The sequence below is a fragment of the Populus nigra genome, chromosome 8 (assembly GCF_951802175.1).
Source record: "Populus nigra chromosome 8, ddPopNigr1.1, whole genome shotgun sequence".
In the NCBI taxonomy this organism is placed as follows: domain Eukaryota; kingdom Viridiplantae; phylum Streptophyta; class Magnoliopsida; order Malpighiales; family Salicaceae; genus Populus; species Populus nigra.
The window spans coordinates 14,173,828-14,297,791 of NC_084859.1; the positions used below are offsets into that span (position 1 = coordinate 14,173,828).

At 33.1% G+C, this 123,964-nt stretch overlaps 14 protein-coding genes and 3 long non-coding RNA genes across 20 annotated transcripts; 9 read left to right on the plus strand and 8 right to left on the minus strand.

Moving 5' to 3' along the window:
• The first annotated feature begins 2,083 nt into the window (after positions 1-2,083).
• Positions 2,084-3,874, plus strand: LOC133701099 (AT-hook motif nuclear-localized protein 24-like). The gene has a single exon (XM_062124899.1). It carries the CDS (start codon positions 2,739-2,741, stop codon positions 3,648-3,650), a length of 912 nt encoding a protein of 303 aa, XP_061980883.1. The 5' UTR covers positions 2,084-2,738; the 3' UTR covers positions 3,651-3,874.
• Positions 3,875-9,911: 6,037 nt separating this feature from the next.
• LOC133702056 (kinesin-like protein KIN-UA) lies at positions 9,912-18,335 on the minus strand. 2 transcript variants are annotated; one of them, XM_062126232.1, is made up of 19 exons: positions 17,943-18,335; positions 17,651-17,751; positions 17,437-17,559; positions 16,826-17,011; positions 16,456-16,677; positions 16,195-16,351; positions 15,713-15,862; positions 15,547-15,635; positions 15,087-15,290; positions 14,510-14,656; positions 14,205-14,339; positions 13,971-14,102; positions 13,405-13,543; positions 13,199-13,291; positions 12,079-12,204; positions 11,822-11,947; positions 10,832-10,975; positions 10,524-10,652; positions 9,912-10,436 (listed from the first exon to the last, which is right to left on the minus strand). In XM_062126232.1, exons 1-19 carry the CDS (start codon positions 18,136-18,138, stop codon positions 10,276-10,278), a joined length of 2,760 nt encoding a protein of 919 aa, XP_061982216.1. In that variant the 5' UTR covers positions 18,139-18,335; the 3' UTR covers positions 9,912-10,275. The 2 variants fall into 2 exon arrangements, with proteins under 2 accessions (XP_061982216.1, XP_061982215.1); XM_062126231.1 differs by having other exon boundaries at positions 14,507-14,656.
• A 9,049-nt stretch (positions 18,336-27,384) lies between these two features.
• Positions 27,385-29,351, minus strand: LOC133701920 (zinc finger A20 and AN1 domain-containing stress-associated protein 1-like). The gene is made up of 2 exons (XM_062126118.1): positions 29,067-29,351; positions 27,385-28,292 (listed from the first exon to the last, which is right to left on the minus strand). Exon 2 carries the CDS (start codon positions 28,274-28,276, stop codon positions 27,752-27,754), a length of 525 nt encoding a protein of 174 aa, XP_061982102.1. The 5' UTR covers positions 28,277-28,292; positions 29,067-29,351; the 3' UTR covers positions 27,385-27,751.
• A 15,864-nt stretch (positions 29,352-45,215) lies between these two features.
• Positions 45,216-48,634, minus strand: LOC133700493 (probable sodium/metabolite cotransporter BASS6, chloroplastic). The gene is made up of 9 exons (XM_062124034.1): positions 48,387-48,634; positions 48,249-48,296; positions 48,060-48,160; positions 47,428-47,558; positions 46,981-47,174; positions 46,657-46,909; positions 46,322-46,575; positions 46,164-46,246; positions 45,216-45,578 (listed from the first exon to the last, which is right to left on the minus strand). The coding sequence occupies exons 1-9, from the start codon at positions 48,529-48,531 to the stop codon at positions 45,516-45,518; spliced, it is 1,272 nt and encodes a 423-aa protein (XP_061980018.1). The 5' UTR covers positions 48,532-48,634; the 3' UTR covers positions 45,216-45,515.
• Positions 48,635-50,813: 2,179 nt separating this feature from the next.
• Positions 50,814-54,813, plus strand: LOC133702114 (uncharacterized). The gene is made up of 4 exons (XM_062126334.1): positions 50,814-51,314; positions 52,304-52,540; positions 52,635-52,852; positions 54,278-54,813. The coding sequence occupies exons 1-4, from the start codon at positions 51,045-51,047 to the stop codon at positions 54,450-54,452; spliced, it is 900 nt and encodes a 299-aa protein (XP_061982318.1). The 5' UTR covers positions 50,814-51,044; the 3' UTR covers positions 54,453-54,813.
• LOC133702115 (uncharacterized) lies at positions 52,859-53,838 on the plus strand. Its single transcript, XR_009843657.1, has 2 exons — positions 52,859-53,311; positions 53,355-53,838. It is a non-coding gene; the product is annotated as an uncharacterized LOC133702115 (long non-coding RNA).
• Positions 54,814-58,991: 4,178 nt separating the features above from the next.
• Positions 58,992-62,848, plus strand: LOC133701301 (probable LRR receptor-like serine/threonine-protein kinase At1g12460). Its single transcript, XM_062125169.1, has 3 exons — positions 58,992-59,310; positions 59,387-61,107; positions 61,212-62,848. The coding sequence occupies exons 2-3, from the start codon at positions 59,915-59,917 to the stop codon at positions 62,689-62,691; spliced, it is 2,673 nt and encodes an 890-aa protein (XP_061981153.1). The 5' UTR covers positions 58,992-59,310; positions 59,387-59,914; the 3' UTR covers positions 62,692-62,848.
• A 733-nt stretch (positions 62,849-63,581) lies between these two features.
• LOC133701302 (probable aminotransferase ACS10) lies at positions 63,582-67,010 on the minus strand. Its single transcript, XM_062125170.1, has 4 exons — positions 65,887-67,010; positions 65,617-65,757; positions 64,705-64,865; positions 63,582-64,619 (listed from the first exon to the last, which is right to left on the minus strand). Exons 1-4 carry the CDS (start codon positions 66,382-66,384, stop codon positions 63,764-63,766), a joined length of 1,656 nt encoding a protein of 551 aa, XP_061981154.1. The 5' UTR covers positions 66,385-67,010; the 3' UTR covers positions 63,582-63,763.
• Positions 67,011-75,157: 8,147 nt separating this feature from the next.
• Positions 75,158-80,855, plus strand: LOC133701113 (protein TPX2-like). The gene is made up of 18 exons (XM_062124921.1): positions 75,158-75,527; positions 75,853-75,999; positions 76,312-76,401; positions 76,622-76,775; positions 77,471-77,576; positions 77,938-77,988; positions 78,449-78,546; positions 78,631-78,706; positions 78,799-78,861; positions 79,021-79,107; positions 79,296-79,354; positions 79,478-79,556; positions 79,642-79,707; positions 79,794-79,856; positions 80,030-80,107; positions 80,209-80,253; positions 80,344-80,444; positions 80,522-80,855. Exons 1-18 carry the CDS (start codon positions 75,353-75,355, stop codon positions 80,538-80,540), a joined length of 1,557 nt encoding a protein of 518 aa, XP_061980905.1. The 5' UTR covers positions 75,158-75,352; the 3' UTR covers positions 80,541-80,855.
• A 2,918-nt stretch (positions 80,856-83,773) lies between these two features.
• On the plus strand, positions 83,774-84,398 carry LOC133701955 (blue copper protein 1a-like). The gene is made up of 2 exons (XM_062126151.1): positions 83,774-83,936; positions 84,064-84,398. The coding sequence occupies exons 1-2, from the start codon at positions 83,774-83,776 to the stop codon at positions 84,396-84,398; spliced, it is 498 nt and encodes a 165-aa protein (XP_061982135.1).
• A 5,509-nt stretch (positions 84,399-89,907) lies between these two features.
• Positions 89,908-92,658, minus strand: LOC133702375 (probable sugar phosphate/phosphate translocator At1g12500). The gene is made up of 2 exons (XM_062126711.1): positions 91,294-92,658; positions 89,908-90,238 (listed from the first exon to the last, which is right to left on the minus strand). Exon 1 carries the CDS (start codon positions 92,417-92,419, stop codon positions 91,334-91,336), a length of 1,086 nt encoding a protein of 361 aa, XP_061982695.1. The 5' UTR covers positions 92,420-92,658; the 3' UTR covers positions 89,908-90,238; positions 91,294-91,333.
• A 4,057-nt stretch (positions 92,659-96,715) lies between these two features.
• LOC133700356 (growth-regulating factor 10-like) lies at positions 96,716-98,009 on the minus strand. The gene is made up of 3 exons (XM_062123856.1): positions 97,749-98,009; positions 97,332-97,637; positions 96,716-97,138 (listed from the first exon to the last, which is right to left on the minus strand). The coding sequence occupies exons 1-3, from the start codon at positions 97,795-97,797 to the stop codon at positions 96,888-96,890; spliced, it is 606 nt and encodes a 201-aa protein (XP_061979840.1). The 5' UTR covers positions 97,798-98,009; the 3' UTR covers positions 96,716-96,887.
• Positions 98,010-101,199: 3,190 nt separating this feature from the next.
• On the minus strand, positions 101,200-101,761 carry LOC133701461 (uncharacterized). The gene is made up of 2 exons (XR_009843573.1): positions 101,621-101,761; positions 101,200-101,526 (listed from the first exon to the last, which is right to left on the minus strand). It is a non-coding gene; the product is annotated as an uncharacterized LOC133701461 (long non-coding RNA).
• On the plus strand, positions 101,756-108,598 carry LOC133701462 (uncharacterized). The gene is made up of 4 exons (XR_009843574.1): positions 101,756-101,893; positions 105,728-105,787; positions 107,846-108,050; positions 108,129-108,598. It is a non-coding gene; the product is annotated as an uncharacterized LOC133701462 (long non-coding RNA).
• A 1,136-nt stretch (positions 108,599-109,734) lies between these two features.
• Positions 109,735-111,648, plus strand: LOC133701256 (geraniol 8-hydroxylase-like). The gene is made up of 2 exons (XM_062125115.1): positions 109,735-110,711; positions 110,862-111,648. Exons 1-2 carry the CDS (start codon positions 109,815-109,817, stop codon positions 111,480-111,482), a joined length of 1,518 nt encoding a protein of 505 aa, XP_061981099.1. The 5' UTR covers positions 109,735-109,814; the 3' UTR covers positions 111,483-111,648.
• A 2,302-nt stretch (positions 111,649-113,950) lies between these two features.
• Positions 113,951-116,943, plus strand: LOC133702166 (nudix hydrolase 14, chloroplastic). Of its 2 annotated transcripts, XM_062126417.1 has the most exons (7): positions 113,952-114,223; positions 114,324-114,429; positions 114,837-114,914; positions 115,184-115,276; positions 115,434-115,526; positions 115,761-115,859; positions 116,625-116,943. In XM_062126417.1, the coding sequence occupies exons 1-7, from the start codon at positions 114,012-114,014 to the stop codon at positions 116,856-116,858; spliced, it is 915 nt and encodes a 304-aa protein (XP_061982401.1). In that variant the 5' UTR covers positions 113,952-114,011; the 3' UTR covers positions 116,859-116,943. The 2 variants fall into 2 exon arrangements, with proteins under 2 accessions (XP_061982402.1, XP_061982401.1); XM_062126418.1 differs by lacking the exon at positions 115,434-115,526 and having other exon boundaries at positions 113,951-114,223.
• Positions 116,944-117,354: 411 nt separating this feature from the next.
• Positions 117,355-119,840, minus strand: LOC133702165 (copper chaperone for superoxide dismutase, chloroplastic/cytosolic-like). Of its 2 annotated transcripts, none has more exons than XM_062126414.1 (6): positions 119,500-119,840; positions 119,378-119,404; positions 119,142-119,214; positions 118,885-119,019; positions 118,096-118,319; positions 117,355-117,842 (listed from the first exon to the last, which is right to left on the minus strand). In XM_062126414.1, the coding sequence occupies exons 1-6, from the start codon at positions 119,746-119,748 to the stop codon at positions 117,579-117,581; spliced, it is 972 nt and encodes a 323-aa protein (XP_061982398.1). In that variant the 5' UTR covers positions 119,749-119,840; the 3' UTR covers positions 117,355-117,578. The 2 variants fall into 2 exon arrangements, with proteins under 2 accessions (XP_061982398.1, XP_061982400.1); XM_062126416.1 differs by having other exon boundaries at positions 119,142-119,210; positions 119,500-119,608.
• Between the last annotated feature and the right edge of the window lie 4,124 nt (positions 119,841-123,964).

Consider the following 123,964-nt stretch of genomic DNA (forward strand, 5'->3'; position numbering starts at 1 on the left):
ACGTTTGTTCATAAAAAGACAAATTAAGAGACATAAAAGTTAATTGAAATCTGTAACAAGTGAAGAAAACATATCAAACATACATACCTCGAAATAACTCGATAGATGGATCCAAAGATTGGAAAACTCTGTGACTCGAATGATAAAATGGCTCGGGAAAGAGCCAAGATGGCGGATCTTAATTTGACTATGTTGTTGTAAGGTTTTGAACCAGTTTTTCATTGATATCTTACGTACGTCCCTAAGACTCTTGTTATTTATGTCTTGCAGTTAAGGTCCTTGTTTCACTTTACATTTGACCTTCTTGCAGGATTTATGTTTTTCTATCCAGTCCATAAACTGTATTGGACTACATATTAATTTTAGGTCAATATATCCTTTATATGTAAACGGAATGGTTTTGTCTAACCTATATATGCCCTAAATATAGCTACCCTACGTACACTACGGTTCTTAATTTTAAAAATAATATAAAATTATTCTTAAAATTTTATCCTTGGATTAATACCGTTATTAGGTACAATTGACTAGTTCAAACAATTGAGAAGATAAATGAAACTAACGTCATCAACCAATAAATTGGTATCGGTGTTTAAGGAGATAGGTTTTCCAGCAACCACATAATCAAAGTTGGAAATAAATTTCATAATTAGACAGAGAAAGAATAACGATGAATTTGAAACCAAAATAATTAAAGAAGAGGATTGTGAAGAAAGAAATTGAAGTTTTAGAGGTGGGCATTAATTCCATGCCTGCAATGAAATATTAACCCTAAAATACAATAGCTAAAGAAATTAATCCCAAAGCCTACGATCGACTAATTAAGGAGTTCATCTCACAGAGATTCTTTGTTTTCTTGAAGATAAATTAAAAATTTGTTTTTCAAATAATTAACGAAATTGATACATGTATGTATAGACAATTTGTTTCTCTTACAAGATTTCAACAGGAATGTATGTGTGTGTGTGTGTATATAGCTCTTAATTTGATATTCTTTTACAATTTATTTGGTAAAGCACTCTCTCTCTATATATTTATATACAGTAGAATATTGTGTGCGAAAATCCTGCTAAATGCTTTGCACATTAAGTATTTTTTTTGCTTTGATACTAATTAGAAGCTGTACACAAAATTAATCATATTAGTAATTAATGGTTGAAGATAAACCTCGTAAAATTATATATATGTCCATAAGAAGAGAAGTGTTAAAGTTGGAGGTGAAGATTCCGATGGAATAGACCCGCAGGGAAGGGGGAGGGGACACGTGTCATGCTTGTAGAGCGTAATGAGCATAGGGATGGGTGGGATCATTTGCAGGACATAGCCATGGTGCATGTCATCTCCCTGTCTCCGTCTCTCAAGTTATGGTTTATAAACATGATCATACTCCAATTTAATTGCGCCACCTATCATTTCGCTCAAATAATTAATTACCATGAAGCTCACTCCCGTTGATTTCCATCCTCAGCTATACCTAACAATACCATTAAGCCACCAACAAAAATTATGTTGTGAAAGCTTTAGAGGTGGTTTAATTGGTTAAATATTAAATTTAATTTTTAGTAGTCAAGTAACTACTAGTCATGAGTTTCAATCTTTTCAGAATTATTAAAGATTTATATAATTATTAATTTTTAGAGTCTATAAAATTAATCAAGTTACTTGTAAATTAGTCCAAACATCTATATTAATAATAATAAAAAAAAAAGTTTTGTGCTAACATTAAAAAGGAATATTTATCTTATGATGTTCTTAGGACCGGAGTAGTCGCTATAATTAGGTCAAGCAACTCAAACCATTTATGTCTTTGAAAAATGGAGTCCATGGTAATCAAGCTAGCTAGCCAGGCTAGACAGAGAGAACAAGAAGAGAGGTAGAAAGGTGGCTAGATGGAGTTAAAATGTTGAAGATTGGAGAGGAGAGGAGAGGAGATAAGGACCAAGGCCACCGTTGAGCTAAGAATAGTTATATTATAATATTAACAAGTTGGTGTTGTAAACATAAACCCACGAAGAGAGAGAGAGAGAGGGCGAGAGAGAACGTGGAGTGCTGGAGGGGACAAGTGAGAGAAAGGTGGGGACCCATCCACCGCCCATACGCACGCATTCTTAACAAAACCACACCCATCAATCTGTGATCTAATTCCTCAATCTAACCCTAACCCAAATCCAAAAGTACAAACAAGAGACCTTCTCTCTCTAGCGACAGCAAATACTACTCTCATCTCTCCTGAACCTCTTACCAACACAACCTTAGCTATAACACCTCTGCACAACACACTACATGTCTTAGTTGAAAGATCAAAAGATGGTGAATTCAGCTCAGATCAATTTGGTGGGTTACACCAAAGATCCACTCATCTTTCTCCTTTCTGCTCTCCTTTCTGCTCCAGCTGCTAGCTGGTGAGTGCTAGCTAAGTAATAGCATCTAGTTCTTCTTAGTTACTCCATTAAACTATCAAAAAGAAGCAAGAAAAGCAAGCGAAAAAGAAACCCCCGGCCCCCGAAATAGTCTTCGATCTTCTTATTTTATATCCTTTCTTCTTCCACTAGCGGCCCTCTTTCTTTTTGAAACTTTAGTATAATTACCATTAATTAGCTATAGCTAGTGTTTCCATTTTCTTGGTTTAGTTTTTTTGTCAGACGGCCACTTAGGTTTTGTGCAAGTGAACAACGTCTTTTGGGATATACAGTTGTAGTAAAAGAAAGTCACAAAGTTGAAAAGAAAAGAGTACCCATATGGATCCAGTAACGGCTCATGGCCATTCTCTTCCACCTCCTTTCCACACAAGAGATTTCCAATTACACCACCACCAACAGCAGCAGCAACACCAATTTCACCACCAACAGCAGCAGAATTCAGAAGATGAGCAAAGTGGGAGTAGCAGTGGGCTAAACAAGTCCTTGAAACGAGAGCGAGACGAAAACAACAATAGCATGGGCAACAGCGAAGGCAAAGAGCTCATAACTTCGGGATCAGGAGAAGGAGAGATAACAAGAAGACCACGAGGCAGACCTTCCGGATCCAAGAACAAGCCTAAGCCCCCAATTATCATCACACGGGATAGCGCAAACGCGCTACGCACCCACTTGATGGAGGTCGCTGATGGATGTGATATCGTTGAGAGTGTTGCTACGTTTGCTAGGAGGAGACAAAGAGGGGTTTGCATCATGAGTGGAACTGGGACAGTAACAAATGTAACCCTTAGGCAACCAGCTTCACCAGGTGCAATTGTGACTTTACATGGTAGATTTGAGATATTATCGCTAGCTGGATCTTTTTTGCCTCCACCGGCTCCACCTGCAGCTACCGGCTTGACTATCTATTTAGCTGGTGGACAAGGGCAAGTTGTTGGTGGCAGTGTTGTTGGGACACTTACTGCTTCAGGTCCCGTTGTGATCATGGCAGCTTCATTTAGCAATGCTGCTTATGAGAGGCTCCCTCTAGAAGAGGAGGATCCACAGATGCCAATGCAAGGGGGTGAAATGGGGTCGCCAGGAGCGGTGGGGCAGCAGCAACAGCAGCCACAGCAGCAGCAGGTTATGGCGGAGCAAAACGCCCAACTTTTTCATGGATTGCCTCCTAATCTTCTCAATTCTATTCAGTTACCAGCTGAGGCATATTGGGCTACCGGTCGCCCACCTTACTGAAAAAAATGATCGATCCAACGCCATATCGATTAGTTCAGTTTCCCATGTTCACTTGCAGCTTACCAAAGAAGTGACAGACTTTGTAGCTAGGGAATTTGGGTTTGTAACTTGAGCATTTTCAGGTTTTGTTATTTCTCCTTTTGAATTTTTTTTTTAGTTGTTGTTAATTTGCATTTGATGGTTAGCTTAATTATATGCCTGATTGATGATTGGAGGACTGTAAATTTCTAAGGGTCTTTATTGCTTGAGTATGATTTTATGTTAACAAGTGATGCAAACTATCATCCCATTTCGAAGATGATGATGATGATGAACAAGGAAAAAACAACAGCCACAACAATGGGAGTGGCCACACTTTCCCATCAAATTTGTTTGCAATGTTTTAAAACTCCTATGATAATATTCCTAGAGGTTTGATCATTGCCTTCATTTGGGAGAAAAATCAAGTCCCTTGGTTCTTTCTTGTTTAGAAAAAAGCTTAGCAGCACAAGCTATGCTCTCTCAAACCAAGAAACACTTATGGTAATATTCCCACGAGGTTTGATCATTGCCTTCATTTGGGAGAAAAAGTCCCTTATATAGTTCATTCTTGTTTAGAAAAAGCTTAGCAACACAAGCTATCCTCTCTCAAACCAAGAAACCCTTATGATTAATATTCCTACAAGGTTTGACCATTGCCTTCATTTGGGAGAAAAAATCCCTTAGTTCCTTCTTGTTTAGAAAAAACTCAGCAACACAAGCTATCCTTTCTCAAACCATGCAAGAAAACAGACAGTTTTTCTATGTATATTTTCTTTCCCGTTTTTAAACCATACCATGTAGTACATTTTCTTCCCATCATTTCCCTCCCGAAACTACAATATATAATCTTGTTTTTTTTTGCCTATATATGAAACTCCATTTATATACTTCTTCCTCTCCATTGAGCTCCTAACCAGTAAAAGGGGCTTAAACGTGTCATGAGCACTAAAAGTAATGCGAGTACTATATATATAGATAGTATATATTTCTTGTTGCCAAGTTGATAAGGTCAGAGGAGGTTCAATTAAAAGCTGGCTAGTGACGGTTTCAAGGAGGAGGCAAGAAGATGTTAAACTATTTACGAGAAGAGCAGAGAGGTATGGGCTTAGAGTTTCCATGTCTTTTCTTTGGGGAGTTACTAGGGTTTTAGATATAGAGAGACATGAAAATATATAGGGGTGCTGGTATACACGTGCACTGCTCTGAACAAGCTACTTTTCGAGGCAAGGCATTGCATTCTCTCTCTTGTGGATTCAGAGAATCTGGGATTGGGCAGCTGTATGAGAAAGAAAACATGCTCAGATTCTCTGCACTGAAATATTAAACTTCCATGTTATATCCATTGCTTTGCTTCGTTGTAAAAGCAATATTTGAAACTAATTTGCTTATCCGCTTTCATCTTTGGAGACACTCCCTAGCAACATTCAACTTTAATTTGCATGCCTCGCTGTTTCTTTCTCTCCTTTATCTTCCCTTCTGTTGGTCAACCTAATTTGCAAAATAAAGATTGGGTTCTTGAACCTGAAGCTACCCAACTGTTTTCTTCTTTAAGTAAATTAAGTTTATGTAAATCAAGTCCACTTTTATTTTGGTAGCTTTGCATCCAACTTTTCTTTGTTGAGATCTTAAATTTGCTATTTCCGGTGGTGATGGTGTGGGCGTGTGTAGTTGATAGAATTATTGTAGATCTCTCTTCTTCCGCTTACTCTTTTTCTTTTTTCGATCGAATCAGAGATAAGTAATCCACATTTCTCCTAATGAAATTGACCTACATATATTATTTCATCAAGTTTATGGAATATTGTTAAAAAAATCTTAGGGAGGAAATTTGTTTTCCATCCAAACCTTTCTTTGCGTCCCATCGATCAACATTTCGAGAAATTGAAATTTTACACAATTAATGTTTGACTCTGCCACTTCATGCCAACAAATATATAAGTATTTGATAGGCATGAATCTGTTGGTCTGTTAAACAACACAAAAAAATAAAAAGAAATATAAAAATAAAAAAAAGAAGAAGTTAGGGTTTCATTGATACTGTATGATGTGGTCACAATAATATATATAAAAAAAGTATTTAATCTAAATATAAAAAGATTATATATAGGCTAAACTGAAAAGAAAATGAAAATATTATTTTACTCTTAATAAATAAAACAAAATAACCCTATATTTCTTAACATCTCCCCTCAAATTCTTTAAGTCCTTCAAAATCACTATAAAGTGCCGTTAAAAATTGTATCAATTGTTGTTTCTCTCTACGAGCAATATAGACATCATATACCTTTAATTAATTTATTGATTCTGTAAGAACTAATCGATCTCAAAGATCTATTATAGTAGAATAAAACTCTTGAATACTCATATTTTTCTAGTAAAGAGCTCGTATGTCATTCTCTAATTAATACTGCTTCGCAAAATTTGATTGCGTGAATAACTTTTACAAATGATCTCAAACCTTCTTTGTTGTCTCATATTTCACCAATTGTACACCTATGGAATGCTCAATAGAATTGTTAATCCAGTAATAATCTTTACATTGTTTACTTCCCAAACATTTATCAAAGCAATATAACTCTCATCGGTATTTTTAAGTATTACAGAAGTTTCACTAACATATCCTTACATCTTTTTGCCTTAAAGAAAATTTCTCATCGCATAACTTCAATATGAATAATTCTTTCCATCCAACCTCACACTCACATACTGAAGCAAATTATCTCTTTCAGTAACCATAATCAATAAACAAAAAAAACCAAAACGTAAAAGAAAGCAAATTATCTATTTCGGTAACCATAATCAATAAACTATATTGCAAAAACTAAATAAACATCTTCTCAAAGTTATACGATTACTCCAAAAAGAAAAGAGAAATATAGGTTAAATACTAATACCATGTTAAAAAATCCAAGAAAATAAAGAGAAATATAAAAATAAGAGAGGAGGAGGCTAGGGTTTCATTGATACTGCATGATGTGATCACAATAATCTAAAGGAATTAATGGGTTTAACCTAAATACAAGGAGATTATATATAGGCTAAACTAAAAGAAAAATAAAAATATTATTATGCCCTTAATAAATAAAACAAAATAACTCTATATTTCTTAACATATGCCTCTATGACATATGAAGAGAGGCAAAGATAGATTAGGTGTTATTGTTGGGTTACTTAGAAATACATTAATATAGTAGAAACGATAAATTTAAAATTTATTAAGAGTTCATTGGATGCTATTAGACAATATATTGTTGTTTAGGATATGTGTGAATATTGCATGTAGATTTCTTCTAGGATTTGATCAACTCTTCAAAGTTAAGTTGTCACAACCACAAGTTGTTTAGTTGTCCAGCCTCTAACAACAATTAACATGAATCACCAGATTACACATCTCTTAAACCATTTTAAGAGAGGGATTGTTATACCTTGATCGATCAATGTTATCTTGATATGTCTTGAGTGCTAACTCTTTTCTTTTCTCTATCTTTCTATATCTATAAGTGTGTTCAAGTATTTTTGTTGTGTACTAATGTAGAGAAAATATGAGATATTTCATTCTATTTATAAGAAAAAATATTATATAATTAATAACAAACTATCAATTTATCCTTTGAAAAATATCATATATTTTATTTCAATATAGTTATTAGAAGTTTATACAATTAAGTCCCTACTTGATTTTTCTTTATGTCTAGATTGTAATCATTTATATTAATTACACTTTAGCTCTTAATTTCAAAGACTTATTTACAATCAATTCATACTTAATTAATCATCCTAATTTAAGTTCTTGCCAATAATTATTTATATGTGTAACCTATTAAGTTCTTGATATGTTGGTCTAAATAAAAATTATAATTCCAATAAAAAAAGATTAAATAAATTAAATAATTTAACTTATTATTAATTTAACAAATTGATTGATTTATATTTAAAAATCAAGTACAACGTCTAATAATGTGTCATGATTCTTCAAATACTAGAAAAGTCATATGTGGTCTTACTTAACCTTTCAATTACTAGTTTGTTAATTTAACTATTATCCTTTCATGAATAATATTTCAATTTACACATTTACACATGAAGTTTTTTTATCTGTTAAATCATATTTGTTCTCTACATCATGGTCATTTATTTGAATTTCTTTTCAAATCACATTCCACCTTGTGCAAATATTTCATAATCAATATTATTTGAGAATATATAGAGTATTTTTTAAATTCATATAAGGTGATAAATCATCTCTTGATTATTCAAATATCTTTATATAATGCATGTTGTACCTAATATTTATCTATTTGTAACATTTGATTAAGACAACATATAATTGAGATCATAACATAATATTTTATATATAAAATAACTTTATGATTTTAAGTCTAAGAATCACTTGTATAATTATCACTTGAGTTTTAAAATAGACACAAGTCAATTCAGCATACTTGTTGTTTAACAAGTAACTACATACTAGTTTTAGCCTTTTAGGTATCCATCACACCTCAAAATATAAGAATATTTTTTTTTTCATTTAAAAAAACCATAATATATATCAATTTCAATAACTCTAATTAATATTCAATATAGTAGAGCATTGACATGAACATTTCCAATGTTTTATTGCAATAAAAATTCTTATAATATTTTTATTTCAATTACTTTACTTTTACTCTAAATCTATTATTAAAATTTAAATAAATATTAAATATAAAAGATATATTTATAAGAAAAATATATGTTTTACACAAGAACATCAATGTTATATATAGCCACTTGATTAGCTACAAAACATACATATACATATATACATATATATACATATACATATACATATATATACATATATATATATATAAAGCTGTAAGCCATGGATAAATCGACATTTTAAAGGGATTTTTTTTTTATCTCGTATTCTTGAAAAGAAAACGGTATCGAGACAGAGATGTAAGATAGTACGTACTCTACCAGTTAACAAGAAATCCTACCAACAATTATATATTTATGTATGTATAGATTGAGGTCATTCTTCCTAATAATACTCTAACCCAATTATAATATTTATAGTACGTACTCTACCAGTTAACAAGAAATCCTACCAACAATTATAATATTTATGTATGTATAAATCAACACTAATTAGTACAGAAATAGCTTTAATTGGTGTCCGTGTGTGGCTTTAGATACGTGCTGAAATGGGGGGGAAATTGATATAAAAAAATTGATCTTGATAAATGTAAAACTTGGGTAATAAGAATTGAGTCAACCCAGAATATTTCACTAAATTCGCAGTTCAAATCATGAGATTCGAATAACTTAATTAAAAAATAAATAAGAATTATAAAGCCCTTTAAAAATAATAAGTTAATTTTTCAAATACTTGAAGCATCTAATATGAAAAAACTATAAAATTCAATTATCAATCAATCAAATATTAAATGATGAAATTGAAAAGAAAAGAAAAGCAATTATACAAAAGGATTAAAAACAATCAATTAAAAAAATGAGGATTAAAATTTAAAAACAAAATTATTTTTTTATTTCATTAAAGGGTGAAATTGAAAAGAAAATCAATTTAGTAAAAGAACAAATAAATCAAAAGAATGAGGATCAAAATTGACATAAAAAATAAAAATAGTGTTTTGATTGAAAGGTAAAATTAAAAAGAATAATAAATTTTACAAAAGGATAAAAAAAATTAAAAATCAAAACAATAAGGATCAAATTGAAAAATATAATACTATCAATTTGAATTGAAGAATGATTTTAAAAACCAATAAAACTTTTATAAAAAGATCTTTTTGGTCTAATGAGTAAATTGAGATTAAATGATGAAAAAGCCAAAATTAAAAATTAAAAATTAAAAATTAAAAATTAAAAAAATAAAGATTAAAATTAAAATATCAACAATATAAATATAAAAAATCAAATTATTATTTTTTAAAAATAAAAAATAAAAACTCACCACCAACAAAAACAGATACCCACCGGTTATTACAAACCCCACCGTACAGAGTCTGGTAATATCTCCGTTTGCAGGTGATTTCAGCTAAAAGTCCTTCCCTGATCAAGTATTACAAACAATTTTTCAGGGAGGAAATTGGATGCACAAACCTCTTCTCATATTTATTTACGTGAGGTTAATGAATAGCTTGTATAAAGGAACTCTACAATATGAGAGAGGAGTGCTAAAATCTTGGATCGAGAGGAAATTTTCGTTTTTATTACGGGATAAAAACAAGGCACTGCTCAAATATCAATCTCGGTTTTATTTTATTTTTTTATTTACAAGAAATACTTTGATGTTAGTGTTCCCCTGTTCATCTTATATACAAACAAATTTATACACTACCTGCCAGCTATGTGGGGATGGTTTTAACAAGACGATAACTTAATAATCAACAACAAAGCTTACTCAACTTACGAGGACCAAGTCTAAAGCACAAACCCAAGCATACCCATGCATAACAAAACTTCGACAGGAACAAAGCTGCTGAAAGCCTTCCTGCTTGTTTTTGTCAAGAGAGATCCATTCTCATTTCACACGGAATCAGTTTTTAAGTTGATCTGCTCTAGTATATCTTCAACACAATATGACACTTCGAATTCATTAATAATCTATTCCCAGTCGCCTCATTTCAGCTTGGAAAGTTGGACTGGAAGTTAGCGTTCGATGGGCAAGTGTCCTTATATCTTCCCTTGAACAGTCTCGTGAAATACGAACCAGTTCCCAGAGCGCACCTCCGCTTATCATGTCCTTTGCGTTCACTTCTGTAATGTAACAAGTGCTCGCATCTCAGATGGCATTCAATGGACGATCAGCTTTTCCAAATTTTAAAAGGATGGGCAAAAACTAACCATGTTGTGCCAAGTGACAGAGCGCAAGCTCTATATGGCGCCTGATTGGTGATGCTTCATTGTTAGCATTCTGTACTATCCATGGAAGCACTCCATCCTCAATCAAAAAAGACCTTCCATTCTTAGTTCCTGCACAATTAAGTGTCAACGTTATGCTTCATGTAAGTATCATGGACAAGGAGAGGCTTTGGAATTTTCAACATGGCACAAACAATTCTGGGGTACATGGTCCACTACATAATTGTATGACAAGCAGAGCAAACCAAATAGAGACAAACTTAACTAAGGCCTCTTTCTAAGATACGTACCTTGAGTTGATGCTCTGGACTCACACTTGGCAAAATTTGCTATTCCACGGGCAACTTGTGCAAGTACATCAGGATGCCTGCATCTAACCATCCCTAGCAAAGCCTTGATGCCACCTTCACCTCTTAGCTTCATCTGCAACTTATCTGAATAATTCATCATTGCACTATGTTAAAGTTTACAATGGCATGCCAGCTGATAGACTAACTCGAATAAACTGGAAATTTTGCGGTAGCACTTAAATTGTAACAAAGCTCTCGTTCACACCTCACACATGCTGCCTCATCATTTTCCTCAGCTTACTTATCTATGTACAAAGCTTGTGTGAAACTGAACTCTTTCAGGTACTCAAGCTCTTTTATATTTGTTAGATTTTGGAAAAAAAACCACTTAGCTTAGATATGTTAGCATTACTCAGTGAATCGTCAGTCCCATACAGAGTCTCATAAAATAAAAATTATAAAAATATATTTACTTACCTAAATCAAGCTAATTTCTATAATACCAGGTTTAATCATGCCAGCCTCAGGTAGCAGCATGAACAACTAGCTTAGCTGCTAAACTTGCACAATTTTAAGTTTTTCAGGGAAATATGGATGCTAAGGCAACTACTTCAAGGGAAAACACTGCTTTACTCATCTAATGATGCAAATGTTTGCATACATAATCATATCTAGCCGATGCAAACCATAAGAATGGAATTCCTATATATTTACAAATGCTAATTTAAAACAGCTAAAGTTACTGATAAAAAGCCCCTCATCCCCAAGCAACACTTCATATACAGTCGATTTTGTCTGTCTGTTTACAGGTGATTCCTTGCAGTGGTAGTTGAGATCAGGGCTTGTTTATTTAATGTTTATTCCCCAGTAATATGAAAAAATCTAATCAGATATCCATTTTTGGAATTGGGTAAATCTTCAAACAAGCTTAAAATGCAAACAACTAGTAAACTCAGCAGAATAAACATCAAATGGGGTCAAGAAGTTTACCATTTCCACAAAGATTTGCAATGGCTCCAGCAACCATTCGAAGTGTTTGAGGATCCTCAGCACTGCCTGCTGTCATTGATAGCAAACGAATGCCTCCTTGAGACATTATTAGCTCTTGGTTGGTTTCTGATTGAATACATGAAGAACATGAATAAGGTCAAAACCAAATTTAAAAGACCCATGATAAATGTATCCAGAGTATCACCAAGATCTCCGTGATAAATTAGATTGTCTCTGATAATGGATGCAAAACTCACCATTCATAGCAAGATTGGCAATTGCACCTGCTGCAACTCTATGTATGGTCTCATCCTCGGAGCTTCTAAGCAGCATCAACAAAGACTTAAGACCGCCAGCTTCTACAATCTTCTCTTGATTTGTTTCTGCGTATTAGATGGGGATTGCGATCATTTTGGAACAATGAAATAGGAATGAAAGGCCTTTTTCCCTGGAAGTGATCATGCTGTTTGCAGATATTTAATTTTGTTGTGGTGTAGACTATCAAATGCAAATTCATAAAAGAAAAGGTCAACAACAAAGTAAAACAGATTATGAGAAACAAATGTAACACAACAAAACACTCATCTGATTTTGCACCAAAAAATTGAAGAGTGCATGAGATGTTACATTAGCATGCAATGCTGCAGTTCTTGGTAAAACAATAAAAGATGAGTGAAGGCTTTGGAGCTTGAATTGTGCGAATCAAAATGTGATTCAGCTCTTGGTTTTGCATTGTTTATTAATGCCATTTTCAATAGAAATTTTGAATTGATTAATCCATACTTCTTCCAATATTATTTTTACCAATACATCCTCTTGTGGTTATATTCAACTTCTGCTTTGGGAACACGTGCATGTATAACAAATATCAACTTTTCAAGTCTAAAACTGTTCAACTTAGAAACAGGCCACTTCTTTCTTGACATTATCTAATGACACGACAAAATACCAGCCCTTCACATCCAATCTACTGTCTGTAAATCTGTCAAGGAGAAAGGTGTTTTCCATTCCAAAGTTGTGTCCCTTGCAACTCTGTAAGTTCATGCATCAAAACTATCATCTACTTCCATTCAACTAGTTCCCTGAAAACTAACCTTTTTTATTCATCAATATCAAGTAGGCAGGGATGCTTAGCAATGATCAAATCTCAGAATCTCCCCTTTCAAAAGAAATAAGTCTTTCGAGAGTTAGATGCTACCATGTCCACTAATACCAACTAGGAAATGCTTTAAGTATAAATTAAACATGAAGTTCAGAAATCACTATGTCTGTAAGACCCTACTGGAGAGTAGATCAGCACTAGCACAATTCTGAATAAGTTGGCGCTGCCCATAAAAAGAAGTTGAAGCAAGTGTTGGTAGAGAACTAGAAAGAAACCTTCAGCTGCCAGATTTGCTACCACCTTCACAGCATGAATTCGCACATCAACATCTTCTGCTTCAAGCAAAGACAAGATCCTTTGCAATCCCACTGAAGAAAAATTGGATTTTGTTAGGAAAGAACAATATGAAAGCAGTTCCATTAGCTAACCATGTGGACCAAATTGAAAAAATAAAGATAGAACAAGTAAACACCAGAACTACCTTGTTCAAAGAGTTTAGCTATTGAGGACTTTTCTCCATTTCCCAAATCATTGGTCTGTGGCTGCCTAACTTGCGACAAGAGAGAATCTAGACTACCAGGAACTTTTTCAGACCCTCCTTTATCAATCCTTCTTGCTGTCTAAAACATAAACATATCAGTCAGCATTTGAATTTTAGATACCTTGTGGGGGCATTAGCATAGATTCCATGAGCAAACATTTATGCATTGGAAAACATAGAACATATGCCTTGGTTGCCTGCTAAATTGTTATGAATTACAATGGCTAATATCACAATCCATGCCGCCATCCATCATCTCTCACTATTTTCTCAGTTTAGGTTTCGAAAAGAAATAATCATGCCTGTAAGAATTGCAATGCTTGTATTTGAGGTTTATAGGTAATTACTAAGTTTTCCTATCAATTTAGACACTTGTTTCCTAAATTTCTTATGAGAGAAACAATTTTTTTCTCTCTCAAAAAATTCCCAACCAAATTGTTCCTTGAAGAAATCTGAATTAGGTAGGTTTCACTAAGCTATAGTTATAAATTCCTAGAAGAGAATACCTCATCGGCCTCAAAACTTATTTGCAACAGCTGACTATGTAGTATTGCTATTTCTCCTTCAAGTTTTTCTTTCTGGCATGCCTCATCCTCCAGCATCTTTTGAAGCTTTGACATATCAGATTTTGCTAATGCCTTGTACATCAAAAATATAGTTATATGTGAACCCAACCTGAGCAAAAGATACAGATAACAGAAAAGTAAGAAGCACTGAGAGGTAGAATCAGTCAAACATACCTCTGACTTCGTCAATTCAGCTAGTTGACTTTTAAGTTTATTAACTTCCTCTTCAGCAGCCTTCCTCAAGAGAGTTTCCTTCTGAAGCTTTTTTTTCATCTCAGAAAGTTCCTCCATATTAGCTACCCTGGAATCCTATGCATATGAGGGGGGAAAAAGGCTAAAATTGTTTAGTCAGACAGTTGGGTCAGTGGATGTACATCCACAAATTTTGGAGGAATCTAGTAGTGCTGTAGGGAGGACACGAAGAATCATGACACAATAAAAAAGGAGGCATCACAAGGAAGGATCAATTTCAGAACTACCTCTCCATTAGATATCCAATTTGAACTTTCATCTTTTAGTCCAGCGGCATTTTCTCCACCAGCATGCTTCTGCTGATTCATCATCCATTTCTCTTCTAGCTTCTTTATTGACTCCATATACTCTTTCTGATAATTCAACTTTTCCTTCTATAAAAAGTGAACATAAGGAGTTAACATGCCCAATGCCAAGAGAGAGAAAATGCTAAAGAAAAATGAGGGGGCAAAAAAGACATAGGCAGTACAAGTCAATTGTTTCCCACATCTATATCCACCCCGAGAGAGAAATGTGTGCATCCAAATAACCACAAAAACACAAAATGATTTCAGTATGAGTTGGTAAAAAATTATTCTCGGCATAAAGTTTGGAAAGGTCAATGTTTAAATTTTGCATTTCAAAAATACAAGGCGTGATATATTTTATAGAACAAAAACCAAGAGTACAAGGCATGATAGTATTCTACAACAAAAACCAAGGGACAAACTTTAACTGAAAATGATACACAAACATCCCCCTCCCTCCCTCTCGCTCTCTCTCTGCCCACACAAAACAGTACTTCATTATTAAAGAAACACTCACCTCCAATTCGACTGCATAGTTTCTTTCAGACTCCAAAATTTGATGTTTTGCTTCAGTAGTTACTCTTTCAATTTCATTCTCAAATGCTTTCTGCTGCTTTTCATGTTCTGCAATAAGTTTCTCCAATTGTATGTCTAGTCTTCTAGACAAACTTTTGTAATCAAATTCCTCCTTTAATTTCAACATATTCTCCACCTTCATTGCCTATGAGAGGAAAAAACTTTTAAAAAATAAACAAACACCTTTCGTTAATAAGGGATCAGTTAATACACTATTGATTTTGTGCCTGAGTCAAGTTCAATGTATGTATATTTAATAGAGCCAAATATAAATATATTAAGATTATGGCAAGAATGAAGCATGTCCAGACACAAGTGCAAGGAGCACTATGTTGATGATGATAGGAAAAAATAAATGAAACTACACAACCCAGGCATTGACTTCGGTTATTGGTACCCACCCTTTGTCCAAACATTATAGTACTTGTTGTCTCTCCTCGATGGCGTGGTGATGGACCGATAGTAATAACCAGTGAAGTCCTCGCCGTGCCTGTCAAGATTTCACAGAGTCGGGGAAAACATATCCTATAAGAAGATTAAATAACTCCATTAGTGCTAATGTATTACCTCCAAATGAATCTCGAAGCAATCTAGTAAGCTTTGAATCACGAATTGGGACATGTGTGCTATTTTCCGCGAGAGCATTAATGCACTTCCCTAGTGCACTCAACGAGAGATTGATGGATTTGGCTTCCTCCAATGCGTGTCCCTCACTCCCTGCCAAATAATGGATGAGTAAACAGACTTTAACAAGTAAAAGAGAGCTTGACACTCAGAAAAATATACCTAAAGAATGGCCCATGTAGAATCAAAACTAATATAACCATTTGTCAATATCTTCCCCTTTTGCATTCCACAAGCCAACATCCACAAAGAATAATTTACCAAAATAATAATTGACTGGCTAATTTAGAAATGTATTGATAAGAACAAATTTTTAACAATAATGATTTGGCTGGAATATATAAGAAGAGGATATTACTAGATCATGTGAACATGAAAGGCAGGAGAGGGGAACTTTTAATTTCCATTTCTTGATTTCAACAAACCTGACTTGTCAATGCGCTCTGAACCTGCAAGATCTACTACGACTAGCTTTCCCTTACGAACAACAGGAGGCTTCAAACTTTTAGCCATGTGGGAGTTGTTGCCATTTTCGTTTGAAAGAATAGAATCTCTTCCCTTGACAGACCTCTTTACATGTACCTAAAGCATTTGCAATGTCTATTTCTTGTCAAAATCTCAAAAGATTTCAAATAGGTTTGCTGCAGTTTCAAAAGCACTAGAAAGTGAAGGGCAAATTTATTCACCATCAGAATAGCATGACTACGAGATGATTCAGTATTCAATTTTGTATTTGCGGCAAAACGATGAGCTTCTCCTAGTTGCAATAGTTCAACAAAACTCTGCTGATTCCTAATTTCAACTAGGCTGGCCCCAGGAAGTGAAACATCTCCACTTTTTGGGTCTTCTACAATAGAAATATTGTCATTAGCAGTATCAAGGAGGTCTTGTATGGTCTCCATGTACAGCTGCACAATTTTTAAGAACAGGAATATTAGATCATAACTTGGATCTAATAAAATTCAAAATATCCAAAATAAACAAATAGCATAGATACTAAACAAAGAAAATTACAACATCATACGTATAAAAATAATTCATAGTAAATCCAACAACCTGCAGATAGGACACTGAGACAGAATCAGTCTCTAGAGAAACATCTGCTAATATGTCCTCCATAGCACGAACCATAATTCCACGAGCAGCAGTGTCTTCCTCTCCAAGTCGTCCGAGAGTGTATGTTTTACCAGTACCAGTCTGCCCATATGCCATGACTGTCCCATTGTATCCATCCATAACACTCTGCAGCAGCAAATAACAAATCAGCATGTCATCGGAATCCCATAAAGTTAAAAAAAAAAAGTCATAGCAAAACATAAATCAGTGTAATAATTGATAATCAGTATGTATATGATTCGATGCTATGAACAGGAGAAGTGAAACAATCAATGAAGTTCATAAGACAACATAAATAGTGAGCATCTGATGCTATGAACAGGAGAAGTGAAACAATCAATGAAGTTCATAAGACAACATAAATAGTGAGCATCTGTTTCAACATTATAATCTAAGTTCCATCACAAATAATGAATCAAGGAATCTAATAGGAATTATGCATACGCACAGGAGATCCATCTAATTTAACTTTTAACTTTATTTATGAAAGTGCCTAATTAAGAAGTTATGATAATAGTGATAATAATAGATTTAAATTCACTTGTTGGTACCTCTACAACAGGCTTTGCCACAACTTCATAAACACGTTTTTGCGATGCAAACTCAGTCAGCACTTCATCAAACTCATATGTATCAGAATCCCAGTTATTTTTCCGAAGTTTCAACCTCTTAACCTAAAACCAAACCAAGAAAAAAAACAGTTAGCTACAAAAAAAAATCACATAAAGATCAGACGCGCATTTAAACAATTTTGTTCTAATAAACCTCAGGCTGTAATTCTACACAATCAGCAAAATCAGCATCAGCTACCATCTCCTCTTCATTTCGTGGTCGCAATCTCACTGCTACCCTAACTCTTCCAGGAGCTATAAACAAATTCCATTAACTAATTAATTAATTAATCACTCACTTAATAAGAAAATCATTAAAAACAAGAGGATTCAAATTAAAGACGCAACCAAAAAAAAAGAGTAACCTTGGATATTAAAAAATTCAAAAAGAGATGACAAATAAAGCGAGACGTCGACGGTGAAAAGAGAAGGCCGGAATATCTAACCTCCAGTATCATCTTTAGCGGCGCCAAGAGAAGGAGGAGCGCTCTTACGGAGCCCCGAGCCCGGCAATGACTTGGACTTAAGTGAATTTTTAGGGTTTGAATTGACAGACAGAGGCTTCTCCACTTTGTTATTGTTAGTACTTAGCGAATTCCTACTGTAATTACCATTTCTATAAACACCTGCCGTAGTGGCCATCTTAGCTCAATGAGAGCGAGGCGGTGAGTGAGTAAGCGAGCGAGCGAGCGACAGAGTCAGTCTGCAATTTTGATTTCTGTGAGTCTTTTGTTTGATTTTCTGTTTGGTTCGGGAGAAAATTAAATGGCGCTGCGGTTCGGGGGAGAGAGAGAGAGAGAGAGAGAGAGAGAGAGTGAAAAAACGAGGATGGAGTGTGAGAGTTGAGAAAGAAAGAAAGAGAGAGAGGTTTTCTGAGTTTTTAGAGGGAGAAATGGGTTGTGGGTCCCGGATTTTACTCTCCATGTTTTTAATTCTTCGTGATTTGGAACGGAGTTACGGAGATGCCCTTGCTTAATTTAAGAGAAAGTGTGCAACGTATGCATTAGCATGACAGTGCATTTCAGGTGTCGTGTTAGAAGGACGAGGTGGTGGATTAAATGACTAGATTGACCCTTTCCCGCTTTCTACCTAACGATTTGATTAACCGTCAAGAAGAGTTTGATGAACTTTCTAACGGTTAATTTGTTCTTTGAAGTTGATCAATTATTGTTTTCTATTTATATATACTAATGTATTTATTGCTCATGAATTAATAATATATTCTAAAATTTCCACGAGTGCAAGCATGTGTTTTTTCTATGATCAAATAATATTTGTTTTCCTTCTCTATGTTAGCAGGTTTTTTTCTCAAGACCATACTTAATGATTCATGATTACCACACTTGTACACCGATATAGTTAAACTACACAATGGTGAGATAATTATTTTAATAAGAAATTAATTGAATATATAGTTAATAATCAATTATGAAGTGATTGTAATTAGTAATTACACAACTATAAAAATAAGCTTTTAAAGCTAAATTAATAAATAAATAAATGGATATGTAATAGTCAGTAAATTAATTATAATATCTTTCAAAGTGTTTGTATATAAAATGTAATATTTTTATATACTTCATATTTTATAATCCCATAAATATTTATTAGCATTTTTTCTTACAAATAAATTAATCAATTCATGAAAGTCCATAACGTCATTTGAACGCATGGTTTGGACCCAAATCATGGTCATGAACCTTGTTATTGGGCTCATTCCCAACACCTTTGTGGGCTCAGAAGTAATGTCTTTTTTTTAAGGGTTTAGACAATATACCCGAGTTCAAGTGTTGGGTCCCCTCCAAGCATCATTTTGGGCTAGGGTGTTGAGCTCATGCTTGGTACCCCTATTAGCTCAAGCGATATCGTCTAAACCCAAGCTTTGAGTACATGCCCATTACATTTTAGGTTTATTATTGTTTATATCAAATATATTTATCTTTTATTAATAAATATATAATAGATATTTGTTTCTTATTAATGTTTATGTCAAAGATATTTATTTCATATTAATACACGTGCAAAAAAATATTTATTTCTCATTAATACTATCAGGATAAAATGATTCTTAAGTCCCTCAACTCAAGCAACAAGATGAGGTACATGAGCTACAAATATAAATACCTCTTGAACTATACATGTAAAAAGTTAACAATTTTTCACTATCAACATGTATATATCATTTTCTTACATGATATTTATTATTATATAAAAACAAAAACAAATAATTTTATTTTTAGAATTTAATACTTTTTTATATATTTATTAATCTTTCCCTTTGCAAATATATTGATTTAAGTATATGAGGGTCCTCAAATTCATTAACATGAGATTTTTATGAGGTATTAAAGCATTATAAGAATATTTGATCAACCAATAATCCAACAATTAAATAACTCTATTCTTAAACAACTCGAATTTTGTAACATTATCGCCATGTGTGATGAAATTATCAAAATTTAAAAGAGGGGGGGGGGGGGGTGGGGGGGGGGTGATTTGAAGAACATGGATTTTAGCACATTGTGTTAGCTAAGTAGACTGTAGACTATTTTTACAGTTTGCGGGAATGCTTTTTATGATATAGAAAAGTAGAGACTGGTTGATTTAAAATTATAGTTTTGAAACCGACTTGGTTTGGTGGGTAGATCTGAAATCCGGCCGGCTCGAGGTTGGAACCAGGACATGTTAAAGAAAAATAGAGGAAGAAAAAACTCGGTATGACCTAGCGATCTGGTTAACCCGATCAAAAACGCGGTTGCAACTTGTTGATTTTTGTTTTTTTTACTAAAACGATGTTGTTTTGATTTTAAAAAAAATTAATCCAAACAACCTGATCAAAATTCAAAACCTGATTTTAAAACCAGTCTGGTCATCGAGCCAAATCTGAAAACTATGCTTAAAATACTTTCACCAACAAGCTTAGTAAATGGGGTGTCATCTTTGCTGTGTCAGCTAGAGAAAACTAAAGTCCTTTTTAAATGGAGAATGCGTGAATTTACAATTCCTGTGATCGCATTGTTGTTATAAAACTATCTTAAGAGGCAGTGGTGACATTTGACAGTTGATTCGATATCAATTCATTCAAAGAAGGGCATTCTTGAAAGATAGCACCACAAATTTAAAAGGTTTAAAGGGGTGTTTTGAGATGTAGTAGTAATTTTTTTTAAAAATATTTTATTTTTAGAAATATATTAAAATAATATTTTTAATTTTTAAAATTAACATATTAAAATGATATGAAAATACTAAAAAAATTTATTTAAAATAAATAAAAAATTTATTTTTTTAAAAAATATTTTTAAAATACAAAAACAAAAACAAAGTGTCCCGCCCTACCCATAAAGAATAGTGAAAAGGCACCCAAAAGAAAAAGAAAAAGAAAAAGAAAAGAGGGAAAAGAGGGAAAAGCTGGGTTGCAAACTAATATAAAAGATAGCTTTTGTATGGAAAAGGGAAACTAAGAACGCATGAGAAATTTTGAAAAAGGCCGCTACTATTTGTATCCAAAACATTCAAATTCAAAGGTGCAAAAAAGTTTAATAGCCTTTACTAGGGTTTGAAACATTATATATAGAGGCAAGCTTGGATTGGATTAAAGGGAATCGACATCCTTTTACAAGGATCTTAATAGAGGCCTTAATTCAATCAATTGTCTTTTCAAATCACACACGCACTCCTATTGATTTCTCATTTGTCATTCAAGTACAATGATAGAAAGCTTCGCGGACAATGAAAAGAAAATGATCCCACCCATTTGACACCCTTCCTCGATAAAGGAGGGAACTTTTGCTTGAGAATTGATACACATATTTTGGGCTATGAAACTAGTTAAATGACTTGCGAGTTTTTTTTTTTTTTGCATAAAAAAACAAAAATCTAAAAGATTAAGTTTTTCAATAAAATTATATTCAAGAGTTTTGATTTTGCCTACAACGCTTAATTCAAAAGTAATATTTATAATATCAATAATAACATTAAACTTACATTATCTAAGTTAAGTGAGTTTGACCGCAACACCAGACCGGATAGTCTTAGATGTGGGTCTGGCTGCAAGGTCGTGTCATAAAAATATGATAATTAAATAGATTAATAAAAAAAATCAATAGGAAGAAAAAAAACTAATGAAGAAAAAAAAAATCTGAATTAACCGGGTTAACCCGTCAAACATTGGATTCGTGTCTTGAAAGTTTGATAACTAAATAAAAAAAAAATTGACGAGTTAACTGAGTTAAACCGTCAAATCAGGTTAACCCGTCAAGCCCAGGATACGTGTCATGAAAATATAATAATTAAATAGAAATAAATTTAATATTAACAAACTAAACTAAACAAAAAAATTAATTAAAAAGCAAAAAAGAAAATTTCAGGTTAACGTGTCAAACTTTGGATCCGTGTCATAAAAATATGATAACTAAATAAAAAAAATTAACATTAACAAACTAAATTAAAAAAAATATTAAAAGAAAAAACACAAAAAAAGCAAAAAAAAAACTCATAAAGACGTAAAAAAAATAAAAATAAAAAACAAAAAAAAAGACAACTCAGAGTATTTTAGTATATTTTATTATTATTATATCATTATAATTATAATATATAAGTACATGCGTGGGAAAGCTATAGTATTTTTCCATACCTTTTAGAATATTGTTAATAGTTTCTAAAATGTTTATTTCTTCTTCTTGATCGGCAATTGTTAGTCAGCTTTTAGTTGATGAAATCATTTGAGACTGCATCAAATGATTTAAATTTGAATTTTCCTAAAAAAAGATTAAAAAACAAGATTATAACATGATTGAAAAGCTTGATAAACACGTCAATTAAGATAAAATGCTATGAACTTGCAATCATGTGAAAGAGTGCTTGTCAATTCAATTTGCACCGTTCATGCAAATATAATTCAAAAATCTGTTTATTTTTATATTTTAAACGTTATTTTTATATCGTTTTCATGTGTTGATGTTAAAAATAAATTTAAAAAATTAAAAAATTATTTTAATGCATTTATATATAAAAATACTTTAAAAAGCAATTGCTACCGCAATATTAAATCCGCTAACATTCATTTAAGCAGGTTAAAGTTATATTTTCAGGGTGCTATCCTTATGTTACACATGGTGGGTCATGATGCCTTATCATGTGGCACTCAATTGCTTGCATTTTAAGTTGTAGCTGATGAGGATGGGGAGCTCAAATCAGCCTAGAGAAGATGGAGACGAGCAGTTTCATGGTCGGAGGTTCCATCAGATTTCCACCTACCAAAAGCTATTAACAGTGAAGAATAAGTAATGACTTTAACACTAGAGCTGTTCTACCATTGGTTGGCATGTCTATTTCCTCGGACGCTATTCGTCGATGCGTTTCCTTAACCTCAGGGAAATTCAACAATTACTTGTTTCAAGGAGATAGGAACTTTATCAAATCTTGTTCCTTGGTCCCTGCTGTTACTGAAAAACTTCAACCTTGTCGTCATCCAGCAAACTTCAATAAAATTGTTCCATGGAACAGAAAAGAAAGCTACTATTCATTCATCGGAAAAGAAAAAAAGAACGGGGCAGCCTATAGCATGGTTGATTATTTACCTCGTGTTAAAAACTTCTTACACGGAGGGGAAAAAATCATATTGGGCACACATGGGACATGTCAAAGAATGTAGAATTGTACTAGAAGTTAGTAATTTAGCTTTTTAAATAGTGTAAATATGATTATTTTTTCATGTGCATTTTAATTTTGAAAATTATTTGAAAAGGTTAATTGTATTTTAATATATTTGATACATAACTATTTTAACAATTTGATAGGATTTGGATAACTTGATGGGTCTAAAAATAACTCAAACGATTCTTGATCAACACAATATTAAAAGATATAATTAAAAAAATAAATAAAAAACAACCCGAGTCAACTTAGATGAATTGGTCAAACCTATAATTCGAGTTATGAGACAAGGATAATCTCATATAATGTAAACTGAAAAAACATAAATTTAAAAAAAAATCAAAAGAAAAAAAATAAGTGAAAAAATATCATTGTAATAAATAATGTTATGTAAGGTTTTGGTATTTTTACAAGATATCTACGAATAATTATTCTTATAAGAGAAATTATATTTTAAGATTTTATTTAATATTTCTCCTATAGCTAGCATGTAGATAAGTATTGAAAAACCAAATTAATATTTTTTATTTTTAACTTTCCATTTAGCACATCCATTTGTAGATGCCTTTAGGGACCACTGCACCATCAAAGGGACCAAAAGAAGATGGATAGAGGCATATGGCAATGGCCCAAGGACACGGACCGAGCAGTGTAATTTCTTTCGTAACGAGCTCCAATGTACATTGCCTAAAGCCATCAAATGCATAGCTTTTACATTCAAAAGCTGGTAAAGGTCGGGTAGTTAGGTTGATTGATAGAGATTTCCATTCACTGTTGGATGCATGACATCAAAGTCACTCCTCAAAGTTCTTTACTGTAGACATGGAAAGATTAGGGTCGGCTCCACCATGGCAGGCCTTACAGGGAAGCTTTTAGTTTTCCCCGTTTCACTTTACGTCGATCAAAGACCACTCGGTTTCTTGCGGTCCTCGAAGTGCCCTGAAAAGAGTACTTCTCGCAATTCATAGAATCCAGTTCGTGCCATGTAGATTCTCTCTGATGTGGCCACGGGAACGAAAATAATTGTTCATAAATGAAACACCAGCTGGGCACAACGAATGGAACTGCAGGAAGGTAGAAGGAAGGTAGGCTGCTACCAAATTCATGCTCTCTAGTATTGGTGGCCCCATTACAATATTTTAGTGTTCATTCACAGACAAGAAGATCGAAAAACTGATATGATAACGTTAACAACTTTACCCATTAAAAGCAAGGGCTGCCGCCCCATTGGACCATCACTGATCAACCCTCAAGAGAAGAACAAAAGATAACGAGCCAACGAGTTTGGTTAGACCCTTCTCAAGTTGCAAAGAGAAGCACGTGATGAAAGACAGGGCCATGGATATCAGCAAAAGAAGACTAAGACAATCATAAGGTTCCGCTCATCCGCCATGGAAATCATCCATTGCAGTTATACCATCGTAAAAGGTAATTCTAAAAGTGATATATAGCTCACAACTTTAAGCTCTTAGAGAAGATAACAAAGAAAAACCTTCACACTCCATACTCAATTCTACAACCTATACAAAGTCTTTACAGTCCCTGCCTATATATACACCGAGATTCAAATATTATTCCTTGATATATATGGGATGTGATTCCGCTGTGGGCCTGTGGCTTTGTTCTAAACTGATGCGATTTCCTTGCTACAACACTTCCTCGCAATTTCAGTACGGGAAACTCCAGAAGCTATCAAGCTGGAAGCGATCCGGTCCGACACACGAGACCCTCGTTTCAACGTGGACATGTACAATTCAAACAAAATTGATAAAGGCTCAATGAGCTCAGGAAAAATACAAGACTTGGACTGGTCAAGGCAGATAATTCGTTCACGGGTCCTAAAATATACAGTAGGCCACCAGCCTTAAAAGAGTTTTTTTGGGTTTCTATCAGTGAAAAAAAAATGGTATAAAAAATATTTAAGAATGTAATACAGTTTAACAAATCATAATTTTTATAGGTCACACGGGAGTTATAGATATTATTTACATCTTTTCTTTCACAATTTTCATATGTGATTTTATTTAAAATTAATAATTAGAGCCTCTTTGTACTCTTATTCTTCAATGTCTTCCCATAGCCACTCTCCTCTCTCTGTCATTAATGACCTCTCTCTCTTTCTCTCTCCCCCGCCACTGCAAAACACTTCCAAAACACCATAAGATCACTCATCTCACTTTGTAGCCCGAGATCGTCCCCTCCCTTCTCTCTCCACTACGGGTCAACTGATTTCTGGCTAAAAGAGCCACAACCAGTCACCCATCACCATCCACATTCTATACTTAAAGGTATATTGAACACTTTACCTTTATTAATTTGATGTAATTTATACTAATATGTGTTAATTTAATTTTATACAATGTTAGTGTTTTGAATTAGGGTTTTTTTTATAATTAGATTAATTAGATATAATTTAAGTTAATAATTATGTTATTTTGTGAAATAATCAATGATTTTGGATTGTTAATTATGAATTAACAAGATTATTTTGTTAGATTAGTGTTAATTTAAGTTAAATTATGCACTTTAATTAACCCATCAAGGGAGGCATGGTTCAAACGAGAGGAGGTTTTATTGCTTCTAGGATTGTCGACAGACAAGACCACTCAGTTGTTGAGGCAAAACCTGATTATAGATCGATTCTATTTGGAGTGGAGAGGTCAAATCTTTAGATTAGTAGAATTTTTAAATAACTATTTTAATTAAATATTGTAAACTATGAAATCTTAACTACTTTAATCTTTTAAATGACTAATTTGCTTGATTTTTAGGGCAGTGATCCTGCAACACCTCAACAACATACATTAATGGAGTTGTCTAAGTATATTTGCTCATTTGTTATCAATGCTAGTTTTTTTTAATATCAGTTAGTTGCGTGACATACATCTTTATCACATATTGATTGTAGTTTTGGTTGAGCGATGAAAGCACAAGACATGCATCTTCCAATTACATGTTGATGAGATGACACTTATACTATAGGATGCCATTATATTGACTAGTCTTTTGATAGACGGGGTCCTATGATAGGACGTGAAAGGTCAATCGACATAGATGCTTTATGTGATTGTCTATTAAAAAGAATATCTACATCTAATGTTTACAGGGTTAATTGCATGAAATTGACATGATTGGATATAAATTTTAAAATCTCCATCAAATATGACAAAGTATCAATTGATTTTGTATGCTCAAGTATACATATTACATATATTTCGAGGTCTTAATTTTGTAAGTATTGCTGACAATACAATATTATAGTTCTTCTGGACACTGCTGGGGAATTTCTAGATCATTCATAATTATAATTGGAGTTTATGCTTGCATATCAATAATCAGCAACTATATAAAGCATGTTAAAAAAAAAACGAATTGCATTTTGAACTCTGGCATTTGCAACTTAGGCAGATGTTATTTTCAACTTGATCAAGTATATTAAATCCCTAAATATATTTTTTGCGTGTGCTATTTCGCTTTTCTTTTTTCTTTTTTTACTGTGATAGGTTCCCAAAAATACTCCAGCCCCAAAAGGTTCTCATCTTCATTGTTTCTGTTGCAGTGGGGTCTAGCTGCAAAGAACATTGACAGAAGGCAAGTGAGTACGAAGACCGATAATTCGCTTAATTGAGCGTGACAGCTCCATACAGATTCCAGCTTAAAAGCTTTTATCCTCACTTTTTCAATCGTCCCACCGGGGTCTAGCACAGAGGCCGTAACAGCCAGTGCTTCGTCCCACTAGGGTCCGGCTAGCTGCTTCTGGAATAGGATCTTTTGCTTTAACCTGTAACCTTTTCCTCATTCAGCCCATTTCTCTCTTAAGAACACATGCTGCTAATTATAAAAACTTCCATGGATGCAAATTTCACCGTAGAGCAACATCACCTTCATAACACAAGAATGAGTGAAGCAGCAAGAGCTAGTCCAGGCAATATTGCCAAATCACAAATCAACACAATCCCAAGAAGATGGTAAGAACCACTCCAACCATCGCTCTCAGAATTTCCCTTATTGGACATTATGAACCTTTGTTTTATACATGTACAGGGGAACGACAACAAAGGGTAGCATAAAGCTTGATGCTGATTTGAATACTCAGGGGATTCCATGCTTCCATTAATTATAATAGTGAAAACATTCAAAAGGAGAAGAACAGGCGTTCAGGGAGAATCCAGCCACAGAGAGTCCACAATATTATAGTACAAACATAACAAAGAAACTGACAATCTGGAACAATAAATAAAATAGAAGGCATGCAAATATTAAATAGCCAGATGAGTAGAGATACACCTTGATGTGGTAAAGACTTTTATGAGTACCAAAAGAGGAGAGCCACTCAGAGTAAATTACTAAATTGCAACATTGATCCACTTTATTAGGGAATCAACCATCCACAGCCCTCGAATACATTCACTTGGTGCTCTCCTCCGAGTCCCAACCACCCCCCATAAAACACTCAACCAAACCAGTATAAGAAGCAACCATTATAAACCAGCTAACACTAAATTCCTAATTAAAACCCAAACCCTGAAAAAACACTGGACCCAAATAAAGAGCAATACCAAATTCAACAACCCATTAAGGATCAGGATCAGGATCCGGATCAGAACCTCTCCACCTTATTAGCCTTAATCACAGGATTTGCCTTCGCGATTGCATCACGGCCAGCACCTTTGAAATCAAAGAGGCATTCGTGATTCTCTGCGTACCTATGAGTCCCGCAGTAAGTGCCACCGCACTTGCACTGGAATCCTGTCAAACCAACCTTCTTATTGCAGCTAAAGCACCTATTTGCCGGCTTTGATGGCACCTGATCACCACCAGCAACAACAGTTTCTGCTGACGAAGAAGCTTCAGCAGACACAACTGACTGCTCGGAATTAGCCACCACAACTTGAGGGGCATCGACAACAACCTTAGAATCAATATTTTGTTTTGGATTGATATTCAGTGTCTTTTCCATGGCAGCCTTGGCAGAGGCAGCTTGCTCTTCTTCGGCACGAAGGTCACGGTAACACTTGGAGCAAAGGTTCATGTTTGCAGCCGTACCAAAAAATCCACACCCATTAACACAAAGCTTTGGCTCTGCTGGTGGGAAGCTTGTGCCATCGTTTTGCTCAGAACCCATGTTTTATTTCTTGTTTCTACAATCAAACAAACACAACAGTTAGGGTTAGGACTTTCAAACAAGTTCTTGTAATCTCAATGTTCTCACGAATCTCAGGAGAACGAAGTGAGATCGTGTCTTCTGCGTGTTCTTATCAATATTATAATTACCGTATCGTTTATTATAGAGGAGGGGTAGTTGTTGTTTGTGTATTTTACGGTTCATAATATTAACTACTTGACTGATATACCCTCTTACTGCCTCCTAAAGAAACGGAGACGTGAGTGTGATATTGGGGTATTTAAGGTGATAAAGAGTAATCTGGGGGGTATAACCCATGGAAAATTTGGAATTACAAGAAAAGATCGAACTCATTAATAAAACTGCAACCACGGAATGACATAAATGACCCCGCGTCCACTCTCTTTATGGCGCACTCAATCAAGAGGACAGTATTGACTTTTCAAGTAAAGACGACACGAAAAATAAAAAAATAAATTCCAGGACGCTGTTGGCTCCAGCTCATAGAATGAACTCTTTATGTAATTTGTCTCCAGTTACTATCAATCCAAACCGTCGCCTCCTTAAATGCTATTTACTAGTAAGATCTGGACCGTTCAAATTCGCCATGATTAAGGATCACACGGCTAGCGCTAGCACGCCAAAAAAAAAGGCAAAAAAAGGAACAACGGCGAAGACATCCTTCGATATCTCCAGAAATATGTTTTCATTGAGGAACAACATAAGAAAATCGAAAGGAAAGACACGATCTGTTGATGCAGAACAATAAGAGCTTCATTAGATTCCATACCTGAAAAAAAGATCGAAACTTTCGAACGCTCTCTAACTCCTGTTTGCGTTTAACTAGTGACTGCTCTAAATCAACGATTGCAGAGAAATTAGAGATTCAATTAACACCAGAAAGAAATTATTTTTCTGGAAGTTGAAAGAGTGAGGCTATGAAAGAGGAGGAGAGAATTGAAAGGCGACCCGAAACCCTGTTCTTTGAGTCCATTAAGGTTAATAAAGGAAGAACAAGGAACCAAGCTCTTGCTGTTTTTTTTTTATTATTATTATTATTTATGATAGTTTCCAAGGCACACCACCACCCACGGTTTTAGTTTTTTGATTTATTTTCTATTGTCGGCAAAAGAACGCATATAGGACATCATATTATCGTAGAACAGCAAATCTTAGCTGTCTGATTAAATCTTAATCTAAGTCTTACGTCATTGTTTACAATCTCACGGTTCATTGGTGTGGGTCCAGTGTGTATTTCTGTTCTCATGTTTTCTTAAGAATATCAAAAGCTTTTTTCCAAAAAGAGAGGGAGGGACCTGCCTTGTAAGAACCAAACTCTTCGTTTACACGCTTCTTCCCGAGGCAAGTTCTAACTGAACAGGTGGGGCTCAGTTATCATTATATTATTATAGAACATTTCTTTATGGATTCACTGTGCTTCTTTTTTTCATCAATTTTTTATTTTGGACTTTTTTTTTTTGCTAAATTAACAAAAACTAAGCCTCGTAAAAATAAAATTGTAACCGTATTTCATCTTTTCAAAAAAAAAAAAAAACAATATGAATTGCAATGGTTAGATTTTTAGAATTTTTCAATTTTAGCATAATTTAGTCACACTTAATTACATATATTTTTTTTAGAACGAAGGACACAAGGCAGGTCGACGACACATTGTATGTTATCATCGAATATATCACATGGTTTAAGTTCATAAATCAACCTTTTGAGGCGTTTAGCATGCTCAAAATATACTGAAATTAGGTCAAATGTGTTGCCAGAGTAGTGGTGGCATGTGTACTATGCACCATTGCTAGTGTGTGGATTTACGCGCTGCTGCTACTGGTGGAGCATGGGTTGTTGGATATGAAGCCCCATGATATCCTCTTCACTCCTATACTAGTGGTGACACTCATTGCCGCTTGAGTAAGAAGATCTGGCCACCTTGAGGATAGAAAAGAAAAATAGAAATTCAAATAATAAGGATTAAAATTCAAATACAAAATAAATCTTATTTTTTATTGAATTGTGAAATTAAAAAGAAAAATCAATGTCATAAAAGGATCAAAAAATAATAAAAAGAACGAGGATTAAAATCAAAATAAAAATTCAAATTAATATTTGATCGAAGGGTGAAATTGCAAAGAAAAATCAATTCAAAAAAAGACAAAAAAAATAATCAAAAGAATAAAGACCAAATTAGAAAAAAAAATGAAAATTGGGATTGAACGATGAAATTAAAGACGAATAAAATTTCTATAAAATGACCAAAAAAAATTAGAAATTAAATGAATAAAGATTGGAGTTGAAACAATAACAACAAAGATGATCAAATTATAATTTTCAGGGGAGGAGAGATAAAAAAAAAAGAAAAAAATGGCCTACGATGACAAACCAAGCCGCCATCAACGACATGCATGGCACCGCCAAAAAAAAGACGCGGCGATGCTTCTAATGATATAGTGGAATAACATTTTTGAATTCTGAGAGGCGCAACCTACACGTTGGAAAATGCACCACACAAGTGTGTGTGTGTGTGTGTATAGTCAGATACTAAATTGCTCCTCAGCTAACTCGATAATAACAAAAAAAAACATTGTGAAAAATATAAAAAATCCTTTTAGGGCAATTTTAATTTTTTAGCTTCCAAGAGCATTTTAGTTGTTTCTTTGTATTTTATTTTTTTATATTTAATCAAATACTAAATTGTTACTTATCTCACTTAATAATAACAAAAAAATCATTATATATATACAAAAATATCCTTCCATTTTAGTTTATTTTTTCTATAGGAGAATTTTGATCGTTTTATTATACAATTAAAATGAAAAAAAAAATTTATCTTTGAGTAATTTAATAATGACTAATGTGTATTATAAAAAAAACTTTAATTTAGCTAATAGCTGTTGTTAATTTTTTTTGTGGGAGGATCAAAATAGTAAAAATATTATTACAGTGTACAGTACATTAAAACATGCTACATTAAAAATGCCTCTGCAATTAGCTTTTGCTAATAACACTTTTGAAAGCAATCCTATAATATCAAAGCAATTCTATAATATCAGTGATACTTGCAGGTGGAAGAAAAAGATACTTAATAATAAAGAATTCAATCAATGCAAAATACGTGTATACAAAAGGTAAATGTTCTGCTCGTTGTTATTTTGATTTTTTGAAAGTTGATATTTGTTCTTTTAGGTTTCTAAAAAATAAAGTTTTTTAATAATAATTATATTAGGATATTTAAAAATATGTTAATGATTGTTTTTTAAAATATTTTATTTTAAAAAATATATTAAAATAATATTTTATTTATTTTTTTAAAATTAATATATCAAGTATATCAAAATGATAAAAAATATATAAAAAATTATTATTTTTTTAAATCGTTCCCAAACGGTGACGTAATGCAGCCCTGGCTCAGAGTGTCGAGAAAGTGAAGAAAGTAAACCAATCCACATGAATAGTTGAACATCGTTGTTTTTTATTTATTTTTTAGCACCATGTGTTCAAATTTGAACAGTTAAAAGGCAATGCTCTTTTACAGTACCACTAGTGCAGTGTCGGCCCGTTGGCGTGGAGTACTTTTAAAGTATATTCTTATTTAACTGTACAACAATTAAAATAAATATTTGTAAAAAATGCATTCAGTAGAAAAAAATATATATTTTAAAAAATTATCTTTTATCATTCATGATTTGTTTTTGGTTTTGACAAATAACATACCATTTTTTTTATTAATAGTATGTTTTATTGAATAAAAGTTAATGACAATTAAAAAAATATTTGTAAAAATCCTAATAACTTAAATTGAAGAAGAAAAAATATCTTTTTAATTAGAAACTTCCTTTTCTTATTAATGTATTTTTTTAAATAGTTTTTTTATTAGAGGTATTGTTTTATAATTTATAATTTATTATAATAATGAAAACAATTTTTTTAAAAAAGTCATGAATTGAACATTTCCACGCACCTATATCAATATATTTGAGGATAATAAATATGAAAAAACTCTATTTTTATTGAATATTAATCAGAATTTTTTTAAAAATTATTCATATTAGATTAATAAATAAATAATAAAAATAATAATTGGTAAAATTACCATAAAAAACTCTAATCTTCTTAAAAACCATGTAATAATTGGATAATTATTTAAATATCATCTTAATAAAAAAATTTATTCTAATACTTTTTTTAAAATAGATTAAGGGTTATTTAAAAAAAAAAACTAAGTGTACCAGAGTCTATAAAGACAAATCAGGGTATTTGGTCTGAAAAAAAATTCTAAGTACATGTTTAGTCTTCTTTGTTTTTTTTAATTGTTTAGAACGTATTTGTTTTTATGATTGAGGTTAATCTACACACAAGGATGAGAAAAGGGCAAATTATTACATATTTAAGATGTTACAACTTGCAATATGCATTTGTGAATTCACATAATTCCAAAAAAAATAATCCTGAGTCAATGGAAAAGGGAAAGAAAAAAAGAACGGATATCATCTTAGATAAACTTTCTCCATCTGACCTTCTGTCTAATGGGCTGGATGAACTAAAGCAGGGACACCTAATTTAAGCTGGGCCTGATGGGCTTCAAAGAAGGGTGGAGCGGATAGGGAGAGGGCCGAGTTGCAGACTGCTTTGGAACATATTGCTTAGGAAAGAAAGAAAAAAGAAAACCGAGTCGTTCCTCTTCTAGGATCTCAAAGTGATTGAGTCGGAATAGTTTAAGTTTATTTTATGAACTTTGAAGATCTTATGTTGCTAACTTTACGTAGTGTTTTCCCCTGAATTAGAGGATGCTTGTTTTATATAAACATGCAAAATATTTACACATGAATTTTCTTACAACATATGTAAATAATACGCCGGTTATGCTTCGTAGAAATGATGATGATGGACGCAAATGTCATGGTTACGGTGGTGATAATACAAGTAGCGGTGATAATACGGTGATAATACGATGATTAGAATAAGATAAATTATATTAAGAGTGTGTTTTTGTTTGTAAAATGTTTTGTGAGATTTTATGAATTTAAAATATTTTATATAAAATAAAATATTATATCCCAAGTCACATGTCATATTGGAAGTGAACGGCTTGTTTCACATTTATACCGTTCGCAGTGTGAAAGAAACAATCGAGTTTTATATATATATATATATATATATATATATATATATAATTATTGAATGTGCAAATATAATTGCAATTGTTACTTGTGGTGTGAGCCCCAATCTGGCCTAGCTACTAAACTTTCCACCGCTACCATCTATCAATTTTTGCCAATTAACTCTATAGCTATTGACCCTTGAGCAGGAGGCTAATAAAGGTCACGCAAGCAAAGCCATCATGACCCCAACTCCCAATTTCCATAGAGTAATTAAGCTGCCAGTCTTTTCATTTTTGGTTGCCATATGGTTATTATAATCATGCAGCTTCCTGTGGAGAACAACCTCTTATTTTCATCAAAAACAAAAGGAGAAAAACCACAGAAAAAATGAAATATTGTGGTTAATTTCCTAGCTAGCTTTCACACACACACATCCTTGAGAATACATGTCGATCATAATGTACAGGTTGAAAAACAAAACACCTATAATCTCCAGTATCAAATTGGCTGTGCACGATATATATATATATATGTGGGGGCAGTGAGGTTGATGACAAATCCACACACCAATATAGCAATCGATTGCAGAGCACATAGAGGAGATGATGGATGGATTAGACATTTTAATGAGAAATTGTGGAGCCATCATAATTGATGCATGTGAGACCCAACGTCATAGATGGTGTACGTGTTTACAAGTTTTTAGGGCACTTGAAGAGGGAGGAGAAGAAGGGGAGAATTCCATTTATTTCATTGTTGACTATGGCGCCCGCGCGCGCCCATATATATATATATATATATATATATATATATATCTAACCTTGAGTGTATGTTTTAGTAGTAGAGGTAGTAAAGGAAGAAATAAGTGAAGGGTCCTGTGGGTGTGGTTCTAGTCATGCTCTCTTCGATTAATGGCTCTTCCTACCTTCCTTCCATTCAAATACGGCATGATTAGGGTTCCAATGTGCCTATACTATCAAGCATTACATCCGCGTATGTTTTGCCTTCATTTATTTTTCGTGTTAAAGTCTCACTCTCTGCACTCACACTACCATGATGATTAGTAATTACTAAATTATTGACTTACATTGCGCTGCTGTGAATTGATAAACTTTTTTTTTTTAATGTAGAAAAGAAACATTTAAAAATTGCTAATGATTTGAATCAACTGAGATTAATATATTAAATCTATAAATAAAATCATGATATTATGATAATCTAATAAAAAATAAATCAAAATAAATTATGAAATTCAATTTTCAATAAATCTATTGTTAAATGTTGAAAATAAAAAAACAAATCAATCTAAATACATGACACAATAAAAGACTCGGGTTTACCCGAAAAAAACATGACTTGAGTTATAAGATTAGGATAACCTCATAGAAAGTAAGCCAAAATATATCATGAAGTTTAATTCATAATCAACCCAATGTTAAAGGATGAAATTGAAAAAAAAATAGCAACTAAAAAAACAAAAAAACTCGAGTCAACTGGGTTAACCCGTCAAATCCACGACTCGAGTCATGAGACCAAAATTATTTCATAGAAAGCAAATCAAAATAAATCATAAAATCTAATTCCTAATTAATCTAATATTAAAGGATGAAATTAAAAAATATAACAATTAAAAAAATACAAAAAACCCCTATTCAATCGAGTTAATCCACTAAACCCATGATGCGATTTATGAAACTGAGCTAACCACAATAAATTATGAAGATTAATATCTAATAAAATAAATATATATTAAAGTGTAAAATTAGAAAGAAGAAAACTATTGAAATGAATATTATTTTGTGAGATGTGTGCTTCCTTTTTAGTTTATACTATAATATAATGTTTCATGATTTAATTATGCATAATTTCTCTTGCACGAGCAATAAAATTCTTATATATATATTTTTTTTGATAATCATCGAGAGTATATTGAGAAGGCCATAAAGCGAATAGCCAAAGAGAAATACAAGCGATATAAAAAAAAAGAAAAAAGAAAAAAGAAAAAAACTGATCTACTACAGCAAACAACAAGAAGACTACCTAAGATTTCTTATTACACCATAATTTGATGCCATCAGAAGATCTTAAGAGGTCATTTCCTGTATAATTGAAGTTTGAATCTTGAGTATGCAACCAAATAGCAACCCGATGAAGGATGGTGGAGAAACAATCAAACAAGTTTATAGTTCCCTTCTCAAAAACAATTTTGTTCCTCAGCAACCATATACCCCAAATAGTACTACTTGAAATTAATCTCCAAGCTGATCTTTGGTATTTGCTATGAACCATTTCGGGCCACTGCAGAAGCAGCAAGTCAATTGTTCTCGGTAAACAATATTGGATACCCCACCAATCCAAAACTTTCATCCAAACACTCCTAAAAAAGTTACAATGTATAAAAAGATGCTCTGAGGTTTCCAAATTTGAGCTGCAAAAGACATATGAAGCTTGTGTGGCAGACAGAACAGTCCATTGATGGAGAAAAGCTCTTGTACTAACTTTGACCTGTACTGCTAACCAGAGAAACACCTGAACTTTCGGAGGGGCCCCTTTAATCCAAACATTGGCTTCGAAGACTCTATCAGTCGCGGAGGAGGTATTGTCAATTAGGGTGCAACACGATTTAACTGAGAAGCTGCCATCAGAATTGCATGGCCATATAAGTTTGTCATCTTTTCCTTGACGAATTATCATTTGCTCCAGCATTGAGAGCAAATGATGATATTGTTGCTCTTCATAAGATAAGAGCTTCCTACGCCAAACCAGATTCCATCGCCATTGATCATTCACCCATTGACCCATCTCATTAACCAAACCATTCCGAAAAGTAGAAATTTTGTAAAGCTTAGGGAAAATGCTACGTAAAGCATTTGATCCTATCTACACGTCAGACTAGAAAAGGATGGAGGATTCATCTCCAATCTTGAATTTAATGTTTTCATGCAATACTAATTATATATTCTTATATATACTTATCCCTGATTAATTGGTGGACCTGCCATTTGAGTTCCTTAAAGATTGGTTTTGATTCTAAGATCACTTTGCTTCCTGTGGTTGATCCCAAATTAATGAGTAGCACTTCTAAAAATCACTCGGTATATATATATATATATATAAGGTCAGATAATTTATCAACTAATTAAAGTTATAACTCTCCAGCTCCACTTTCTATTGGGTACTACACAAGATTAGACAAATAATTTTTCCCCTCGTTTTGGAAAAAATTACTGAAGCACTCAAAGAGTAACCCACCATTATGCATTAAATTATGAGTACAAAGGTTATTTTTTTTAAAAAAGACAATTTTAAAAAATTAATTAATCTATTCTCTAACTGAAACAATTATAGCATGAGGATTACGCATGTCATACCAAACCAAGCAATTATCATTGATTTTTTTTTACCATATTATTAATGTGCAGGTAAGATTCACTGATTAATTAGTGGATCTTCTTCTATAGCTGTTGCAATTGCACATGTCAGGCTAATTATCTACCTGCATTAACAATTTAATATCATTACAGCCATAATTATTTAGTGGACAAGGCAAAAGACATGGAAGTAGTTGGAATACAAGTGAAAATAATATTCCAGCGGTTGTTAAGTGAAAATTATTTAATAGCGAAATAGCAGCGCAAAAACCAGCGGCCTCTTATGCGTCGCTCCATAGTTTTTGAACAAAGACAACAGCAAATTCACTCCATATGAACGATCCTTGTGCTAAATATAATTATCAGCAATACATGTAGTTTGAGAAGAGTTTCGAGAGCTGGAGATTTACAAGGAGGAAGAAGGAATGCATGTACATAAGCACACGATATCTTATCATGGACAACAGCAGCATATTTATCCCCATTTGTTTTCATTTTCTTTTTCGGCCATGCATCATTTGTACGAAGAGAATAAACATGAAGGAGACGACGGGGTTTCCAGGCCCTCAATGCAACGTTTGACTCTTAGATATTTGTGTTCAAACTAAGAATAATGAGATACATAAAAGTGGAGTAAGGACAGGGTCGAAATGAAGATGCCAACATCCCCTTGTAATATGGTCCACACCTCCAAAAGTCTAAGAGAGAGAGATGAGCAACTACAATCTCTTCATTGCTTTCAGCTTGAAATGGGGCCATAAGACAAGGTGATGCCAAGAGAAGCCACTTGTAATCAACCTAATCATCCATGGATGCTTGCTGACATGACTATGAAGTGGCATCTCAGACGGACCGTTCAAACATAAACTATAGTTAGCAAACAGTAATGACGCTGGTTTTTTCAAATCAATAACGTTAGCATGCATAATACTCGCGCTTTATTGGTTCTCTAAATTTTTTTATTTTATTCCTCCTTAAGGCTAAGCATGCAGGAGATTATCAAAGAGAAGCATAGAACCTTCCATGATCTTAGGCTTTTCTCTTTTACCTGCCTCAATATTCATCATCGATACAAGGGGTTGCTTCCCTTTGCAATCATGAGTCCAATACGACATCATTGCTGTAGAAGATAAATCTATCCCTCTATCAAATGCATTCCCACCAGCAGCTCACCATACGCCCCGGATAATCATGCACACTGCCAAGACACAATCGTCCTCTATATATATAGGAACAGGCATCCACCCTCTTTTCTCAATTCGCATTCTTTCATCTTAATTTCCAATAGCAACTGATCTTATATCCTCTTTGAGAGCTAAAGGAAAATGTGCACTAACGGAGTAGACAGGATCCCTTCTCCTTTCCACCCTTCAAAGAGAAGGCAAAGATCAAAGAAATGTAAGGTTCAGGTTATTGGGCTCACCTGCAGGTATATATGTCTTAACTAGCAAGCAGAAACACAGCATCTCCTTATAACACAACCTTAATTGTTAAAAATGTTTTGATTTTTCTTTCGCTGTATGGTTCTTACATGTTTTATGGGCTGAATTTCCTTTAATATTTTCCTTTTGTTTTCTCTCTTTTTGTAAAGAAGGAGGTCAGGATATGAGGAATGGGAGGAGAAGAACATGGAGCTAAAGAACTTGAAGCTGTATTTAGAGAACCAAAGTATTGTTGAAGAGAACGAGAAGCTGAGGAAGAAAGCTAGTCTTCTCCACCAAGAAAACCTGGCCTTAATGTCTGAACTTCAAAAGAAATTCCCTCATTTGGATCGCTTCTCCAACACCCTACTTCTCTTACACAAACACTAGCAAAATATATATAGTGCAGATTAGAAACTCTCTTTATAGCCGTCTCTCTGTAGCCTTCCTTTTGTTTTTCTCTTTTCTTCGCTGAATTAAGTATGTTAGTAACAAGATCTAATGAATTTTGCTTAGTAGTATCTGTTATAATTATCATGGTAAATTTATGTATGCCAACTAGCAAAATAAACTATCAATGATTCCCTTTTTTTCTTTTTTCTTTTAGTTGAAAGTTTATGTATCAACTCAATTTTCATTGATTCTAGTATTTGCTTAGTTCTTAAGCCAGAAAATGAAACTAGGAGAGATTCTATAAACTCAGCAACAAATTAGATACTTAAGCCTGACATCGTGAATAGCTGCAATGATAAAGTGAGCGCGCGACAAGACAAGTGTTCTTGGAACAGTACATAAAGGCGGCATGAATACCCTGATTAGTCTTGCAAACAATCTTTCCCACCTTAACCCATCTAGCCCTAGCTGTAGTATCTCTATAATTAAACATTTGATCCAATCCCTGGCGTCTGCTAATACATAATACTCCCTTAATTTCCATTGTTAATGTAACCTCTATTTTCACCTTTGCTGTGAATGCATTGTAAGAAATAAGGGAGCATTCTTAGTATTGCACCCAAGTACAACTATGAGTCAAGGAGCTCTTTAGGTTTCCAAGCTCCAGTTCTCTGCACTCTGGGCTCTCTTTTGCTTATGATTTTGTTCTGTTTTGTTTTTCCTTCGGTTGTTTTAAAAGCTAACAAGTGGTTATTTATCGTAAAGTATTCACCTATATACAGAGCAAGAGATTACAAGAGTGCCTAAAAATGGACCAAAACAAGAGCAATGGCTGCACAATTAACTGTTCCCCTCCGTCAACTGTGTACGTACTAAACACATCCTAAGAAAGAAAAATTAAGGATTGCTTTGAGAGCTCTATTTTATTAATGCTATACTGCAAGTGCTTTACTGGTCCTACATCAACATTCAACAAAGGGGAGGTTAATCTTGCTTGACATAATTAAGCTATCCTATGACGATGAAGATATTAGGGCTTGGCATAATTAAGCGGTACCTATGACGATGAAGATATTAGGATGACTGTGTGCTATGCAGTGCACCTAAAATAACAAACAGTAGACAGAGTCAAGGAAAGGTCAAAGAAATTACTAACCAACCACTTCAATCTTCATTAGCTCGAGAGGGGAAAGGAAAAGCCAGGAGAAAACTGACAAAGAAAATCAGCCAAAATTTTCTACAAAACAACAGGGATACAACAATCACGCATCATTAACGAGCTCTATGTGCTTATAATCTTCAATCAAGTCAAAATGCAATAATTCCACGTTGAAACAAGCCACACCATGAATCTTCCTTTTCTGGGGTTTCAGACTCATACGGTCAGAAAGGATGCATCAGCAGCTCATCAGTCAAAAAGCAATTATGTACTTAAAAACCTGGTAGACCTTGGCAATGGTGATTCAGGTCTCCAGGTGCCGTCGATGGATTGGTTCAGAGTTATATTTAAAAATGGGAAAAACTCTTTTGTTACACTTAACAACTCAAACGACACAATGAAAATAGAAAGCTTGCAGTGTACCATCTTCCGTTTTTGAAAAAAAAAAAATGCTAATCAACTAGAAAGGTCCAAGTAAATCCCCTGATTGCTGAACTCACCAGAGATAATGGTTGTTTTCTGTCATCGTAAACACGGCTCAAGTTATGCTGGCATTTTGACTGTAAGACTCACTCCTTCCCACCAGTCCACAAGCCAAAGAAAACACATCCGACTTCTAGCTCTTGTGAGAATCCACTTCTGCCATGAACTGTAAGGGTTTACAGCCAATTTCATTTATAAAAATAAAGGTAAATAACCACAATTAACACTGGATAATGGTTTGCTACTACCCTTATATTTGTTAATTAATGTATGTATATTATCAGAACTTGAACTGGAAACCAGCTTATAGCATTATGAAGGAAAGTTGTCTCTTCCAACAACTGAAAAGCAGAGATTTTACTTTCAGAAAGATATATTGACATGCAGGCTTTGAAACTGTCAGAGATTCTTGGGGTGTTCTTCTGGCGACTTGTATACACGGAATGCAGCAATGCACATCGTGGCATTACCTATTCCTGCCAGAGTCAACATTATACAGAGCATAATTAATTATGCTCTGTATCATGTGAAATACTTGAACAACAATAGCAACATGATGGAGTGGGACCAAGGAGATGGTCTGAAATATATATATGAAAACAGCAGAAATTAATATTTCAAAACCATGTAATGCACCGTGGTGACACAAACGGCTGGCAATTTCCTATCCACCCAGCATTGACTGAACTCAAGCCAATTCAATGTAGGTTTGGTAAAGTTGGTCAGCAAAGAAATATTTTCTGAGCAAAATCATCAAGAGGTCAGGTTGGTCAATCACAAAACACCCTGGCATATAACAGTAGCTTCCTGTGACTGAAAAACTGACTCAATCCTGAAATTTGGGCAAAAGTAATTATCAGGAACCGAAGTAATTTTGCTGTTCAACAACCAGTACCTAGTTCTACAAGTATGATAGCTATGACAAAGCTGCCTCCGGCTTGATTTATAAAATTCTCAGTTATATTTTGGATTTAAAAATAAAAAATAAAAACTAGCACACTAGTGAAAAAATTTCGGCAACTATTTGAATTTTTTTTTATGAAATAACATGCATTTCATTTCATTGCACTTTTAAAACATGATATATAATAAATATTGTGTTTCAGAAACACAGTAACTTAACATTTCATGCTTAGGAAGTATATGACATGTCTACTTTATTAATGTCTACAACTTTCTACCATCCATAAAAGGATTATTTCTTCCCTTTTGAATTCATAAAGCTGGAAGAACTTCGACATTCGGCAAATCCCACATGCTGTTGTTCCGTATCTCCTCCCATTCTTGAGCATTTGTGTTAGAACACAATAGAGCATCAAGTGTTCTTGCAGCTAAAGGGAGGCCACCGCACTCACTGACAATTTCATGGCGTGCTGTCACAACTCCCCTCCCCCCCCAAACCTTCAAAGGAGCCGGTAAAAATCAGAATCCTCAGGCGAAGAAGCTTTTGGTTACAAGAAGTGATTTTCCTTGGATGATCTCTAGACCAAGGTCATCCTTCTGCTTTGGCAGTATATCTCTTCTAACTTTGATATCATCTCCCTCATTTCCTTGTTAACTAATTCACCTCTCCTGTGGGAGAAAAGAGTGGATTAAATTGATATCTTGTTATATTCAAAAATATATTATCTCACTAAATTTTTTATCCTTTGACTTTTGTTTTCTATACTAATTGCTCAACTAACCGCTAGATTTTTTAGGGGTTTTGTTTTCCGGATTCTCTTGTAACTGTGTCTTTTCAAAATGCAGCTTAATCTTTTCCTCATTCTGCACATCACTAATCCAATGCCACACAGATAATTTTGGTGCTGTTCAGAGTGAAATATGACCGTACTTCTTTCACAGATAAGAGTGCAGAGGTTCGTTGACAGATACATGTGAAATTAAGAGCAGTGTCGCATTTAATTTCCAATAGATGATGAGCAGTGATAGGTGAAGGTGGTCAGGAAGCGTTTTCATGGTTGTTTTTTAAAATATATTTATTAAAAAATATATTAAAATAATATATTTTTTATTTATTTTAAAATTATTTTTGATATTTGTATATCAAAATGATATAAAAATATTAAAAAAATATTAATTTCAAATAAAAAATAAAATAAAATTTAATTTTTTTTATAAATACTTTTAAAATACAAAATCAAATAGTATTGATTGGTACCTGTGTTTTGTTGCAGTTTCATATTATTTTTTTCAGTAAAATATTTAAAAGTGAAAAGTATATTTTTTTAAAAATCAATAATTTAAATTATAGTCTTCACTAACTAAATTATATATATAGAAAGGACAAAGATAACAAAAGATATATATATATATATATATATATATATATATATATCTACATGAGCAAAAAACTTTTATTCAAGAGCAAGATGATATTGTTTAATTTTTAGCTAATTAAATATAAAAAGATGAAATATGATAAAAAAAAATCAAGATAAAAAATCGGTGTAAACTAACTTGAGTTAATATAATAGACATGTAATCTGAACATTAAAGGGTGAGTTAGTTCGAATTAACCTGACAAACTCGTGTTTTAAGTTAAGAGATCAAAATAATTTGATAGAAAAAAGAAATTGAAGAAAACAACAACTATGTTTTTTTTAAAAAAAAACCAATGTTAAACAACAATTTCAAAAAAGAAAATAAGACAAAAAAAATATCAACCCCTGTTATTTTTCAAACTCGCAACTTAGGTCATCAAACGGGACACATTATACATAAAAAAAGTATGAAACTTAATCCCTAGAAAACAAAACGTTGAAGAACAAAGTCAAAAAATATTACATAAAAAAATCAAAATACATTAAAACGCAATAACAAATTTTTACTTTGAGAGTTAAATTGAAAAGAAAAAAATATTAACAAAAGAAAAAAAAATAAAAGAATGAGGATAAAAAGAAAATACATTATTAACTTGAGTTGAAGGGTGAAATTAAAAACAATAAAAATCTTATAAAATGGTTAAGAAAAAAAATAAAAAATCATAAGAATAAGGATCAAATTGAAAATACCAATACATGATTAAAAAAAAAAAACCTGTAGAATGTTTTAGCACGTGTTTTTACATAAAAAATCGTAAATGTAAATAAAAAAACTTAGCATGCATCCAATTAAATAAATCACAAACATTTGTATAAATAAACAAAAAAAGTAATTAACAATAAATAAAAATATAATTAGAGAAATTGAGAGACAAATATAGATCAAAATATTTAAAGTTGCAACACAGATCATTTATGTGGTTTTGTTTAATAAATTTGCTTATTAAAATTAATTTGTAAAAAAATAGACACATGTATAAAATTTATTGAATAAAATAAAAAAAACATATTATGCAAGATTGCACATATTAAAAATATTATAAAAAAATAAATATTTAATCTATATAAAATATAAAAAAAATAGATGAATTATATTAACTTTTAAAAAAATTAAATACATCCAATATAATTAAAAAAAAAACAATACATATTTAAAATAGACCAAATAAACCAAAAAAATCATAAAATTAAAACTTAAATTTTAAAAATTATTTTAAAACAAACATAACAAAAAAAAAACATCAACAAAAAAATCAATTGTTTTTTTTTAATAAAAAACTAGATGCTTCTAGATCTGATAAGGCTAGCCAAACAAATCTTGCATGATCCACTAAAATCTTGGATTGTAAGCATCACATTTCATAATATTTCCATTGACAACAATAATTGCTAACATTGTAGTCTTCGTTATCATAACTTTAATCTTTAACATCACTTGCTCATCATATATGATGCAATCTCTTTTAATATCATCAGCTATTATCCCTGACAATTACCTCATATTCTAATTGTTTTATATACATAACTATGAACTAATGCATATAGAGATAATCTAGATTCTTCAATTCTATCTTCTCTCCTTGCTTTCTCATTTTTCATGTTCCTCTACCTCAAGAACTTTTCCTTACCATCTTCTAATGCATTTATCATATTTAATCCTTTCACAACACATCTATGACCAGGAGTAAACTTTTCCCCCCACTTAAAACACAGTCCAAGTTTCTTCTTTCCTCATAAAGATCATCACATGTTTGTTTAGAGTTATTTAACAGTTCACTACCTGTCAATAAATCTTCCATAGCCACTCGTTAAAGAAGTTCTTGGAATTAGCCTACTCTTCTTAGTGATTACAGCATTGGTTTGATATCTTCCTTGAGCCCACTAATGAAGTTGGATACATTATAATTAATCTTCAGGCAAGGAAGAATTAAGTGTACTCAGCAAAGATTTAAGCTCTTGGAATTTCTTCACATGCTCTTTTACACTCTTTTCTTGTTCTTACTTGTTTAACTCCTCACTATATCACTTTGATTGCCAAATCGTATACAAACTGTCTTTAATAACTCATCCGAGTTGGTTAATCATTTCCTCCTACCAAGAGGCTTTCGTACCAAATCTCAGCCTTTCCTTCCATATACAAAGAAGCAATCTCAACCCATTGATTGAACATGTTTTAAATGCAACTTAAAGAACCTCCAACATTTCCTGATCCAACCACAATGGTTTTCCCTAGAAAAACTAAGTAGTTCCACCTTTGGCGAAGCCATATTATACCCTGCTCAGTTGCCTTCTTGAATTCCCATAATATCTCCCCTGCTGCCATTCCGACGAGGAAGATGGTTTCCTTCTGCATTGACACTCTCTCCCCCTTCTTTCACGTTCACCCTCCATATTAGCCTTAAAAGAATTCGAGGTCGTCAATACCGTATCCATTTGTAACTGTAATTCTTCTATCTTCTTGTACAATTCAATCCCTTGCATCTTAATTTCTGTTCTGATTTCTGTATTTCTTCATTTGTACGCCTGTTGTGCTCCTCCAGAGCCCATCCTATCAGTGTCCACCATGGTGAGCAAGAAGTATATTTGTGTTGCTTAGGAAAGTCCTTAACAATGAAGATTGATAGTAAGAAAGGAGATTTGAGGAGTAGAGAAGAGTGAAGGAGAGGAACTTCTGCAGTTACAAAAAGAAATTCTTACTCAATTACTTGTCTCTCCCTTTATACTAACTAACTGCTACTAACTACTCTTAAATGAATTAACAAACCATTACGCACATGCTCATTCTTATTCATCACATTTAAAATGCCCTGCTAACTAATGCCCCTTACTCATCACATGTAAAATACTGCTGCTGTAGCGGATCCAGTGCAGCTGCTGTTGCTGATTCTTGCCTCTGCTATAAGGTTGATCACATAACAAGTTGATAACGTAACAAGGACAAACTTGTGATTTGCAAAAGCAATTTCCAGTTGAAGTGCTATTCTTTCTTCTTGGCCCAAATCATGACCAGAGAAAATCCCATCAAAGACATGATTACTGTCTGCAGTCACAGAAACAGCAGATATTTATCAGAATTCTGCAAGAGAGTATCAATACCTAACAACATGAAGAAAGAACAACCCAAATCTATATCATTGGTGCTAATCTTTTGTAAAAGCATACTATACAACTTTAATTGCTATTGGTGTGGGAAAACCTAGAAAAAAAGTGTAAAGTAAACCATTTGCCAATCAATCAATGCTCTGGATCCAAAAAGAAGAAGAAAAAGCAATGCCTCCGTGGCTGAGGCTTCTATCATGTATCAACGCAATATAATGAAAAAGTTACTCTCCTTTGCTATGCATATACATAAGAACTAAGTGCTAGAATTAATCAGTGATAAAAATGGAAGATAACTTTCCCTCATTCGGTTGCTTCCGTTGACCAAAAGAAAGTGAGACCAGACTCTGGCATGAACTCATTAACATTGAACCTCAAAGAGAACCATAGAGGATTATTACATGTAATGTTGCTTATAACAGAAATCATTGTTCATTGCAGAAATTAGCAACCACAATTTGCACCAGATTTCTTTATTAAAGATAATTGTGCTACAACAAAAAGAAAATGCGAAGTTTTAACTTACAGAGATTGCTGGAGGCACAGCAACAAGTGGATCTTTGAAAAACCTGTTAGCAAGTGCGAGAGCTAGAAGACTGCTCTGCATTCCTGCAAAGGAAAATATTGTGAGCTAGAAGAGTATGATCCACAACAAAATGACCGAGTTGAAAACAAAGGTGGTACCTGTCTCATAGGATAGTGTTCTTTGCAGTGCTTTTAAGTCAGATGCCTTGTGGAAGACAAAACCAGTGAAATAGTAACCAACTACAAATGCTGATAGATGAAATGCAATAATAAGCGATACTATGGCTACTCCAAAAGGGGACATAACTGAGTTAACATTAATAGCAAGTGGTGCTCCAACACAACAAGCTGTTACTAGTACTGATAGTGGTGGCAAAAATGGCCGAATAACACCAGAAATCTGCGGAAACAACCTGTTTTTACAAATAAATAAGACATAAGCACACCTCACATCAACAGTGAAACAAAACACTTGTTTGGATTGAGCATATCACCTGTTTAGAAGTAAGCCTGCAGCAATTGGAGCAACTACGATCTGCATAATACTGGATACCATTCCTTTCACATCAACAGGCAGTCTTTTTCCAATGAGCAATAGAGATAATAATGGAGTAACAAAAACTGCAGTAGCCGTGGACATTGATGTCATGACAATGCTTAGAGGAGCCATTGGAGGGTCTGTCAGAAAAGTAGCATAATTTGAAAGCTGAGCCCCACTAACACAAGATACCAACATGATCCCAGCACCTGATACATAGATTCACAAATGTGTTGGTACCATCTCAACTATTTTGGAAATCAGGTAAATACAATCTTACCTATTGGAGTAGGAAGCCCAAATACTGACACTGAAATTATACCAAACAGATATCCAAGAATTGGCTTCACAACAAACTGGCCAACATAACCAGCCAATATAGCTGCTGGTCTGTTGAACGCTTCAAGAAAATCCTTTTCACTGGAATTAACCCCAACTGCAAACATCAAAAACCCTAATGCAGGAGCATAATACCTGAAAGTAGACCAAAAGGAATGATTATGCCTGAAATAAGACCAAAAGGAACGATTATGTGCATACAACCTTGGAAAAGTTTACTTGGTTCTGTTCATACTGATTTTTTAAAATGCATAAAACTTCTTAATCATTAGCTGGTTTAGCTCTCCTAACTAGTGGTCAAAATTAAACCATCAATCCCCACCACTGTTCTGAACTTATTACATAAATTTTTCCACAGACCAATTTATTCAAAGTAATATTTAATAACCTGGTGGTAAACCACGTGAAAGAGGGGGGATGGACAAGAGCCAACAATGTACTAGCAAGGACTATGTGAGGCAGAAGGGAATTTGATTGCTCCAACATATCCACTATAGAAGCCTCCTTCTGTTCTACCATCTGAAATAAGACATCAACAACCATTGTCAACTGAGTATTTAAAAATTAGAATAACTGCACCGAGTGTCTAAAATCCCATCTAAAGACCCAAAATAAACCTATGAATCGAATTAGGAAGATTAGTTTAGGTTTTTTGGGTTTGAACCGAACTCTCCTCTCCCCTAATGAGCTCGGCGGTCTTTCTTCTGTGCACTATTATTGAGTAAATCTGCATGCAAACTCACACTCATCGATTGGCTAATTTGCTATTCGTGAGTGAAAGCAATTTGAACCAAAGCACCATACACAACCACCCCAATATGTTAGTCTCATCAAAGATTGTTGCAAAGAAATCCTAATCCAAGAACTAGAAGGTGAAAGATTCAAACTTTAATAGAACTCATAACATTCTCGTTTTGCCAGTGTTAGACAATTTGGAAACTTATGGATATACAATGCAACTAACCCACTAAATTTTAATTAAAAACAAAAATAATAAACAATAACTGCAGAAAGAAGCACCTGACTTGAGTCGGTCACATAATTCTGATCATGATCCGGTTCCAAAGAATCAGAGAACTTCTGGGACTCACATCTGCTCACCAAGAATCTTGATCTCGTACCTATCAAATATAAACAACTACATGCATCCGAACCAAAAAGAGAATAAAAAATAATGGATTGCAAAGACAGAGCTGAAGAGAAACTTACAATGAAAATTCGTATTTAATGGCATTGAAAAACCCAAAGATCGCAACTCTGAACACATAGTAGAATCATTAAACACAACAAAAGACTTGAGGGACTAGTAAGATTCGAAAGAGAAACCATTAAGACAAAATTACAGACCTGAAGAGGATTTGAAGGAGCGACTTGGGGTCAAAACTGAAAGGTGATTATTACAACATTTGCGAACGTGGGAAATTTTTTGGTTATGAGATTGGGAGATATCTGGGCGTTGAATCTGCAGCGTCCTACTGTTTACTACACTCATTTCTTGTCAACAGAGAGTGTTCCGTAGCGTAGGATAGTATACGCTCCCTGTTATTTTTGTTATTTGTTTCCAACAAGGCTGAATCTTCTTCGGTTTTATTGTGCGTATGCTCGGAGAGTGGTGGTTTTTTTATAAAGATATAATTTTTTTAAAACATAAACTATACTTTATAAAAGTAAAAAATATATATTTTTTATATAAGTCTCACTAAAAAAAGTCAACTATATCTTTAAATCAAACACCCCTTTGGTGTTCTAAAAAATGTAGTAATGGTTATGGTAATAAATCCCTGAAGTAATATTCAGTGAAGTTGAGGATGAAAACTCAAAGATAGCTTGTTTTTCTAAACCAAACTCGCCATCTTGGCAAGTATTTTAACAGAGATAATTGTCATGGTAGTTTTTACTTTATGAATTTAACTTCAAATCAAGATTCATAATAATTAAAGAATTATTTGTGGTTTCCAATGCAAATTTCTATTTTCAAGAGCATCAGGTGGTGTTGATGCAGATACGACGACGTGTTTTCTTGCACTTTTTTTTTTTCATATGGTAACAATAGTGAGGAATCTGGAGTCCATTAGGAATATGTGAAAGAATCAAACAAACTTGAAGTACATGTTAAGAAAACTCTCTTAAATGATGACAAAGAGAGGTTTACATAGAATAATCTGAAAGCTAAGTATATTATTATAAAGCAAGAAAACAAAGCTTATTATAGGGCTTGAAATAGAAAATTGAACAATGATATTTCTAAGTGAAAAAAATTATAGTGTCAAATGAGTTTAAAATTAATGAGATTATAAATATATTTATATGAAAAATATAGATAAAAATTATGTTATTGTATGTTTTTATGTAAATAACATGTAAATTTTAGATAATAATAAATATATGGTCAAGTCTAATAATAAAATATTAACTAATAAATTTGACAAAAAAGATATAAATGTTGAAAATAATAATTTTTAATAAATATGATGGATCAAAATTGTGATAATCTGATTATAATGGGAAAACTTTTGATAGATTTACAAAATTATTATTATCTTATTATTCTTCATCAATGAATGTGTTATGCTATTAATAATTTTTATATTTTGATTTACTAAATACAATATAATAAAATATTTTTAATGAAAAATTATATATATGAATGAGAAATATTTCTCTATTTAAAAATTTCTAAACTACTTATCAAACTATTATAATAAATAATATTTTAATTCTTATTGCCTATAGGAGAATTAGTTTTTTTAATAAATATTATTATTAAGTGTAAAACTTTATAAAATATCTAAATAGCATATTCACCCCCCCACATTAATTTATATTAGGATATGTTTAGAAGTGAAATTAAATTATAACTTTTTAAAAAATAATTTTATGTTTTTATATTTTTAGATTATGTTGATATATTAATATTAAAAATAATTTTAAAAAAAATATTATTTTAATATATTTTAAAATAAAAAAAAATTGGAAATATCTACCCTCATGAGATGGTGTCCTTCTCACACGTGTCATATCCTCAATGCTCTGTCCCTACATAACCACCCGTCAAGCAAGACCAAACTCTGCCAGAAAGACATGTCACTTCATGCAGTACCTTAGCTTCTTACCATAAACCCAACGTCAAGAAAACAGCAACCGATTCACTGAACTCGATAACTCGGTCACGAACTCAGTGTCTAAAAAATTGCTAATTCTTCCCTTGAGGGTGAAGTCACGACAAAAAAAAACACTCCACGTCAACAATATATCCACTCACATCACGCCACGTACCTTAAGGGATCCCCGCAACGACAGCGTTCCTCTTTGGCGCCAGGTCGCACATGACCACGTTAAAAGAAAACCGTAACTGGAAAGCCTCAAAACGACAACGTTTTAATGACTGGCATGTAAATTCAGACGCTAAGAAAAAGGCAAAATTGTAACGACAAAGTTAATAATAACGGAAAGGACTAAAAATCTTTCTCGATCCTCTATGTTATATATTGGATCACATTAAGTCCTTAAATTTTTAACTGAATTAAATAACCCCTCAATTTTCAAATAAAGGGAAATTTAAGCCTTTCCATCAGCCCCATTAACACTATAAATCTAGAGAAATGTCACATATCTAATGGATTGAGGATCTCAATTTTTCCTTTAATTGGAAGCAGACGGGTTGTTTTGAAATAATCTTGAAAATGAAGGGTCTGGTATGATCTGCAAAGTACAAGTAAGGACGTGTGACTCTTAGCCCAACGGAAAGATTAAAGTTACCAATTACAATCTAAAGGGTCCCTCAGAGAGGAAAACAAACACAAAAGCAGTGTCTGTTTCCTTTCTCTGCATCTCCTTTTTATATGCTTCATTGATTAATATCTTATTTTTCTTAATCAACGAATCTCTCCTCTGGTTCCCATTATGAGCATCGTCATCATCATCTGAAAAACTTTACCCCTCCATCCTTCTCGGGAACCAAACAGAAAGTTACAAACTTTATCTGTTTTTAGGGTTTTTGGTTCAATGACTTTTTATGAGGATGATAGTGTGGTGCCAGAGTTAATAATGAGCATGGAGGGTGATAAAATTGATGATGGAGATAATAGCGAAGGGGATTATGTGAATTTGAGAGATGAGAATGGGGCTGGTGAAAGGTGTAATCTTTGTGGTTTTTATTGGGGGTTTGGATGGTCTGTGTTCTGGTATTGGGTTAAGTTGGCTTTGCTGTTTACCTTTATTGGATTATTAGCTGCTGCTTGTGTCATGTGGGTTGGCCCCTTTTTGATGGATAAGGTTAGTTTTTATAAGAAAGTTTTGTGCTTTTTGTGGTTTCAATTTTGTTTGTGTTGTGGAATTTGGTGGATCGGGATTTGCTTGCTATAGAGTTATATGTTGCTGCTTTTTCCTATATCGATTGGTGGCTTTTCATGACAAAGTTGATTTTTATCTGAATTTTGATATTTTTTTTTTTAGTTTTGCTTGTGTTTATGTGATTTGGATTTATTCCTTGTCAACTGATGGTTCTCATTACATGTTTCTCGGGATTTGGTGGTGTTTTTCATAAATTGGCAGGTTTTGTTTCAGTTTTGATATATTTTTTGTGGGTTTTGTAGTGCAATGTGTTTTTCATTCTGGGTTTTATTACATTGCCGTGCAATTGGAGCTTTTGTTGTGGTTTTTGCCCCACAAAATTCAGAGATAAGGGTAGGCTTTCAGTGAAAAAGGAGGTGTTTAATGTACTTTTTAATGTGCATGTCTCTAAAAATTATGGATTCTATCGAATTGTTTTACACTTTGAGATATAGATGTGTTTTCCCTTAAATTTATTTGATGAGATAGATTGTCTTGTATATTGTTGTGTTTAAATGTTTGTAGCATTATATCGCATCTACACACACGCACATGCGCGCGCGCATATATATGTACGGTTTGATTATTCTTTGTTGTCAAATCTTAGTTTTATTGAAGTGTTTCATGCAAGTGATTTCTTATTGTTAGCAACTTCTTTCTGAGCATGGAGGCAATATTGCTTTAGAACACGATCTACTCTTCATTATCTTATAGATGTTCCTTTTCTGATATCTGTTTTCTTTAATTTGATTCTAACTGGATGCTCTGCAGTATTCTCTTCTACCAATCCCACTAGAAACTTGCCATAGGATTATGACATTACTATTCTCTACCAGAAGGTCTTGCTAGAAGTTCATGGTGGTTATTGGATATTTATGGGATATTCATGCATATTTTGATTTTTCCCCTACCTGACTGATGAATTTTTTCAGGAGATTATCCCTATCATGAATTGGGAGACAAGAACATTTAGCACTCCGGTATTGGCAATTCTTCTCTTTGCCTCTGTGGCATTGTTCCCCACTCTACTTCTACCATCATCACCATCTATGTGGGTGGCTGGGATGACATTTGGCTATGGGATTGGATTCCTATTAATAATAACTGCAGCTGCTGTGGGTGTATCACTTCCATATTTAATTGGCTCTTTGTTCCTTCATAAAATTCAAGTATGAACCATGTGCCAAGATTTGTTCATAATTATAGCCATATTTGTTTTCTCTTCTACGTGTGCCTAATGTAATTCTGAATTCTGTGACACAGGGGTGGTTAGAAAAATATCCAAAAAGAGCTGCAATTTTGAGAGCAGCTGGTGAAGGAAACTGGTTTCATCAGTTTCGAGCTGTGACTCTAATCAGGATTTCTCCATTTCCATATATTCTGTATAATTACTGTGCTGTTGCAACAAATGTTAAGTATGGTCCTTACTTATTGGGATCGTTGGTGGGAATGGTGCCAGAGATATTTGTTTCAATCTATACGTAAGAACTATCCACTCCCATTTTGCATAAAGCATTTCATTTTCATGTGCCTCTGCTTCCAATCATATACTTCTCATTTTAGATTCTTACATTAATGCATATTATTCACATTGAATTTCTTACGCACTGATGTTGGTGTAACTTTGTCAATTTTTTCTTTATTTCAGTTCTTGTTTATTTCCCTTTTAACTTTTAGAGCAAAATTAACTTTGGATTTTCAAGTTGAAACAGTGTCTGATATTTTTGTTTCTTATTTTCAGGTCAGATATACATCTGACTTCTTCTTTTGCTACAAAGAGATATGAATGAAGTGATGTGATTTTTCATTTTAGTAAAATGATTTCCCTTTTGTTATCTATTTGTTTTGACCTCTGCCCGAAGCATTATTCTTGAGAAAATTATTTCATAGATGAATTACCATTTCAGTTCTAGTTCTAAATGCATGGCTCCAGCTGTTAGGTATGGGATAACTTAACAAGGAGAGGGATGAGTCTGCTGTTAGGTATGGGATAACTTAACAAGGAGAGGGATGAGTCTGGTTCAAGTCTTTACCTTGTAACCTTGAAAAGGGAAAAATATACGTTGTAACTGAATTTGGCCTTAGACATCAGAAGGATGGGATAGGAATGCCCTAACTTCACTGGAAAATATATAATTTTTTGCACTCATTTCAAGGTCTTATAATCGAAACTTTCAGTAATTGGTGTCTGAAAGTAGCTCATGTACACCCAGTCCCTTGCTCTCACCTGATTATTTCTCGAATTCTTTTTCCCACCACCCTAATGAAATGTGCATCATAATGATTTTAATAATTACTGCAAATAACCTGATCTGTTGGCTTAATGAGGTGTAATCACAATCCCCAGAAACATCTGTTTTCATCCCCAGCTCCTCCAACTCCACCTCTGCATCTTCTTCAATGTTATGCTGTAACTGTTCTAGAAAGAAAATCTATTAATTCTTTCTGGAGCTTTTGTTTTTGAAAAGACACTTTCTTTGCCCCACGGAAGAGGCCTTTTCTGTATGGCTTGTGTTATGTGTGTCCTAGTTTTGGACCTTTAATGGGGGACTATAGCAGGGTGCTAACTGTAGCAGCTAAACCATGGGGCTTTTCACCTTGGGAAAACCAGAGCACATTGCATGAGTTTGGCCCTCGTTTCTTTCCCTTTTCACTTTCTGAACTTTAGACGAGGTTGGTACTTGTCAATGAGAGGATATACCATGCTGGGTAGTGTGGTGTGCTACACTACACCATGGTATTATCAGTAGTGACACGATTTCTTTCACACTTTGGAGCTAAGGCTGCTGCTTTTTCCTAGATATGCGATTCTTTTCATGCAGTCTTCAAGCTTCAATCTTGGGTTTTAATCACAGGCATGGATTCTCTTCAACGTTCCTGAACCTGAACCTTCTTTGGTTTTGCAGTGGGATCCTTATACGGACCTTGGCAGATGCTTCAAGTGACCGACGCACTCTCTCAGCTCCACAAATTGTCTTCACAGTGTTTGGTTTCTGCGCCACGGTGGTTGCCACAATTATAATCACAGTGTATGCCAAAAGGCAGCTGAAGGTCATGCAAGATGAACCGGTACTGGAATAGCTTCTGCAAGTCCTGAATCAGTGAAAAGCAATCTTCCACATACCATCTTTGTCAGAAATAGCACACAATGATTTGAGTGTGATGAAGTTCTATTTTATTTACAACTTCATCCATAGAACGTTTTGCTGCTCTACGGCATTGACCACCATACAGCAGTTACAGACAACGTGGAACAGGATGGACATCTAACTTCATAGTGAGAGCCACTTCCTTGCTCTCATTTTTCATCCCCCATATTATCTATAGTTTTTTCTGTTTCAGTTGCTGCTTGTATATGATTTAAGTTTGTGGCTTAAAAGAGGCTACATTGGACTTGGACAAAGAAGTTGAAAGTTGTAAATGAAATTTGAAGTGTTCTTAACTTGCGCAGTTAATATCTGTTATTCTGCAAGCTCCATGCCATATTATAGTGGTATTGAGGTGTTTTTGTACATAAAATATGTATCAGTGTCATGTTTAGATTTAGTTCATGCGAGTCCATAGCTTTGCCGCCCTCACGCCTAGCATAACATTGTTCATAATCCTACTCCCCAAAGCTTTGTTTTGGTCGGCTATATTATCATTTAATTCGAATTTAAGAAGAATGCCGGTAAAAGAAATTTTATTTGTAAAAGCACCATTTTGTGGCATTCAGGATGTAGATGTCTGCTTTGTGTAGTTGCACAGATAAAAACTGGCACGTTATGACTAAGCACCAGTTTCTCAACTATTTTAATTATCACTAATTAGCACCATAGGGATTTCTGAGCACCTTCCTGCCTTGGAACGATAGTAATCTCACGAAGCAAGTTTTTGTGTTTTCGGTAATGGAGATTATTGACATGATAATGATAACATGTGCCACATGCACATCTAAAATATTGAATGTTGCCTTTCATGCTGCAAATAATGACCGAAATTATTTAGATACAAGCTGTTTTCCCCCACTCTCTGAATCACTGGTGTCCATCTGATTCATCTAATTCCAAGCACTAATTATTGGGAGTGGATCCTTGTTGAGGGTGCAACACAATAGGCCACAAACAGCGGGCTCGGCTGATTTCATAGCTCGAATTTGCAGCTGCATCATTGTAGAAATTGAGCCATCAGCAACAGGTTGACAAATTAAAGTGAGGCTCGCCCCCCTCTTATATCTTATAGAAAGACAAATGCACTACAAGCTCTTTGATAACTATAAATTACTCTTGATGGGGTTTGAAATTGGGACACAAGAAGATGGGCTACCCCTAACCTTGTGAAAATGTGTGCTTCAAACTGATGAGTGAGAAGACTTGGTAATAAAAATCCAACGTCATATTGTACTTGGTAGAATATTTTATAGGAGTCGAAACATCCTTGTTGAAGGAGTGAGCTCTGTGCTTCAGGGTTGAATCGACCTTGTCGGAATTTGACCTGGAATTAAAGCATCCCCATTGCTTCAACTTTTAGTTCCAAGTATTTGTCGAGATTCTGATTCCAGACCACAGCAAATGGCTCCCCTACTTCCACAGGTAACAACAAACAGGACGTGCAGAGACAGAGAAGCATGTCTACAATGGCATCTTTACCGTCACCACTACCAAACTCTCCCTGTCAAGTGCTCCCCGGTGAGCGACGACTCCATTAAACAATCCATGCTTCCTATTACCACGCGCCTCGCTGAAGCTTTTGACAGAGCATGGACACTCCAAAATTCCTTACATGACTACATCAGGTTGGTATCCGAGAGAACATTCAATCCCACATTTTTTCAAATATATGAGAATTTTAATTAATAAAATATTATTCTTGATACCCTGGGATGTTTTAAGAGATTCTTCCTTCATTAGTGTTCGAATGTTTTTTATTAAGAAATTTAATTATTTAAAAAGATTGGAAAAAATACAAAACAATATAAAAGATTGAGAATAAATTATCCACTAAGAACTTAGTTATTATTTTTTTAATTTCCTAAAGCAACAATTAAATTCACTATGAAACCGTAATTTACAGAGGTCCAGTGACTCCATGAAAATTAAAAACAACTCAAGCCACTTGCCAAGCTCAGAGTATGAGTTAGCAATAAGATTTTTCGGAACTCAAATGAAGGCAAACCTTAAGAAACAAAGCCCCTTCAATTTATCGAACTTCACATGTTGAATGAGTGACACGCACGCGTTAATGGGTGGTTGTAAAGTGTGCCGCAGCAGCACGTTTGACATTGACGTGGCAACTTAATAGGAGAGCACAAGGGCCGTGATTGTCCTGGTGGGGACCACAAAAGAATTGATGCCAACTATGTTCACGTTTCATTTTTATAGAAAATAAAAGCGTTTACGTTTAATGTACCTAATTAAAATATCGGCCTAAAAACAAATTAACAGCTGTAATTTTACAGTTTAGGAAAATTCGTCTTTTTTGCACAAATAAAATTAAGTTTTTTAAATTATTCAAATCCATTACTTGGACTTCATTTAACATTACAGTCTAGCCATGCTTTTAAAAGAAATTAAAAAATAAAAATTATTTTTTAGATATTTTTAATTATTTTAATAGGTTGATATTAAAAATAAATTAAAAGAATTATATTTATAACGTTAAATCTTGTAAGTCTCACGTGGAACACTAACTGCTAGTTGGAAAAATGTCTCTACCATTGCAATTTTAAGGATGCACACATGAGACTTGTGTGTCTGACTTTGCATATAAGACATATAACAAACTGTGATATTTTTACAAATAAATTTTTAATTATATTATTAATGTAAACTGAGCCTCGTGGAAAAATTATTATAACCCGAGAAAAAAATTACTATTTATTAAAATAGTGGAGTGATAAGTTTGGTCTTTTAAAAAATAAATACAATGAGTAATTGAGTGTTTTTATAGATTTATAGGTCATTATTTATTTCATTGTTAAAATTATGATTTTTTTCTATTTTTTGGCAAGTTGGCGTTACTTAAATACCTTTAAAGATAAAATGTTTGTTTACTCGGGTTCAGGGTTCATTGAACATTTTATTTTTTTAAAACATTGTAATGATTATATAACTCTTAGATTTAAAAAAAAATGATTTTTTTTCAGGGGTTTATTAGTACTTTCATCTTGATTTATTAATAATTTTCATAAAATAATAATTAGCACGATGCATTGACACGTGCCAGCGTGTAAGTCACCTTACTGTATTCAAGCGGTGAGTGTGGCAATTTACAATGGCTAAAAACGAGCCTTCCAAGGTGTCTTCCAGTTCATCTTGGCAGTGATGGTGTGTTGTAGCCCCCCGCCCCCCAAATGTGATGCCCTGAACAAATCATAACAGCCCTTAAATTTATTCTTTTCTTGAGATTTATTCTTTTTTATTTTAATTATAATTCTCTTATTTCAATTAATTATTTTAATTGGAAAATATTTTCAGGAAAGTTGATTTTCTTGTTGCAATTCATCTTCTATTTTTTTCATATCAAGTAGATTTTTATTCTTCTAATTGTCGTGTTTTTTTGCTTTAATAATTTTTTTGAATATTTTTTTTATTTCCTCACTAAACATTAAATTTATTAAAAATTAATTTTTTTTATTAAACTTGATATACAATTCTAAAGATTACGAGTTTAAAAGATTAACTTAAGTATAGAATATTCGATCGGGTTTGCTTAGTTTCTTATATTATTAAATCAAAGTTGTCTTTTTTTCATATTATTAAATCAATTTATTCAATGAATCAAGTCTAGGATTTTTTTTTTCCTTTAATTTTATCATTCAATATTAAATTAGTTTAGAATTGAGCTTCTTTATCGAACCTAAGTCTAAAATTTCATTAGCTTTGAATTTAAAAGGTTAATCCATGCTTAAAAGATTTACTTGGTCTATTTCGTTTTTCATATTATTAAACTAGGGTTGCCTTTTTTTTACATGTTATTTAATTAAATGATCTTATAAAACCCAAATGACTTAATAACTCGAGTTTTAAATTTTTTTTATTATATCTAGTTAAAAAAATTTTAGTTCGTAGTATAGCGTTGATCATCAATCTAGATTTACTTGAGCCATTTTTTTTAGTTGTTTTTTAAAATTCAGTATTTTTTCTTTCTTTCTTTCTTGACCTTCAATACTTGGTTCATCATGATTGACTTTCCTCATTTATTGTGGTATATATAAGCTCTAGGTTATGTAGGGTTATAACATCTCATTCTCCTTTCTTAAATCATGAGTTTTTAAAGTTAATTATAGTTGATTCGGGTCAATTTAATATATTATTATCTTAATATTTTTTTTAAAAAATAATATATCATTCAATATATCAATATTTCAATAATTTAAAGTATTTTTTTATCCACCATGTATGAAATTTTTAACATTCTATTATCTTTATATTTTTTTAAAACTAAAAAAAATAATCTATTCCACGACGTATAGCGTCTAAAAAAACCGAGTTTTGACTAAATCTTTTAGCCACTACTATTATTTTTTTTCAAGAAAAAAAGCTGTCATGCATCACCTCCTTTCAATGTATTAACATCAGAGGAAGAATACATCTTACGTCTCATCTCTCCCACTGCAAAACAAATAAAAAAAAACAATCCTCTCATATGTCTCCATCGAAACGGAAACGAAGAAACTTCAATGGCCTCCTCAAAAAAGCAGCAACACATACAAAAACTAATCCACAAAAAGAAAAAAGAAAACTCAAAGACCCCTTCCTTTGCTTCACTTTATTTCCTTGTTTTTCTCTTTTACACTATAGCAACTCCTTTTCTTTTTTTTTCTTAATTTGATCAAATTAATTAGTCCCCTTAGAAGGGTATCCCCTTTTGTGTGGCCAGTTGGCATGGCTTGGTGGGAGAGAATAAATGCATGACTGCAGACAGCTACAGAAGCTTGCAAGGTCATGGTCTAGGACTGGTTAACAAGACAGATTTCTCTCTCTCTTTTTTATTGCAATCCATAAAAAGATCAGTGCTTTTCTCTTTTTTTCAAGTATAATTATGTGCTGAGGACCAGAGATAGCGAGAAAGACATGGACATGCACGTGGTTCTTCTTCAGTTGGCGGCAACTATACATACACCAACACCATATTAGAGGGAGAGACTTTTTAAAGCAGAGAGAGGGATTATGAAATTGGCTCACCTGCTTCCTTTCCAGGAAAGGCGCTGTCAGGGTGAGACGACCACTATTTCTTCACCATTTTCATTGCTTCACTTCCCATGCCTCATCAGTTTCATTTTTTAACACAAACCCCACAAAAGCGAAGCCCCCTAGATATTTTTTTTTGTGCCATAAACTAATGGGTTCTTTTGCGTGCAAATGTGTTCACCAATTTAAGTGCTTTCTTTAGTTTCAGTGATACCAGAAGTTGAAAAATGCCACCTTTACATAGTCACGAGTGTGCTTTTGTGTTTCTCAAAATGAGAGCTACAAGAATTAGTTCACGTGAAGTGGCAAGGAGACCCAGATCCTGTTTCAATTGGATCCATCATCAATAATGTTAAAGGGGCAGATCCATTTATGAACATTTATACTGTGAGCATGAGAAGATTGTATCAATTGTGTCTTTCTCATGCTCTTTTGCTCTTATTTTTTTTCTTCCTTGGATTCACTGCTACTACAGTTTCACCAGCTACCGAGAAGGAGATCTTACTACAATTCAAGGCTAACATCAGCAATGACCCTTACAACAGTTTGGCTAATTGGGTTCCAAGTGGCAATCCTTGTGATTACAATGGTGTGTTCTGCAATCCTCTTGGTTTTGTACAGAGAATTGTTTTGTGGAACACAAGCTTATCTGGGGTTTTGTCACCAGCATTATCAGGTTTGAGATCTTTAAGAATCTTGACATTGTTTGGCAATAAATTTACAAGCAATATCCCACAAGAATATGCAGAATTAAGCACATTGTGGAAGATAAATTTGAGTTCTAATGCCTTATCTGGGTCAATACCAGAATTCATTGGTGATTTGCAAAATATTAGATTTCTTGATTTGTCAAGGAATGGTTACAGTGGGGAGATTCCATTTGCTTTGTTCAAGTTTTGTTACAAGACCAAGTTTGTTTCCTTTTCTCATAATAGTCTTTCTGGTTCCATCCCCGCTTCAATTGCAAACTGCACTAATCTTGAAGGGTTTGATTTCTCTTTCAATAATTTTAGTGGTGAATTGCCTTCTGGGATTTGTGATATTCCTGTGTTAGAGTATATGTCTTTGAGGAGCAATGTGTTAACTGGGAGCGTGCTTGAAGAGATTTCAAAATGCCAAAGATTGAGTTTTTTGGATCTTGGCAGCAATTTGTTTACGGGGTTGGCTCCATTTGAAATTCTTGGATCGCAAAACTTGAGTTACTTCAACGTATCGCATAATGCGTTTCAAGGAGAGATTCCAGCGATGAGAACTTGCAGTGAGAGTCTGGAGTTCTTTGATGCGTCAAGTAACAATCTGGATGGTGAAATCCCTTTGGGCATTACAAACTGCAAAAGCCTTGAATTTATCGACTTGGGATTTAACAGGCTGAATGGGAGCATTCCAGCTGGTATTGCAAATTTGGAGAGGCTTTTGGTGTTTAAATTGGGTGACAATTCAATACAGGGGACAATCCCTGCAGAATTTGGAAGCATTGAGTGGCTTCTTCTTTTGGATTTGCACAATCTCAATCTTTCTGGTGAAATTCCCAAAGATATAAGTAACTGCAGGTTTCTTCGTGAGCTGTGAGTCCAAACACTATCTAAATGTTTTAGATGTTATCAGTTTTTTTTAATTATTATTACTTAAATCCAAACATGACAAAAAAAAATCTGATCTTTTGATTCAGGGATGTTTCTGGAAATGCTTTAGATGGAGAAATTCCCAACACCCTTGACAATATGACTTCCCTGGAAGTCCTTGATTTGCATAGAAACCATCTAGATGGTAGCATACCGGAGACTCTAGGAAGCCTATCAAACCTCAAGCTTCTTGAATTGTCACAAAATAACCTTTCTGGGACAATTCCATATTCTCTTGGAAAATTGGCAAACTTAAAATATTTCAATGTCTCCTCCAACAACCTTTCTGGTCCCATTCCTTCAATACCAAAAATCCAGGCTTTCGGCACAGCTGCATTTCTTAATAATTCTGGGCTCTGTGGTGTCCCTTTGGATATTTCTTGCTCAGGAGCTGGCAATGGGACAGGTAATGGATCAAAGAAAAACAAAGTGCTCAGTAACTCTGTTATTGTGGCGATTGTTGCTGCTGCACTGATCCTTACTGGGGTCTGTGTGGTATCGATTATGAACATCAGAGCACGCAGCAGGAAAAAAGACAACGTGACAACTGTTGTTGAGAGCACACCATTGGATTCAACAGATTCAAATGTTATAATTGGGAAGCTGGTTCTGTTCAGCAAGACTTTGCCTTCTAAGTACGAAGATTGGGAGGCTGGAACCAAAGCTTTGCTAGACAAGGAATGTTTAATAGGTGGTGGATCAATTGGAACAGTATACAGAACTACTTTTGAAGGTGGAGTTTCTATTGCAGTGAAGAAGCTTGAGACCCTGGGTAGGATCAGAAGCCAAGATGAATTTGAGCAAGAAATTGGATTGTTAGGTAATCTTCAACATCCCAATTTGGTTGCATTTCAAGGGTATTACTGGTCTTCAACGATGCAGTTAATTTTGTCTGAATTTGTTCCAAATGGCAATCTATACGACAATCTGCATGGGCTTAATTATCCAGGAACCAGTACTGGTGTTGGGAATAGAGAATTGTACTGGTCAAGAAGGTTTCAAATTGCTCTTGGAATAGCGAGAGCGCTTTCTTATCTTCACCATGACTGTAGGCCTCCAATTCTCCATCTCAACATCAAATCCACTAACATATTATTAGATGAAAATTATGAGGCCAAGTTGTCTGATTATGGGTTGGGGAGGTTGCTTCCCATTTTGGACAATTATGGTTTAACCAAATTCCACAATGCAGTAGGGTATGTTGCACCAGAGTTGGCTCAGAGTCTAAGATCGAGTGATAAATGTGATGTGTATAGTTTTGGAGTAATTCTTTTGGAGCTGGTAACCGGGAGAAAACCAGTGGAGAGTCCAACAGCAAATGAGGTGGTGGTTCTGTGTGAATATGTTCGTGGATTGCTGGAGACTGGCTCTGCTTCAGATTGCTTTGATAGAAGCTTGCGAGGTTTTTCAGAGAATGAGTTGATTCAAGTCATGAAGCTAGGATTGATTTGTACATCTGAGGTTCCTTCAAGAAGACCAAGCATGGCTGAGGTTGTTCAGGTCCTTGAGTCCATAAGGTTGGAGTAGAATCATCGTAGTGTTCGAAGTGCAATTCAGAGCTTTCTTGAACAACCTCAGAGTTTAATTAAATATGTACTTTCAATAAATAAAAAAGTGGTAGTCTAGCTGGAAAATGGTGTGCTTAGTTGTGCAGAGACAAGAGGGTTGCATATTAGGGGGGGGGGGGGGGGGGAAGAAAAATCATTCTTTCTATTCATTTTGAAATTAAAAGAGTAGATTGTTCCTGATATTTGTAACATTTTGCAATAAAATGATTCATTTATTGTAATTCATTTGCAATAGAGAAAATGTCAAATTTTACAAGAGTTCTAGTTTTAACTTGCTCCTGGTAATTGACGTGGACATGGTAGGGTAGGTAATCAGCTATTGGATTGGAATAGCATGAACTATGGGACTGGAAGTATGAATGAACCAAAGTGGGATGAAAAGTCTAATCCTTTGCTCCAGTGCAGCCTCAGGGAAGCACCGTGCTCCAGCTCCTGTAAAGTGGAATGGAAGATAACAGAACTCTGTGTCAACATATCAAATGCTTCAAAGATAGAAGTTGTGGCGGCCTTGGCACAGCAAGTTCCCTCCAGAGGTAATGATTTTTAAGCATTCCACTAGTTACTTTCTGTTTTAGTTCAACTGTTGCAGAGCCAATCTCCTTCAGAATTCCTTCAAGTGGATACTGTTTCATTTAACTCAACCAAATTGATTTCTTCCCACCAGTTATTTTAATGGTAACTAATGTTCAATTTCAGTTTTCAATCATTGAAAAGAAGAGGCAGCAATAAATCATAAATGAGCTTTGAACACTTGCGCAAGTGTTTGACAGGGTGCATTGAAAGAATTATTGAAAACAATATAAACCAACAGTCTGGATTTACTTCTGCCTATTGTTGGCATCGAAGGTGTGGAAAAAACTAATAAAATTATGGATAAAAGAAACTTGTATACACTTGTATTGTCCAAGATCATTTGCAAATATTCAATAGGTTTCCTCTACCTTCTCCAGTGTCAATTGCGTAACCGCTTCAATAAATTATCCTACAAAAAATCTGTAAGGGATCTATTTCTTTAGAGTAAACCAAACATTTCAACTGCTTGCTTTGCAGACATTCACAATTTTAAGAATTCGGTCCATGACTACAGGAATGTCCCTTTCAGTCAAGTTGGCAAAACAGAATTGGAACCATCCAGGTTCAATACAACGACAGCAAGATCCTGGAGTAACATTGAGCTTTGCTGTATTCAACAATTTGTCCCAAAGCTCAAGCTCCCCTTTCTCACTGTAAGAGTTGATTAACTCACTCATGTCAGCCCAGCAGGAAAAGCCCCCTTTGCTCTTTGCGCACTCAATGCCCAATTGCTTCAACCCCGCCACAAATGTGGCATACGTTTTCTGAAGCCTCTCCCTGTTATTCTTTATTAACTTCTGAACGAAGTCAGTATCTGAAAGCAGAGAAACAAGTAGATGCTGTGTCGGAGCTGAAACTGACGAAAACCTTGTCAACTTTTTGGCAGCAGCTAGAACATTTTCATTGAAGGAGTAGATTACACCCACCCTAAAACCTGGAAGAGAGAGATCTTTTGAAAGACCGTAAACTATATGTACCCTGTCCCGGTCAAGATAATCTGAATCAATGAGTTCTGCCATGCTCACAAACTCCTCGCTCCCATGAGTAGACCCTGCAAATATTTCATTGGACACTATATGTATGTTCTTCTCTCTAGCAAAGTCTAGAAGGCTATAAAGTGTTTCACGATTAAGCAGATTGCCAACAGGACTTGAGGGGTTTGAAATCATTATCCCACGGACTTTGAGACCACGTTTCTTTGCCTGGTTGAATCCTCGATCAAGTGCAGTTATACTTAAACTGAAGTTGTCAGCACTGCGGCAAGGAACAGGAATTATCTCCACCCCTGCTCTCCATTTTACATCCCATTCAAATCTGCATATCATGTTCAGACTTCAGATCTCTTCCGAGATAAACTTAACTGAATGAGAACTTTTGAAATTGCAGATTTCATAGTTACCCTGGGTAATATGGCGTCGGCACAAGAAATGCATTTCCAGAATCTGCTAGACAGAAGCTAAGCATTTCAATTGCAGGGTTTGCGCCAGTTGTAAGTACCATCAGAGAGGGATTGAAGGAAACTGCATTTTCCATGATCTGGGACATAAATCCTGCCACAGCCTGCGGGACAAGCAGGTAATGACCAAATTTAGTTTAACTAGACAGGAAAAAAAAACGTGACCATCTGCAGCTAAAAGAGATGCCAGTCACAAGCAGGAAAGCAACATTTGCAGATAATGGGCGTGCAAGAACTTGCCACTATGATGCATGAATGCAATGTCTATTTAGCTCATAAATAGGAGAAAAAAGGATAATGCTAAATCTTCATTCCTTCCAGGTATTGTTCAAAAAGAAAGAGTAAATTAATATAATTGGGATCCACAATTAAAGTGATTGGAAGGACAAGCATTTTGCAGACACCACTAGGAGCCCAAAGGAAAAGAATGATGCTGCAATAGAGAGCTAGTTAGGGCAGCACGCAAACTCGGTCTGGGTTTGGTCTTGAGGTCATATAAAAACATGTCTCCTTACATTTTGATTTCACTAACAATGTAAAGGTTTGCTAAGGTTATTATAAATAAAACAACCACTTGAATCTGCACTTATGCTTTATCAAAACACCCTGGAGCTAAACAACAGAATGACCTTATCACAAGTCAATACAACTCAATTTCTAAAACCAATCAAATTGCTTTTCGTCTTCTAACAAATTAAACATCCGAGAAAAGAAAAACCATTCTAATTAAGCTGAATGTAAGGTTAAAAACTTCGAAGACTAAAATTCTAGTTATAATCAATATATTACTGAATTAATTGACTGAAAATGACCTAAACACGTTTCATTAATACAAAGAGAAGTAAATAAAATTACCACTTTCAATTGCGTAAGCCCATGAGAAGGCTGGTAAGTAGCAATCCCACTAATACTCAACTCCTCTCCTTCACCACCACCACCCAATATTGCTTCCTTTGCATTCTCTACGAGCCACTCCTTAACCAAATCCAACGTTAACTAAAACAAGCATAAACCCATTATCGAAACACAAATAAAGCCAATAAAAACAACACAAGATGGACCAAAAGATTCAAACTTCCAATACCAAAGAGAAAAAAATTCCAAACTTTAAGCTAAAGTACACACCTTGTTCTCATCCACACCAAGCTGAATAACCCCATTTGGATTGCCCGCTCCGTCATATGGATCCTCCAGGACTTTCTTCAACCCAACATAGTAAGGTGAGTCCCCACTCTTCACTATTCCATTGACCCGGCCCGACAAGAAAACAGGTCCTCTCAGACTTCTCGGTGATAGAAGGTTTCTAGACGAATTCCGAGGAAACCCAGAGAGCTCGGCCAGCTTCCCCGCCGAGCCAGAAGGAGACGGCGCATTCGGGTCCCTTGCTGGGTCATCCTGGTCATTCGGGTCATCACGGTGTTTTCTTCTTAGATAAAGCTGGAGAAAGTAGAAAAGAGCACAGGGTATTACTGAGCCTAGAAAGAGACCTCCTCTACCCTGAACAACGCCTTGTAAAGGAACTATAACTCTCATAGCGGTTCCTCCACTGCTGATAGTGGTGGTTTGTTTCGTTTCCTCGTCGGGTTGGGATGCCCGGGTCCGAGACAATAGGGTTCGGGTCATTTTAGTTGCAGTAGAAAAGTCATGGAGGTGTGTAACTGGTTTCCTATTAAAAATCCATTGGGGTAAACCCAGATGTGAAATAATAGGATGGTGGTTGCGGCTAGGTTTCAGAAAGATTTTTCATTTGCGTTTTTGTAAATTCTAAGGGATATTTTGTTTCCTTCGTTATAGAGGGGTGGTCAGGACTGGATCTCTCTCTCTCTACTCACTGGGATTTTTTGGTTTTGCAGGCCACGTGAGTTTACCTCAATGGCCTTCTCAAAGATTTTTAATTTTCTTTATAATTTATGTAGTTCTCATTGCTTTTTTCACAATCTTTAACGGTTCTTGAGAATAAGTTCCGGCTTTATAGTAATTTCAGTCGCATAAAACAAGTCACCTGTCGTATCAAAGAGGAGCATTGTTTTCATCTGACCTCAAGGCGATGTTCCCCGTTCGTTTGAGATCCCTAGGAATTTCCAGGCAGTCAGCCGATAGAATCTGCCCCTCCCTTCACACTCGAAGACAAAGTCCCAATTCGTCTCTTCCCTTTTCAACCACAACCGTAAGCTTCAAAACCCAAGCCCGGGAAGGGAAGCGATGGCCGGCCTTGAATTGAGGCAGACAACAAGTGCCGTGCAAAGGTTGTCGTGATGAATGGTGCAAACTCCCCCCAATCAAAAAGACATGTCACAATCCTTTTTGTAGCTTAATTGTTCATTTGTATTCAAGTTCTATTTTTTATTTGGGCCACGTGCTTTTCCTCAGCTCATGTGGATTCTGGGACCAAAACCCACGTGTCTTGAGTGATCCAATTATAGGACAACCCCTTAGCATCCTCCATGTATCTTCCCAAACAACAATCACATAATTGCGTGGTGATTGCGGCACGCACACTCAAACTGATTTCTTCTAGAAAAAATATTAATTATTAATTATTAATGATAAGGTCATCATGGAGTAATTAATGATACACCTTGCTCGAAAATTAAAAATAACATAAAGCAATGAACTTTACATCAAAAGTTTTGGAGATGCTTAACGATGAGAACATCACATTTGTCTACCGTGTTCAATTAGATACATACTTCATAGTTGTAGTTCAGTATCCTTCGTTTCCGATCGGAGTGCATATACTAGTCATGTATATTTCCGACTATGGTGAAAAAGATAAGCTAATTCTATCTCGATTAATATACTAGTATATTTTAGATTTTTCAGGCACACACCAAACTAGAGACATCTATTTTCATTACCCGGAATAAATTGAAACCTCCAAGAATTAAAAGTAAAATTAAAAAAATAAAATTGTGAAAACTAAAAATTCTAAACTATATATTAGTTCTAGAAACCTCAGTAGGTAATTAGTTATACTCGAGGAAAGATAAACATCACCTTTACTGGATCTTTTTAAATGGAGGGTTGTCTTAACTATTAGTTCTCATTTAAAATTTATTATATGGATGTTACTCGTTGTCTAAATTATTTCCAAGCTTATTTGAAAGTCATTTATTATCATTGAGTTTTTATTGAGATAGCATTGGCCCTAAATCAAGAGTCTCGCAACTCAATAATTTCTTTTAGATTTTTTTCTACAAGCATCGTGCTAGGCCTACATCAGACCCTAAAAACATAAGACTCGCCCACCTAACCGTTAAAATTCAAGTCTAAGCAAACAATGTTGAAAACTCGTCAACATATATTTTGAATATGTTTTAAAGTTGAAAATATTGCGCTAAGCCTACGCTGGTCACTAAAAAAAAGAGATGTGTAACATTAAAATACAAGCTTTGATCAAAATAAGACACAAAATTGACAAAAACTCGTAGACATAATCTTATTTTTGTTTGAAAAATAATTACACATAAATAAATGTAAAAATGTGGCATCACATTTCTATGAAAATGATACTAATGTTATTGTAATGAGTATTTTTTTATAATTTTTTCCTTTTTTCTTTAAATGTAATATATGTTTTCCACAATATAGCTTGGGCATTGTGCTAGTGCATGGCTCTGTCTTTCTTAAGATATTATAAATATATACACAAGACGACCTAAAGATGGCTAGCCTGATGCCACTTAAAGTACGAAAGCCCAATTAACAAGGCCTGGGAGAAAATATCAAGACGAACAACAGCCCAACCAAAGTGCCTTAAAACATAGGCCGTGGAAAACTGCCTCTTGTTGCCGTGGGCCATTGTACAAATACCGAAGCGACGGGCGATTACGTGTAGTAGCTAGGTGTATAGATAATAGAAATGAGGTCAGGCTGTGGGTGCATGATCTCCGATTCAGGGCTGGCATTTTTCGTTGGACCAGCGGCCACCATTTAGCCTGAGAAGATGTTTGGGAACGTGATTTCAAGTATATTTTTTAAAATTTTAATTATTTTTTGTAAAAAATTATTTTTTTATTTTTAAATGTTTTAATATGCCAATATTAAAAATAATTTTTAAAAAATAAAAAAAAAATTATTTTAAAATATCTCTAAATAAAAAATACTTTAAACCGCTGTCACTATCACAATCTCAAATGCACTGAAAGATAGCAACTTGCAAAGGAAGTTGACGGGACATAGGTCATGGACTTGACCACGCAGGTGTATTTGGTTTTGAGTTAGTTTTTGTAATTATTGTTTGAAAAAAAATAAGTTTTTAAAAGTATTTTTAGTTATAGTTGGTTGGATTGTACGTGTTTGGTAAAAAAATATGGTTAAAGTTTATGTCTGGTAAAAAACATGTATAAAATATCTGGATAAAATGTTTACCCTGTTTGTTTTTGTGTTTAAAGAGAGCTTTTGAAAAAATTTGAAAATTTTTTATTTTTTTTTCAAATTAATATTTTTTGGTATTTTTATATCATTTTTGATACGCTGATGTCAAAAATAATTTTTAAAAAATAAAAAATATTATTCTGATGTATTTCCGAGTGAAAAAGCACTTTGAGGAATATTTACGAAACTCGGTTAAAAAAACACATAGAAACTGTTGCACAAAACTTGATTTCAAACTTAATTTTTTAGTGGGTCCCACGGCATAAAACACAGTTTCCTTTATTACCAAACATGTTGATGCGTTTGTTTCACTGCTACCATGAAAGCTAACGGAAAATAAATGCACTCTATTTCGTGCTTGTTTGACAATCTAAAAATATTAAAAAATTAATTTTTTTGATACACTAATATCAAAAATAATTTTTTAAAAATAAAAAATATTATTTTGATGCATTTCCTAGTAAAAAGCACTTTAAAAAGCAACCGCGACCATACTTTTAGAAAAAATATTTATAAAACTCAGTTAAAAAACATGTAAAAACTACTACACAAAACCTGCATTTTAAATTCAATTTTTTAATAAATTCCGCGTCATAAAACATAGTTTCCTTTGTTATCAGATATATTGCTACATTTGTTTCACCACTAATACGAAAGCAAGAGAAAAATAAATACACTTTCATTTCATATCTGACAATCAAAAAATATTAAAAATAATATTTTTTTAAAAAATAAAAATATATTTAAAATTTTAAAAAACACGATTTTCACAGTGCTCGCAATCAAACAGGCTCTTCCATTCTTTTTATGACCTGTATTTGAAAAGAAAATACATGAATCCGATGTGGATTCAGCGATCACTAGTACAAAGTCATTTTCAAGCACTCGAATTCTCAACTACCAAGTATTTATGGTGTTTCACAACGAGGTAACCGAGGAGTAAATGCTACAAGGACATGGGCTTCTTTTTATATCAGGAGGAACCACACGGAAATGTTTGGCATGTTAACAATAATATATAAAATATAATATTTTTTTTAACTTGTTTAAAATTATTCCACTGAAGAAATTTTTGTCGAACAAGTTTATCTATTCTACATAAGAATTAATCTAATAAATCCGAGTTAACATATAAAAAAAATTATTATTATAGTTTTAAAATTCAACATAGAATCAATTCGAGGCCAAACCTAGGTTACGGGTAGAGTTAATTATTGACTCGGGTCAATATAAAAATAAAAATCATAATTATCATAATTTTAAAACTTGACTCGGGAGTCGATTCATGGTCATGCTCAGGTTACGAGTTGGTTGATCATTGACCCAAGTTAACCCTATGATAAAAATTATTATTATCATAGTTTTAAAACCCGAGTTGAGATTCAACTCCGGGTTGACCTGGGGCTGGGTCATGGTTGGGTTGACTATTAACTTGAGTTAACATAAAGATAAAAATGACTATTATCATAGTTTTATAATTTAACTCGAGGAACGAACCAGGGCCAAGCTCAAGTCGCGGGTCAGGTTGATTATTAACTTGAGTCAATAAAAGGATAATAATGACCATTATCATACTCTTAAAACTCGATTTAAGGGTCAAACTGGGTCAAGTCATGGATCGAGTTGACGATTGACTTGGATTAATCTTAGGATAAAAATAATAATTATTATAATTTTAAAACTTAATTTGGGGACCGACTGGGGCTAGGCCTGATCAACTAAGCCCGAGTCACGGGCCGGGTTGGCTATTAACCCAGATCAATATAAGAATAAAAATGATTATTATCATAGTTTTAAAATCTAGCTAAGGGGTTGACCAAGGACAAGTCCCAAGTCGTGGGTCAAGATGGTTAATCCAAGCTGACCCCAAAAATATAAAAATAAAAATCATTATTATTATAGTTTTAAAATTTAATTTTATGAATGACCCAGAATAAGACTCGAGTCATAGATCAAAAGGATTAATTCAAGTTGACCTAAATTCAAAGAATCAAAGCAATCTTATTTTGATTATATATATATAAATTCAATGATTTTTTTACTTGGATCTAGTCCGATCAATCATTCCTCTCTTTTTTTTTCAAGCTTATATCAATCTAAATTTTGTGTCGGCCAGTCCCTCTAGTATCTATCAAACATCAAATAAAACATTATTTAGTTTAATCTAAAGCACACCTAACATAAAATAAGTCGATTATTTGTCCGGTCATTTTCAATTTTTCATGCCTATTCAGTACATTCAATGTTTTGCAGCATACAAAACAATGAGACATAGATTTCAAATTTCTTGGTAAGAAGGCGCACAAAGATCCAACTCAACACGACAGCCTCTGTTATTTTTGGTGCACTATCTGTTTCATTATGCAACATTTGGGATTATTTAGAAATTTGGTTGGAGTTGTTTTTTAAAAATATTTTTTTATTTGAAAATGTATTAAAATAATATATTTTTTATTTTTTAAAAATTATTTTAGATATCAACACATCAAAATGATTTGAAAACATCAAAAAAATATTAATTTAAAATAAAAAAATAATTTTTTTTATTTTTTTTAAATACTTTTAAAATATAAAAACAAACAATACCTAAAATTTTACAAATCACTTGATGTTTCGACTCGGAATTGATTCTTACTTTCAGCGAATTATAGTCGCCTTCTTATGCTTGTCTCGTGTTTGAAGGCATGTCATGCCGTAAAACATGGGTTGAACTTTTTTATTTTTTTTCATTCCTAAAACTATTGAATTTTGAATATTTTCTGAAAATGTGGGTTGAATTAGGGCTTCAACTCTCTCAATCTACCTAATTGATCTACCTTAATTCCCCTAATCTTACCCTAATTTACTAAACCATGAAAGCCCTCTAATTGATAAATACATGAATAATTGACTAATCCACTAGCACTCAATTAATCCCATCACTTTTGAAGTGCTTGACAAGCGTGATAAAACAATCTCTAATAATCGACTTTTGCTGTTTTAACTGATGCAAAAATTATTCCAATTTTAATTTTCCCATGCTTTTCCCACAGACCAGTAGTTGTTTTCTTTTGAACAAAAGTATTTAATATTTAAATTTAAATTCATGTGAATGTAGTAGATATTCTTTTTAAAATATTTCTTGTTTAAAAATATATCAAAAATATATTTTTTTATATTTTAAAATTTATTTTTGTTATCAATATATTAAAACGATCCAAAATTTCATAAAAAAATCAAATTTAAAATAAAAAAAATCAAATTTAAAATAAAAATACAATATAACTACACTACCATACATCACTTGTGATTGTTTTTTCACGGTGAATTATTTTATGCTTTTCCTATGATGCGGGGCCTTACTTATTAAATGATATGCATGTGAAAAAGTTCCATATCGAGCTTTTCAATCCAAGTAGAAGCTCGCAATTTGCAACTTCTCAACTCAAGTAATGGGTCTCCGAATGGCAACTAGAAAATGCTGATGAATGGTGCCAAAATTGAGACCACCGGTTCTCCAACTCTCTCAATTGTCAAGTTACTAAAAAAAATATATTAAAGCGTGTTGTTAGATGATGGCAGCATACTCGCACATTACTATTCACTTGAATTATGTTGTGTGGTTTTTTTTCAGTTTTTTTTTTAATTTTATTACTGAACAACTTATTTTTTTTAAAAAAAATTTATCATTCAATGTTAAATTATGTTTCTTAACTTTTTTATTTTATTTTTTTATGTGTCATATATCGATCTCATTAATTTAGTTTTTTTCCTTGATTTAAAACTCTAACATTAGATTTGTTAAGAGTGAGAGTTTATCAATTTTTTTTAATTTCTATGAATCTATCTCAATCTCATGACTCAGGTAGGATGTTTAACAGGTCAACTCGGATTGATTCTTGTTTTTTTTGGACTACTTTTTCTAATTGATTTTTTTCAATCTCATCCTTCAACATTGAGTTGATTGGAAATTAAGTTTTGTATTTTTTTTTTAATTTTCTTTCTATGAGTTTATCTCGATCTCGTGACCCGGATAACTAGTTTATCATGTTGATCTAGTTTGACCCAGTTTTTTTTATTTCTGAATTGAATATATATATATATATATAATTTCACCCTTTAATAATCCAATTATTTTTTTTAATTGCATTCTTCAATGTTGGTTTATTTAGGAATTGAACTTTATATTTTTTTCAATTTAATTTTTGTGGAGTTTATCTCGGTCTCATGAATTTAGTTTTTTTTTTCAATTTCAACCTTCAATATCAAGTTTGTTAGAAATAGAGTTTCGTAACTATTTTTATTTACTTTATGACCTGGATTATGGGTTTAACATGTGTTAACCTGGGTTAACTTTATTTTTTTTATTTTCAATTCATTTTTTTGTTTCATCATTTAATATTTTTTGATGATTTTTTTAATTTAATATTTTTTTAGTTTCATTATTCAATATTTGGTTAATTAAAAATTGACTTTCATAATTTGTTTTAATTTATTTTTTTATAAAGTTATCATGGTTTTATGAGTTGGATTGCAGCTTTAACAAGTTAACCTAAATCGATTCAATATATCACAATATAAATATTTGAAAAAAAATCACTCAATACATCACCGTATCAACATTTTTTTAAATAATAGTATATATTTTATTTTGAGTTTATAATTAATATTTTATTTTATTAAAAAACACCTTAACAATAATTATATATATTTTTATATTAAGAAAATAATACAGCTGGTAAAGGAGCACTGGACAATGATGTAGTATTTTATAGTGTTGGTCCCTTCCCTTGCTAATAATAAATAAATATACACATCCATGGAGCCATCCTTATTTTAGTTCCCCTTTCTCGTCTACCTTGTCCCTCTCTTTTTTGAATTTTTGAAAGCGGACCCTACAACCGGTCCCATTACCGGACAAAACGAATAAAACCGTTAATGTCAAATATCGTAAATATGTTTTACCCACAAGGGCAATTCGATCACCCGCCGAAATTTCAGACTCCTCGACAGTAATCTCGATCCCCTATAAACACTTGCCCACCTGTTTAAAGACAAAAACTTAATTCCCTTCAACAACTAATTTCCTCATCCTGCCCCTACTCTCAATTCAAATCTTACTCACCACTCAGAACCCAACGACAGCCATTCTCCCAAATCCCCAGGGACAAAACTGTCTAGTCATTTTCACACACGTTATCCAAGAATTGATATATATTATTTATTATAAACTTAAAGTTCAAATTTTTTGGATCGTTGCAAAAGGCAACAAATAAATCCAAAAATATTATAAAACTCAAACCTTATCTTTCGCTTACATTTGGCTGTGCTCCATGTTCCAAGTAATTAATTTTTTAATGGATTTCTATAAAAAAATATTATTATTTTAAAATATTTTTAGATTATTATCTAATATGGTTGTGGTTATTTTTTTAAAATATTTTTCATTAAAAAAAATATTAAAATTTTTTTTTTAAATTTTTTAAAAAATTATTTTTGATATCAACGCATCAAAATAATTTAAAAATATTAATTTTTAAAATAAAATAAATTTTTTTTTAATTTTTTAAAAAAACACTTTTGAAATGCAAAGACAAATAGCATCTATTGATAGAATAATATCAAAAAATAAATTTTTAAAAATAAAAAATTATTTTAATATATTTTTAAATAAAAAACATTTTAAAAAATAAAAAGTGTTACTTTGGAGCTTTCATTTTGTTTTATTTTTTTAATTTATTTCTTTGGATTTAGAGCTAGTTTAGACAACAATGCAATTGAAGTTTCATGAAATTTTATTTTATTTTATTTTAAATTATTTGTTTAAATATTCTTGAATAATTTTAATGATATGATATTAAAATTAAATTTAAAAACTTAAAAAATAATATTTGATATATTTTTACTTTTAAAAAATTTCTGTTATCACTGGTCCAAACATCATATTAATCGGTTTTCATATATTATGAGGAGCAAAGGCCCCGTACCTCTGCGGTTTATTTTCATTTATTTCTGCCAGCTAAATAAAATAAATTACGAAACAAAATAGTATTTACTCAAGTGATCTATTTATTGCATTGGATGATACAGTAAGAAGTTTAGCTAGCTAGCGAGAGCTCTTACAACGGAATCAACGCCGTTTCTCTCCACGCCTCTCCTCTCCTCTCATTAAAGCGGTTATAGACAGAGAAACTGAGACATTTTTGACAGGAGAGAGAAAGTGTTCTAGAGAGATATGGAGATGGAAGAGGAAATGGAGGTGGAGTTTATGGTTTTTGAGGCGCGTGAAGTTGATCTTGATTACGAGTTTGATGCTGCAATGTACTTCGATTTCACACTCCAGGAGTCAATCGCGGAGGCGCGTGAAGCTGAGCGGTGGTTTGATACGGCTTTGAGTTATCCTCCTTCTCGTGAGTCTCAAAGCCCTGACTTTTTCATTTTTGGGTTTTATTTGATTGATTATTAACAATCATCAAGCCTTATTTTTTAATTTTATACCTAGTTTTTTTATTTTGTGGTTTGGTTATTCTGAGCTTTATTTAGCTTCAATTTCATGAAAGTTTCTTTTTTTTTTTTTACTTTTGAACATGTGAATGATGATTTTTGTACCAAAAAGTTTTCATTTTTATAAAAGAAGCTGTCACTACTGGATGATTATTTTCATTTTTGACTCTGATTTCTCTTTTCAAGTATTTGTGATGATTTTGTTTTTTGATGTATTTGTTTATGTTTCAGCATTTGTGGCGAAGTTAGTGATAGGAGAGGACTGTCTACTGGAAAATGTTAATACCTCTCCAAAATCTAAAGATGATGAAAATATGGCCTCTCTGCTCAATGATGATATGGGTCCAAAAGTTTCTGCAATAGAGGTGGACGATAGAGGTACCAATGATTACGCTTGTTTAGGGGGTATTTATGCCCTTTACTTCACTATAGCTGATTTTAGGTTGTGATTACTAGAGCTTCAAGTAAACCTAGCTAGGCCACCCAAGATTGACTTAATTGACAAAAAAATTCTGTCGGAATTTTTTCTCAGTAGGCCATTTATGATTAAATATACAGGGTTCTGGATTTAATCTGTTAGTTCATTTGAGCACTAGCTCATAAACTATATAGCCAACAACCTGTCTATGAGAAAAAATATCCAGATTTTTTTTTTGAGTGAGGGGTGGATGTAATGAGTTGTTTTTGCAGAATGTGAACGAACATACAGAGGGATCTTCACCAACATACAGAGTGGCAACCTGCAAAAAGTTTCAAATCAACGAGTAGAATTAGCAACAGGTCACTAATTTAACTATACACCATGTTTTTTCAATCATATCTTAATACCATCCTAATTATTGATTTCTCAAAAGTTTGTTTATACATACAATTTTAATCACCTGTTTTCTTAAGCTGAAATCTATTCTCTCTAAGATTGTAGTAATTTGCACAAGTGATGGTTTGACTGTATCTCTTATGGTTCTCTTCCCAACTATACTTCCATTGTTTGTGCTTGCAGGATTGACCTTTTGCCATCAGAAATCTACTGATAAATCAAAACCCAAGGTGAAGTCCTCTGTCAAGCCAACATTTCCCAGAAGTTCAACTTTGATGAAACCTACAGCTAGTCAGTTGGCTAAGCAAAATCAGACCCCTCAAGTTGGTGGTTCCAGGTGATTCTAAAAAAATTCTTGTTTCTAATTTACTTCCAGTCGAAAATAATTTTTCTTGTTGCTCTTTGTACCGATGAAGAGTTATGCTTTTGAGCATTTCGTGGCCGCTTATTCTTTTTTATGAAATTTCAAATAAATCTACCACTTAACACAGTCTCCAGCCCTTTTCTTATGCACGGTGGCTTATCTGCCCTGATTTTTGTTAGGTGGTCCATTCAATTTTATAGCTCATCTTTTGCAAACATGGGGATTGTTGTGTTTAGTATATGCTATATAGCATTCATCTGATTTTATTAAAAATATTTAATAGTTGATGCACTTTTTTCTCTCATAAAAAAGAAATGCTATGCGCCGAAGTCAGAGGCAATTACCATATAGTCACTTTCTAATATCACGAGCTCATTTGGTATCGTGGTAGTGGTTGCTTTTCAAAGTGTTTTTTGTTTAAAAATGCATCAAAACAATATTTTTTTTTTAGAATTCATTTTTGATATCAACACATCAAAATGATCTAAAATCACAAAAAAAAAATAAAATTAATTTGATGCAAATAAAAAAATAAAATTTTTAATTTTTTTCAAAAACGCTTTTGAAATGCAAAAACAAACAGGGTCTACATCTCTAAGGAAGCTTAATTAGAGACCTCTCAGTGTAATAGAGTCACTTTCTAATATTACATCTCTCTAATTTTTTAGATTTCAGTCACAACTGGATCAAAAGGAGAGAGGCTTATGCAATTCATCTGCAGTTGATAGTCATTCTGCCAAGAGGCAGAAACTGGAAGGAGGTCACTTGCGTAAGGTATGCAGCTTTTGCACAAACAAAGAACTCTTTTTATTTATGCAAGGTTTTGAACATTTTTTGACAGGCAGACCAGTAATTGCCACATTGATGAATGTTACTGGGAATGTTCCCTCAATTATTTTGCCTTGTCCTGTGTTCTCCTTCTATTATCAAATTAAAAGAGTTGATATGGAATGTGTGGCTATGCATTGATGGCTGACCTGGCTAAACATTTGGGAGCTCATGTTAGTGAATTCTGGATTGTGAGCGAAATTGATCTCTAAATTTAGTGCAGGGGTCTTGAGCTAATGCTTAAGTGTTATTTTTGTTATCCTTTTTAGAAATATTTACCAGTCCATTTACATCTTCTGCATAACAGATTGGTGATGGAAAGCAGCAAACAGATTTCATCCACAAGACATCTAAAAAGGTAAATGGTTGATGCTTGAATTTGCACCCAAGTTACATTTCATATGCATTGCATATTTGACCTGAGCTAATTTATGTTGTAATCAACCCTCAGTAATGCATATGAAATGTAACTAAGTCCTAAACCCCGAAGGTAGGGATATTTCCAAAATACAATGCAAATTCTGGACAAAAATATGTCGAGCATTGTATTATAAAAAAGCTATAATCTTAACTTGTATTAACATATAGTGGGTGGATAGCTTTGACTTTTGACCAATAGTCTTGAACTATCAAGCATCAAAGCAAGTATTTCTTTTTTCTTTTTAGTTGTGATCTTCTCTATATGTTCTGATATGTACATGAACGAAAAACCTATAATCATCAGAACAATGGGGGTGGAAAAGAGATGAAGCCCGCCTTCCTGGAATTGGAGTGAGGATTGTGTAACATGGTTATAATGTTTTGACATGGTCTTGCAGGATGGTAGTGTTGATAAAATCTCTGCTCATGCAAAACTAAGGCTCACTGTTCCAAGAGAGCCTGACCTAGAAACAGCACATAGGGCTCAAAGGACCAGGTTTGCACTTCTGTTCTGAATTCTGAGGTACCAAGATGTTGTCTTTAACATGATGCATGGATAATTGACAGTTTTGTAAATCAGGCCCAAAGATAGTATAGAACAGCAACACATGACAGCACCTGCACGGAGATTCAAAGCACGCCCATTGAACCGAAAAGTGAGTATACAAGTTGAATTATTTGAGATGCTGTATTAAAAAACTGTTTTGTTTTCTCAAAAAAAAAAAAAAAATATTACTTTGTTTTGCAGATTCTTGAGGCTCCTTCATTGCCTCTTCCAAAGAAGAGCACTCCAAAGTTGCCCGAGTTTCAAGTAAGTGCTTGGACTGGTTTCTGCCTGTTTTTATTTCTGTCTATAATAAGTAGCACAGTGCTCAAAATTTGGGTTCTGTACCAACTGTAGACAGAGATTTCTGCAGAAGTCTTCGTTCAGTATTTAGAGTTGATAAATACCTTTTCCATTGCTTCTCAGGAATTTCACCTAAAGACATTGGAGAGGGCAATGCAGCACACCTCTTCAGTTCCATCTTCCTTATTTCAGTGCAATGATTTGGACAAGGTTTATATAGATTTTGAAATCATGATTACAGTTTCAACTGAAAAAACAGTCTTCATCATTGGTTCAAATCTTGTGGATATTATGATGATAACTATTTTTTGTGGCGTTGCTCTTTTTAGTAGTTGTTGTAATTATCTTCTTTATCATAATTATTAAAATATGGAGAGATTGAAGCTCTTTCATTGCAGGGGCTGGACAAACCTAGTACAATTTCTGTCTCAGAAAATGTGAAGACAGAATCCAGAAGGTAATGATGTGCTATTTTTTTTTTAAATTGGCTTCAGAATGAAAAAAAGGTGATGCTCAATTTTCATTTGGTGATGTTTATTACCGCAAGTGCTTACTTTCAATTTGCTCTTACTTTGCTCAGACCAACAACCATGGATGCTCCAAAGCAGGATGGATGTTGTGCAACGCATATATTCAAAGCTCGCCCTCTGAATAAGAAGGTAATAGAGAAATTAGTGCATATCTTATGCTCTAAAGGTTATGGTAGCAATTGCTAAATGTGAACCTGCTTCTCGCTGAATGCAGATATTCTCAAGTAAAGGAGAAATGGGTGTTTTTCGGAATAGCAAGCGGGAAACCACGGTGCCAATGGTAACTCATCGATGGCTTCAGTTGCTAAATATGTACTGAAAATTGGATACAGAATCATTTGAGACAACATTATGTGTTAATTACAGGAGTTTAATTTTCATACGGAGAAGAGGTTTCAACATAATCCACCCATAGATCTTTTCAGCAAGGTATTCCTTAAATTTTGACCTCGTAGTTAAACAAACTCATTATGCTATCTCCTGGTTAAGGGATGCATGAATTTATTTCTGTTGTAGTAGTGCTCACTGTTGTTATCTTAGCCTTTGCAGTTTGCACTCATATATTTTCCAAGATTCTAAAATTTTTACCCTGTGAATGCTAGCTCTCCCTTACAAGTGAACTCCAACCAAATAACAGGTCACAATTGCAATTTCCTCAATCGAGCAATATATATATGAAGGTTCTCCTTGTTCCTAATAAATTCTTTAATCTTAGCAAACACAAATTCTTTATCTTCAATTCCACTTTGCTTAATATCTCTAATTGTTTCTTTGGTGAAAGGGCTCGAAAGAAAATAGACTGAATCCTTTGCAAACAGGGCAGAAGGTAAGCATGGCATCTGTTAGGAACCATCTCTGTGCCATATTATTTTCTTTTTGTTCCAGCTACGAAGTTTTATTTTTTGCCTTCTTTTAGATGCTGAAAGAAAGGCAACCTATGTTTGGTGGAAGGCAGCAGATTCAGTATGGGACCAATACAGGCAGCACCAATGAAGTTGTAAACCAATTGAGCAGGAGGTGTGTTGACAGAAACTGGTAATTTTTCCCTAGTTCCAATTCCACAAAGTAATGATTTTATTTTGAAATGTCCACAGGAACTTGGGCATCCGGTGAGATTTGTGAATTACTCGGACAAGAATCATCAACCGTTTTGTTATACAGAAAAGTCATGGAAGTCCGTATCGCTTGAAATGAATTGTTTACCGGGGAAGAAACTGATCTCACACATTGATGTAAAGCTAACCTCCGTCCCCTACAATTTTGTAGGCTTGTCCCCGATCCAATAAAATTATTACATGGCCGGTGTTGTACAGGCATTAAGGCCTTCTTACCTTTATACCACCACCTTCACTTCTGTAGCATGAACAACAAATGAAATGGTTAATGGTAAATACAGAATACAGAATTGATAGTGTTATTGGAGTTTCATTTTCGGCTCACTATCATGTCACATAATGAACAATGACCAAATCTGCTATACTGAAGGTTTTCAAAGTATTATAGGTTTTTCGTAACGTGATATAAATGTATTATACTTGAAGAAGAACCCATTTCATTCTGTTTACTCGGGGGTTGGTAACCCTTTTCTCTCTCTCAACCAAAATCCTTGTCTGATGATTTTGTTCATTCGCCTTGTATCATAAGCTTTCCCGAAGGGTTTCTTTTTGTTCACAAGTCTTCTCTTTGAGAAATGAAAAAGACCCATCACCATGTTCTTTTTATGTAGAACTTTCAATCCTCCAAAATCAAGACGTGTCATGCTTCCTCATTTAATCCTGTAGAAAAATATGAAAGAGTAATTCATGTTAATTTTAGCAATTAAAGCCTAGTTTGTCTTCTTCAATTCTACAAACTACTTTTTTTCTATTTATATATAAACTCAATACCCGTTATCTTGAAGCTGGTCAATTCTAAGTAAATTTATTTTTAATTATGGAACAAAGAAAACATCAAAGATGGTAATATTCTTCTTGTTTGAATTGCTATCATTTATTTTCCTATAACATGAACTTTAAACTTGTCATTAGAACTCATAAAGTCTTATAAGATTTATTTAAATGAGAAGACTAATTTATTTATACTAATATGATTGCTCCAACTAATGCCAAAGTATTATAAGTTTTGATGATTTTTTTTATTCATATGACAAGCCGTTAATTAAGAAGTTTCATCTTTTATATATATATAAAATTAGATTTTTTTACCACTATTCCTATTCAAATTAGTTTGATATTCTGATTTGTAATGTTATTTTTCCTAAGAATTAGAACACTAATTATCTCTATATATTTTATGTGAAAATTTACCGGTTTTGGTATTTGTATTCCTTTCTCTTCCTCGATCATCTCTGTATAAGGTAGAATAATGATTATTAGATGAAACTCGTAAAACTTGTTTTTTTTTTATCTTATCGATACATTTTTTGCTCATGAATTAACAAAAATACAGTTGGACTATATTCATTTTAAGCAATTTGGGTTCTGATTACAGTGCTTGAAGTTGTTATCTCTTTGTTTTAATTATTTTTTGATATATTTTTTTTCATAAAATCCCAAATATCTTTGAGGTATCCTTACAAAGTATTGTTTTCAAGATTCATAGGTTAATCAATTGAAAATAATATTGTTTTGCCTTGAAACCTTTCAATCATTGCTTTGTAATATTTGTTTTTTTTTTTTGTAGATCTTTGTTGTTGTTCCAAATAGTGATTCAATTATTCCTTGAGAAATGACTTTTCAATACTTCTTGGACCTTAAAAAACTTTCAATAGTGATCAGGAATGGTTGGTTGAACAAACTTATTGGAAGCCGTGTTTTGATTTGTTGCTTTGGAATTGTTGCTGCTATTGTAAAGAAGAATGTGACGCCAATATTCTATTGATTTTAAAGCCTTTTTTTTTGCTTCCAAAATCAGACTCTTTCTGGCCATGGAAGACAGCTATTGTCGTTGTGATTTTCTGCTCCGCAGGAGCTGCAAGTTACCGCCTTTATTTTTTATTTTTTTTTGAAACTGGTCTGTTCTTTGTTGTGTTGCTGTATTGAAGGTTGTTTTTCTTGCTTGGAAGGTCCCTACCACTGCTGCAATTTTTCTGATCTCAAACTCTCTTTTTTACCGTTAAAGTCTGCTAAAGTTGTGTTTTGGAGCTGCTGCTGCTGCTGCTGCTGCTTTTTATCCAAAGCGTTGGGAGGAGGTTGGCTCGTCTATGAAGGCTGTTGTACTCTTCGCTGCTCCAAAAACTTGGTGCTGCTATGTTTTTTTTTTCTGTAGCTGTTAATGTTGTGTTTTTCTTTGATATTAATTGTTAAAAACTAAAACAAAAAAATTATTTAAATCCCTCTTCTCTTTTTTATTGATATTTAACACTCTAAATTTTAAATACATGACCCTTGTATATATAAAAAGAGATTACAAGTTTATATTATCATAATTCAATAAATATTTTTATTAAGTATTTAAAAAAGGATTCTTAACACATTTTTTTGACAAAGATTTCTTTCTACTTAGAATAGAATTTCAGCTAATTTCATGACAAGGTCAAATAAAGCTCATGCAGGCCTTGTTATAAAAGTAAAAATCAATTCTTTTGTGCTTGATATTATGATGGCTTTTATGATAGAGTTTTTTTAGGAAATAAATTTTAAAAAAATGCTTTTAGTTGTAGTTTCAAAAATAATTAGGTTTAAAAAAATATGTGTTTGATTAAAAATACTATAAGATGAAATTATTAATACAAAATAAATAAAAAGCAGACTTTATAAATAAAAAGTTTATTATTTTAGTTTTTATAAAAGCAAGATTTAAAATATAATTATATATATAAAAATACAATGCAAAAACAAAAAATATTTAACTAATAAAAAGATTTTTTATGGACAAAAATAAAAACTACCTACAACATTTTCGATATGTTGCTTCAAGAAAAGGCCAAACCCATAAATTTGGCTTCCACATTTGGCAGGCAAAAAGTGCATGAGGTCCGAGCACTGAATCCGCGTTGTTGACTTTTTATTGAACAAGTCTTACGTCGCAAACAAAATCTGAGCAGCTCTGGCAAAGCAAACATGGAGTCGTCAATTATAAAAATAAAAAATAAAAGCTAACTTTCTAGGCAATGTAGTTGCAAATGCTACATATTCAAGAATTTTATGGTGCCTTTGCCGCCCCTTGCCGGACCATGTGCTATACATCTTAGATCCCGTAATTCTGCCCACCAGTGAGAACCCTATAAATAGGCAGCACTTGAGCTCTTTGCCTCAAGCAAATTGCATTACAAAAACATCCCATCAACATCTATCGAAAGAAGAAAAGAGGGAGAGGATTGGTTAACTGGTAAAACGTTGTAATTAATGGCTTCTCCTAAGATGTTCATGATCATCGCCATTGTTGCAGTCTCTATTCCTTCAATTTTGGCAACTGAACATTTGGTTGGTGACGCGACAGGTTGGAAGCCAGGCTTTGATTACGGAGCTTGGGCCAATGGAAAAGAATTTCACGTAGGAGACACCCTTGGTACTTCCTCCATATCGGCTCACATTATCAACTCGAGCATCAGTTTAATTTTAGAATGTGAAGTAATTTTATTGTTTTTTAATTGTCGTTTCCTTTCTGAAATTGGTTTTTTCTTTTCTTGATGCAGTGTTTAAGTATAGAGCTGGAGCGCACAATGTGCTAAGAGTTAATGGGACTGGATTCCAAGAGTGCAAGGCAGCCGATGATACTGTGCCCTTGTCTAGTGGAAATGATGTGATTTCACTCTCAACTCCTGGGAAGAAATGGTACATTTGTAGTTTTGCCAAACATTGCGAGTCTGGGAACCAGAAACTTGCCATTACCGTGCTGGCTCAACTGGGATCTCCTTCAACGTCACCTTCTCCCAGTCCGACCGGCACCTCGCCATCCGGAGCAACAGGCAGCACTGTATCTAGATACTATGGCTTGATTGTAGCCATTGTTGGGATGGTCATGTTCTAATTTTTAAAGCGATGTTGTCCAAGGATTACTCCTTTCTTGTTGGATTTTGAATGTCCTTTATTAATCGTCTTCATTTGGGTTACGAGGTCTGTATGCTGTTCTGGTTAATTCAACAATATGGCACTTCTTGCTCTCTTACTACACCGCGAGACAATCTTCAAAGCTAATATGTATTTAATTATACTGTGATTAAAATAACTATTCATTAGAGTTTGAAAGTTTTAAATCTTGGAGAAGAAAATGTATTTCTTAAGTCGAAGCCTTCTTTCCTTCTTCATGCATTGCTTTTGTTTTGATGAAAGATTTTTTTTTATTGGCAAAGTTATTTTTTAATAAAAATTCAAGGTAATTAAAATAAATATTTACAAAACAACATTAATCTAAATTAAAGAGTGAAAAAATTATTTCTAGAGGCAAAACTCTCGTCTCCTTATTAATTTACTTGCCTAACATGTTAACTTTCTAAAATTTAAAAACATAGTTTTTTTTTTCTTTTCAAAACCATCTTTTTAACTATGTGATAAAAAAAAAACCAATCACATGATTGAGTTTAGCTTAAAAAATAAAAAATTACCCCGCTAACCTGCAAATCGAGGCAATCAGGGTTATCATACCAAACTCAATGAAAACATAATGAATAAAAATTAAATATTTTAGTTTTCTCACTATACTTATAGTGTTTTTAGTCCTACAGAGTTTTGACTTGTAATAAACACATTATCTTTTACTCCAACGTGCGATAATTAGTATCAAAGCTCAACGATCCTAAATAGTTATTTTGATTTGTTGTGTGTTGTAGAACAACTATGATTGAAAGAGGTTATAGAGCAGGATGTGCTTGTGTAGGAGGAGATGAGAAGGTTCTCCCTCGAAAAAAAAACATCTAGGAACTAGTATGTTGTTTTTATCTGTTAGTTGTTATCATTCAAAATCATTATAGTGAGACCTACGATGAGACAACCCACAAAATATATTGTGTTAGGGATCCATAATAAGAAGGAGGCCGCTCCCCTTCGAGGTAAAGACATTTAGAAACTAATATGTTGTTTTTGTTTGCTGTCATTAAAAATCCTAGTGGTTAGACCTAAGATGAGATGGCCCACACAAATGTGTTGTATTAGAGATTCACAATGAGATTATCTACACAAATGTGTTGAGTTAAAAATCCATGATAGGGTGACTTGCATAAAAGTGAAAGGAAACCATAATTGGGTGACTCATGCATATAAAAATATTCTTGATGGAGGATAATTTTTAATAAAAAATTGATCACGATGACGAGTTCCTTTAAACCCATGAAGACTAACACAAGAGATTTTTTACAAAATAGATATTTTCTTGTTTTGTATTATTATATTTTTCTAGTTTTTTTTTTTCTATTTGAAGGGAATGTTTTTCTTATTTTATTTTTTCTATTCAATATTATTAGAGTTTTTTAGTTTGATTTATAGAAATGAGTGTAATAACTTTTTGGCAAATAGAGAGATGAATAAATAAAATTAAGTATGTTGAAAATATCCATAGTTATAATGTTATTAGTGTTTGAAGGTTTTAACTTGTAACAAACTTTGTTATTTTTTATTTTTGTATACATTAGTTGGTATCAGAATTTAATAATTTTTGATGATTTTAGTTGGAGGTTGTAAAGAATATAAATAATAATAATAAATAATAATAATAAATTATTATTATTATTATTATTATTATTATGTTAAATTAAACTATAATTTCCATATAAATTAAGTAAAGATGGAGTAAATTAACGACGGGGGACATTGTTGGTGTTGTTTTGTTGAGAGTTATCTTTATTTTTTTCCTTCCTCTGCACCAAAAAAGAATAAATAAATAAAATAAATCTCTGCACCAAAAATGATTAAATAAATAAAATAAATGGTTATACTTTGAGAAGGTGACAATATGTTTCAGTCTACATAAACTGGCTTTCCATTATTATTTCCGTAAAAACAGTCAAGTGATCCCCTCGGACCAAAGTGATCCTCACATCTATAAATGAAATCCAATGCTTTATCTCATAAAAAATATTTTACAGACAATATAAAGTGAAAAAAACCAGCCAAAAGGGGTACCCTTTCATAAGTTTATCACTAAAACATTAAATGGCTTCCAAGAGAATGTTGCTTACAATTAGCTTCTTGTGGCATTAGCTTCTTCTCCAGCCCTGAGCCAAGGAATAAGTTGTTGGAGATGGCAAGGGTTGGACAGCAATCGATCCTGATTATGAAAGCCTGGGTTTCTGGGAAAGAATTCCGGTTGGGGGGCAAACTCTGTATGTTGATTTTCTCTTTTAACTCTTTCAGAATTATGCAACCGTTAGTGTGTTGTGGCTGTTACTTGCCTCTTAAAATGTTAAATATTTGCATGAACACTGGATGTGTAGATTTCAAATAATATAAACGTTAGAAGCTGGTGCCTTCTACCATGCCTTTAAAGCAGGAAACGTTGTAATTTTGTTGCAAATTGTGTTTAAAAAACATCGCAACTGGTATAAGAATCATTGCAAGATTTGTGTAAGAGTTTCAACCGGAGATTGTTTTACATCCATTTGTAGTTTCATGTGCTTCGAACGGGTCTTAATTTGCAATATTCTGTTGAATTTTTACAGCAAAATTCACAAAATTTTCATTACTCGGGCAACGTTTTCAAAACTATTTGCACTGGTAGAATTTGCCGCATTCCACAACCTCATGGCATTGTTTTGGTGCTGTTCAGTCCACAAAGTTGTCAACGTGGATGAAACTTTCATTCCAAATTATGTGTCGCACAAGAAAGAAGCGAGCCTTTAGCTATCGATAGGTAATGATGCTCTATTACACTTGAAAAACCAGGAGAAGAGTGGTGCCTTTGCAGTATCGGCAAGCAATGCGAATTGAAACAGAAGCTAACAATTACTCTTCTTCCTAAGGACGAGACACCACCCTTACCTTCTCACGCAATCAGCAGCTACTGGAATCACTGCTTCTAAGCTGTGTGCAAGTATGGCAGTGGCATTAGGCTTCCTATCAAGGATCATGGTTTAGAAATAGCGAAGTGATCCTGCTTTTGTTTTAGGTTGACAGTTGATTCTGTTTATTTATATTTTATGTTCATTTCATTATTGCATCCAATGAGATGAGTGAAATTTTATCCTTGCAGTACAAGGCTTATTATTATAGATTACAGAATACACTAATGGGTGTAGTTTACCTTAGCTTGGCATAACACTATGGACTTACTGTTCATTACAGAATAATTCATTTTGTTTCTCAAAATTTTATTTTATATGATTTAATCCTAATTGAAGGCCACTTGGTTTTGATTTCTTAGTCAATGTTAGAATTTGAAGAAGGGGGATCAAAATGCAAAAGACAACAAACATGAGTGGCATGCTAGGATTTTATAAAAAATATACTTAGATCCTCGAGCTTTAAAATAACACAATTTATACAATTTAAATCCTTTTAAATTTTAAAAAATCAATTTTGATACACAAATTCATTTATTTTATTTTAAAATCTCTGGTTAGAGAGAGGAGAGAGAGATAGGTTGCTAGATTCCGACAATGAAAGATAAATTCACCATTCACTCCATTTCCAGCCATCAAAATAAGTTTTCTTGGTATCCACGGGTTCAATGAGATGAAATGGGCTTCATGATGATTATGCAAAGCCTTAATGTTGCATGAAAAAACATATTTAAATCGAAAAAGCAAAAATTAACCCAATTTAATTTTGGTTTTATACACCATTTTTTAGGTATTTGGAATTAATAGAATGCTTTATGGATGTTATAAGGGTGTTGGTGATGTATCTCGGGTTAAAATGGCTTAAAATTTAGGTTTTTTGGTGGGAAGTCGCTGCTCTGATTTTCCAGCAACCAATGTGGTGGCTGAAATTGGGCTTATAGACGAAACATCGTCTGTCTTGGTGAGTGAAGTGTCACGTCGCTCGCCCCCCCTAAAAAAAAGGTTAAAAAATAAAACAAGTCTAAACCTGGAAGCCCAGGCTTGAAGGCCAATCAATGCTCTTGGACTCTTTATTGCAATGGCCCAAACGCTTGAATTTGAGCTTTTTTAGCCCTCTTTTTATTTTAGATTTGATATAAATATAAGAGAAAAAAATTACTGAAACTGGTTAAGTTCATGGTTCGGGTCACAGATATGATGAGTTAAGCTAAATCACCCAAACTATTTTTTTCTGATATTTCTTTTTTTCAACCAGTATCATTTTTTAATATATATTTTTTAATAATTTTTAAATTTATGTTTCAATTAATATCTCATATTTGTGATTGTTTTTGTTTATTTATCTTTTTTTGGAGAGAGTGTTTTTTAATGGTACTATGCGTATTTAATTTTTGAAAAGATCATTCTGATTCATCTATATTTTTTTTTTATCTTTTGTATTCAAGAACTTTTTTTATAAAATAATTTTTTTTATTTTCAGATAATATTTCTAACATGTGCAGCCTTCCATAATATTTTTTTTATTTAATCAATTTAATATTGTTTGATTGAATAAAAAACTAACTTTAATAAACAAAGTCAGTAAATACAATACAACCAAGTAAATACTTCGTCTTACAATATTAAATGTCTTATAATATTAAATATTTTGATATATATAGATTTTTCAGTTTTATTTTTAATTATTTTTAATAATTATATTCTCTTTATTAATATACAATTCTCAGTTTACTTGATTACATATATGAGCCTTTTAATTTTCACTTAATTTTTTTGTGCAAAAATGCAACGAAAAAGCTTTTATATATATATATATATATATATATATATATATATATAGATTCTTAATATTTGATCTACGGTAAAACACAAGTGAAATAACTAGTTTACTTTAAAAGGTGAAGACTTGCAAAGAGCTCCATAAAGCAGAATGATGTCTCCATGAGAAACCAAGTAGCCCAGCCAACATATGAACGTCCAAGTTGAAGTAGTTGATAATCTATTCAAGCAAGCCTTCATATTAGCTTAAGATCTCGGCTTAAAACAGACAAAATTTAATGCGGGCTTGACTCATCTCATGGATAGTATTTGTTTTTATATTTCAAAAATATATTTGGTGTTTTGAAAAAATTTAAAATTTTTTAATTATTTTTAATTAATTTTTTTAGTGTTTTTCTATCATTTTAATACACTAATATTAAAAATAATTTTTAAAAAATAAAAAAAAATATTATTTTAATAATTTTCTAAATAAAATACATTTTAAAAAACAACCACATTTATTTCAATGAAAACTAATTAAGAATTGAAAAGGACTTTACTGTTGAGCCAGAGCCTTTTACCCTTCAACTAACATGATACATACTACTAAGCTAAAGCTAAACTGAGCTGAGAAGGAAGCTCCAACCACCACCAAAATTTAAGCAAATGCAATTCTCCATGCCCCACATGATGCAGATACCTAAGTGCATTGACTGTAAAGTCTACAAAACCATAACCAAACACACAACTACTGTGGTGGTTGGGACAGACACCGAGGCACCTTAGTTAAAAATAAAGTCTTTCGCTTAAACTGAAGGTGCCCATGTCACCTTCATACGTTAAAAATGGTCGATCTCCAGCTTAAAACATAATTTCAAGTCAATAAGAAAAAGATTAAAGAAACAGCATTAGTCTTAGGCCTTGGTTAGAAATGACTCCAAACTGGAAAAACCAATTCAACAAAATTCCGGCAATTTCAACCTGCTCAAAGAAAAGGTTGCTCTTTGTACAATTATTGCATTTGGGAGCCGTTTCAACATGTCCTTGCCCCTCCCTGCTGTTATCTAAAACCATGCCGAGCAACTTCTTTTGCGTTTCCTTCCGAAAGGAAAACTCCCTGTTGATTAAATGAAAAGGGTCTTGACAAATGGGGGAGGGAAGATTTACATGTTTGCAACAAACAATATCAATGGCACGGAAGTGTAATTTTAATTATTTGGCTAAAGCTTGATCACAGTTTTTTATTCAGCCCAGTTTCTTACAAGATGAATAGAGATGGAAATTGTGAATGAAAGAAAGTTCTGTCATCATCTTCTGGTAGGGACTAAAGGAGCATTAATAACCTCAAATGCTCATCTAGAAATTTACTAACAGGCTCAATCAAGTGTCCTCATACCTATCAACATTCAATTTTATGCATGACATTATCCAGAAGGAAATATGAAAGGCATCCTCCATCACAAATAAAAGCAAAAAAATAATAAAATTAGCCAATGCAACATGACAATCGCAATAACAGTCACATTTTACATCACAGAAAAAATGTCCATCAGAGTATTTCAAATTAAATTCAACACCTACTGATTCAAGCATTCCATAATCTCAGTCCTACGCTTTTTTTAACTCATCAACACACACACACATTTTGCTGCTAAAATTAGCTAAAGAAGACAACAAGTAAGCATGCAAAGCAAGAGAAAGAATCCAAAAGACAAAAAAGTTAGCCCTCCACACCCCGAAATGAATTCAAGGAATGCCAATTTTACAGACAAAAAACATATGCTGGATAAAGAATGGAATTGCTTGGTAACAAAAGACTTTTAAGATGAAAAGAAAGAACTTTGCTCTTTCCAATTAAACAATTGAAAATGAATATCAGCATCAGTTCTTTTATGTGTTCCAATTGCAGTAAATGCAATTATATAAAGTTACACACAGGGGAAACTGTGATAGAATTTCATTCCCTTTAACCCCCTCCCAGCACGAACAATTAAAAAACCAAAAAAAAAGAGAGAAAAGGAGCTAACTCTTTCCCTTTTCTCCACCATCCTGTACAATCCAATCGATCCAAATTTCCCTTCTTTTCTTCCATTAAAATCTAACAGTAAAAAACTAAAACATTGAATCAATAGTAAATAAAGCAAAAAATAAAATAAAAAATAAAAGCCTCACCAGTGTTTGTGGCAATCAAAATGAATCGTTATGTCATCTCTCAGTGAGTTGTGACCTTAGATCTCTTCTTTGCCTCGCTGTAAAGCACCACACCCATGATTGTAACCGCGAATCCAGCCATGCCCATCACAGTCACCGGATTCCTAAAGATCAAGACTGAAATGACAGCAGCCACTGCAGCCTTAGCATTGCCTAACACTTGAAGAGTCAGGGCACTTGTGTGCCTGGTCACCAAAAAATTCGTCAAATTCACTAAATAAGCCACAGTTGCATTCCCAGCCAACAAGAACACAATAAACGGATCCCCACTGGCTTTCTCAATGGTAATTGCAGCCACATTCCCTTCAATGTAAAGAGTAAACGGTAACAAAATCAAAGCAGCCATTGGTGCCATATAAAGCAACAAATTCATAGAATGTAACTTCTCAGCTTCTGATGTTAGCAAAATCCCTTGAACCACGGATTTTAAAGCACGTCCAGCAGTTGAACCAACACAAACCAAGAACCCAAATAAATGAAACAAAGGCTCACTATTACTGGCCAAAACAATTCCAAAAACCACAGGCAAAAGTGCGCAATAAACCTCAGCAGATTCTTTCTTGCACGTTATCAAGAACGCAAAAATAGCAGTAAAAAATGGTGTAGTTGCCCCAATAGCTTGATTAAAAGACACAGGCAAGTACCTCAATGAAGTATTACCACAAACCACAGAGAAACAAAAGATAGCACTCAAAGCAAAGATCTTCATAAACTGCTTCCTTGATAAAATATGCTGCAGTGGTACTATTTCAAGAAACTTTATAGCCACATAGCTATAACAAGCACACGAAATCATGTGCAGCATTGTTAAGAATATTGGGTACCGGAAGCCATAAAAACTTAACAGGTACTTGTTAAGTAACAAAACACCAATGTTGGACATGTACCATGATGCAATTATCGCAGCTGTTAAAATATTTGGAGAGAAATATGATCCCATGGTGGAATATGCATTGTTTCTTACATCACCAGGTGGGGTTGCTGGTATGTCAAGAACTTGGTCATCGGTGGTGGTTGACACGGTGGTGCCATCCACTATTCTCGGGTTGCTCATTCTCCTTGTTGCCCATTTTTGTGCCTCCATCATCCTCTTTGGCTCAAGGGCAAAATGGGTTTTTACAAAAATCTTCTCTTTCCAAGAATGTGCGACTCTACTTGGAGATAGAGGAAGAAAGCTAGGAGCTTGAACTGTGTAGCATGAGATCTGTGAGTGAGAGGTGAGGATGAGTGGTGATATTTTGTGAAGTGCTTGTGTGTGGATCTGAATGGACGGTGGTGGTTCAGATTTAGGGTGGAGGTGAAATCTTGGCCTTTGGATCAAGGGAGGGTATGGGAAGAGAATAAAAATCATTAGATACCTCGTGAACAGAGCTTCATGTAAAAGTCAGTCGGTAATGGATACGTGACTGTGGTCTGACTAGATTTTACTGTGTAAGGGATACTTTTTATGGAAATTAAAAAAAAAGAGTAAATTGTAATTAAGGGTTTGATTATGCACACGTGTGAGGGTTAATATAGATAGTATATTGATTGTATTCTATAAATTTATGCAAATCCCCCCTTGCTTGTGTTGCAGGGGCTCAGCTGCGATTAGGAAAGGCTAAATAATTAAATTAAATACATACTAATTTGTCTACACAACACAGTTTTCTCCTGTATAAACAACAATATTCAGCTTATTTATCATATTTTGTATTGGAGTAATGATTATTTTTTAAAATTTATTTTTAATATTAATATTTTAAAATAATATAAAAACATTAAAAAAATATTAATTTAAAGTTAAGAAAAAATAAAAAATAAATAAATTTTTTTTCAAAAATAATTTTGAAACGCAAAAACAAACAGAGTTATACATATTTATATACATATTTATGAAGAGTTTAACAAATAGAGTTAAGAAACTAAATTCAATCTAGATTGGGTTTAATCACCAATTTAGAAACTAAAAAGTGTAGCTATTTACAGTGATTTTATTTTGTTAATTTTTGTTATTAAACTTTCTGTACTCAATTTCATTATTAATTTGTCAAGATTTGTTATAGATATAAAATTTTAAAAAAGGTTGTATAAAAGCTCATTTTTTTAGCATTTTAATCTCTAAGATACAGAACCCTCAGGAGGTAGGAGTTTACTAACATCCCCTAAACCTCCAAATAAAATTCACTCGCAAGCCAATCGGTTTTATTTATTTAAAAAACTAGGAACTGACAAACTATAGGTGATGGGTATCTTACAAGACGTAAAGTCCCAACCACTAAATATTTGATAAATTATATATAATAATAGTAGCTCAACCTAACCACTTTACCATTTCCGTTCTTTATCCACTCCTAATTAATCGTTTTATCGCGATAAAATAAATAAATAAATGACAGTCTATGCATTTTATGTTAGAAAATTTTATCGGTACTAGTTATTTGTTGAGTTTTATATATATATATATATATATATATATATATATATATATATATATATATAAAGTAGAGGTGATTATTTTTTATTTGGTTTGGTTTTTGTTAAAAAAAAGTAATCAAATTAAATTTTAAAAAAAACAAAACCAGTTCAAATCAACCGGTTTCGGTTATGTTTGGTTTTTTGGACAAAAATAGATTCAAACCGATTTGACTTGATTTTTTGATTTGGCTTAGTTTTGGATGAGTTTTTTCCGGTTTGGCTTGATTTTTTTGGTTTGGCTCGGTTTTTTTTCCGGTTTGGGTTTAGTTTGATTTTTTCGGTTTAAGACTTATAAAATCGGAACCAAACCGAACTGGTAGATTTTTTTAAAATTTTAATCGGTTTAATTAGTTTTTTTTCACGGTTCGGCTTTTTTAGTTATTTTTTTTAGTCTTTTCAATTTAATTAATTTTTTGATTTTTTTACTCATTCCTAATATTAAATATTGGATAGGATAGAAGAGAAAATAAAGTTCAATACTTAAAGAAAGTTATAAAAATATTTTATTTAGAATTTCTTTCTTATACTTGGCATTTATTTATTTCTTAAAAGTAGATTCTATAAAGTAATTAATAACATGCAATTTATTACTCCTCCTCGAACCACTTTCATGCTCGTGCTTCTAGCCTCCTGACCCAAAGCCAGGAGGTTGGCAACGAATATTATGATCATCAATTGCGATCATCCTTATTAATCTCAACATTTGATAATCACTGCTGGTACATTTTTTAAGTCACCTTTGATAACCAAAAAATTGGGGTATGGATTTTTGGTCTTTAAAAACCTAAATTTAAACATATTATTATCTAAAAACATCATAAAAATATCATAAGAATTTCAATAAACTCATTTCTAATCCTAAAACACCTTAAAATAATTTAAAAAACCAAACATCAAACCAAATTAGAAATATCTTTATGAGGCCCTATATGCTTTCTTCGACATAGTTAAGAGACCAAACCATCTCCATTAAATTCTTCTTTTTGAGACAAATCAATTGACACTAAGATGAATTTTTTTTTTGTTTATATAGCTAAAATATGATCAATCAAATACTTTCTTTTCTTTTTTTTCCAGTGGCTTTCTACTCCCTCCCTCAACATCTAGGGACTGAAGCGTCATAAAAATTAAGTTTAGAGTTAAAATACAAGAACCTAAAAAGACAGGGACCAAATAATACAAAAAAATAAAAACATCATGGACGAAACTAAACTTTTCATAACATTTGACTATTAAAAACAAAAACAATTGTTGTTTTCTTTATGTTAAATTTGATTTTTGTTGTTCAATCTTTTTCAGCTATAGTCTAAAATTTTACCTCGTAATATTGATTTTTAATTTATTATCGGGATTTTCTTTGACACATTGTATATACTTTTAATATGCAAATCAAAATAAATATAAAAATATGTAAACATAATATGGAAGGAAGGGTAATATTAAAAAGAAATGAAGTTCAATAGACTTGTATTGTACGATTTTTCCAAATAACTAATCTAAAAAAGAATAAACGATAACTGAATAGTGATTATTTAAAAGTTTTAAGTTTATTGCGTAAAGTAATGTTATGTGATTGTGATTGCAATGTTAGCTCTCTAGAATTATGAAAGTTAATCTCTTAAATTCTTTCTTTTATCTCTAATCGTCTTTTGCTTGGTGTTTATACACGAGAGAGTAAATAATTTGTGTAAAGTAAATGTGTTGAAATAAATTGAATTAATAATTTGACTATTTTATCTTTAATTAAAAATCATTTTTATTAAAAGAATCTTTATATTTATTTAAAATGACATAAAATATATGTGTTTTAAAGAAGTTATAAAAAAATCTATCTCATATTAATTGTTTGTTAAATATTTATCGATTTTTTTTTTTTTGAAAATATATGTTCGTTGAAAATACTTTTGTATCAAAATTTGCTCATCAATTGGATGAAATCAAAGTGCATTGGATCTTGGTTCTTTTCCAGAAAGCCATTTGTACATACACAGCAACCTGATCAAACTCCAAATATCAGTATATTTTTTTTAACATATTATCAACTTAAAGGTTCAGAACCCTACATGAATCTAGCAGCCCACAGAGAAGAATAAATAATCGTCTCAAAGACGAATGCAATTTTAGTTGACAGCTGGAGACGCTACTCAAACAAGAAAGTAAACAGACTAAATACAAGAAAAGGCAGCCCGTAAACATAAGTTGGGGTTTATGAAAAAAAATAAAGAGATGGGTATTTTTGAAAAATAATTTTTAAATTCAAGTAGAATTGAATCTCTGATTTGTTTTTGGTCATTTTTTATCAATTGAATTCTGTTTGGAATTCAAATCAATACTCTAAAAAAATTTCAAACGAAGAAATTAACATGATTGGAACCGCAAGTGTCTAGTTGTAAAATATGGGGAGGATGAAGATGGAGTTTTTTGCCTCGAGGTTCAAGACTGTAGATGTAGTTTTGAATCTACGTTGTCTGTTCAATGCAGGGGAAGAGACACAGATGCCACCTATAGTTTAGGGCTACCTGAGAACAAATTAAAGCCTTGATTTCTATTCTAGGTGTTTTGAGCTTGTACAAATGATGCCAACCCTTGAACCAATCTCTTGCATGACAAATGGCTAAAGAGCATACTCATATTTAATATACTTTATCTCTCTGATTATTGTAGAGTCAGAACGAGATTTGACCGAACCTTCTATGCTCAGAGAAGGTTGGATGGATACATGCTGCATCAGCAATGTTACTTGTGGCCCCTGAGAAATGTTGGTGCTGGTTAGTGGTTACTATCGAGAGTGACCTCTATGGACCCACGAGCCATTCTTGTGGACAATGGGTCTCATGGTTGGGAACTTGGGCTATGACTCATGCCCTTCTCATACGATATTGAAGCAGTATGTGTGTACATCTTACATATCCAGTTATAAATCTAGTTAACTTTAATTCAGCCATTTTTGCAATTTATATAGCGTTAAACGAATTATTAACACGAGTAATTTTGATAATTAAGACAAACTAAACAACAATTATTTCATTTTTCCTTGCGTGTCTCCATGAAAAACACTCTTTGGAGAGAAACGACATCTTGGAAGGAGATGACCACTACTAGGCGCTAGCACCACTGATTCCAGCAGGGAGGGAAATGGAGAGGTCTGTGCTGGAATTACCATGGGAAGCAGATTCCTCAAGCTTTCTTGAACGCTGGCGTCCTCTGTGTATGTGCCTGTCACAGTACTTTTGATATGGGAGAGCCTCTTTGCTACACCTCCATTTCTTTCCATCTGTTCTCCTACATCTCCCTGGTTCAGGGTCCATTCCATTCTTATATGCCAAGTATAATGGGCTGCACCCCATAACTAGACCCCCACAAAAAAAAAATCTCTTTTAAAGATTAAGAAAATTAGTTGCATCGTAAATTAGTTAACGATCAAGTATTCATGAAAAGAAGACAAGTATCCAGCATCATTAATTTCGTAGTGACTGAGTGAAAGATATTCGTAGGAAAAAAGAGAGAGAGAGAGAAGAAGATAAGAGTTATTGAGGACTTACGACTAGGGTAGAGTTGGTACAACCTTGAACTGAGACCACCAAGGGAAGTAGCAACACTTTTCCATATAGGTAAAACAAGGTGGTAAGGTACAGGAAATCCAGCTTGGATATACGTATAGATAAGAGACTGGAGTTGTAGCTCCTGCAGTTGAAGAACGGTGAACCCATAAGGTTTTTTGCAGCTGATTATTGGTCTTTGACTAGACCCACCGCGTCCAAGTTCAAGTCCTAGCCCAATTGGAGGTGACCCCGATTCACCATCGCGCCTGTTTCTCTCCACGTTCCAACCACTTGCAAGCCTAGTCCCTAGAAATTAAAGCAAATAAAAAGATGAAAAAAAATTGTGAACGGCATTGTTAGTTAGACTTGTTTGATTGAAAAGGAGAGAAATTGGAAAATATAAGAGGAAGTGCATACTAGAGTTTGAAAGACGGGCAAATTTGGGAGGTGGGGCTTGAGACTCCATTTCATGGTAATGGGCATCAAAATTGGCCCAATAAAACAGACCGAGTCAGCCGAGTGAAAGAAAGAAGTTGCAATGAAATCTTCTATGCAAGCTGCAGCAACAACTGATCTCAAAGTCAGAAATTAAACAGTAGTAGTATCTTCTCTTGTCTGCAACAAAGCCTTTTCCTTTCACGTAACCGCTATAAAACATGTGCATTGAATAAACACCTAGCAATGTAGCGGCAACAGAAATGACAAACGTACTGGCTTGTCTTTATATGCCCACCTATTTAAGAGAGAGAGAGAGAGAGTAAAGTGAGACTGAAAGTCTGTTGACATGACAGGTTTTTTTTCAGGTTTTGTCAGAATTACACGCGTTTATCTGGCGGTGACAAGGAGCCGGTAGGACCAATATGAATATTCATCCTTCGTTCGGTAGTGACTTTTTTGGATTTTTTCATTAGAAATATATTAAAATAATATTTTTTTATTTTTAAAAAATTATTTTTAATATTAACATATTAAAATGATTTAAAAATATTAAAATATATATTAATTTAAAATAAAAAAAAATCAAAATTTTACAATCGGGCCTAATCTAAAACCTCCGGAGATAAAAAAAAACAGTGATTCTCGACCAAATAAACAAAAACGTGGTTCTACACTGCACTGACCTCTGTTTTTATTGTATCCTTTATTTGCAGATTATGTGAATAGGCACCTCGAGAACAGATTCGTCGGAAAGAAAACACATAAGGGCTAACTCAGCAAAGACCATGACAGTAAAAGAGGAAACGCAAACCAAGCTCTAGAAAACTAATTGGTTTGAAACAGTTTTTGGTTAGGTACTGCTCTAAATATATAATAACAATGAAAGAAATCTAGGGAATTACTAAGCACCCTAACAACTAGTGAAAGAAATTTAGGAGCAAATTATAATTTCCATCTCTATTGCAACCCATTGTGTTAATTCACAATGAAAATCTCTTTTAGTCCACGGTAACCAGTATTGTTAATTAATAAGAAATTAAATTGAACAAACTAATCAACAAGGTAATTGAGTCAATTGAAACAATGATGAACAATGCTGAATCTGCAATGATTTATTTCTTGGTGCATGGTATTGAGCAGAAAAAGAGCATTTTGTTTTAGCTTAGTTCGTTTTAGTGTTACGAGTTTTAGTTTAGTTTAGTTTAGATAGTTTTAGTTTTTTTATATATATATAATTGGTAATTCTATGACATATGTAACTTTTTTAACTCGGAAGAAATACAAATTTAATTTATACATGAAAAATATTGATGGTCAGAGAGATTTGACAGAAATAATAATTGATATATTTAAACTAGTGGTATTGTCATGAATAGATGAAAAAATTGGTCCTTCATTTCTTTAAGAAAATCCATGGTTTTGGAGAAGAAAGAAAGACCTGAAATTTCTCCTCCTCCTTCATCTCCTTCATTTTATCTCAAGTAACATGGCTTGAGAGTGTCAGCAAGTAATTTGTTTGGATATTGTTTTATGTTGGTTAAAAGTGAGAAAACAAAAGTATGAAAATTAATTGAATTGTGTAATGTTAGGTGTTTTAATGATGTTATTTATGTTTAAAATTGATTGAAAGTTGGTAATCTAAATGGTTATGTGCTTAGGTCTTGGTTGACAAGTTATAATGAAAAAAAAAAATTAAGGGAATCCTAATTTTTGGGTTTAAATTGTGGAAATAGTGTGTGATATTGATAATGAATTGTATGGCTAGGTTGAATTTGATTTATGAAATAGGATTTGTGATGTGTTTGTGCCAATGAATCAATGATTGATATGATTTGGAATATTGAGTATGTTTAATTTTTATGAAATTAACACATTAAATTGAATTTTCATCATGTATTTTAATTTTCATCATGTATTTTATAAAATATTAGGTAGTCGAATATTTTGACATTAAAATTCAAAAAGTGAATTGATTGAATTGAATTTAATCAATAAATATATATATATATATAATCCATTAATTATAGTATTACTCAAGGAGTGAATTGATTCGCGAGGAATGCTTTGGCAATTATGCCACTAACCTGAGCTGGAGGACGAGTTTCTGACACCACAAGTAGGTGCCCAACACTTATAACATTGTTATGTTTTGCTAATATTGCTATTGTTGAAATTTATCCTTTTGTTATGATATTATTGTGGAAAGCAAGTAAATAAATGAATTATGGAAGAAAATGGAGTATATGAATGAAAAACTTGATTAACTATTCTTGAATAGAGGCTAATGATAACAAGGGTTTTTTGACATCGGTGTTAAGAAAGGACACATTTAAAACATTTAAAAGAACCTGATTAATAATTTCATTAACAAAAACTAAAAGAGAAAGTGAATTCATTGTTCACCTTCTCACGGAGTATAATTAGCTGAAAAAGTGCTTTGTTTTTTGCTTTTTTTATTTTTATTTTTTATTTTTAATTTCATCATGTAATATTATATTTACTATGATTGAGTTTCATAATTTGTTCCGATCATCTTTTAATGGTGCTATCTCGATCTTATGATTTGTGTCACGAATTTGACGAGATAATAAGGTTGACTTGGTTTTTTTCATTATTTTTTTGATTGATTTTTTTATTCAACTTCATATTTCAAAATTAAATTGATTGGGGATTATGCTTCATAATTTTTTTTTTCTATGAGATTATCATGGTCTCATAACACAGCTCTCAAGTTTGACGGGATATCTTGGGTTGTTTTTTATTTCATTTTCTTAATTGATTATTTTTTTTAATTTCATCCTTCAACATTCGGTTGATTAAAAACTGGACTTCATAATTTGTTTTGATTTTATTTCTATAAGGTTATTCTGATCTCATGATCAAGATCGCAGGTTAATCAGGGTTGGCTCGAGTTATTTTTTATCCTTTTTTTAATTGATTATTTTTACAATTTTATTTTTCAACATTGGATTGAAAGAGAATTAGACATCATAACTTATTTAAAAAATTTTTTATTGGGTTATTTTAATCCCACGACTCGAATTGTGAATTTCAAAAGTTAACTTGAGTTGACCTAAGTTGATCTCATATGTTCTCAGACCCATGAGTCAATTAGGTCACATTGAGTCAACCTCTACATAGTTTATTTTTTTAACTATAAAATACATTAATAATGCTTGTCATAACCTAATTTTTGAATAAATATTAAAAAATAAATATATTTGAGAATAGAGTTAAAACAACACAAATTCGAAGTTCATGGATGAAATTATCAGATTTGAGAGTAAATTGGTCGGAAATTGAAGAATTAATAAGTTTGGAAATTTAGCTAAAATTTGGATTAGTTTAATTAATGAAATTAGAAGAATTAATAAGTTTGTGGACTTAATTAAACTTTGATTTAATTAATTAAATAAATTCAAGGACTTAATTGAAATTAATCCGAGAGTAAAATTAAAAAATTATTGATTAAAGGACCCAATTGATACATTTCAAACAGAAAGGGACCAATCCATAATCTGTCATTTTTTTCATGCCAAATGACGCCGTTTTGATCCCACCGTTCACCATCCCTTTCGTTTCGCACGGAGAAGACCGATTCAACAGGGAAAAATCCAGCAACTCAAGGCCACTACACCACGATCTCTTGCCCACGATCCCGCTCATGGATTGATTAACAGGGGAACGGGTTTCTGCATGCTCTCTGGCTCTATAAAAGGCAGAGCAGAGCAGAGAAAAAGCAGGGGGGGAAAGAACACTGGGGAAAAGACCAGAGAGCCGAAAAATCAACCCAGAAAAACAGAGGAGGAACAGAAAAAAAAAAGCAGAGCATAAACTCAAAAAAAACATACACGGAGAGAAGGAGAGAGGAAGAGAGTAGCAGAGACAGAGAGGAGAATTATCCCTGCAATTATCTTAGTCCCTGCAGAAAAAAGAGCAACCCGGAATCAGTAAAACAATTCAGAGAAAACAGACATACCCATTACCTTCTCAGCTTCTTCATCTCAAGAATTGAGAAATCAAAAGAAGGGAAGACAGTGGGCACAACGGGTGGAGAGAGGAAAGCCGTCGAACGAGAGTGGCAGTCACCACATCGCAGCCTTCTTCGTCATCTCCAGAAGCAGGTGAGCTCAATTCCCATTTCATTCTGTGTTCAGATAAGCATTTGAATAGTGCGAAGGTAATTTAATTACCTTCGCACTGTTGATGCACGCGTGAAATTGCTTCATGCGTGCATCAGTCATCTGCCCAGCCGGTCACTGGCTTGGGCCAGTGACCAGGCCGGGCTGGCTGGGCTTAGCCCAGCCCATATGGGCTGCGTTGGGCCCAGCCCCAAAAATAGAAAAATAAAAAAGGTAGAAAAAATAAAAAAAATACATAAAAAATATGTATGCATGAATAAAAATAATGTAAATTTATTGGTTTATTCACTGACGCCAGAGTTAGGAATAAAAATACCGGTTTAAATTTATATTATTTTTATTCGTTATATTTATTTTATTTAGCTAGAAAAATAAAAAATATGTGCATGCTTAAAAATAAATTTATTTTTATTTATTTATTCACTGGCGCTAGAATAGGGAATAAAAAATATTGATCTAATTTATTTTATAGCTACGTAATATTTACCAACGCCAAAGTTGGAGATATTCGTAGTTGAATATTCACTGACGTCAGAGTCAGGAATATTATAAGCAAATTATCATGGCGTAAACTAATAAACATTTAGCAATTTAAGACAAAACTAGCAATGCAGTCTGCCTCAGGCAGAACGTTTAAGGGGTGATAATATCTTCCCTTTTACGTAATCAGTCCTGAATCATAGAATCTCTGTTGACCAGTTAGGGTTCCTAGTGACCATAATACTAGGTGGTGACTCCTTAAACAAAACATTTTTCCATAAAAAAACAGGATGCCAGAAATCCGTTCTTTCCAAAGATTATATAAATTTTTAAGACCGTCGCGATGTCGAGTGCGACAATGCTGAATATATTTTTTTAAATAAAGTAAAATGAATCAACTATGTTTGAAAGCAAAATACTTAAAATTGGCATCTAGATGCTTTTTAGTTATTTCAATTTTTTAAGCACAATAAAAAAACTCAATTACTGTTTTTGTTTTTAATTTTGCCCCTTTTTTATTTTGGGTCACTTTATAATTTATTTTGGTTAAATTGTGCTTAAAAAATTAAATAAAGTAAAATGAATCAACTATGTTTGAAAGCAAAATACTTAAAATTGGCATCTAGATGCTTTTTAGTTATTTCAATTTTTTAAGCACAATAAAAAAACTCAATTACCCTTAAAACTAAATTTTTAAAACATATGTCCAGGGCTTTTTCATCTAGTGTTTCTTTGTTATAATTAAGTTGGTTCGCGACAATTTGGTCTTTTAATAAACATAAAATATTATTAAAATAGAAAAGTGGTTGCTGCGTGTGAGGGTGTGGGAAGCACCCGTGATTTTCTGGCGATGTGTATGGCATTTCTCGGTGGTCAATAATGCCCTTCAACCATGTCATCAGAATCTTCACGACATCTTCTTCCTAGTTTGTGGCATATGGTTGTGGTAGTGGGATGATCAATTGTCGTTGACCAGACTTTCTTTATTTTTCTCTTTTCTCTCTCTTCCCCTTGAAAATCACGCTACCATTTAAAATTTCAGAGTTTTCCTCTTAGTTATTGATATTTCAACTTCGGTCCTTATTATTTTGATTTTAAATTTTTGTTCTTGGCTCTTTTATAAAAGTTTTATTTGTTGTCAATTTAATCCTTCAACCCCAATTTGTTACATGTTTTTTTTTCAATTTGATCTTTATTATTTTTATTTTTAATTTTTTTCTTGACTCTTTTGTGCAGTTTTTTTTATTTATTTTCAGTTTCACTTTTCAATCGAAAATTCATAGTTGTCCTCTAATTTATTTTTTATTTCATTTTTTATCGTCACTCGTTTAGTTATGGATCCTTTTGTGTAATTAATTTTTTTTCAATTTTAACCTTTAACATTTAATTAGTTGGGAATTAGGCTTTATATTTAATCAAGGGTTTGAAAAGTTAACGTAGGCTGACAACTTTATTTTTGTTTTATTTTTTTTTATTTCATCATTCGATATTGGTTTTTTTTTTAAATGAGCTTCATTTTTTTTGTTTAAATTATTTCAATCTCATAACCTGAACTGCATGTTTAGAAAGATAACTCTAGTTGACTCGCCTCTTATTACTCAAGATATATATTTATTATGCTAATTGAGGTTGACTCAAACCTATTTTTTTAATCCAAATTCATCATTTCATAATTAATTGGTTAAAAATTGAACTACTTTGTTTTTCTCTTTTTGAATTTTTTTCCCCAAGTTATCACTATAGTTGTTTTTTTTAAAAGAAAAAACTAGTTTGATTATTATTATTTATTTCTTTATCATCTAATTTCTGACACATTCGAATTTATAATTCAAGTTACAGATTTTTTTTTCTTTAAAATACGCTTCACAGGTAAACATGTTTTTTATGAAAAAGAAAATTAATACCACGTTATATGGCGTGCACAGAATCAAGTAGTATTACTAAATTATAAATTTGGAGTCCGCAACAGCTTGTGCTACGATTTCCACAAATTATTTTGAGCGTTGACCAATGGTATGGCTGAAACTTACTGGAGAAGATCTTTATGTACGAAAATGAGTTTGTGTTTTAGAACAAGTCCACATCAGCTAAATGATGAGTGTTATTTACATCGGTCAGTATATCATCAAAGTTTTGTTCAGGGTAATAATAAAGTCTCTTCCACGAGGAGTGCGTGTTATTTATAGGAGTTGACAAATATGTCCCTTCTTGTAGAAAAAATATATATCTAAATTCATGTTCGAGCTCGGTGATTAACCTAGTGGTAAGAATTTGGGATCAAGAGGTTTGCTCTCTCTGTGGTCTCAGGTTCGAGTCATGTGGTTGCTCATATGATGACCACTGGAGGCTTACATGGTCGTTAACTTCAAGGCCCGTAAGATTAGTCGAGATGTGCGCAAATTAATCCGAACATCCACGTTAAACTAAAAAAATATATCTAAATTCATTGATTCAATTAGAATCTTCACCGGACACTATCGTATTAATTAGATGATAATAATAATAGGAAAATCATACAGTCGCCTGCATACTATTATAAAATGGATCGAATAATTTTTTCAGTGAAAAAAAATATACAAGTTTTTTAAATATGCTTTTTTAATTTTAAGTATAAATAAAAAAAATATATGCATGCATTTAATTAAATACATCGAGAATTATTTGTGTCAATAAATGCAAAAAACAAAGTATTAACACGTCTATTCAACTCGCATCACTGCAGGTCGGCTAATTTTTTTCTAACATAAAATAATTAATGTGTAAATGTTAATAACATGTTTTTTACGTCAAGTAAAAAAATGTAATCGTGAGAATATAGATGTTATTAACTCGCATCACTGCGTCTTGAGTTATGTATAGACGAATTCAATCAATTCAGGTTATTTTCGGCTCCTTATTCTTATTGGCTGATAATACTCATAGTTTACAACTTGTCATCGGGGATGTGTATTAGACCAGAATTCATGTTTTTAGTCAAAGTCAGAATATAGATATTTGTCTTTGACCGTTGATTGATGAGTTAAAGTAGTTCTGGTCATCTGGGGCTTTGACTTATGATGTACTGAGGAAAGAAAATTTTCTGATGAAGGCAACTTTGATGTGGATTATCAATGATTTTTCAACTTATGAAATGATTTCTGGTTTGAACATGCAGAGAAAACTAGCATGTCTATACTATATGAAAAATAACATGGCATTCATATTAACAAATAGTGCTAAAGTATCTTTTTTTAATTGCCACCAATTGTTCTTTCCAACTAATCACAATTTCAGAAAGAACAAAAATAAATTCGTTGTTGGCAGAGTTGATGGATATTGCATTGTCACTTCTTTCAGGTGAAGAATTGTATAATATGGTGTTGGAGTACGGTGATATTATGTTTGGCTTTGAATCTGGTAAGCAAAAGTTTCATGGTTTTGGTTTGACTCACAATATGGTAAAACGAAGTATTTTATAGAAGCTTCTTATTGGAAGACTAATCTCATCTGCCATAACATTGGTGTCATGCATATTGAAAAGAACGTGTTTGAGAACATTTTCAACATGGTTATGGATGTGAAGGGGAAGACAGAGAAAAACATCGAGGCCAAAATGAATATAGCTTTGTTTTGTCACCATAAAAATATGGAGTTAGTTTATGTTGGGTCACGGATCGTAAAGTCCAAAGCCAATTTTGCCTTAGACAAGAATACGGAATTACTTGTCTACAAATGACTTAAAAGTTTGTGTTTTCCTGATGTACATGCCTCGAGCATACCAAGGTTAATGAATTTGAAGGATTGTAGATTGGATGGAGTGAAGAGCCATGACTGTCATATGTTTATGCAAACACTCATTTCATTAGCTTACCAGGATTTATTGTTAAAGGGGATATGAGATACACTCACGGAGATTGGTTTCTTCTTTAAAGATATATACTCCAACAAGTTACAGACACGACATATAAAGAGGTTTGAAATGAATATCGTCCAAACAATATACAAAATAGAGATAATGTTTTCTTTATTGTTTTTTTTAACTTGATGGAGCATCTACCCATACATTTATCATATTAGGCAAAAATTGGAGGCTCAATCTAATATAGATGGATGTATCCATTCGAGAGGTTAGGGTTTACACATGCATCGTAATTAAAATTTTATTGTCTTTCTTTGTATATTTTAAAACATTTATGTAATTCAATACAGATACTTGTTCAACCTTAAAAGAAAAGTAAAAAACAAAGCACATCTTGCTGCTTTGATATGTAAATCCTATATTATTGAAGAGATCTCAACATTTATCTTGTACTATTTCAAGCCTTAATTGACAACAAAAATCAATCATGTTCCAACGCATAACGATGGTGGGAAAGTGTCTTCGAGTGAGAACTTGTCAATATTCTTCAATCCTAGATGACCTGTACTAAAAAATATCATGAGAAAAAGATATTTATCAGAAATAGAATTCAAATAAGCACATAATTATGTGTTATTTAACTACAATAAACTGAGACCTTTTATTTAGTAAATATACTACTTAACATGTCATTATTTCAAATATTTTATCTCTTGTAATATCATAAACTGATACATTATTAAATTCCTCGTAGGTAACATTATCAATATTTATTGTCACAAAACTTACAACTAATTGAATCCCAAATCTTTTGATTACAAGATGAACAATTTTCCTCATTGTTCAATACTATTTAATAGCTTTATTTGTTTGATTGTTTGCCTATTTATTTTTGTTCTTCTGTTTAATTTAATTTTGGCATATATTTTTTTCATACTGCTTTAGCATACATTTTTATATACTACTCATGCATAAGTACATCGGGAATGAATTAATACCTTTATGCATTTTAATTTTTCAATAAACCCAATTCTAAGTTAGGTGTGGAGTAGCGGTCTGCCTCATGACTTTTATTTGAGGTTCAGATTTGTGAAACATCTAACTATGAGATAAGTGTTTACTTGGTAATGGTGGTTAAACTATGCCCCAACCATTCTTTGTAAACCCATACACTGACTTCTTGAAAGGTGGTCACTAGGCAAATTATAGAGCATTTTGAGACCAGATAGTGAACTTACTCCTCAAGTAATAACTAGAATCAGTCTTTAGGGTATGGACTCTTTAATAAATTGTTTTTGCATTAGGGCAAACCTGATTAAAATCTTTAACTCTATAAGGTTTTTTTTTTAGTTAAGACCATGATTTGCATGACTTTTTCTGAGTATGAGGAAAGATTCGAGATAATGCAATTAGTCATGACAATTATTGTAATAAGTTTTGCAGTATTTTGCTAAATTATTAGAAGAAATTGAATAAAATCAACTGGTTTATGGCATATATGTTGTGTCTTCGCATGTTTAAAATTTTTAAGTAGTCTCTCGTATATGAGAGATGCTGCCGAGGTTTTTTAAAAAATTAGGAATCATTTAAATTTTTTTATCTTTTAATTTGTGTAGATGCCTAGGAGAAATTGTATTCTAGCAACAATGAAGGCGACTATGAGTCATTAGGTACCGACCAATAATAGGCACTTGAAGCACAGACATCGACTCATAACGCAGTCTCGTCGAGTGTGATGTTGCAGCATCAACGCAGGGTCCCTTCACAATAAGATCTATTTACTCACAAGTACAAGGCCTATTGAAAGAATAATCTTTCAATGTAAGTTTGTTTTGCTTTCACAATGACATGTTTAATAATTTTTGAAAAAATAATATCATTTAACGAATGCAATTCCAGGTTTACAAACATTGAGGCTGCAAGAACAATAACATCGGCCTTTAAATCATTGATGAAAATTCTATTGTTTCAATGGAGTCATGTTTCCAAATATCCTGAGAAAAAAAATATATGAAAGAAAGAGATCTTCCAGACTAGAATGACGTGGCAGTTTTGAAGAATTTCAAACCAGCGTATGTCTCAAAGGTTGTATGAGCACAATACATTCAACACATGATGTCCTCGTGTTTTACTTGACGGTTATAGTCCGGTACAGAGAGTTAAAACTAGCGTGTTCACAGTTCTGTTACCATGCATATCGACGACTTTGTTCTGTTAGTTTCGCATGCAAAGCAGATGGTAACATTTTTTATTACATCTATTTTTTATTAGTTTTTTATATAAATGTATTTAACTGACAACGTTTTTTTATTGGAAGCTATAGTTTTTGGACACGAGCCAAGCTTAATAAAGCTTTTTGTTGAAACGCATGTGTGGAGTGATGACCATAAAAAAGAGTGCAATAGTTTATTAATAATCGAGCTCAGTACTTTGTGGTATGTTGGTTATCAATTATTTTTTTTGTTAAGATTATTTCCTTGAATTTAATGAATTTATTTTTTATTTCCATGATACATATAATAGCCGCTAGAATGAGAGATACATGGACGATCCTTCGACCTATTCGAATATCGATTTGAATTTATAATTAGAGGTAGGATCATCTAGTGTACTCGATAGAAATCGAGTGTACGAACTCTCTAATACTACGATCAAGAACTTGTGGACGAATCGTAGTGTTTTGATTGTTGGATGCTCACAATTAGTCCTGAGCCTCTATTTTAGATTTATTATATTTGAACATACAAATGTATAAATTTATAATAAATATTTTATTTTTATACTAATTTATTTTATTTCAATTATTTTTCTACTTTTGTTCAATATATATTTTTAAAATATTACTGATGGGGTTACCGACAACATATCTCCGTTGTTATATTCCAGAGAGTTAGAAAATAATTGTTGCAAATGCCACTATTACTAATGGTTTTATCAACGAAATTAGATCGTCGGTATATTCCAAAGAGTTGGAAATGAATTCATGCAAATGTCACTGCTATTGTTAACTCATTAACAGAATTACAAATGGTATTTTATCGGTGATATATTATATTTATCATGAATACATCGATGAACAAATAAAAACACTAATAACATTACATATGGTTTTCCTGTCGGTGATATGTTGAATTTATCGATGAAGCCACCGACGAAATAAAAGGGATAAATTTTTTTGTTCATGTTTTATCTATTTATAAATCTATCGGTATATTTATTATTAACGGATTCACTAATAGTCCATAAATTACTAATAAGAATTTTTTTGATAAATAATTTTTATTTATAAATCTGTGGATAATATATGTACTGAAAAAATATTAGTGTAAATATAAAAAATTAGGGGCAGTGAAACTATTAAAGTGGTAGTGATATTTCTAAAAGAATTAACAAAAAAAAAAGATTTTTTTTCATATCCAAAGAGATGTAGATCTGTTTTATGTAAAATATTCTTCAATTCCCCTTTTTCGAAAAGGGTAGGATGCTATGGCTATAAAAGTGGGATCTTTATTACAGTTGTTTTCTATAATCTGGTTTACATTGAAGTACATACAGCTCCCAAATTGGCGTTAAAGAGAGAGAGAGATGAACTTCTTTATCAGTGTTTTGCTATACTTTCTTCTGACCTTTGCCGTTATTCAATCCCTTGATTATATTTTAAGAAGAAGCAAAAGAAAATCAGGCAAGCTTCCACCAGGTCCATCGCGTTTGCCAATTGTAGGGAACCTCTTGGATCTTGGTGATAAACCCCACAAGTCCTTGGCTAAGCTTGCCAAGACTCATGGCCAATTGATGAGTCTAAAACTTGGGCAAGTAACCACTATTGTAGTATCTTCAGCAACAATGGCCAAAGAAGTCCTCCAAAAGCACGACCTCACCTTCTGTAATCGGACCGTTGTCGATGCAGTTCGTGCTTTAGATCATCACGAAGCTGGTATAGCTTGGTTGCCAGTTGCAACGCGCTGGAGAAACCTTCGCAAGATATGCAACTCCCATATTTTTACCGCCCAGAAGCTCGATGCGAACCAGGACCTTAGGCGTAAGAAAGTTCAAGATCTCCTAGCTGAGGTTCAAGAACGTTGCCTTGTAGGTGAGGCAGTGGACCTTCGCCAGGCTGCTTTCACAGCTACACTTAATGCATTGTCCAATACTGTTTTGTCGCTGGATTTGACCGATTTGAGCTCCGATATTGCAAGGGAGTTTAAGGAGCATATAAGCTGTATAATGGATGAGGCAGGAAAACCGAACTTGGTGGATTATTTCCCTTTACTCCGGAGGATTGATCCACAAGGTATAAGGCGTCGCACGGCAATTCATTTTGAAAAGGTATTTGATCTCTTCGATCGTTTAATCATTGAAAGGCTGCAGTTAAGAAAAGTGAAGGGCTATATCCCACTCGATGACATGTTAGATACTCTTCTCACAATCAGTGAAGTGAACAAAGAAGAGATGGATGCAACTCGTATAAAGCACTTCTTTTTGGTTAGTACTCCTTTAATGTATCCCGTCTCTTCTGCGTGTCTTTCAATTTTTGTACTGTTTTTTGTGCATTCCGTTTGTCTGCTTAGCATCAAACACATGTTCTTGGCTTCTTCCCTTTTTGGGCTTCTATTTGACTCAATTGTGCAACAGGATCTCTTCGGCGCTGGGACTGATACGACTTCAAGCACACTAGAATGGGCAATGGCAGAACTACTCCACAGTCCCAAGACTTTATTGAAAGCTCGAGCAGAGCTGGAGAGGACGATTGGCGAGGGAAACCTGCTTGAGGAATCAGATATCACTCGGTTACCTTACTTGCAAGCAGTTATTAAGGAAACTTTAAGGCTGCACCCAGCAGTTCCTTTCTTACTCCCTCACAAAGCAGGAGCAGATGCAGAAATAGGTGGCTTCACCGTCCCAAAAAATGCACAGGTACTGGTCAACGTCTGGGCCATAGGGAGAGACACGAGCATGTGGGAAGATCCAAACTCATTTGTTCCAGAGAGATTTTTGGAATCTGGTATTGATCACCGAGGCCAGAATTTTGAGTTTATTCCATTTGGTAGCGGAAGGCGAATTTGCCCTGGATTACCATTGGCTATGAGAATGCTACATTTGATGTTGGGTTCGCTTATTCTATCGTTTGACTGGAAGCTTGCAGATGGTGTCACGCCAGAGAACTTAAACATGGATGATAAGTTTGGCCTCACCTTGCTGAAGGCTCAACCACTGCGAGCCATTCCAATAACCAGAGAACTTAAACATGGATGATAAGTTTGGCCTCACCTTGCTGAAGGCTCAACCAATTACCATGGATTCTGTAGAAGCATATTGACATCTCCTGCTGAGTTTCCTAGTATCTTTAATAAGCAAGCATCAGACTCGATTGTAATCATGCGAATCATGTTTCTATTAAGGGAAAACGCACTTAAGATAAGATGCCCATGTATTAATATATATATATATATATCAATCAGAAAGAGAATCGCTTTTGTCACGCGTAGGATTATATTCGGGGCTGATCACCGATTGATTGTTGGGTCAGTGTTTGTGCTCAATAATAACATAACAAAATAAAATAAAGAAGGGTTGAGCACAGTGGTGCACATTATTGTTGCTCTACATTCATGCTGTAAGAGCGAGATTACAGTTTTGTGACTCGTGAAAAAATTATTCGGTCTATCTGATGGGGGTAGTGAGGATTTTTTATCCTTTCTTTAATAAAAACTACCCTTAGAGAAAAAAGAAAAGGAAAAAAAGCATGGCATCAAGGGGCATTTATGTATTTTCACCTTTAAATGCAAGATGCTTTTACATGACTGCACTTAAAAGTCAGAGAGAATTAAATTTAATCTACTGTTGTTTTTTGCCTTTTCACATTGGCGTTTTGTGCTATTATTAAGTTGGATGAGAGGTAAATTTGTCTTTTAATAATTAATAAATATTAAAAAAATGGCTAACGTATCAGTGCGGGAAGATGGTTGCAGTCTTTAAGCCTAGTGGCAAAATGATGGCTTCCGGGGTGGTGTCTGAATCCTATTGGCGACCCCTCAATCACTGGATGACATGTGTTGTAAATAGATCTTCAATTTGGTGGGGACAACTCTTTCTCTACTTTTTCCTTCTTCTCTCTGCTCCTCGTTTTTCACGACTCGCCCTTTCAAATTTGAAAGATGTCCTTTGATTATTTTTTTTGTTCTTTATTATTTTACTTTTTAATTTTTGTTATTTAATTTTTTATAAATTTTAGTTTTTTTTTAATTTTATCATCCAATTCTAATTTGTCATGTATTATTTTTTCTACTTTGATTTTCATTTATATTTTTTTTCTTAACTATTTTGTGCAAATATTTTTTGTTTTTAATTTCATCTCTCAATTTTAAAATTTTAAATAAAAAACACTTTAAAAAATAATCAGTACCACACTAATAAACATTACCCAAAGAGATGGTTTTTACTAACCATCACTTCTCACAGCACTATCCAGGGTTTTGCAATGTAATTTTAGTTTATTATGATTATTTTTTTAATTTATTTTTTATAAAGTTATTTTAATTTCATGATTGAGATTATGACTTTAATGAGTTAACCTAAGTTAACTCGGGTTGTTTTTTTTTGTGTTTTTTTCATTGATTTTTCTCAATTTTATCATTCAATATTAGATTAATTAAAAATTAAGTTTTGTAATTTATTTCGATTTATTTTTATGAGATTATTATGGTCTCATAATTTAGGTTATGGATTTGGTTAGTTAACTTAAGTTGATTTAGATCGATCCAATATTTTATTATTTTTATATTTTTTTAAAAAATTATATCATTTTGAATTTTTTTAGAGTCAAACTATGTTTTTACTTATCATTTGAATTGCCTTTAAATCTGTTAAGTCGATCAAGTCATATCAAGTCAATTCCTATATGGTTTGAATTTTTTTCTACTAGAAAAAAGTTAACAACACTTGAACTTTCTTTTTACATTAAAAAAATTGACCCGACCTGCAATATAGAGTAGAGTAACGATTTAGTAAGACTTAATTAGTCTAGACTTGGTCTAAGGTTTAAATGTGTGCGTGTTTGGTAATGTGATGCATATTGGTATTGTAAAAGTGTTTTTAATTGAAAATGCATCAGAATAATATTTTTATTTATTTTTTATATAATTACATCAAACCCATTGAAAAACACATAAAAAGCATCAACTTGATGTTTTTACAAACAAAAAAATTTTAAAAAATAGTTGGAAAAACTTTTTGAAAGCAAATTGAACTAAATAAGTTAATTTATAAATCAACAATCTAAACTATAATTTAAAAATAAAATCCTTGAAATGACATTGTCCGAAGAGTTAAAAAAATAAAATAAAATTATTAAACCAATTGAAATCCATGACCTAGATTGTAAAGTGATAAAGATCGATCCAATCTATCATCGTTTTAAAATAAAAAAAAATTGTTGTCTTACTGTTTTTTTTAAAAGTTATGTTATATTTTTATTAGTTATTCAAGTTGTTTTTAAATTTATTAAATTAAATAATTAAATTTAAATTAATTTTTATATAATTTAATTTGAAACTCAAACTAAAAAAAACTGGTTAACATGTTTTAAAATAAATATACTTAATTAAATTTAATAATGCTATACAAAAAATTAATACTCTTAATATTTTTTTTTAAATTCCACAAAAAGAATAGTCCGAACCAGCGAAGGACAGGCAAATATACTTAGTTATATATCATACACGAGACAGCCACACGTGCGTATAAAAAGCCACAAATCATTGTCTTCATCTTCAAGCTCCTCCCATGTCTCTCCTCTCAGTCCCAAAGCGCCTCCTTTTGGGGTCGTCTCTCGCAGTCTCAATACATAACCAAACCAGAAAACTAAGAAGACCCTTTTGTTTCAATATGTCATCCGAGTCATCTCAGCCCCTGACTCACTCACTCACCTTGCCAACACAACTCGGTCAACCCATTCAAATCATTGCTGCACCGGGTGTCTCTGATTCTCAGTTCAGGTGAGTCAAAATTTTCAACCTTTGTCTTTCTATTGTTTCTTTATTGAAAATATCAAAGAAATTAAAAATAAAGTTCTCACCTCTTTTTTTGGTATTGCAGGACTGCTATTGAATCTTCATTATTCAAGCAGTGGCTAAAAAACTTGGAATCTGAAAATGGGATATTAGCTACTGGGTCATTCTTATTAAAACAAGTACTTGTTCAGGTAGCTCTTTCTTCTCGTTCTCGTTCTTTCTTGGCTGCTCAAGAAAATAAATGTTTAGTTGAAATTGGAAAAAAAATGTTTTTGTTGAATTCCTCTTTTCTGAAGCTTTAATTAAAAGCAAGTTCTATCTTTGTTGTTGTACTAAAATGCATTGCAAAGTCTCTTGCTTTAACATGGTTAAAGATGACTGGCTTTTTTCAGAGATTGCTTAAAAAGAAAAGAGATTATGTTCTGGAGAGTTTATTTTTAATATTCTTGCACTTCATAGTGGATGCTCTAAAATCAACTGTTCTTGGTTTTTCAAATTATGGTTTTTGTATGACCCATCTTATATGGTAATCTAGCAGGATTGCCCCCTCTTAATCCTTAATTTATTCTAGTTTTAGTTTATGTGCCATTGATGACAGGGAGTGGATATGTTTGGACAGCGAATCGGTTTTCTAAAATTCAAAGCAGATATTTTCGAAAAGGAGACTGGACAGAAGGTATTTTACCTTCTCCTTCCATGACTTGAAAGCACAGTTTTTTCCCAATACATATGGTTCTTGCATCGAGCCTGGTTCATGGAAATCTTTGGGCTTTTGATTATGTTTAATCATTACTAAACTTGTGGATATTCTATTTTGATTCATTAGTTCAGTTTCCCATGAGCTACATAAATACAAGGCTTTACATACCAACAGGCTATTATTTCACCTGCAGAGCTATGAATGATATAATCCATGTCTTTCAATGTGGACTAAAAAATTCATAGATTCCAGGTATAGTGTTCGCACGAGGACCTGCTGTGACTGTGTTAATTCTTTTGAGCTCTGAGGGTGAGACCTATGCTGTTCTGACTGAACAGGTACTTAATTTATTTTTTCTTTTTTAGTGTTCATTATAATTTGCCTTGAGTTTTTCAGCAAACTGATATAAATGAACAAGAGATTCGAGTTAAAATGATAGCTCCTTTTGTAATGCTGCTCTGTTCAAACCCTGATGAATTTTCATGCATGTCTAAGGTTAGGGTACCCACAGGGAGGCTTGTTTTGGAATTGCCTGCTGGGATGCTGGATGCTGACAAGGGTGATTTTGTCGGGACAGCAGTTCGTGAGGTATATTTCTATTTTGACATAAAACAGTTCTTTTTGGTGAAAAAGGCCATTGGCAATTTTGTTAATCAAGAAAACAGAAGCACAAACCATGCATTGAAAACACGATAAAAGTACACAATTATGTAGAGGCCTTCAAGAGCCAAGGCAATATAAAAGACAAGTCTGGTGTAGTTTATCAGAATTAGATGTTGCTAAAGTTCCTAATGTATGTATCTAATGCAATGGTTTTTACAGGTCGAAGAGGAGACTGGTATTCACTTGAAGCTTGGAGACATGGTTGACCTGACAGCCTTCCTGGACCCTTCTACTGGAGGCAGAGTTTTTCCTTCTCCTGTAAGTTGGCATTTGTGCTTTTATCTTATTCTGATGTTTGGAAGCACAAGCGTCAATTTGAGTCAGAAAACTTTTTGGAGTTTTGGGCATATGAAGAAAAAATTATCTACCTGAATTTTTATCATTAGTCCAAAAGCATACCAACTCACCAAGAGTCTTTATTACTCGGGGAGTTGTTTGAGAAGTGTCTAGTGGTATTCATTAGATTTCTATCAATGTGGATGATCATCATGCTATAAAATTCTTGGATTTGCTAGCACGAGGGTGCAGGTTTAGTGATTAGGTACTGCTTCGTGAAAAGTTGCTAAGGATAGGACAGGCTCCAAATTCTCCCTTCAAAAACCCCACATTGGAGGGACTAAAACTGGCAAATGGCTTTCAATTTATATGGTGACATTGGAAGTTGGCATCAGAACAAACATAGATTGAGCTTGGGAGAGTCACTGGGTGTCCAAAAGAAAGGAACTGGCGCTTTCATTTAGAATAATGAAGGGTCGAAATAGGTTCATTGCATTATGTTGATTTCAGTGACTTTTGTCGCTCAAACCATCAGTGCTCTTGTTGGATATTGTTGCATTTGCGTTCATATAATGAATTCAAATTCTACCATTTGCCAGTCATGTAATTTGTCAAAGTATATGCGTTTGAAATGTAGTTCAGCCTTCAAGTTGCTCAACAAGTGAACTTGACAAGGATGCTATTCAATTACTCTTTTTTTTTTTGGCCTAGTACCATCACATGACTTGTTTGCTTTTCCTTGGATAGGGAGGATGTGATGAGGAAATCAGCGTGTTCCTTTATAGAGGATGCGTTGGTAAAGAAATTATCACACAGCTGCAAGGAAAAGAGACTGGCCTCCGGGAAAACGGCGAGTTGATCAAGGTTCGTGTAGTCCCATACAAGGAACTCTGGCGTATGACTGCTGATGCTAAGGTTTTAATGGCCATTGCTCTATATGAGATGGCTAAAGGAGGAGGACTCTTGCCTCTTAAAACCTAATTTGCTGGCAGTGTAGATCTGGATTAACTGATGGAAACACCATCCCATCAATGAATAATTTAGACTACGAGAATCTGTTTTGCAATTCCTGCCTTCGGTTTTAAGGGGTGCTTGAAATACGTTTCATTCGTGCTTGAAAAGTAGATTCATAATTTTTTGGATGGAATTCACAAACGTTGGAATAGCTAATGGGCTTGGCAAAATCATTATCAAGAGGTTGCGTCCATTTATGTACACCCCAAGAACAAGGAACCTTCCCAGAATTTAAAAGCGGTACCCTACTCCATTGGACCTGAATAAACCTTGTACACTGGCAGCTCACAGAAGCCAGAAAGCATTCTGCGTCAAAAAATTTCAGCATCTCCAGGTCGGGACTGTTTCTGCACCGCACCCTGAAGCCCATAGGCATCAATACCAAAATCCAATATTATAGCTGCTACTGATTACGAGTACATTAGAAAAGTCCATAACCAAGACTACCCGGGGAGCGAACAAATTGAAAAGTGTTAAACCCAAGCCCCATGATAGAGCTAGGAGACGCTGTCCTAACTCAATTTTTAAAGCATCCTGTATCAAAACTGACGCGATTACAACAAAGGCATGTGCTCATTAAATGCCATCCGTCTCTCACGGTGAACATACAAATAAAATACATAACCCTGCAACGGCTGAACATGGTGCCTAAATACTTGTGCGGGTTTTATTTAAACTTTTTAAGTATCAAACTTTACTGGCAACAAAATCGTTATTACTTGATTCCCATATAATCGTCCCATCACATGTGCATACCTTTTTGTAATTTTCACCAACTCCTGCACTTCTGGCAATTACTGCTGCTGTGAGACCTTCATCTGATTTATCTTCAGTTCCAAATAACACTACTGATCTCCCAATCAGATCTGCAACTCTTAGCTTCCGTTTGGTCCCCGAGAAGAAGGCATCTCCTTTCTCATCAACATCTAATGTTCCCAGGTCGCCAAGTGGCTGATGAACAATAATCTCAGTTAGAAAATTCTATACAACTTCAATTATATCACATACTACAGGAAAATTATATAAGCTAAATAAAATTCAAACCACAAAACCCAGGAAATGTGTTAGGTTATCAATATCATACGAGCAAAGTGTGGAGTAAACATTAGTCTTTGTGCCATCATATTGATATTGTCTCTCGAAGATTTCTGGCAAAATGATAATAGCATAAACAAATTCAGAGAAGGCATGTGCTGATGTAAACCTCTTGTTCAGTTCCTTGATTTGTTGGATTAAACACTTTCCCAGTGCTTGCTGCTCCTTTTGTTAGATCACCAAACTCATTGATAGACCAACCATGTTTACCAGGTGACACTCCACTAAAGCTGGCTTCAATCCTAGCCAGTTCCATATTCACTTGAGCGAAACGAACAACGCCAAAGATATCTGGACCTTTGAATTCGGCAACAGCAGCAGACACTAAAAAGTCTGAAGTGCAGAGCATGAGGTTCAGAAACTGTAACTACATTTTTATATGACACAGACAACCTACTGCATCATGTTTCCTGATTATAGCAGTGATGGACAGGGGTTACAGATTCCACACATAAAATGAATGAGCAAAGCATTGCTGAACTCAGAAAATCAGCTATAATTGCCACGAGTGTCTTAATGAGGTAATGGCTCACAATCAAACATGTAACTTCATCTTCTCAAGCATAGAACTAGTTTGACACAAGCAAAAAGTTTCTCATTAAACAAGCATCTAAAACCTAAAAACAAGAACCTGTTGAAAAATGAACTTGGAAAATGACCATAAAAAAATTAAAAGTTGAACTCATGCTCAACATGGCAATGAAACCTCGTTTGAAAATCAGGTTATGAAAAGTAAATGTGAGGTGCCATATATACTCGGTACAGTTTAGGCACTTCTGAAAAACAGACAAATTCGGATGATATGTAAATATTAAAGTTCATAAAAAAACAAAAAAAAACACGAGAAGAAAGGGATATCAAGCTAGATATGAAAGGGCTACTAGTTGAACTAGCAAACCTTCAGGGATTCCTTGGCCAATTAGTCTAGCATTTCGACCTGTCTTCTCCAAAGCTTCAGTCATAGTCTTCACTGGAGAAGACCCAAGAATTCTTACCACTTGATTGGCCAAATCAACCTCCACATTCTTCACTCCTGATTATTTTTTTCACAATAGAAAACAACGCAAAACAGTAAAGAGTTCTTAGAAGGACAAGAAAATCCTCATTGGATACTGATCAATGACTGTGTATTTAAAACAAGGAGCCATCGCATACCATTAACAGTTTGTAACTTATTCCTGACAGAATTAACACAACCCTCACACTTCATATCCACCATGAATTCTGTCTATTTATCAAAGCAAGACCACAAACAGAATACAACAAAAATATTAATGAACATTCAAATAATCCCCCAAATCATAAAATAACCAACAAAAAAATTCCAGTATCGTCAAAAACTAATGTCAAAATCAAAGCTGAAACAGAAAAATGAAATATTTTCAACTTACAAGTATCTCAGGCAAGGCTCCATTATCCTGCAAAACAAAACAAACAAGATTAAAGATTCAAGCTTGAGACCTCAATATGAAAGATTATGACACAAAAAAGGGGGCAGCTGTTGAAATTGAACCTGTGAGATGGGTTTTTGATTTGATGTAGACGTGTCCATGCTAACGGAAGAAGGACGCTGAGTCAAATTCTTTACAAGACCAAAGCGAGCTGACGTGAGAAGAAAAGATGATGGTGAGAGGAAAAAGAGGTTTTCGGGTTTGGGATTTGGAGAAGAAGGGGAGAGAGATGAGAAAGCGAGGGCAGCAGGCAAAGCAAAGGCAGCTATAGCAGTCTTTGTTGTGTTTGTTACTGACCTGAGAAATGCCATTTATTCCTCTTTTTTTTTTAAAAAAAATTATTATTCTCTTCTCTGAAATTGGTTGGTGACTATTGATGTCTCTCTGTATCTAGAATTTTCTCTGTCATTTCACCGGAAAATTAAACTTTTAAGAAATTGGGAACATGAAATTTTGTAGAATTTTTTTTTTTGTTTTTCCCGTTACTGTATTCTCCAGCCAGCTTTTGCCCATTGTGAAGACCACCGATCTGTGAAAATCTTGTTTGGTCGGGGATTCACATGAGGGGGTTAATTTTTTTTTTATAGTTTAATGTGAGTGTTCTGGTCAGCTTACACATATTTCATTTAATTCTATGGATTTTAAAGTTAACGACAATGTAAGCCTCCAATAACCATCATATAAGCAATTACATGACTCGAACCTGAGACAAAAAAAAAACAAACCTTTTGATCTTAAACTTTTTTAATCTTATATTGTTTGGTTTTTTTTTTAGATATGAATTATTATGGGGTAACAATTAACCTACAAATTATTTTGATTCAAAATGTTATTTTATTTATTTTTTACTTTCTAACTTAAAAAAAAAAAAGAAATTACAAGAAAACAATAAAAGAGAAATGATGATGGTTTGTCGTGATTTCAACAACAAAAATAAAAAGAATTTAGTAATAATAGATCTTCCTTGTAAACATGGTTGAAAAAATAAGAATTTGATTTGATTTTGATTTTTTGAGTTTAGTTGATTTTAGGTTTTCTATGTAATTTTAGGATATTTAGAGGTAAATAGGTAATTAAGGAAAACTTTTATGGTATTTATTAAATTATTTTATTGATAAAAACACATTAAAAAATAATTTTTTTATCCCAAAAATCCTACCGTATAATTTTTCAAACCACCATAATAGTGATAATATTTTAAGTGCATAACAAGCGTTGTGTCATTTATTTTTTTTATAAAAATCAATAACATATTATCTACTTTTTATATATATATAAAATGTGGCACAAGAGTATGGATTTAGCCCAGAGGATAAATCAGACCTTTTATTTTTTTGGCCCAAAATGTATTTTTGGATTTAAATACTAGAGTTAAGATCTAGAAAAAAATTATTAATTTTTTAAGAAAAAAGACTTAATTTCAATTGATGTTTAAACTAACTCGAGAACACTCCCTATCAGCCAACAAAAAATAATAATCACAATTGCTTCATATTAGATTTCATTTCTATTTTTTTAATCTCACGCTGGACATCTCCTTGTAAAAACAAGTAACCGAACCTTTTCTTCTGTAGAATAAAACAGGAACAAGTTAGGTGAGATAGTTTTTTTTTTTTTACAGAAAAAAACTCGTAAAAAGGATTTGATTATGTGATGGTTTAAATTTTTTTAACATAAAAAAATACTAAGATGACACAAATATTTCTATATAAAAAAATATAACACTCGGGCCTTTTAAAAAATTTAATTTTAAAGTTAATATAGTTAATATAGTTTTTATATTATATATTTTAAAGATAAAAAACTGAATTATCCTCGATTAATTTTATAATTACTAATAATTTATGTAGAGAATATCATATTATCTTAGTTCATTGATTTTGTTAGAAGGATAAAATATAATTATACTATTATGAGGAAAAATGATATGTATCTAGAAAAATAGTGAGTTTGTGCCCATCAATTTTTTTTTTTATTAGTAAAGAAGTAAAACGCTTAGCAATTTTGAACAATTAAAAAAATTATTTATGCACTGTAATTCCCCTCTCATTTTATTATTGATTTAAATAGTGATTTGTTTTTTGTTATCAATTTTATTTTTTATTTTTTTAATTATATTTTTTTTGTATTTTGTATTTTTTTTAAAAAAATTCTTTGTATTTACTTGAGATATAGAGGTTTTCATAAGATTTTAAATCTTAATTGCAGGTCAATTTCATGAGATATATTTAGATTTGTAGCATTGAAAATAATTAAAAGAATGAGAATTAAAATATAAAAAATTGAGTTCCTAATTTAAGATTCACATGGAAAAGTTATAATTAGTCATGATTTTTATCGTTGAATTTGTTTTAGATCCCTTTAATTTTTAGAATATTTTTAGTCCAAAACTAAAATTTTGATTAATAAAGTTTTTGACAAAACATTATTGAAGAAAGAAAAGCTCAATTTATTCAATATTGTTTGATAATAAATTTTTATTTTTATTAATATTTTTGTATTTGAATTAGTTGGAATGATAAATGAGTGAAAATTTAATTTCTATTTTTTTTATAATCATTTTAAAATCATTCAAAAAATAAACGATTAGAAAAATTAATTTCTCTGTCCCTCAAAGTTATTTTGTGTTGAATTTCGTATATTTAATATGACACTATATAAAAAGAAAATACATCAATTTAATTAGGGCCAAATCAAGAATCAATACAACAATAAAAATAGTAATTAATGGAAAATCTTTTATTAGAACCTTGTGGCCGGTCATATCTATGATACAATTAAAATTATATTATTCTTTAATCTTAATGGTGGGGGTCAGCATATTTAATTAGGAATTTTAGTTTTGAATAAAAAAAAACTTTAATTATCATTAATAAAAGGAAAAATTGATTATAGGAGGGAAAAGGAAATTTCCTAACGTCTTCCTTAACTAAAGGCTTTCCCCCTTCCTTTCATCCATCACTGTCTTGTTATACGTCTGTACCAATCAAAACAAAAATTTAAACGTTTAATTTTTCAACAATCATTAAGAACAGTTTTAATTATGTGTAAATGGTGAATAGAACTGAATCCTCACTAAAATTTAACGCCCAGAAACTTATTATGTTATATGTGTGTGAATTTGAATTATTTGGGTTTCAGCTCAAACAGCCCTGGTCGCCTGAGCCAAGCCCGGACAACTAGCTATCCTGCTCGCCCTAGGTCTGGCTTGGGCGACCAGGTGCTTTTGCCCAATCCCGGCTTGTCCAGGAGCATTTTTACAAGTACTAACTTAACCATGGTGGTGTCCTTTACAGGAGATCAGTTTTACATGAACGGCTCATCAGCCCTGTTCATCAATGAAAGAAATGATTTTTTATAAAGATTTTCATGATTTCGTCAAATTCTTTATTGTTATCTAATAAGATTTTTTTTAAAAATGTCACTGTATTCTCACCTCTAGAAATAAACAGTGTTGACTGTGCGTTTCTTTCCCTTCTACTCAAATGTTTTTTCAAATTGTACATCTGTCATGCTCTTTATCTTCTACACCCCTTTCCTTTTGTCCCGTGAATCTTTCCTTATTCTTCTTACAACAAGCTAACACAACTGAACTACCGAAAACAGCTTTCTTTATATGAGCCGGCTTTTTTCCTATAATTGAGAAAGAGCATTTTAGTCTGTGCCGGGAAGTGCATGATATAATATTTCCATGATATATAGACAATAAGCTAGCAGCCCGCATTGTTTCACAAGGGTTAAGTTTGTTGTTGTAAGTAATTCGTGAAGCTTCCAGGAGAAAACCGCAGGATAACTTGTGAAGAAATGGTGTATTTTTGTTTTTCCACAATGGAAGCAATTAAAGAAATGGGGTTTGCACTTCATATAGTTTCCTCTATGTCATTGTTACTTGCTTTCGAGCTACAGCAGAATAGTATTTCACAAGACCATGAAGCCACCACTAGAACTTACTGCCTCATGATTGTCAGCAATTTTATCAGGACAACCTACGTCCAGGTTCAAAACAGGGAAAAAGAAAATATGGAGGCCAGGATATACAAGTTGTTGTGACTGATTATGATCATTTAGTTCAGTGGATGAATTGAACCACAAAGAACACTATCAAGGCAACATGTAAAAAATGTATCCAGCCAACAGAATATTATGCAGCAGAAGTTACCAAAAATGAAGAAGCTCCCCTCTAGGAGAAGATGTTAATTACTTGTTATCTTATCCCACAGCTTGGCGATAATATACAAGGAACAACAATCAACAGCTAGCCATAGTTTATTTGTTTTGAGCAATTTACAGGAAAATACTAGCACAAGATGAAAGCTGTCTTGCGTTCTTAAACACGATCCGATAAGTTGAGCATATCATATGAATTTATGCTTGCGCTCAAAATGTCATAGCTTTTACCACTTTCACAAGATGTCACACAGACAAGGATCGACTTGTCCTCAATATGAATGAACTGATCGAAAAAAAAAAAAGAATCCAGAAGGTGTAATTACCAATATTTAAAATAAGAGGATGAGCTATGTTCTT

Coding starts and splice junctions, on each gene's coding strand:
- LOC133701099 (XM_062124899.1), top strand. CDS start 2,739: ATGGATCCAGTAACGGCTCATGGCCATTCTCTTCCACCTCCTTTCCAC.
- LOC133702056 (XM_062126231.1), bottom strand. CDS start 18,138: ATGGCCACTACGGCAGGTGTTTATAGAAATGGTAATTACAGTAGGAAT. Junction 13,292..13,404: donor AGCTAAACTCTTTGAACAAG/GTAGTTCTGGTG, acceptor ATTTTTCTTCAG/TGGGATTGCAAAGGATCTTG. Junction 10,976..11,821: donor TGCAAATCTTTGTGGAAATG/GTAAACTTCTTG, acceptor TGAATTATTCAG/ATAAGTTGCAGATGAAGCTA.
- LOC133701920 (XM_062126118.1), bottom strand. CDS start 28,276: ATGGGTTCTGAGCAAAACGATGGCACAAGCTTCCCACCAGCAGAGCCA.
- LOC133700493 (XM_062124034.1), bottom strand. CDS start 48,531: ATGAGTGTAGTAAACAGTAGGACGCTGCAGATTCAACGCCCAGATATC. Junction 47,175..47,427: donor TTCACGTGGTTTACCACCAG/GTTATTAAATAT, acceptor GTCTACTTTCAG/GTATTATGCTCCTGCATTAG. Junction 45,579..46,163: donor CTGTGCCTCCAGCAATCTCT/GTAAGTTAAAAC, acceptor CTGTGACTGCAG/ACAGTAATCATGTCTTTGAT.
- LOC133702114 (XM_062126334.1), top strand. CDS start 51,045: ATGACTTTTTATGAGGATGATAGTGTGGTGCCAGAGTTAATAATGAGC. Junction 51,315..52,303: donor GCCCCTTTTTGATGGATAAG/GTTAGTTTTTAT, acceptor GAATTTTTTCAG/GAGATTATCCCTATCATGAA. Junction 52,853..54,277: donor ATATTTGTTTCAATCTATAC/GTAAGAACTATC, acceptor TTGGTTTTGCAG/TGGGATCCTTATACGGACCT.
- LOC133701301 (XM_062125169.1), top strand. CDS start 59,915: ATGAACATTTATACTGTGAGCATGAGAAGATTGTATCAATTGTGTCTT. Junction 61,108..61,211: donor TGCAGGTTTCTTCGTGAGCT/GTGAGTCCAAAC, acceptor CTTTTGATTCAG/GGATGTTTCTGGAAATGCTT.
- LOC133701302 (XM_062125170.1), bottom strand. CDS start 66,384: ATGACCCGAACCCTATTGTCTCGGACCCGGGCATCCCAACCCGACGAG. Junction 64,866..65,616: donor GGCTTACGCAATTGAAAGTG/GTAATTTTATTT, acceptor CTTGTCCCGCAG/GCTGTGGCAGGATTTATGTC. Junction 64,620..64,704: donor CCGACGCCATATTACCCAGG/GTAACTATGAAA, acceptor CATGATATGCAG/ATTTGAATGGGATGTAAAAT.
- LOC133701113 (XM_062124921.1), top strand. CDS start 75,353: ATGGAGATGGAAGAGGAAATGGAGGTGGAGTTTATGGTTTTTGAGGCG. Junction 76,776..77,470: donor CCTCAAGTTGGTGGTTCCAG/GTGATTCTAAAA, acceptor CTAATTTTTTAG/ATTTCAGTCACAACTGGATC. Junction 80,254..80,343: donor CTTTGCAAACAGGGCAGAAG/GTAAGCATGGCA, acceptor GCCTTCTTTTAG/ATGCTGAAAGAAAGGCAACC.
- LOC133701955 (XM_062126151.1), top strand. CDS start 83,774: ATGGCTTCTCCTAAGATGTTCATGATCATCGCCATTGTTGCAGTCTCT. Junction 83,937..84,063: donor TCACGTAGGAGACACCCTTG/GTACTTCCTCCA, acceptor TTCTTGATGCAG/TGTTTAAGTATAGAGCTGGA.
- LOC133702375 (XM_062126711.1), bottom strand. CDS start 92,419: ATGATGGAGGCACAAAAATGGGCAACAAGGAGAATGAGCAACCCGAGA.
- LOC133700356 (XM_062123856.1), bottom strand. CDS start 97,797: ATGGAGTCTCAAGCCCCACCTCCCAAATTTGCCCGTCTTTCAAACTCT. Junction 97,638..97,748: donor TGCCCGTCTTTCAAACTCTA/GTATGCACTTCC, acceptor TTTAATTTCTAG/GGACTAGGCTTGCAAGTGGT. Junction 97,139..97,331: donor GTACCAACTCTACCCTAGTC/GTAAGTCCTCAA, acceptor GTGGGGGTCTAG/TTATGGGGTGCAGCCCATTA.
- LOC133701256 (XM_062125115.1), top strand. CDS start 109,815: ATGAACTTCTTTATCAGTGTTTTGCTATACTTTCTTCTGACCTTTGCC. Junction 110,712..110,861: donor GTATAAAGCACTTCTTTTTG/GTTAGTACTCCT, acceptor ATTGTGCAACAG/GATCTCTTCGGCGCTGGGAC.
- LOC133702166 (XM_062126417.1), top strand. CDS start 114,012: ATGTCTCTCCTCTCAGTCCCAAAGCGCCTCCTTTTGGGGTCGTCTCTC. Junction 114,915..115,183: donor AAAAGGAGACTGGACAGAAG/GTATTTTACCTT, acceptor AAAAATTCATAG/ATTCCAGGTATAGTGTTCGC. Junction 115,277..115,433: donor ATGCTGTTCTGACTGAACAG/GTACTTAATTTA, acceptor TGCATGTCTAAG/GTTAGGGTACCCACAGGGAG.
- LOC133702165 (XM_062126414.1), bottom strand. CDS start 119,748: ATGGCATTTCTCAGGTCAGTAACAAACACAACAAAGACTGCTATAGCT. Junction 119,020..119,141: donor TAAGTTACAAACTGTTAATG/GTATGCGATGGC, acceptor AAAAATAATCAG/GAGTGAAGAATGTGGAGGTT. Junction 117,843..118,095: donor ATCAAGGAACTGAACAAGAG/GTTTACATCAGC, acceptor ATTGTTCATCAG/CCACTTGGCGACCTGGGAAC.